Raw genomic sequence first — 144179 nt, forward strand, 5'->3', positions numbered from 1 at the left:
TCTGGAGGACATTTTAATACATATACCAAAAACTTTAAAAATATTTATTCTTTCTGATTGTGTGTTGAGGAATGAGAGCTACACAAAAAGATAAATCTAGATGTTAATTAGTGCATTACTTATAATAATAAAAAATGGAAAACCATCAAAATGTCCAACAATAGAGGATTGTTAAAAGTTTAGCTTGTGTCTATGCTTTGTCATATTTTAAAACCATCAAACATCACATTGTAGAATAGTTCATGCAGGGAGAAATGTTCATCCTACACTGGGTGAAAAAAACACACAAATGATATCGCAGTGATTAGCACACATGTATATTAGTCTGTTCAGGCTAGCATGACAGAAAGCCATGGACTGGGTGGCTTAAACAACAGAATTTATTTTCCACAGTTCTGGAGGCTGAGAAGTCCAAGATCAAGGTACCAGCCGATTTAGTTCCTGGGGAGAATTTTTTTCCTGGCTTGCAGAAGGCGATTGCCTTCTCTCTGCGTCCTCAAGAGGGAGAGAGAGAAAAAAGAGAGAAGAAACTCTCTGGTGCCTCTTATGAGAGTACTAATCCTATTAGATCAGGGCACCATCCTTATGACATCATTTAACCTCAGTTATCTCCTAAAGGCCCTATATCCAAAAACAGTCACACTGACAGTTAAGGTTTCAACATATGAATGGTGGGGGGGGGAGGCGTTGAGCGGGGTCACAAACATCCAGTCCGTAGCCACATGGTTATTGACAAATACACATCATGTATTGCTTATACATGGAAAGGGGCCTGAAGGCTGTATCAAAATATTAGCAATGTTTGCGTTTAGGTAGTAGGGTAGGAGGTAATTTACAGTTTTTTTTTTCTTTGTGACTTCCTATCATTTCAAAATGTTCTATTAAGAATGTGCATTTACTTTTGTAATTAGAAAAGCACTATAAATTGTGTATGTATTTTTAATCTCATTACCATAGCGCCGATCCTCTTCGATCTGACCATGCGCAGAGCGGCTGGTCCAGCGCTAAGGCAGGTCCTGGAATGGCTCTGGGCAATGTATGCACAGCGCAGTGGGGAACAGACACTTGCTGAACTTCCAAGGGAACCCTTAATAGAGAATACAAAGACAGAGCTTTCATGGGATTTCAAGAAACAGCTACTTTTCCGGGAGAGCCTTATTATAAGTGGGGTTTTCAAAGAATATGAAAGCCAAATAAGAATAACTAATGCTAGGGGGCACTTTTAACTTTTCCAAAGCGCTCTCACATTTATTAGTTCATCTGATCCTCATAAAAACTATGCAGGCAGGGCAGCTGTTACTATTCCTGTTTTAATAACGAAGACAGAAAGGTAGACAGCGATTAAGAGACAAACCCAAATCACACAATTGGCGCTGCAGGGCTGCACCTGGGACCCCGATCTCAGGCTCTGGAGCAGAACCCTCTCTCCTGCCCATGCACCCTCACTCACAGGACTCTTTCCACAGCAGAGCCTTGTGGAAACTCTAGAATCTTTCCAGTATTATTAAAAGAAAAATCACTTATCTGTCTTGAGAAAAGACTGTAAGAAAAGAAAGTGAGGCTGTAAGAAATAATGCAATTCAGAAGGCAAAACATAGCCTGCTTTCACCCAGGCTGGAGACTCTGCTCCTGCAATGTGTTATATGACTGTTTCTGGGCTTAAGAAGGGGTCACTTTTTCCACTGATTCTGTACTGTTTCTCATTTGCTCTGAGACCTAGATAGGTAACAGCTCTTTAGAAATTAAATGTAGCGAGTGTTCCCCTAGTAAAGTGCTTAGGGACAATGCTTATTTAATTCTAGGTTGAGCGACTAAATATAAAATTATACGGTCCTGACCTCTATCTTAATTAAGAAAGGATTCCCTATCTAAGGACACTATTTTGTATACCAGATGACTTCACAGTTCTACCCAAATGCAGTGTAAGAATACGATTTAATCATTTTTGCTTTAAACGCTCAAATATGGCAGTTTGGGAGATGGTTTACAACTCTATTTTTAATGAACTGATTTAACTATAGATATTATAACTGCAAATAAAACACATTTACAAAAAGCTGTTGTCTTTAGAATTGTAAATCTGGCAAGGTTTTTAGCAGTAGAGTCTCAGATAAATAAAAAAGTTGCATCTTTTTAAACTGCGGGTGTTAATTGGGCTTTTCTTATCGTCAAGAGGAGTAAAAGCAGATGTGGATCTGAAACAACCACTTACCGTGTGAAGTGGTCCTAAGAGATGGCATTTTCTTTGATGCCCTTATTTGTTCTGATTTATTATCCACCAGATTTACCTGCTGGTCACATACTTATTCTGACTTGGAAATATCAACTAACAATAAGTAATTCCGGAGACAGCTATTGCTAGAGAGAAAGTAGGCACCAAGAATGTCACAAACCCGTTTTGTCTGTGGACTACAGCCGTGTCAAGGTGAGATAAACTAATCGTTTCACCTTGACATGCTAAATTAAGTAGTGTGAAGAAATCAGAAGACAATGGTGAATAAAATGAGCTGAGTGAATAACTTGCTATTTCCTTGCATAAATAAATTTTTTTGTGATGATTAAAGCTGAGTGAGTAAGTTCAGGGGTGGGAGTGGGAGAGGCAATTATTCTGCCTAACAGGAGAAAGCGTCTGTAATTATTTCATGGTAACTATTTAGAGTCAAACAGGAGAAGTTATCAGAGGTTTGTGACTGAATATTTACCTAGTAAGCCAGGAAAGGCAGAATTTGTCATTCTTTTTTTAAATTTTTAATTGACATGTAGTTGATGTACAATGTTGTGTTGGTTTCGGGTGCACAGCATAGTGATTGGGTTGTATCAAATGCCAAAATTAGTAGCCCTAGGCTGCTGCTTGCAAGAATTCGAAGTCATAGTGTTCTCCTTAGTGCCATCGGATGTGTCCTGATGCTCTACTGGACCTGAAAGAGGGGTGTGGACCAGCGCTGCAGAGAAGAAAGTCCTCCTGGAGGAGGTTTTGTCTAAGCCAAGAATTGAAGGATGAGCAGGAGTTAGGCAGGGAAAAGACAGAAGGAAGGAAATGCATTTGGTAGAGGTGGAGGTCGATGTAGAAGATGTGTTGAGGGCTATTTTAGAGGTTGAAGAAAATATACATTCAAGGAAGTTGCATTAGTTTGCTAGGGCTGCCATACCAAAATACTACAGATGAATATTACAACAGAAATGTATTTTCTCACAGTTCTGGAGGCTGTAAGTCCAAGATCAAGGTGCTGGCAAGGTTACCTTCCTCTGAGGCCTCTCTCCTTGACTTGCACATGTCTGCCTTCTTGCTGCCTCTTCAAGCGGTCTTTTCTCTGTATCGGCGCATCCCTCCTGTCTCTTTTTGTGCCCAAACTTCCTCTTCTTATAAGGACACCAGTCAGATTGGATTAGGACCACCCTAAAAGCCTCATTTTAACATAACCACCTTGTCATGGCCCTATCTCCAAATACAATCACACTCTGAGTTACTGGGGGTTAGGGCCTCAACATATGAATGTTGGGGCCACACAGCTCAGCCCAGCTTAAAGCAAAATTTAATATCATCAGAGCATTTATTAAAGAAGAAATACTTGCCTGAATTCTACAACCAAAACACAATGACATATAGTTCAGTATTTTGGGACAACTCAAGAGATTGCATTATTTGTCTCAAAAGGCCTTATGGGGCTTTCTCTTCTCTCCTCCAGATGGAACTCAAAACAATCCTTTGCTCACATGAGTTGGAGACCTGGGCTTAAAAACATCTCAGCAATTTGATAGTAGCAGTGTCAGGAAGATTTTGTTAAACAAACAAACAAAAATCCCATTTCAAAAAGAGCATCTTCCCCTTACTCTCTCAGCACAATACCAGACAATCCTTCCTGTCACTGGGGGACAGCTGACAACACCGGGGTGACTGATTCTTGTCCTGGCACCTGGAGTGACGTTATCACTAAAAGACTGGTTGACCAGGGGTAGTGCTGTGTGGAATTATTGTTACTACCATGAAAGAAATTTCATGCATGTTTAGGGCATGCAGCTTCTGTAAATTTGTTGTGAGAAAGGTCCTCACAAGTAAGGTTCAGGACTTAGGGGTGCATCACGCTGGTCCAACTCTGAGAAGGACCTGTGCCTTTGCTGTCAAGAGCCCTGGATTCGAGGACAAGTCATGCTGCTTACTGTGCTTTGGACGTCCCTCCTGGCACTGACATTCTAAGACTCTATGGCCCTCCTAAATCAAGTCAGGTCTGAAAGGGGCCACCGCTAAAGAGTTAAGGCTGCACTCACTCTGTGTCCACATCTCTGATCGTAAATGATAAGCTGATGTCAGGAAGCTGTCTTCATGCGCCTCAGCCCTGCGATCAGGAGGATGGTGCTGTTAATGGGAGGATGCCCGCGTTTCTTCTCTGGGCCTCTAGGCACCCGGCAGTGAAACTTGGAAAGCTCTGTGCCTGCGTGATTTATGGCTCTGGCCAGTTCTTTATTCCCTCACTTTCATGAGCACCAAGTTCCGTTAGGAAACTTGGGGGGAAGTCTGCCAATCCCGGGCTATTTTGGGGTTTCTCCATCATCTCTTGACCTTTGATTTGACAAGCCAAATAACAAAATGAAAAATGGCTCTGTCGTCTTGACCACGATCGCAACCAGCGCAGGCAGCACGAGGAAGGCGGAATAGAAAGCCACACCATTTGGAGCAAAAGGCTCCGAGCTTGTGGCAGAGGAGAAACTTGAGAATTTGGACACAAAGTCCCAATAAAGTAAATTATTTTAAGTATGATGAATTATGCTTCTAATTTGCACCTATCTTTGTAGGATAGAAATGGAAGCTTAAGGAATTGTATGCTGCTTTAAGTGGCTGTCTATGTCAGGCACATCTCGAAGGATAATTTTGATGACCTTGACTTCTATGAAAGCGTGGCTATAGCATCTGTAAAATCCACTTGGTATTATTAATATGCTTGAGCTATTCCACAAAGCTAACATTAAAAAATTTTGCTTACCAATGTTCACAATTTTCCTGTCTCGAGTTGTAATTTTGTATGAACATCAAGGTATTTCAGTATTGTTGACGGTTTTCCATTCTTGCTATGTATAAAATGTCTAAATTTGAAAGTGAAAGCAAAGTAATGAGGAAATTTGCAAAGCACAGAAATATACTCCACTCGTTCCCTTCCGGACTTTTTTTTCTTGCAGGTAAGAAAGAAGGCGCAATGTGTAAGTTAATCTATTTAAATGAAACCATAGCTTTTTAAGCTTAGAGGGAAAATATTTTTCAGACATTTACATGCATAAACAATTGCACTATGAAAGCTAAACTTAGTCATACAATCTACCTAGATCTTGAGAACATGCGCATACATTAAACCAGCTCAAAATTAATAAAACTCTCTAAATTATGCATGGCGCAGAGGGTGAAAAAAGTTGATAACAGGAACTGCTGTCTGCCTGGTGCTATGAATTTGGTACCGCACTGAGAGGGACCCTATGGCTATGCACTGAAGAAGATCATAATAAGGTATAATTGTTGCTTGCTCATTTGTTTGAACTCCAAAACTATATCAAATAACACTTAATTATACACAGAGAATACCATTACGGTGAAGAACTTGCACTTGACTGGCTCCCTGTAAGTGAGGACATTTCATATTATTTGGCTCCAATAGGTGCAAAAAAAGATACAGGGTAACAGCTGCTAATTAATCTGGAGTTCTAGGTTTGCAACCTCAAAAGAAAATCTAAAGAATATTTCCTGGAGTTTGAATATGTAAAGTTTTAACATCTCCATCTGGTACATGCCCTCTGATTACCCAGAATGTTGGCTGGCAGTTGGAGGGACGCATTTGATAGCCGGCCAAGTTTAAAGGTCTGTTGGAGGTAAAACAATGCCCACCCTTTAACAAGAGAGCCATTGTTCCTTAACAATGAAGCTCTCTGGCTTATTTGAATGTCAACAATTCAGAAAAGTTGATGTTTGGAGCCATCAAATAAAATGTTTTTGTGAAACAGTTTATTATTTCAGTGGTAATTATTTGAATCATTCATGGTAAAGGATGTTTGCTAATGAGAGCTTGGCTGCGGTAAATTCCAGAGAGACTGAATGCTCTTTGTGCTGACAAAAAGACCCAAATCACTGGAGAGCGACTGACTGGACAAATCATTCATCTATGCAAATGCCAGCCGAAATGGTCAGATGCATTTATTACCCTCCTCATTATAGTAAACAAGGCAGGAATCGTGACTGGCAGTTATCAACTTGCCCTGAAGTATGATTTGTTCTCCTACCACTATTTAAATGAGAGGAAAAAAGGCATGCCACCGGGGACTTTGTTGGTTTATAAAAGAGTAAATGTCACATAGCCCAGTGCTTAAAGACTTTTGATTGACAAATGTTTTATTTGACATATCAAACAATGATGGTTTTCATATCAAATAGTCCATATTTGTTAGCAAAAAATCTTAACCCCTTGAAGTTTGGCCAATGCTTTTAGCTCACTCCTGCCAAAGCTTGGAAACTAGAACACAGATGGCAAGTTACATTAAAGGCAATACCAAATATCTCTACACATAATGTGCAAAGACCTAAAAATACTCTGCATTGGGTGACAGAAATGACACAGTGTTTTATCACAACACGTATAGTGTAAAATGTTCTTCTGAACTGATAATGCAAATTAAAGTGATGTTGACCTACTTGCACTTACTAAGTATTCTTCTGCTGTTTAGTGCAAGATAAGCTAAACATTAAAGAATTTATACAGCATATGTCACAGTGAAATCTAAATTGTCTGGTGTAACTCTTCTTAAATGTCACAACAGTGTCACAACATGCTCAGGGTTTCAGGGCTTACAGTTAAAGCTGCAGTACCCTCATATAACCTCTCTTTCTCGTGTTCAAAACTTTTCCAGTCTTGTTTCCTGGGACTTAAAAGTTTTGTGTGCATTTCAGCCCAATGGATATTTACAAGTATACCTCAAAATACAGAAGCCTGCCAAGCATACGTGTGAGTTTATGGAATCTGTAATTTTATTCAGGTGAGCTGACATATTTTTAGGCACGTGTATTCGTATCCTAAAGATAAAAATAAATTTAGTAAGTTTCATTGATATAATTTGAGCATCCCAATGGGCATTTTATCCAGAGATAATAGTATTCCTCCTTGAAATGTATGATCGTAAAAGTGATGGTTCTCAAGTAAAATCATTCATGTTATCTTGAATCAAAATTTTCTGTATAGAAACACTTCCACTTTTATAAGCTGCAGTCACAACAGAGAACATGATGATTAGGGGAGAACACTTACTCCCAGTGCTGCTGTTCCCTTCTATGTGGACGGCCATCCATGAAAAAAACTCTTGGGCTATATCTTCCTCATCACTCAGTGGCCTCTCTGGCTGATGCCCTGGGGGAAAAGCTGAGCTCCTTTCTGTCACTTTGGGGTGCATCTACCTGGCTGCCTGGAGGCTGCATGAGTTCTGATCTGCCCCTGGAGTGGGCAGGTTGGATCGCCAGCACCTCCTGAGACTGAGTGAGTAAATCTGCCCCCTGATTCTGGCTGCAGCATTAGGAAGTGCACTGCTGAATGTCATAGACTTCAGTAGTTTTACCAGAAGTTTGATCACCTTCCTCTGACTCCTTGATTTCTCTGTCAGCTCAGAACTTGGGTAAGCAGGGGAAATACATAAATATTAATATAAATTAAATCTGTTTCATCAGTAAGATTTGGGGAACACATTTCTTCTGAAGGAAATGGTACAAATGCATTAAGAAAGCCTGGGACTCAGCTGGCTCTGGTAAGTTCAGAGATGTCTCGGTTGAACAAAGACAGGGCCACGAGAGGCACTGACATTTACTGAGAGGTGGGTGCTTGGACAGGGTTTCGAGACAGGGAAGCCCCTTCCAGCAGGAGACCTTCCAGAGACAGCACCTAAAAGGGACGAGGGCCCAAGGGGAAGCCGGAGGGAGGCTTTGTGTGCAGATGCTGATGCTCAGCTGCAAGGTGGGGAGTTTCTGGGTCAGAGAGCTCTGAAGGGCAGCAGGGGTTTCACGTCTTTTATAGCCACAGACTTTGTCTTATCCATGGTTAGCAGATACTGGGTGCCGTTTTGTGGGGTGTGTAAAGTAGGTACGGGCCAAATAACTAAAAATACATTTATCTGGACTCTATTAAAAGCAACTGGACATGAGAGAATTTGAGTTTGGCACTGGCCAGCTTTGGGCTGATGGTCAGAGCCTGCTGAAGTCAGTGATGCTGGGGCATTTTAGGCAAATACACAGGGGCTGTCTCCAGCTGATTTACAGAAGTCCGGCTCAGTTAGTTTTTGCTTCTTTTAGGGGTAAAAAGTGTCACTTTAGGACTAATGCACGAGGCTTTGTTCTCCAACGTACAGAAACATCTCGGGGGGTGGGAGTTTTGGGCTCAGGCAGGAGTGCATAGAAAAGGCCCAAAGTGAGGGCACTTCTCTGATCAAATGAAGACCTGCAGTCCTGAAATCACACTAAGTGCGTGGCTGTGGATCTCACTTCCTGTAGGGGCTCAGAAGCACACTTCTTGATGGAAAGCTTCCTGAGGACGGGGAAGCCTTAGGCACATCGAAACAGATATTCCCCTTCAGAGCTGTGATTTTTGCTTTGGCTTCAGTTAATGAATTTGGAGTTTTTCTTTGCCACTGTGATTACCTGGGTGAATCTGTCTCATCAAACCCGGGTCAGTCAAACCCTGCTTTTTGCTTTGGGGCTATAGTTGCTGCTTGCAAGAAAGGCATCCTTGCCACAGGCTTTCACCCAGGAAACTGTTCCGTCTTGCATGGCAATTGCTGCTGATTACCTGATGAGAAGTGTTGTGTGATGTTGCGGTTCCGGTTTGCTCCCCTAATACATCCGTCGTTTTCCAGCTACGAGCTTGTCTTCATCCAGCAGACTCTGCCTGTTAAAATTCTGCCCTCTGAAATGTCAACATGCTCATCTTTAGATGGTAAGGTTATGGGCAGTGGGATTATTTACTTCTTTAGCCTTGTTTATGCTGTTTTTATGCTTTGCCATGTTGGTTTTATAGTTAGAAGATTATAAAGTTATAAGCAGAAAATTCTCAGATTCCAATGCAATCATCAGTTGCTTTCTGGTTTCCCTCTCCTTACTGCTGGACCATTTTTTATCTCTGTTGATCTTATTCTCAAATTTGCACCCTTCTTGTGGTTGCAAGAAGGCTGCAAGCTGCCCTGGGGCTACAGGCTTTCTGACTCATGATCACCTGGAAAGTGTGTGTGTTCCAGCATTCCCCTTTAAATCCAGACATTTATTTTGATTGGACTGGTTTAGGTCACAGGCCCATCTTTGAACCAATCACAGTGGTCATGAAATTTTACATGTTGATTGACTTACATCTGGGTCTACCCCTGAGAGCTAGGACAGCAGCCTCAGGTAACTGCTGACAAGGAGAGCTGGAGGTGGAGAAGGGGTGTATCATTAACTGAAAATTATCCAGGCAGGCAAACAACAAATGTCCACTCTATCTTTCTGGCCACCTTCAAGGGAAGCGACCAAAAGCACAGTTACTAAAGCCACAATGTTGATTGTAGTCTACAACCACTCTCTCAGCGTATATCGGAATTACCTTTGTTGTGTTGGCTGAAAAGATTTTTGTCATGGAGAGTTTTGAAACTCCAGAAGTTTCATATTGCTTAGTGTATAGTGCCTTGAGTTCCAGTTATAGTTATTTATTTCTTGTTAACCTTTGAAGTATATGAACACATATGTGATCAGCCCAACTTTTTTCGAGGGCTAATTAACAATGATAATAATGGTAATAAACTCCTTAGAGTCGAACAATGGCTATTCCACTCTACATATACTTTCTAATAAATCATGATAGAAATTTTAGCTCATATTTGGAATATTTAGCTAAAAGTTTTGACAAGAGAAGGAAGCACTCAACATATTACGTATTGAATTTAATAAGATTAAGGCTTAGAGAAATTGGTACATGTACTCTAGGTGATTCTGGAACTAAATTTAAAAATAGCAATTTATTAAAACACATACAAAAGTTCTGTAAATCATAGATGTCTGATAAATCAGCTGTTGATAGATCTAAAGTGAAAGACTGAATGTACAATAAGGCAATGGCCAGGTTACATATAAAAATAAAACTCTGACCCACAATTGCAGCAACCAGACCAGGAAACCAATCCGTTATCTGCAGTATCTCATCCAGGGAGCCATCCTGCTGTAAGCCAGAGCTGTAGTCAGACCCCTATCTCTAGCAAGCCAACCCAGAAAGCGAAACAATAACCTCTATAACAAAGGGCCAGGACTTGCTTAATAACTGACAGGTTCCCTAATTGTAGTCTCTGCTTCCAAATGGGGACCAATCAGAGAAAGCCAAACATATACTCTTAACCAATCACATTGGATGCCCCACTTCTAGGTAACCTGCCTACAGCTTCCCCAAGCTGACAGCCTGCAGTTAGGGCATACATGAAGGTTTCCTTTTTTCCTACTATAAAGCTTTCCCACTCCTCTGTCTGCCTTTGAGTTTCTTCCAAAATGTAAATGATGGTGGCTGACTCTCTTGCTATATAGCAAGTTCTGAATAAATATCCTGTTTGTTCTCATTTAAATGGTCTTAGTTTTCTTCCCCCCATAACAGTTATTTGAGAAGTCACATAATTGTCTCAGGCATGTATCCTTTAATCTTTTTGCATGTGAGGAAAACTCTAATTCTGTCCACATAAGTAACATTTTTTTGGTTGCATAGTATCAGATGTTTTAAAAATATTAATTAATTCTACCAGGGTCCTCATCTTGGTATCTCTATTTTACAGGTGGAGTGGCCCAAAACTGCTAAATTGGGTAACCTATAATAAATAAAAGACAGTGTTAGAATTCACACTTGACATTTTCGTTTCACAACTGATCTTTAAACAAACATATAATAGGGATTGTAAGAGAAAAGTATAGCTAGAACTAGATTTCATATGTTTTAAATCAAAGTCTGAAGAGAGACAAGATTGACGTTTATAAAATAAAGAGAAGTATGTTTGCCATGGCATCCTCTGATATTTGAGAGGCAACATAAGGCAAATGAGAGAAACCGCTGTTTTATTTGGCTGGTATAAAACATGTTTCTTAGTGCTGTGTTCTTTGAACTGGTAGAGGATAATAGGTAAGTGGAAGAATTGCGTACTTCAATGAAAATCAGAGGCTTAGTTCCTGTCCCAGGACCGATCATATCTACCTGAGTAACCATGGGCAGGAAACTTCACCTATCTGGACCTCAATTTCCTCATCTTCTAAAACGAGGTTTATAACCTCTGTCTGCCAGACTGTTGCAGGAATGAAGTGAGATAATGTGAGGCCACTAATACATATCAGTCCCCTTTCCCCCTCTGTTCAGAATCACAGCTGCACGTTGGTGGTCTAGCATCATCCTTATCGATTTGCCAGTCATTTTTTCTCCAGCTTTGAGCTCCTCCGGGATGGGGATGGAATCCTACTCGTCTCTGTGCCCCCAGTGCCAGATATGATATAAACCCTCTGCTAGTCAAGGGCTAGTCAAATACAGATGAAGTATGCCATGTGATCAGGGACTTCAGGAAGTATCTACTTTATAAGAAAAGAGTAACATGCATGATGCAATAAAGAGATGACACAAGACAGCAAATACTTCAGGGTAAAATGTGTGGCACTGAGTCAATGAAAAAAAAATGGGTAAGTGAAGTTACGGAAAACAGCACTGAGAGTGAATGAGCCATGTGGTAGACCTTAGCAGGGAAGAAGATTTTTTGGGGCCAAATTTTAAAAAATTGAAGTATAGTTGCTGTACAGTATTATATGTTACAGATGTACAATGTAGTGATTCACAATTTTTAAAGGTTATACTCCATTTATAGTTATTATAAAATATTGGCTGTATTCCCCATGTTGTACAATACATCCTTGCAGCTTATTTTATATAAAGTGATTTGCACCTCTTATTCCCTATCCCTATCTCACCCCTCCTCCGTCCCCTCTCTCCACAGGTAACCTTTAGCTTGTTCTCTGTATCTGTGAGTCTGCTTCTTTTTAAAATTTTTTTTGTTGTTGTATTTTTTAGATTCTACATATAAGCGATATCATCCAGTATTTGTCTTTCTCTGTCTGACTTATTTCACTTAGCATAATGCCCTCCAAGTTTAACCCTGTTGCTGCAGAAAGAAGAGGACTTTTTTACTGAGAAAGTTACAAAATGTAGTGCAAGAGGAATGTGCACAGGCAGAGAGGTGGAAATAGACACGAATGCCTTGGAGGAGCGGTGAAAATACGAGCTTAACAAGCCGAAAATTCATTTGAGGCTGCAAAAAAGATTGCTTAGTTCTGGCCAGATCCAATGAGGCCTTGAGTTTGTCACAGGTATTTCTGAGCACCTATGCATGCCAATGCTTGCAACAGCCTGCATCCTCGCTAACCCCCAAAACCCCTAGTTCCTTGCTGTTTCTCGAACATTCTAGGCACCATCTCGCCTCCGGGTCTTTACTTGTGCTGTTTCCTTTGCCTGAAATGCTCTTTCCCCAGATATCTTTCTGGCTATTTCCCTTGCATCCTTCAGGTTTATGCTCCTGGAGGAGGTGATCTCTGTGCCTGAAACAGCAGCTCCTCCACCCCACCCCCTCTTTTAAATCCTCCCTCACCTGCTCTACATTTTCTTGTTCTCAGAGCACTAATCACCTCCTCACACACATAGATTTACTTATTTATTATGCTTATTGTTTTGTATCCTTACTCAAGTGTAAGCTTTATGAGTAAAAAATCCTCATTTTGTTCATGGATGTATCCCAAGTGTCTGGCACACAGTACACCCTCAATCAAGAGTTATTGAATGAATAAGTGAAAAAAGTAGAGAATATCCAATTTTACTAAAATGAAAACAAAACTGAGGATTCAAATTTAAGTAAATCCTCTGCCAGCCATTGTTAGGACTATTGATGTTTTCGTTTCCCAGTTCAATACTCTGACCGCCTTCGTAATATATACTCAGATCTAAATGGAATCTGGGCTTTACTGAGAGTCACTGGGACTTTATTGAGTTTAGGGGAAAAGAGAGAAAGTAATGGATGGAGAGCCACAGGTTTCACACTGACGTTAGGGGAAGCCAGGAAGACAAATGCAGAACAGAAAGCGCTCAATAAATGAACTTTGTTTCCAATGTGTATTAAGAAAGCCTGAAGTCTTCATTCTTTTTTCTCAGAAATGTAGAAAGGCCAGGAACCTCCTTGACAGAAATTTTTGATCTTCCAGTGGAAGTTTCCAAATATTTTTCAGATGTTTGAATGTTAATTAAAAATCAAACATCTCGAACTAAAATTTACAATCAGGCTTTAAAACTTGGTGTGTTAAACAGTTAAACTAAATCACCATCATCAGGGAGCAAGAGTAACGAAGAAACAGCGTCAGCACAAATGGTAATTTGGAAACCAGCTTAATTCTGGGCAAGAGAACTTCTTTTCCCAATGATAATGGTTGTAAGTATGATGAGACTTTTGTGCCAAATAGAAAAATAATTATCCATACAATAAAAATTTAATTATCCATACAATATTAGAATGAATAATACTATTTATCCATGGTATTCTGGTCGTATGACATTGGTACTTTAGCCAGGAATTAAAAGTTGGAAGACAGGAATCATCTTTACTTTTTCCCTGTCATACATTGTATTCTATTAACCAATCATCAGAGTTTACGATTTTTTCTGTTGTTTGTTTTTTTAGAATCCACATGTAAGTGAGAGCATACGGTATTAGTCTTTCTCTGTCTGACTTATTTCACTTGGTCCATCTATGTTGTTGCAAATGGCAAGATTTCATTCTTGTTTATGGCTGAGTAGTAAGTGTATTTATACTATACACACACACACACACACACACACACACAAAATCACATTTGCTCTATTCATTCATCCATACATGATGGGCATTTAGTTTGATTCCATGTCTTGGCTATTATATATAATGTTGCAGTGAACATGGTGGTGAACATATTTTTTTCAAGTTAGTGTTTTTTCCTTCAGATACCCAGAAGTTGAGTTGCTGGATCATATGGAAGTTCTATTTTTAATTTTTGAGAAGCCTCCGTACTGTTTTCCATGGTGGCTCCACCAATTTAGCATTTCCACCAATAGTGCATAAGGATTCCCTTTTATCCACATCCTCCCCAACACTTGTTCTTTGTAGACTTTTTGATAATATTCTAACAGGTGTGAGGTGATATCTCATTGTCATTTTGGTTAGCATTTCCCTGATCATTAGTGATGCTGAGCACCTTCTCATGGACCTGTTGGCCATCCTTGTATGTTGTCTTTGGAAAAATGTCTATTGACACCATCTGCTCACGTTTTAATCACATTTTTTTTTTGCTATTAAGTTGTATGAGTACTTTATGTATTTTGGATACTAACCCCTTACCAGATATATGATTTGCAAATAGTTTCTCCCATTGGGCAGGTTGCTTTTTTATTTTGTTGATGGTTTCCTTTTCTGTGCAGAAGCTTTTTAGTTTGATGTAGCCCCACTTGTTTATTTCTGCTTTTGTTGCCTTTGCTTTTGGTGTTAAATCCAAAAAATCACTGCCAAGACTGATACCAAGGAGCGTCCCACCAGTGTATTCTTCTAGGAGCCTTAGCGTTTCAAGTTATGGATTTTTCTTGTGAAAAGTCACTAATGCTTATTCCTTTCCTATTCTCACTGTCATACCCTAATTAAAGTCTCTCTGGCTCGTTTCTCCCTTAATCAGGGCCTGTGACTTACTGCTTTCAGAATGATCTTCCTAAAATTCCTCTTCCAACATGCAACTTAATAAAGCTGTATTAACCCCTTCTGAGTGAAGTCTGTGATGCTAGGTGTTACTCCTTCCTCTGTATTTCCTACTGGAGGTCCTGTACTAATGGGTTCTCCATCCTTCTCTCATCCAACCTAGAATAGGGTGTCATGCCAGCTTCTCTCCAGCACATGTCAGTTTTCTCTGAATATCTCTTTTCCAAAATCCTTTCCATTCCCAATGATACTGTCTTAATCCATTCAGTTTTGCCTTAATTAATGCACTAATCTCCTAAATTGGCATCCATTCTTGTTTCCCTCAGTCCTCATTGTGTTCAGAGCAATATTTAAAAAATATAAATTTTAGTCTGCTGTGGCCCATGTAAATTCCTTCAATAGCTTTCGATTACCTCCAGGACAAATCTAGCTTTCTTAACATGTATGCATTATTTTTCTCGGTCTAGCCTTGTCTAACCCAAAATGTTGAAAGCGGGTCCTTAGGTGTCATTATGAGGAGCATCATCTCATCTCATTTTTGTGCCGGAGACCCAAACTTTCTGTCTATGAGAGAGATGGAACTTACCAATCCAGATCACATGCTTCATTATGTAGGATCGCATCCCAGGCTTGGAAAGAATTGTCTCTACTGTAGTCAAGTTAAAGCTTACTATTTTGCTGAATTCCAAAGAAGGAACCAAGAGCAGGTTCTTTTCCTTTAACAAAATGGATTCTTTCCCTAAAACTTGGACTCACCAGTTCCAGATCAAACCTAGGCAAGTGTCAGTGCTTCCTTCCAGCCTCCCTCGGACCACACTGGATAGGGAGGAGGTGCATTTGCAGCCCAGAGAAGAGTAGAGGGCTTTGTTCCTCATCTTTCTAGGCAAGACACAGAGCTAGCTAGAAGTAAAGGTGAGAATTGGGGGTTGGAGTAGTATCACCCCAGGAATGATGAAAACAACCCAGTCTGAGCAGAGGATTGGCATTATAGCCAGTGAGTGTTTTCTGTTACCTCAGGCTGCCAGGGAGAAAATCAGAGTGTCCTCCCTCTCCTCCTGCTAACTGAGTGTAGACCAGGTTCTAATTAAAAGCAGCTGGGCTCTCAGGACCTTGGCTGTAGGGGCAGGAAAATGTTAACTCAGCAGGTGTTGGTTGTTCAACTTCAGCCCATTCCAAAGAAAGGTGTGTCTTTAGGTTCAGCCTTTGGCCAGTTCCTGGGAGATAACTTCTGAGATCTTGGAACATTCTGCCAGCTAAGAGTCTTTTGTGTGCCTGAGGTCTTGGGCCAGGGTACCCCTGTTTGACCAGATTGGCTTACCCTAAAAAAATGATTTATGTGTGGAGCAACAGAAACTCTCATTCACTACCAGTGAGAATGCAAGATGGTGTGGCCATTTGGGGAGATAGCATGGTGGTTTCTTGCAAAACTAAACATACTCTTTATCATTCTATTTAGCAGTCGTGCTCCTTGGTATTTACCCAAATGAGCTGAAAAGTTATGTCTATACAAAATCCTGCCAACGAATGCTTATAGCTGCTCTATTAATTTCCCAAACTTGGAAGCAACCAAGATGTCCTTCAGTAGGTGAATGGATAAATATATGTGGTATATCCAGGCAATGGAATATTATTTAGTGCTAAAAAGAACTGATGTCAGCACACATTCAGACCTTCCTGAGTGCCCTGCTTCTTGCCTCCAGCACTCTTGAACCTAATTACACGCACAACCCTGTGGGTAAGGACCCCAGAGGGGATGTGTGCTTTCTGTTAAAACTGCTCTGGTCCTCATCTTTTCTTACCAGATTCCAAACTTCATTTTCAAGGGGAGAGTTTAAAAATGGGATCTGTAAGCGAAAGTAGGCAGTTTCATCTTGGAATAGGTTGTCTGCATGTGTCCTAATGTTCTGTAGAACACTTGTGCCTGTTTAAATGTATTGATGTGGACACTATTAAATATCTTAATTATTTAAATAAAAAAATCAAGCCATGTCTAACAAGCCATGAAAAGACATGAAGGAAACTTAAATGCATATTACTAAGTGAAAAAGGCCAATCTGAAATTCTACATACTGTAGGATTCCAACTATATGACGTCTGGAAGAGACAAAACTATGGAGACAGTATAAAGATGAGTGGTTTCCAAGAGTTAGGGGTGAGCGAAGGATGAATAGATTGAGCAGAGAAAACATTTATGGCAGTAAAGCTACTCTGTGTGATAATGGTGGATACATGTTATTATAAACTTATCCAAACCCATAGAATGTACAATACCAAGAATGAACCCTGATGTAAACTATGGAGTTTGGGTGATTATGATTTATCAATGTAGGTTCATCGATTATAGGAAATGTACCTACTCTGGTGGGTGATGTTGATAACAAGGAAACTGTGCATGTGTGGGGACAGGAAGTATATGGGAAATCTCTGTACCATCTGCTCAATATTGCTGTGAAACTAAAAATGCTCTGAAAATGACATATATTTTTAAAAAATAAAATGTGACTTATATTGAATGCCTGTTTTTGCTCTGGGCAGATGGGTACTCTGTGTACCTGAGGTCATTTATACAGACCTGCATGCCTGCATAACTGACCTCCAGTATAAACCATAGACACCAAGACTCAGCTGAGTTGCTTTTTTGGGGGAACACTTTGTATGCGTTGTCAAATTCATCGCTGGGAGAATTAGGTGTGTCCCTGTGCAATTCCACTGGAACGGGACACTTGGAAGTTTGTGCCTGGTGTTTCCTGGACTTCACCCTCTGTACCTTTACCCTTTCCTTATCTTCATCTGTATCTTGTTCCTTTACCCTTGTTCCTTATCTTATCTGTAATAAATCATAACCATGAGTCCAACAGCTTTCCTGAGTGCTGTGAGTCCTTTCAGCAAATCATTCAGCCTGATAGTGGTCTTGCAACCCTTGGCATAGCTGCCTATGCCTACAAACCACCAAAGTGTATTTTAAAGAATTAATCATGTACTTAGAATTCAAACATCACCTTTTCACTTAAATTTAAATTTGTTGCATTGTAAGCAATTTTCACCATTTCTTGTTAGTTTAATGCCTAGTTCGTAGACTCCACTATAAGGCTGCCTTTGCTTCCTATACCAATCTCTTTCCCAGTCAGCAGTGGCTGTAGCGACAGGTTGTTTTCACTTGAAGCTGGAGGCACATCTCATTCCAGCTTTGAAAGGGAGGAAAAAAACAAAGCAAAACGAAGCAGTTTAAGAGACTCTTCTTAGAAAGGGGCAGGTCTTCATGGGCTTGTGTGAAATGATCAGTACATCCCTCTTTCTTCATCCTACAAGTTGTATGATAAATTCAACTATAAATAAATATCCCAAACTATAACATAGCCCCAGTTTGGTTCCAGGTGTGACTAAGGTAACAGTTCCTATCTTGCCCAGTTTGGATGCTCTTCTTATATTGAGCTGGGTCACTGACTTTTTTTCTCTGTTCCCCACTGATCAGGTCTTTGATCATTTATGTTAAATGATCACCTCCTCACACAGGATCTGTGATATTGACTCCGGAGAACAAACAGCCTTTGCGTTAGCAGTTGCTTCATCAGTTGTATTTCTCCCTGACCATGTGCCATTGAAATGCCTGCAGTGACTGCTGCTTTTCTAGGAGTGGGGCTTCTGTACCCATGCAGTGCTCTCTGCTCCCTGTCTTGTCTCCCTGTGCTCTGTCTGTACCAGTCTGCTCCAGGGCAGTGCTGTGGGAAGTACTTTGCATTTCACTCTCCATTTCTGGAAGGAGAGAGCAGACAGAATTGGACTGAAACAGGCTCTTCCACTGCACAGAATGTATGGAGTTCATGATACCTTGTGCAATCTCAGGGTTTTATTGTTTAACCATTTTATATCCATTTTTAGAGTAGGTGATAGTTATGCCAAAGATAGACTGTCTGCATTTTCCTAGTTCAAGTTTATCAAAATAAGTTAAATGTCTTTTTTCCTTTTGCACTACAGGATGGTAATATGGTTTTCCTCTTTTGGTCTATTAATACATTTTCCACAATTGAATTATCCTTGCAATTTTGAAATTAACTTTGCTAGGTCATTCTTTAACATTTAAAAATATTCAAAGTAAATGAGCTCATCTTTTACTTAAAGAGTTTTGTGTCAGTTCTTTTAAGGGCAATTGGTTTGAAGTTTGTATTCTCCTTGTTAGAATGGCTGCTAACTTCATATAAGGAAGAGAAACAGTTTCTTTCTTTATCTGTGTTCTGGACCAGTTTATATAACATAGAAACAATTTGTTCCTGGAAAGTTTGAAATAATTCATCTGTAAAACCATCTGGGTCCGGCACATTTTTGAGGAGTAGTTCTGTGACAACTTTATTTTTTCCATGAAAATTGATTTATTTAGATTTTCTACCTCTTCAAGGGCCAATTTTGGTAATTTATATTTTCTTAGACTACTGTTCATTTCTTTCTGATTTTATTATTATAGAGATGTGCAGAGCATTTTCTTAGAGTTCTTTTAATATCCTCTGTTCTCTTTTTCATTTCTATCTTTGGGTACAGGGCACTTCTGACAGCATAACTGCTTCTTGTATGATTGTTAAAAAGTCAAGTCATTATGAGACACATTTTTAGACAAAGTCCTATAGATACAGTGTTACAAATTAGAGTTCTGGTCCTATTCATACTATAAAAATATGAATGTTTATCATAAAAGTAAAGGCAAGGAAATTACAAAGAATAGTTAATTAATGGCAAATGTTTATAAATTCATAAAACAAATATTTAAAATAAAATACAGATTGCAACTATCCCTTGTGGAGGATTTTTCTCTGTGGAATTACACTAGAGAAGCATTCTTAAAATGAATTCAGAAAGTTTGAATTGAGATTATTTTCCCTGTTACTTGAAAGATTTCTTGAAGCGAATACAGAGTCTCTTCATTGATCAAGGTAGTATCTTCTGCCTTGAGAATTCCATTGTGCATTTTTTGAATGGTAAATTCTGGGAGGTGGCGTTATTTTTGTGATAATTCTATGTTCATCTAGAGGTTAATTCATCTAGAGATGAATCTGGAAAGAGAGGCAGAGCACAGATTACCATGTGTCCTGTATGTTACGTACCATCTATAGAATTTTGGGCCAGGTGGTTATAGACAAGGAAGAGCCATTGAAGAGTTTCAACCATTTGTGTAATATGATCATATTGCATTTTATAAATATAATTCTGTCGATGTGAGGCATGGATTAGAAGGAAGAAAGCATGAAGACAGAGATACCAGTTATGAAGTCAGGGAAATGCGTTAGGAGGCAGAAGGGACAGATTCAAATAATATTTAAAGGGTGAAATGGCAAGTCTTAGAGACCAAATGAATATAAAGGGCAAGGTAAAGGGAGACATTTAGATTGGCTTCCAGATCGCCCATGGCCTGGATGATTGGGTGAATGGTGGTTTCATTTGTTAAGGTAATTTGGAAAAAGGGACATGTGTTAGTGGGAAAATGATAAATTGCTTTGCACGTATTGAATGTTCAGTGAATGCTCTATAGAGCATCGAAGAGTTATTTTGGGAGCCACCTGTGTGTACTAGTCTAAAGTTCAGTGGAGGGATTTGAGCTGGGTCATGAATTTTGGCATGATAGAATACACTAACCAAAGGCATGAGACGAATTTGTTTAGAGAGTGTTTTGAGGAAGAAATGAAGAGGGCCCGGGACCAAATCTTGAGAAATACCAAAGTTTAAAAACAATTATATTTAAATAAAGTGTTTCATCATTCCCTTCCCAAATTGTGTCCTCTCTTCTGATGACTGTCTTTCCTAGTACCCAGGCTCAAACCTGCAGATCCTATTCCTTCCCCCACTTTTGAGCCTCCTCTCATCAAGTCTCTCCCCTCTGCCCCTTCCTCTTCATTCTTCTTGCCCCTTCCCTAGACCCCTAGTATCATCCACCTGGCAAAAGCCCCCCAGACATAAAATGCTCTCATGTGAGATCACTGGGACCAATGGCTTGTCAGTGTTGTTTTTAAGTCTAAGCAGGGAATTATGAAAACTATGACACTCATATACCTTATGAACATATAAATGTACATTCATTCTTTCATCTTCTGATGTAGCCATAACATTTGTCTGTTGATCCATTTATTGCTGTTCCGCATTGTCCTCTTAAAAGCCATATCCATCGTGAATAATAATAAGAATAAGAAAACAATAGTCCATCTTTAACACTTTCAATGTAATGTATACTTTTTTATGCACTTAAAAAAATTTAAACTGTACTAATCCTTACTGCAAACTATAAGGTAGGTCCTATTAGTAACCCCATTTTTCAGATAAGGAAACTGAGGCACATAAAGATTAGATAAATTACTCAAAGTCACATAGACAGTACATGGTAGACTTGAAACTGGGTTCGTTAAGTTTAGCTCCATAGGCTCTTAACCACTGTGCTACACTCTAAAAGAGCAAAAGTCTTACAAAGTTCCCTGACTATAGAATCTTTCTAGATTTTCATTCCCCCTCCAATCTTTTACCCTTGTCTCACCCACCCTTAATCCTACAGCAATTATTAAACTCTTATTTAGCCATTCCCAAAGCAGGTAGTTTGGTTTTCACAGAAACAACCACCTTCTTTCCTTTTGTGCTCAATAATTAACTTTGTCTTAAAATATTTAATTCAATTATGTAATTGCAACAAAAGTTCATATGCAGATTTGGGGACAAACATTCTGACTGTTGGTCAGCAAGCAGCTCATCTGGAAGGAGGAGGAGTCCACGGGAGTGGTAGAGTGGATCTTCCTGGTCTCAGCACCCAGAGATCGGAGAGACAGCATTGAGAGCAGACAATAACGAGGCATTTCAGTTAAGAGGGGGTCGGTTAAGAGAACTGCTTTCTCTCAGTTTCCAATCTCTTTCCATTCTGATCCATTCTGCCCAGGGCTTTTAGAGTGAGTCATTTTCCCAAAAGATTATGTCACTCACTTGATCAAAACCATGCAGCCAATTTCTCCATCGCCAAAGAACAAAGTCCTGAGTCCAGCAGAAAAATCCTAAATTCTCAGCATGCCATTTCCAGTCCTTGCTGATTTATCCCAAACCACCCCTCTAAATACATTTTTCCTTCTCGTGCTCCAGGAATATTAATCTATACTGAGTTGGAATTTTGAAAACCCATAAGAAACTTTATTAATAATTCCCTTAAGCAGAGTCCAGGCTTCTTGTTAAGTCCTCTGCTTCTCTCTTTATTCTAGAAACTGCAACAGCTACAAAGGGTATATAGGAAAGGGAAGGAGAGAAGCAGAAACAGAGCGAGCACAGGATTGTTCCATGAGTGCCCTAAGGCCTTGTGGCAGATTCAGCTGGTGTGGCTACAGCAATATTTCTGGTTCAACATGTTTTTCAGAACCTTGCCGTTCTTCCTTCCACGGAGTGGGGACTCTGTTTTCTAACCTTGATTTTGGGCAGGAGCTTGTAACCACTTCCACAAATAGAACATGACAGAAGTAATGTATCATTTCGAAAGCCAGGGCGTAGAAACTTATGGCCTGCATGTGGCTCTGTCCTTTAGGATGCTTGCCCTTTGAACTCTGCCGCCATGCTGTGATAAATTTAAACCAGCTTTTTGCCAAGAAGACCAAATGGAGAGGAAGTCCAGTCCCCAGGTGACAGCCAGTGTTAACTGCTGGACATGTGAGTGACTGAGCCTCCAGATGACTCCAGCCCTCAGCTTTGAAGCCCTCCAGCTGAGGCCCAGAAAGCATGGCACAGAGGCAAGCTGACCCCACTAGGCTCTGTTCAACAACCTGGCCCACAGAGTCTGTGAGCATAATACATTGTTGCTTTTCTTCACCAAGTTTTGGAGTAATTGGTTATGCAGTCAGAGTAAGTGGAACAGGCCCTTTGTGCGGATGAGTAGATGAGTAGTATGTTTAGGGGTCCTCTTCCCAGAATTTTGAGGTGGAAATGGCTTGAGAAGCCCTTCCATTTTGGGACTACTTGCTCAATGTTTTTATCCCCAACTCCAGCTCCCCTTTGTGACCCGGGTTTCTGCTGGAGTAGGATGTGGTTCTGGGGCCTGGACTTGCAGTCGCAGCCGGCGGCCTCTCACCCCAGGGGCCGGCTGTGCGCATCCCTGCCACTTGCCCCGTGCACTGGCTTGTCAGACGGTTGCCGATGCAGTCTCACTGGATGATTCTTTCTTCCTTTTGGGCACCCTTAAGCCCCCGGTCAGTGTTTACAGTGTCAGTTAAGGCCAACCTCAGTTATCCTGGGTGATGTGAAGCAGTGAAATTACTGTTTGTGTGCTCCCTAGAAAATCACTTCCATTTTAGAATTTCTTCACATATCAATCTGTGCTCAAAACCAGTATTTTCGCAGTGTTGATGTAAGGGGGGTAAAATGATCACAATGTGCTGTGGGTAGAAAAAAGCTAGGAGAGAGACCCTGCTACTCTTGGCAACTCTTTCCCATCACCAGTCCCAAAACTCTTCCTGCCTTTTGTCCCCAGCAGGCTTTTCTTCATGGCCTTGCCTTTGCCTGGAAATCCCTGAAACTGTACCTGGAATTGTATCTTTTTAGCTCAGTTAAACATGTCAGCTCCTTTAAGCAGCCGTGCTTGGTGGCATCCTATCCAACTTTATGCCTTCACAGAATTGTGTATATAATACTTTTAAATCCTCTTATGATTAAGACATTTGTTCACATGGATTATGTCCTTGGCTAGACAGTGGGGTCTTTGTTAGTGTTCATTTCCTCCACATTTAGCAGAATGCCTTTCACATAAAAGATCCTCAATACAAGTTTGCTGAGTTAAATTTCCAAGTGATAAGAAATGGTGAAATATTATAATAAGGTTAGAATATTATAATAAGGCTTACATGATATATATTTATTATATAGTATAATACACTTTAGGAATTTAAAACTGGTTAGAGGCCTTGACTTGTGTCTGGTGTATGTGTATGTGTGTGTATAGATATATACATGTGTATAGATATATACATATGTATAAATATATATATATATATATATATATATATATATATATGCAGTGTAATTAGTGTCTCATTTCCTTCAGCATTTCTATAAATTATTGTTCCCACTATTTGGGCTTAATTTTGCAATTAATTTCAGAAAAGGCTCCAAGGGCCTTACCTGGGAGAATCAAGGACTTTTAGTGATGGCAAGCTATCACACACACCTAGTGTTTAATCTGGATAGTTGGTAGAAGTGTACCCTAATTATTCAGTTCTGATTAAAAATGGACAAACTCTTACAGCAGCTGAATGTGAAAATCTGAACATGGAAAGCGATAGAAAATACGACAAGAAGGAGCAAGAAAAAATTTTCAGTGTTTTAACATAGCTTTACTTTAACTTAAAAAATATCTGAGCATATTTCTATTTCAAAATATTTGCAAGATATATTGAATAGCTTCTACTTTGAAAGTGAGATAAACTACATAAAATAATTGTTTAGAACAAGTACACATGAATGAATTGTTCTTTAGTAACAATATAATATACATCTTCCATTCAAAGATATTAATATCAATCCTTTCATTATGCAAGATTTTTTTCCAGCAACGGCATTTCAATTAACATACTCATCTATTTCCATATGAACAGGGATCTGTGCTAATTTTATACTAATTCCTAAGATGAATAATTGAGATATTGGATGCAACGCCTCAAAAAACTGAATCTTGTTTGGTGCTTAAAGTAACAAGTCCTGAGCCATGAGTTAATCAAGAAAACTATACATAGGTCTTCATTAACATACCAAGAATCAGCCCACCAATAACGAAATCACTGAGCATGCACATTTAATGGTGCAAAATTCAATCACACTTAACTCAGACTGAAAATATCAGTATCTTAATAATTCCTTGTGTTTATATAGACTAGAACCTCTCCTGTGGAGAGAGCAACGTTCTTTTGCATATCTTTGATTAACCACATTTAGGAGCAGATGCCATTATCCACACTTGACAAAGTATCAAAAAGGTGAAGTAACTTAGCCAAGGTCACACTGGCAGGGAGAGATCTAAATCAGCTCTAGACGTCTTGACGGCAATTAACACTCTCCTGAATCCAGAAATAAACAGGACAAAATATATTTCTATACTTGGATGCTTGTAAGATATTATAAGGTCTCAAATGGTGCTGTCACCAACCTCTGCCTCCCTCCCGATGCCATATGCAATGAATGAAGAAGTGTGAAAAGAGAGGGAGGCGCCTGACAGCGGTTTTGAGGCCTCGATCCTGGAAGAGGATATAAATGGAAACCAGAGGCACATCTATGTACCCAACTATGATGAGCTGTGGCTTGGCCACATGCATTCTATAGTACAGTTCAAGGGATGCTGTAACGTGATCATCTGTGACCATGGACTCAGATTCAAAGCACTCAGTCATAATATGGACCCCTTTAAAAATGCTAGAGGGAGAAGGTTGCCATGGATGTGGTTCTGGGGAGCTCCAGGTGTGGGTCAGTCATGGAATAATGGGTAGAGGAAGTTTGAAGGGGAGATAAACTTGATGGAGTTGTCCTAGGTCCTTTGGTATGTCCCTAATCCTTCCTCAGCTGTAATTTTGAGGACTGGTTGGTACTTGTATCTGGATAGAGGGTGCCAGATAATAAAAAGAGAGAGAGAGGGCAGGGGGAGAGAGAGAAAGAAAGGGAGGGAAAAGAAAGAAAAGAGAAGAAAAATATAGATCAGAAGTTAGAGTTGATACTAAATCTGGATTGGAAAATAAAAGACACACCTGCCTTCATTCCTCCGTCCTATGGCTCTGGAAATAAAAACCTATTTGTCCCCCTGGACTAGATGCTCTTCAGAAATCCTTCTGGTTATGTCATTATCTTATCCTGCTTAAGTAAAGAGCTTTTGAAAATTATACAACAATAACATTTATTTCCCAAATGCTCTAGATTGTTGACTGTCTTCCCTGAATGCATGAAAATGTGGGTGTCTTTTTAAAGGGATAACTTAAGGCAAGTAAGGCACTACAAGGTCATCTCAACAGCAACAGGTAAAGAGCAAGATGTCCTCTGCTTAGATATGTCAACAGCAAAGCTCGCCGAGAACGTGAACTGACTGATTCAACACATTTCCAGAAGATGAAGGTATATTAGAATCCTGCAGAAAACAAGGCTGAGAAAAGTTTGCCCATAAATCAGCAATTACTGGTAGTTAGTCAATATCCCCAGTTTGATAAAGTGCCAGAGCCCACTAATGGTATGAGAACATTAAGTCTTTGGTCACAAGGTCATAGCAAGACCTTGCTCAGGTTCACTTGGGAGCTGTCTGGGCTTGGAGCTGTTGCTGTGAATAACAAATCTGATATTTTTCTCTGCCTTCATTTCTGTGCTGTACTCGCACTTGGTGAAAAACAGAAGCAGACCAGAGCAGAACAGCTGGGGAGAGGGCATTGCTGGTTGAGAACTTTGACACACAGAAAGCTAAACTCATCCAGCTCATGTAGTCTTGCACATGCGAGAACTCTATCTCCAAAACCTGCTAATACTGACTGTTGGCGTCCTCAAGGACCTTGCAAGGTGGGCCAGCTATAGTCTTCTGAGGCCAAAAGGATGCTCGCTTGTGCCATCACCTCATAGATTCTTCTCTTGCACCTGCCTTTTCAATAAAATGACAATAGAATCTAGATTACCTCCCCTTATTCCCAAGGAAATTTAAAGACATCTAAAGGAGTCACATACATGTGTGGCAAGATTTTATCCATGGACTACCTTGTTCCAGACTCCAGTTAAAGTTGAGATACTGGTACTTGGCCATGCTGAATCTTCAGGATTCAGATACAATTGTCATGAGTGAAATGGAGCTTTCTACTCAAAGTGGGGTTCAAGGCTCAGTAGCACCCATATCCCCTGAGAGCTTGTTGTAAGTTCAGAACTCAAGCTCCACCCTAAATCAGAATCTGTATTTTAACACGACTCCGAGGAGATTCATAGGCACATTAAAGTTTGGGAAGTTTTGGCATATGCAACTTTTACTATTGTTACTACAAATGGCATTTGTCAGGCATTCCCTGTAAAAGAATGCCTGCTTAGAGTCCTACTTACAGTCGGAGGCACAGACAAAACTGGAATAAAATAAACCACCAAACACGATTTGTATGTGAGGTCCAACTCTCAGTCTAAATGAACATAAATTCTGATTAGTGGGAGAATAAATACTGATATTGTCCTTACCAAAGAAGCGGCCCCTCCCATCCTCAAAATATGACCTTCACAGAAAGTAGTTCAAAAACCCACTCTTCTGAATTTCAAATGCTTGTGTTGTTTCCCTAAGGAGGTACTCTTGAGTGATTGCCTCGAGCTTGCTTTCTAGCCGCACTAAAGGCTATGGAAAAATATTCATTATTAGGGAAATAGGACATACAAATAAGAAATTAGCTCAAGACCTCTCATCCTATAAAATAGTCTAATGCTACATGAATAGCAATCTACTGAGGAAATAGTAAATAAAATGCCTGGTTCCATAACAGATCAATTCCAGCTGACCATTGTTAAATCTTGTTTGGCGCATCTCCAAGATGTTGGTGCTGTCTGGGAAGCCGCAGGCGTTCTCAGGGGGCAGGAGGCCAAGAGGTGGGTGGAAGGGGGAATGCAGCCAGAGCCCATCCCAGCTTCTCACCCTCTTCTTTTAGTGACTTGCTTTGTGAGTCATTTGATTTGGAGGAAAGACCCCCCCCACCCCCACTTTAAAGCAATCAGTCACCGTTAAAGGCTGAAATGATAAGCAAGAGGAAAAAAATAGCAAAAGGATAGTGTATAATAGGGAACTTTATCCTTGGTAACATTTTGAGAAACCCATTAAAGAGGAAAGTCAATTTCTCCTCAACCCTTGGAAACCTTCTACCAATTCATAACCAGAAGAAAGAGAGAGAGAAAAAAGAAAGCTACTTTTAATTTTATTGTCTATATTTCTTTGACAGAGAGGAATTTTTTCCAATAAGGCATTGAGGAGTCTAAACAAAAAATCCCAAACAGTTACAATATCACAAATAATGATATTTAAAGATGCACTTTTAGGGAGCTTCTTGCCAGATTACCTTGGTCCTTTCACACACTATCCACGAGAAATACAAGACTGTGGGATGAAGGAAGTGCATCATCAAAGGGTACTGGGTTCAGAGGAAGCTTTGTTATAAAGGTTCATCGATTTCTGTAAATTTCATTTTAAGACATGCTTAAATTATTCTTGAGTCATTTGTATTTACTATATATGTTACATTATTTATATGAACTAGATGGGGAAAATATGGCTCAATAACAAAAGTAGGATACAATTCTTTATGTTCCAGTGGATATGGGTATCCCAGGAAATCATATTTTCTTATTTTTCTTTTAAATAAATACACATATAATGTCACAGTGGGGATGGGATATTAACACTTGTGCAAAGGGCACAAATAAGTATCCCAATAATCCAGTCCCCTCAAGTCTTCCACTGAAGACAATAACTTGTGAGGGATTAAAGGCTTTGAATTATATGAAACATAACTATTGAAACTCTCTGATAGTCACTTATCGCTTTTGCTTTACCTGTATGGACAGAGTATCTTTGCTTTTTTTTCTATCAATTACCATGCCACTCGGTGAATAGATCACTGGGATCTGCCTAATGCAAATACACAGGAGCTCTTTCAAAAGCATCTCTACTTAAAACAGGAAAAAGGAGGAAGGAGAAGGATGGTGGCCTCATTGGGCTGGCTGGAGGTCCTGCTCACAAGCTTCATTTTCCCAGCAGTGTGTTCCATCCATCACAGAGAACCCCAGGCGTGGAGTCACCTCAGGATTATTCTTGACCACTGACAATCTTTTTATTTTTTATTTATTTTTTTATTGAGGTTTAGTCAGTTTACAATGTCGTGTCAATTTCTGGTGTACAATACAATGCTTCAGTCATACATGAATATACATATATTCATTTTCATATTCTTTTTCACTGTGAGCTACTACAAGATACTGACTATATTTCTCTGTGCTATACAGTATAAACTTGTCTATCTATTTTATATATACCAGTCAGTATCTGCAAATCTCGAACTCCCAGTTTATTCCTTCCCACCCCCCTCCCTAGACAATCTCTTATTAATGCTAAATTTTTAAGGAAATGATCCATGCTATGGAAGTAAGAATAGTACATGTCAAAACAGCACAAACAGTATGAGTTAGGGAAGATGTTTTAAAAATATATTTTAAAAATATTTCAAGATATTCCCTTCTAGTCCTCTTATAAATTGTCTAAAATTTTATCACGTTATTTTAGACCATCTTACCTGTTTGTAATTAGCATTCACTTAACCAAAGATATTAAAGTTGTAAGTTAGGAGACCTATATTCAAATTTTGGCTTTGCCAGAAACTTACCATAAATTTTTGGGTAAATTACCCACTTTTTCTAGGCTTTTCTTTCCTCTGGTGACAATGGAAAGGATTAGATTAGCATGAATTTGAAGGTTCTGTTCTGACATTTTGTGCTGAAAGGACTCAATTTCTGATATTCAAACACGTTTTAATAAATATTAATAATATTCATACATTTGCATATTACTTTATAGCTCACAAAGTGCTTCCACAGATATGATTTCTTTTAAATCTCTCCAGCGCCTGTGAATTAGGCATGCTTCACAGAAGTGAGAGCAAGCTCAGGGAGGTTGTAACTTACCCGAGATCATAGAGTCACTTACACAGCAGAGCGGTTAGAAAGGCTTCCTACTCCCAAGTTCAATCTTCCTTTTATTGTATTCTACTCCATCAAGGTTATGTTAATATAAAATCATGATTAGTTAAGATTTTGTTAATCATAAAATGAAAATGTGCTATCACTAAAAAAAAAAAACCTCTGGATTTAAAGTCAGAGAACTAGGTTTTACGGGGAGTTCTGACACATTGATCTGGGGAAGTCACTTAACCTCTCTAAGCCTCAGTTTCCTCATCTGTGAAAAAAGGGGTTTAGACTACATGACTTTCGGGCTTACTCCTTGTTTTGAATTCTTATTTTCTTCATATTGGCTGTGCCTATTTCTAGACTAATTTTGTGATAGATTAATATTAAAGTGAATCTTCTTACAGATTGTAAGAGGTTTAAACGAAGTACAAGATCACTCCTACTGCCTATTATTCATGCTCTTTGACCACTAGCATATTAAAAACCTTGGACTAATGTTACTGACCAAATGCCACTTTCCACCAAATTAGTCAACTTAAGATTTCACAGGGGGGTAAATTACTGGAGCTGAGTTATATAGGAAACGTAAGGAGTTGCATCTTCTGAGAGGTCTCGACAGAAGAACTTATTTGGGAACCAATGACAAATAAGGGAGCTCATTGCAAAGACATTTTTGGGTCCTCTCAGCAGCGTGTGGAATGATATCTCTGCCTCTCTGATATAGTATTTATTGCCTGCTTATTCCTTGCCTTGAAAGTTTATGATTGGTAGACATTTCCTTTTAAGATAAAGAAACTGGGAGTTCAAGATTTGCAGATACTAACTAATATACATAAAATAGATAAACAACAAGTTTATACTGTATAGCACAGGGAACTATATTCAATATCTTGCAGTAAATTATGGTGAAAATGAATATGAAAACGAATATATGTATGTTCCTATATGACTGAAGTATTGTGCTGTACAACAGAAATTGACACAACATTGTAAACTGAATATACTTCAATAAAAATATTTTAAAACTGTAAAAAAAAAAAAAAAAGAAAAATCACTTGAAAATAGCAGAGGGTATGATGGTGACTGTTTCCAGAGTTAGAGACAAAGAAGAGTTTTGAACCTGTGGCTTCTCTATCCGCCTCCCTGTTTGAGTAGAACATTGTAACTTTTGAAGCTAACATAGAATGGGTCATAACCAGCTTGCTGAGCTGGTGACTTTATGCACAATTAAGCTTTGTTGGGACTTTCTTTATTTGTAATAGCGCTGTTACGGCGTGGGATGCTATTCAGCTCCAAACAACATTCCATTTAATAGCGGGGCATTAGTTCACCCATTAAATCAGCGCCATCACAAACTGATAAGTATCACCCTTTTCCTTGGCCTCCCTTAGCTCTTCTGCCCAGCAAACAAAGCATGGCAAAGGCATGGCCCTTGAGAAGAGAAGGTTGGAAGAAGGATAGATTGAACAATGATCATCAAAATTCCATCTAGGCACAGAAAGGGAGCTTTGCCCTACTCTTCTTTTCCTTAAATATAAACTTATATACTTTCCACGCAGCCCTTCAAGTGTCTTTAAAAAATAAAACTAAACAAAAACACTGAATGAAACAAATAATGGCACCAACTACTACATCTCTTACACACCAAAAAGATGGAAAGGTATGGGAGGGCATGCAAAAGATAGGTACCAAAGATATGAGTAAGAATGTTCATAGCAGCATCACTTGTAATAATGAAAAGAGCTCAATGTCCATCAGGAGTAGAATAGATAAATAAATTATGGATTGTTTATACAACAGAAGCTCAAGAAACTACCCCTATACTCAATGACATGAATAACTATCCCAAACCTAATGTTGAGAGAAAGAAGCCAGATTCAAAATAGTGTATGATGTATGAATCCATCTACATAAGGGCAAAAGTTAGCAAAATCCATGTCTGGTATTAGAAGTCAGGATAATAGTTACCTTTGGGGAGTAGTAAAGTGTAGATTTAGGAGAGCAAGTGGCAGGTTTCTGAGTGCTAGTAATTACTTTTTATCTGAGTGGTGAATACACGGGTGTGTTCATTTTTCATCAAACTCTGCACTCATATTTGGTGCCTTTTTCTGTATAAATGTTATACTGCAATGAATAGTTTATTTAGAAGTTATATTAGAAATGAAAAACTATTTTAGTAAGACTGAGTCTGAGTGCTCTACAGACATCAAGACAATTAAGTCTCACTGGCAACCATAAAAGATTTTATTTACTTATTAATAAATTAATTCATTATTTATAATGCACTCTTTATTTTAGAATAGATTGAGATTGACAGAAAAGTCACAACGATGGTACAGAGTTCCCTTATACCACTCAACCGTTTTCCCTTTATTGTTAACATTTTATGTTACAACAGTATATTTATTACAACTAAGAAACCAACACTGATACATCACTATTAATTTATTCCACTCTTTATTCCAATATCACTAGTCTTCCCACTAACGTCCTTTTCACGCTCCAGGATCCCATTCAAAACACCATGTTACATTTAGTGGTCCTGTCTTCTAAGGGAAGGGGCTCTGGTCTGTGACAATTTCTCAGTTTTTCCTTGTTTGTTTGTTTGTTTGGTTTCTTTTCTTTTCAGTTTCTCCAGGTTTTTTTCTTTTTTAATAGGATACTTGGGATTTCTGGTGTTTTCTCAAGGTTAGACCGTGTTTAAGGGTTTTGAGGAAGAATATCACAGAGATGAAGTACCCTTCTTATCACATCATATCATGCTATCAACTTGGCTTATCATTAATGGTGTTAACTTCCATCTGGCCAAGGTTGTGTTTCCCAGTTTTCTCCACAATAAAGCTACTTCTCCCTCCTTTCCATGTTCTTTGGAAGCAAGTCACCAAGTGCTGGCCACGCTCAGGGGGAGTTGAAGGTGGGATGGGGATTAAGCTTCAATTCCTTTAAAATTTTTTCATTTTTGTATACAATTTATACTGCACATCATACATTAGCTCACTTCATGTAGGTAATTTATAATCACCCATATTATTTTGCTTTTTAGGCAATTAAATAGCAAGTAATGTGTAGTTCAACATTTCTTCATTATTGAATATTTTCCATCTTAATGAAAACCTTGTAATGAGATAACATGCAAACTAAAAAAAGGTAATATTGTTATCTACTGAAAATAATTAAAAAATGATTAAGGGAGACTATGAGAGCATCTTCTTCAACAGAGGTAATGATCACGGGCTTCGGAATGTTGGGAGGGAGATGAACCTGCGGAAAGATTTGTATCTGGGACAGAAGAGGTTCGCAAACTCGGTAAATTAAGCCTTTAGAGCGCCTCTAACTTCTTTCACTTTTCCTCTGAGAATCTTACCACCCGTAATCCCTATGCATCCCCTGATCCATCAACTCTGACTGAAGAAGCCTAGCAGGACTACACTACAAATGGCAGGCCAAAGAGAGGCAGGGGCTATTTCCACAGTAGATCTGCAACCACTGCCGGCTGGGGAGTAACTGGCAATTCATAGGGTACGACTGGGGCTCGGAAGACAGCAGGAAGCCCCTCCCCTCGGCCTAGGAGAGGGCGGTCCAGACGCCGCCGTGGCCCCGCCCCAACCTTGGCCCCGCCCCGGCTCGCGGCCTGTGCGTCTTCCTTCCGGGTCGCGCTGGGCTGGGCTTGCCCCGGTCGCTCGGCAGCGCGGGAGCCTGGGATCCGCCCACGAGCCCCGGCGTCCCGGCGCCGCCTGGTCGCTGGTGAAGCCCACGGCGCGCGCCTCTCCGGGACCCTGCAGGGTACGGCCCTTCCTTTGCTTCTCCCTCCTGCGGGTCTCCGTCTTCCTTTTTCGGCGCTGGGGCTGGGCCAGGCCCGGGCGGAGCGCCGCGCTTCGGGGAGCCCGGGCGTCCGGCAGAGGTCCCCGCCCCGGCCTTCCCTTCCTCGCCGCCTGCGCTGCGCTTGTGGGGCTTGCTGGGGACCCTGCAGTTTAGCTACCTCGGGCCCTGCTTCTCTGCGCGTCTGTCTGCGGGGCGTGAGACGTCGGTCCTTGTGCGCGGCGCAGGGTTGTTTACACCGCGGGGTTGGCGGGTAGTGCTGACTGTGCAGCTTTGAGTCGGCTACCTGCCCGCCTGTGTACTTGTTGCTCCTGCGTGTGCTGCCCTGATTTCTCTCTGGCACCGAATGGTTTTTGCCTAACCAGGCCCATGTCCTTATTCAGGACTGCCACGAGATAGCCGGCAGCAGCCCTGTGTCTATGTTTAGGCTATCCTTGGAGTACAGTGTGATGATGAGCATCCACTTGGCCTCCTTGTCAACATGTTTGCAGTGGGAGTGGTTTTGGGTTTCCTTGAGGTTTCCCAAAAGCTCATTGCCAGGAAGGCTCGGATGCATTCACTAATTAAAATATACAAATAATTAGAAAGTCAAGATGATAAAAACCTGTGATCAGGTTGTTGCGTTGGCAGGATACCCTGTCTGGCGTTATGCCCTGGAGGTCTCAGTCACACCAGTTGCGAGGATCTTGCTTCTGGTCTGTTAGAGGACACATTCTGTCTTGACTGTTTATTGGCATGCACTCATCAGTTTCTTAAGTTCGTAATATAGGTAAATTTCTTTTTTTTTTTCCTAAAAGATCACTCCATGCCTCTGTTGTCCTATATTACATATTGTACCTGATGGTTGAGTAGAGGGGGATTCATACATCAACGCTTCTGTGGTCGTTTATTAGATACTAAGTTCTTGGGGGAAGGGACAGTGTTCTTGTCTTTCTGGTGACAGTATGCATCACCCCATAGTAGGCACTCTGTGTTCATTTGAATTGTTCATTGAATTGGATTCTTTCCACAATTCTTTCTAAGTTCCATTGTTTTCTTTTTCTTTTCTTTTTTTTAACTGCAGTCCCAAATGTTACTTTTCTGAGCCCTGCATTTTCATGCTCTTCCCTTCTGTTAATGGACTTGAAAATCAGAGAGGTCAGCTCAGTGTAAGATGTTTAGTCCTTTTTACTAACTCCATGGTCCAGTAATGCAATTTTACTCCTCTGTACAATGGCATCTTAAAATGTTGCTGTTTTTCTTTTATTTCTAAATGTGGTCAGTTAACAAAAACTGTCCTTTCTTTACTGGGTTAGTCTCATTGCCTCATCCTCTTAAATTTTGCTGTGATCAGCATGGATCCAACTCTGATATCCTCTTAAGAAAGACCTTTTGCCACATGAATTGTGTATAAATATCCACCTCTATTTTCTTCTAGTACTTTTAGTGATCTTATTCTTCATGTTTAAATCTTTAACTGACCACATCTATATTTTAGTGTAAGAAAGGAAGTAAGACTCTTTTTATTCTCATAGTTGTTAGCCAGTGTCCCCATTTGTTGAATTCTGTTTTTCCCTGCTGATGACAAATACTATATTTATTTTAGGCCCTGATTTTTGTATACTGTTGTTTTTCTAAACTGTTGTTTTCTAAACTACTGATCTCTAGCTTCCTATGCTGCTACCATGCTTCTCTTATTACTGTAGCTTTATAATGTGTTTTAATGTCTGGTAATTCAAATAGTGGGCATAAGTTGATTCTCTTTTTTGCTCCTTCCTCCCCATGCCACCCTCACCTTAAAGTTTCTTGCCTCTTCTTGCAAGTATTATTTTAGCTTGCCTTTCTCTTGTTGCTTCTCCTTCCAGACATTGAAAATACATGTATATAAGTCTATGTGTGTTTCTCAAGTGGCAGTGTACTATATATAATTTTCAGTAACTTCCAGTTAGTAATAATTGATGAACGTCTTTCAGTGTCAGTGCATATAACCTTATCTCTTTAAAGTGTTTTTGATATTTCATTGTAGGAATAATCCAGAATTTATTTAACCAATCCACTGTTGATATTTAGGCCATTCCAAATTTATTTCTATTAGAAACAAAGTCTCAGGGATCATTTTTTGTGTGTATTTGTGTGTGTGTGTGTGTGTATTATGTATATATATATATGTACATATGCACATTTGTTAATTCCTTAGTGTGAATGCTTAGATGTGGAATTGCTGGGTCAAAGGATAAATATGTTTTAAATTATGATAGATTGTTCTATGTTTCTCTTAAAAAGATTATTGTAAGAGTAAATTTATACAGTTTATCAGAAAGCTGCTGCTGTTGCTGTATCATTGCCAGGAATTGTCAAGGCTGAGTTTTACCCTACTTTCTAGCTAACAATCTCATGGATGGTGGCAGAAGACATGAGATTCCTGGTTCAGAGACAAAGCACAGCAGTAACAGTAGACAGAGGATCATCCTTTTCTTGTGCTACTACCTTGAAGCCTGATTTCCATGGGGTGATGTGACGAGGGCCAGGTGATTCTAGCACATATAGTAGATTGCATTACAGAAGAGGAACCTTGAGCTTAAGGAACCTGACCCTTTCATAATAGGTTGCAAGTAGCCCTATCTAACCGTTGCCCTGGAAAGAGGCATTATCTTTATTATGTTGGATAGTAAACAAACCTGCCCTTTACTCCAGAGGGAGACCTCTCTATCTGCTAACCATGTTTGCTGTATAAATACCCTTGAAAAGATAGTCTGGGACAGAGATTATCAGTGCCCCTGCTTTTAAGGTATGCAGAAATGTGAGAGACCTATGGAGAATTGTCCCCAAATAATCTCTGCTAAAATGGTCTGATCATTTTCTACATTTTAGTAATTTTATGGATAAAAGGTAGTATTTATTACTATTTTAATTTTGCATTTCTTTGCTTATTGGAGTTGAGTATCTGTAAATGTTTATTGGACATTTGTATTCTTTTGTTGCTCACCTTTTCATATTCTTTGCTTAGTTTTCTAATGAAGTAGTCTTTTTCTTATTGATTTGTAATAGCTCTTTATGTGTCGTGGCTATCAATGACTTGGTACACCATTTGCTAGTATTTTTTCATCGTTTATTCTTTACATGCTGTTTCTGGGAGCTTTTGCCATATAGAAATCTTTAATATATATATTGTCAGTTTTGTTTTCTCTTTCTTTATGGGATCTTGAGTTTCCACTCCAAGATCATTAAAGTACTCTGTATGTATTCTCTTATTGGCTATTTTCTGTTATATATTTTTACTGAAAAAAAAATTGGTTGCTTTGATAATACATTTGATGCTTGAATAACATGGGTTTGAACTGTAAGAGTCCACATATATGTGGATTTTTTCCAATAGTAAATGCTCATTACTGCACAATCCACTACTGATTGACTGCAGATGCGGAACTGAGGATAAGGAAGAACCATGTATATATGCAGGGCCAACTATAGGTTATACATGGATTTTCAACTGCACAGAGGGTCAGTGCTTCTAAACCCCATGGTGTTCAAGGACCAACTGTATTCTAAATTTACTGTTCTAAATGTATGGACATTTTCCCAAAGCATGTTTGGTAAGCTATTCTTCCCTTATTTTTTGGTGTGACACATTTATTGTACTAGACCCTTATTACTTCCTCAAAACTGCCAAATCATTAATCAAAATATGTTAGTCTCCTACTGTGTCTATGAATTTGATTGGATTCGTCCTTGTAGATTGCTGTGTTTGTTCTTAGTGGATTTTAATCTTACAAAATATACAATTTTTTGCTCTGTTTAATTATTGCTGCCTTGAAGTCTATGTTGTCTGATACTACTGTTGCCATCTCTGACAGTTTTGTGTGCTCTAGATAGATCTTGATTGCCCATATGTTTCAGTTATTCTATATCATTTTGCTTTACTTGTCTCTCTTATAAATATCAAACATCATTTAGCTAGACTTTTATTTTTCCTTCCAGCCATTCCCTACTCCCAATTTGCAAGTTTGCGTTTGTTTATTTATTTTTGGCATTGTTAAAAAACTTAAAAAAAAAAGATAATTACAGATTCACATTCATTTAAAAGAAATAAAACAAAGAAATCCTGTGTATACTTCACGTAGTTTCTTTGTGTAGCTACATCTTGCCTAACTATAACACAATATTACACCCAGGATATTGACATTGCTACAGTCTACGCATGTTACTCAGATTTCTTCAGTTTTACATGCATTTGTGTTTGTGTGTGTGTGTGTGTTTCCTGAAATTTTTATGTAGATAGTCACCAGTCAAGATTCAGAATTACTCCATTACCAGGATCCCTTGTGCAAAAGGGCTTATTTTTAAATTGGAAAATTTAACCTATTCATATTTACTTTTTTCTCCCCTGCAAGTTTGGAAATTCTAAAACCATCTAGAATGGACTTTCTGTTGCCCTCATACCTCCTAGACTCCTTGCCTTCCTCATATTCTTGGTTCTGTTGATTTGATTTCCTTTTTACATCACTTGTCTTCTGTTTTTCTCCCTACCCATACTTTACAACTTTACCAGTACTGCAACTATAAGGTCACTGGTTACTTGTATATTACGTCTTCCCCTTTTAAAAATTACTTACTTTAATTCATTTGTTTTTGACTGGAATACTTTCTTGAGTAATGTTTTTAAGAAGAGTTATGGGAACTATACTTGCGTGTCCTTCAGTCTCTTCTTGAATTCACTTTATGTAGATAGGTCTCTTGCATCTGTGTTACAGGTTACTTATTCTTTTCATTTACGTTTTAAATTTATTTTGACCACCATGATTTTAATTTCCAATAACTTTAAAATTTTTTAAAAATTCGCTTTTACTTATTTATGGGAACTATACCCTATTAATTCAGATTGAAAAGAAAAGTTATTATTTTAGAACTATTCTATTTTTTGCATTAACTTTTATTGGAGACCATTTGCTCTAATTGCTCAAGTTGTTTCTCTGTCTTTAAGATGGCTAATTTGACTCATATATATAAATGCAGATCTGTAATGACTAATTTGTTTTGAGTTGGGAATCTCTCTGAAGTCATGAAGGTCACTTCTGGACAGGTGGTTCCCTAAGGCCAGGTGAGTGGCTGGAGCTCTGAGATCAGGCTTTGCCCTGGGCATGATGAATGGGCAGGACATGCCAACTAGTAGATAATTGTCCTTTCAGGATATGTTGGTCAAGAACAGACTAATAAGCTAGTATGCCCATAAACGGGCCAGTTCTGGGGTATCAGATCTCCAACTTGACTGTCTTGGTCCAAAACAAAGACTGATAACAGAAGCATATAGAACTGTTCCATTGCCCTAAGAATTCCTTTGTGTGGACCCTGTATAGCCATTGGAGTCAACCCCATCTTCTCCCCTAACCCCCTGGTAACCACTGATCTGTTTTCCTTACCTATGATGTTCCTCTTCCAGAATATCATATACATATGAAATTAAACAATATGTAGCCTTTGTGTCTTCTTTCACTTAGAAAATGCATAGTGAGGGTCGTCTCTGCTAATGCCTGAATGAGCGATTTATTCCTTGTTATTACTGAGTAGTATTTCATTGGATAGGTGCACCACTGTTTATCCATTTGCCTGTTGTAGGACATCTTGGATCTTTCCAGATTGGAATGACTATGAATAAATCTGTTACAAACATTTGTGTACAGGTTTTTGTTTGAATATAGTTTTCAGTACACTTGGGTAAATACTAGGAGTGGTATTGCTGGATGGTTTGGTAAGGGTATGTTAAACTTTTTAATAAATTGCCAAACTGTCCCAAAGTAGCTATACCATTTTGTATTCCCCCTGGAAGTATTTGTAGCATCCAATTTGACATCATCTTAAAATTTGATTAATCTGTATTAAACTGTTCCCAGATTTAAGATATTAAATACTATCTGTCTTAGGGTTTATTCTTTTGAAAGTACTGTAAAAATGTTTGCTAAGACACACAAAAATATGTCATGAAAGGAAAAAATAATAGATTGGGTTTAAAAATTGAAAACTTTTCTCTTTAAAAGATATTATCAAATACATAAAAAGGCAAGTCACAGACTGGGAGAAAATATTTGCATATGTAGACTAGATAAACAAGATTACACTGTATAGCACAGGGAAATATATACAAGATCTTGTGGTAGCTCACAGCGAAAAAAATGTAACAATGAATATATGTATATTCATGTATAACTGAAAAATTGTGCTCTATACTGGAAATTGACACAACATAGTAAAATGACTATAACTCAGTAAAATAATGTTTAAAAAAAAGCAAAACATATCTCTGATAAAGATTGTGTCTAGAATGTATAAAGAACTCTTACAACTCAATAAATAATAAGAAGGCAAAAAAATAATTTGGTTAAAAAAAGACGTTTCACTAAAGAAGATACAAATGGCAAAGAAGGACATGGAAAGATGCTCTGTGTCATTACTAGTTAATTGAGAAATGCAAACTAAAACCATAGAATATCACCACCTGCCCACTGGAACGGCTACATACTGACAATATTAACTATTGGTAAAGATGTGGAGCCACTAGAACTGTCATATATTGCTGGTGGAAATGTAAAATGCTACAGCTATTTTGGAAACATTTTGGCCCTAGAAATAACCCAGATGTCTATCAGCAGGTGAATGAATATGTCCATTTAATACAGATGATTCAGCAATAAAGGAACAAACTACTGATACACATAACAACAGGAATAAATCTCAGTGATGCTAAGCAAAATAAATTAGACACAAAAGTAATACATATTTCGCTTATATGTAACTCTAGAATAAAGAACAGTATGATTTATAATGACAGCGAGCAGATCAGTTTTTCCCTGGTACAGGGAATGAGTGGGTGATGGGGAGGACAGAAATATTCTATATCTTGCTCCTGGTAGTGGTTGCATTGGTATGTCTTTGTGAAAACTCATTGAACGGTACACTTAAAATGGAGTACATATTTAGAAATGTAAAGCATACTCCAAAGTTAATTTAACAGTATTATGCCATTTTAGTTTAATTGCTCTTTTAGCTTGAATGGCTAGCAGTGACATACCTATGATCTTGTACTTGGATTTTTGTTAGGAAAGCTAACTAAATTCAATACTATATTTTTATTAGGTAAAATGGTCTTTATTTTAATGTACACATGTATAGCTAGTATTTGGCTAAAATAAATTCACATTTACTTTATGGTTTTAATAGCTACAGAGAGATTTTTTTTCTCTCTTCTATGAGTCCATTAAAATTATCCTCAACCAGATATTTCTAATTTTTAATACTCTTAAGTTTTAGTTAAATATACATTGTGTGTCTGTCTGCTAAAGGTTTAGGGTTATTCTAATTTATAGTTCTTCCCATTCACCATCTTTATTCTTCACCATCATTAAACAATTAAGAAAAACGTAAAATAGAGATAATACAGCATGTTTGGCATTTGTAAGTAAGGTACTTTGTAGTATCATACCTGTGTAATTAGAAACATGTCCTTCTTTGTCACTTGTGAGAGTATCTTGAGTAGGAAGTTTTCCAGATCTGTTGTGTCAGAAAGTCACCATTCACTTATCCTCTAGTTCCTGCAGTTTTTTTTTTTTCAACATTGGCTCCTTAATTCCCTTTTGTTGCTCCTAAAGATTGTTTATGCAATTTTTTATAAGTTTAGATATGCTTGTTAAAGTCCAGGAAAGAAAGAGGAGAAATAAAATGTTTTGCAGAATTAACCATTGTCAGTTCCTGGTTTAAATTGGTTCTAAATCTCATCCTTCATTTTCTGACAAGTTCATTCCTACTTTGACTTGTTAGGCACTTCTTGCTTAGTCTTTGCCATTTGCTTGTTTGAACAGCCCGCTATGTTCCATACTTTTTATATTTTTGAGGCCTACTTTGATTTCCAGAAGAGATAGGGGTCTGGTTTACCTCTTTGGTTTCAAAATTTTCCCCTGGCCTTTAGGTTTTTCTTCCTGGTTGGTTCCCATACCTTTTCCTGCTTCATTTGCCTGGATTTTCCGAAAGCCTTGAGGCTGGAGAGGAGGCCCTGCTCTCCCTCTTCATGCACTTGGTTCAGTTAAGAACTCCACCTGTTTATTCTGTATTGGGGCCTCGTTGATTAAAAATTATTATCATTATAAAAATGTTTTAACTGGAGGAGAATTTATTTGAGGAGAGAGTGGCAGGTAAGTCATAATATTCCATCCCCAGTAGTCTCTGTACTGACACTTACATTTTTTTCAATATAGTACGTTGTGAATAATTACGAAGGAAAAGGGATGCTGTTGCTAAGACTCAGGCTCTGCTCCTCCCTAGCAGATGTAATACCAGAACAATATTAACCTGTCATTTTATCCTGACTCATATTATTGGCCTGTCTCTTCTCTTTTGCTCTGAGGTTATCCCCCGCCCTTTTTCTTTTCTTTTTTTTAAAGAACTTCTTTTTCATCCGCAGTTTTTCCAGTCCTTCATAGTCACTGTATGCTCTTAACACAGATTTGAAGTGTTAAAAAAAATCATCATATTTGAGAAAAGAGCTTTCTTTTACTTCTCCAGTCATCTCTTTCATGAGTTTTTCTTTAATTTCAATCAGAGTTTCTTTGTGGTCAAGGTCAGGTCTCTTTTATGTATTTAAGGCTGCTTTTGTACTAACAGAAGTTACCACTTTTTTACATTCTCTCTGAACAGTAAATTTCAATATGTGTACTATTCCTTATTGGATGGCTTCAGGGAAGTTCATACATTTAATTCTTACCTATTGTGTTTCCATGATTATTTTCCATTTTTGTCCTCTTTTCCTTGATATCAAGATATAGAACTTTGTTTTGCTTTGTTTTTCAGTCTACATGTGCCTTATCTTGAAGGGTCACTGGTTTTATTTATTTTAATTCTCTTCTTGTCGTCTACTCTGCCCCAGACTCAAAAAAAGAAAAAAAAAAAAAAAGACCACATGTTTATTGAGCATATACTGGCATGTGCTAAGCTCTAAGGACATAGTTACAATTAAGACATATTCTTTGAACTTGAGGAACTCATTGTCTCTTAGGGTAGAACAGTATCTCAGCATGTAAGAAATGGCACACAAAATATAAGAGCAAAGAAAAAGTGGGTGGTGGATACGGTCTGAGCCTTAAAGGTGAGTAAGAGGATGCTGAGCAGAGAAAGGGCCAGGGGGTCCCAGAGCCACCCGGCTTCGATGGGAGATGCTGAGGTGGGAAAGCACAAGTGCAGGTGAGGCCGCGGTGGATGTTCCGGTGAGTCTACAGGAAGGGTGGTGGGTGTGTGGAGCGGGAGGGACAGGGAGAAGACTGCTTCAAGGTGGGTGGAAGGTGCATCATGTGATCAAAGAGACAGCCTTCCTTTACTGGTACCTCTATTTTAGAAGAATGAGAAGGAAGAGGACCCAGGGAGGAGACTGAGAAGTTACGGGAGAGGTGGGAGGAGATACCGGAAGCCTACAGGGGGCAGGCCCGGAAAGAGGGCTGGTTCTAAGTGTCCCCTGCTGCAGCAAATTCAAATACAATTCCATTCTTTTCTTGATTAATATTTTCCTCCGTTCCCCCATGTCTTGATTTCTAGACTCAATCAGAAAAGTCCTCTCCTCAGAGCAGTGTCCTTGATTAGTTTCGACGGGATTCAGAAACAGCAGCATTTAAAGTTTGCCCTTTTTTTCTGGATTTGGTACCACATTACACCGTCTATGACATTCTGGTGACATGATGCAAAGCTGCTGAAACCCTTGTTTTTTCCTGTCACTTCATGGACATGTCTCTGTCATTTTGCAAGTAAGTTTTGCATCATGACTTGTCTTCAATGAGTACCTTACCTTTTGGCCTGGCCTTTTTATCTTTCCCATATCTTTTCACTTTAATATAAGTTGAGAACCCTCTTTTGAGTTTTCAACTTTTCTTCCGCGTTCTTCCATCACACTATGAACAGAGCCTTTGCGTTGTCCTGGCTTGAGCTCATTCGAATTGCTTCCTTTTGTTTATTTCGTGAAAAGCGCTTTCCTTCCTCCCTGTCTGCCTACCGAAGCGCAGGCGGTCCTCTCCGCAGTTCCTGCCATCCTGCTTCTCTCCGCCTCATCGACTCCCCATCTCACTTCAAATCTCAGTAGGAAACATATGTTCTCCCTTGTCTGTACCTCTTAATTTCTCTTTTCCACTGTTACTGCTTTCTCTGTAATTGTATTATTTAACTGTGTTAAGCCTTTTATAATGTGAAAGATGTGGATGAAAATAAAGTTGTATTATAATAAAATCATGTCGTATAAAGCAAGTTGTTTCCCAGGGAGTATGAAGGTCTCTTGATAACAAGTTAAAATGGCTGTTGTTTTGTATTCCTTGACTGTGCTAGTATGAAAGTTCAGTGTGTTGCGGAGAATTTCTTACTTCATAATCATTGTTGACAAGTGATTGGATTGAACAACATAAAATAAAGATCACCCTGTTTCTAATTCATACTTTTTGTTATATGGAAAATAGTATTTTGATGTATTGTCCAAATCTTTAAAATTAATGTAGCTTTTTGAATGAACTGAAAAAGAAAATGTCTCCCAAAAGGTATATTTTAAAGCCACCCTCTTGGACAAATTTAATACAGAACACTACTGTTTATTTGCACTAGGTGGGAAAAATCATTTTGTCTTTGAATTCCATCATCCTCATAAAGGGGAATTATTGTATCTTTTGCATTTGGTTCATTGCCCATTGGGCTATTCGTTGGTTATCACAAAAATTGCCTCCATGTGTTGGCAGAAGTCCAGACAGTACATGGACAATTTGAACTATGCCCTGGTCATTGCTGCCCATGTGAGTCCTGAGACTGTGGGTCTATTCCCTTTGCAGCTTCATTTCCCAGGGAAAAGTAGCGTGAAGTAGCCTTTCTTCTCCATGTGCTTTTCCTGCTTCCCTCACCAAACACTTATACGTGTCATCTTTGTTGATCTGAAAGGAGTTTAGAATCAATGAAGAGTGTAAACAATGGGTTTACTCGTTTCTCTTTCTTATTTCTATGCAGTATTTATTTTCAAAAAGAGGTTTTAACTTCGTCATACTTTTCCAAATAGTATGGCTGGAAAAAGAATACCTATATTTGCTTTTTCAGTGCTTTTTTTTTTTTTAACACTGCTTTTCCTTTTTTTAAAAAATTTTAGTCATTTTAGCTTTATCTCACAAAAAGTTAACTCTAAGGGTTGTTATCTATAGTTGGAAAGAATAAAGCATCTATTTACATTTTCCTTCTATGCTGAAGAAGTTTGAACATACAAAACATATATTTACAGTTTGTAACTCACTTTTACATATGTTGCCTCAATGCAAAATTTTACTTAACAGCTTAAAAATGATATTGAGCATATTGACAGTCTTGCTGCTTTTGATATTATCCCATAATCTATGGTGGTAAAAGCTAACTGGGAAATAGTTATAAAGTTTGTGGCTTTGTAGGTCAAATAGAAATTGTCTTTCACAGTTTGTCTCAATTTTTTTTCTGGTTTTTTTTTTTTTTTTTGTCAAGAATGATTGTGAAAGTTCACTTGAATGATATCTTACTTTGCAGATGTTTCTTTGGTTTTATAAAACTATTACTTTCTGATAAACGCAGTCTTATAAAGAAAGTAAAAGGAGCTTAGTTGCAACAATTTATAGACTGTCGAGTGAGAAGTGGTGTCCATAGATTTAGATTATACAGTCAAACCCATCCATCCACCTTGACAGATGGTTTTCTGTCCTTTGAAGATTTCCAGGAGTAAAACATCCAGTCTTCCAAATTAGCTGATTTGTCAGTTGAGTTGGATACTTGCACATTTTCTTTATTTCCTACATTTCATTTTTGCAGTTTAAATTTATTTCATTAATTCTTTTTCTTTTAAGAAGGAGAAGGGCCAAGTAACTTCCTTGGAAAATTACCCTTCATAATTTACCTCAGGGTCTATTTTGAAACAAAGTGTATTTGGTAAAAGAAAGAACTGTATCATTTCAAGTTTTGGCATTAAAGATTTGATACTTGTGCATTTATAATTTTTTTTTATTTGACAGATTTATACCTGTGGTAGGTAAAACGTTTGAATAAAGAAGTGATATTCTAAATAACCGTTTTTTTTTCCTGCATTTATAACATGTCCTACACTTCAGCACTGGGTGTTACATGTCCTGAGGCGAAACTGATTTGTTGATTCATGATGTCTCAGCACTAAAGCATATGCTGCAGAAACACCTTATTTATTTTACTACATGCCTTATTACTCTTTTCCAGAAAAAGTCTTGTTCAGAGTGTTCTTTTCCTGTTCTTAGGGTGCAAGTTCCTCTATTTACTGAGTGTACCTACTGACTGCCCATCACTGCGGTTTGTTCTCTCTTGCGATCTGTAAGTTTTTACTGGGTTTAGTTAGTAAGGTTTAGTCAGTCCTGTGCTGTGGGAGCTTCCCTGCAATGAGGCTTTGCATCTGTCCCTGCCAGTTCAGGATTACTCTTTCTTTTTAGATTTTTTGGCTTGGGGATGGTGTAGGAATTCTTACCCATGAAGGCAGTGTGACTTCACACCCACACTCTGCATGGTACATGCATAACAGGGTGCTGATTTCCCTCCGGTGCCCTTCCCCCATCGTGTAGGTTGGTGTCAAGTAGGCTGGGCTTCCTGACCAGTGAGCTAAGTTTTCATCTTCCTGGTTTCACAGACAGGGTGCTCTTTCCTGAATTTTGACTTTATGCGGATTCTTCCAGATATGACCTGTTGCTTGAAATGACCTCTCTGCAAGGGTTTTAGAAGGTCCTCTTGTTATAACCACTAAGGCCGTAACTGGTCCCCGGAGTCCTACTAGCTTCAGCTCCGCTCTCTGCTTTTTCACTTTCCTCTGTGCTTCTCACAACCGTGCTTTCCCTCCTTGTTTCAAACGCAGCTCTTTATTGACTGTTTTACTGGTCATATTTTGTCAAGCATTTCAGTGTGTTTTGATTGGGCTGAGATGGAGAGGCAGAGGATGCTGTTACAAAATTTTAAATTATTTTAGACTTCTGGAATTTTTTTTGTTTGCTCGTCACCTTTCTGTCAACATATCAGATATTTTGTGCCTACTTTGAACTGAGTACGTTGAGAAATGAAATCTTTGGCTAGATTCCTTCTTTCAAGAAACTTAGCCCTAATGTAGGGTGTATACGTGATACAAAGGTGGTCCCGGAGAGTAAGCCTATTTATGGGATTAAGTGGTTGGGTGAGGAATGGTGAGATTTAAAGTACAATATGAATCCTGTTTAGAAGTTGTCAGAGTTTCTTGCTTGGACAGAAAGAGATGGTTCTAGCTTGAGGAGAGCCTTGAAATGTAAAACCAGGGGATTTCGATTATATCTTGTGTGTAAGAACAAAAAAACCATTAGAAGTTTTGGGTGGGAGAGACATTTAATGTTTTATCATCTTAACATTCAAGTTTTGAAAGTCTAGCACATCGCTCTACTAAAGAAAAGTTGGTACGTTTTCCTTTTTTGACTTAGGAGAAGTTAAACTCAAGACTTTACAGATAGAAAAATGAGTATGTTTCATTTCCTTGTTTGCGTAGGCAAGAGATGAGCTAGTCAGTGCAGACGGGGGCCAGGCCTGTGTTGTAAACTGGTGGAGCTGGCGGGGAACAGTAGCAGCCACCACAGCAGCTCAGGCCTCTCCTCACAGGGGTCCTCTTGATAGTGAAAGGTGGCAGACTCCTCCAAATTTTACAAGTCACTGTTTGGTCCCAATACAATATATCTGCGGGCACAGTTTGACCCGTAAGCTGTGAGTTTACTACCTCTATATGAAAAGGGTTCATTAATGTATTTTTATTATGTTCTGTCATAACATTTGAAAACTATATTAATTATTCAAAATTATCCACAAAATTCAGAAAAATGTGACCTGTTCAGTTTGAATGTTCAATATCTAGTAAATAGCTATTTATCTAAAATGATAATCTTGTTGGGATCTTTGACTTCCTAAGTTAGAAATAAAAATATTTTCTCAAACTCTTGTGTTACAGGTGAGAGAATGGCATGTTTCAGCACCACTTGTACCTGAAATCAGTGTATAATTTTCAGGCCACATGGATGAGTGCCAGCCTTTGCATTTCCAGTGTGTATCCTGTGACCATCCTCTCTGGGGTGAGTGATTTCTAAGAGTAGCTGGCAGCAAACCAGATGCCAGCCAGACATGGACTGCCCTACCAAATAATGCTAAGAGTTATAAATTAAACACTGTCTGGTGATCTGTGATGTGTAAGGCAGTTAATTTAGTTGGTCTGGACTAACTGTCAGCTCCAGAAAACTATACTCTCATAATGTGAAATCTATACTTAGCATGTTTGGAAGTGAGTAATAATTAAAAATAGGAAGTCATTTATTAAAATGTGAAGTTATACAATGCCTAAGATCCTTTTGGATTTACAGCAGTATTTTAGTGGTTCACCATATATTTTAAATAATTTTAATTTTAAAAGTTCAAGGACTTAATATTTCTTGAAGGATAGTTATAATTTTGTATAAAATAGGGTTTTTTTTAGGGGGGTCATACATCTTCCATTGCCTTATAATGTCAGTTTTGCTTCCCATATAGCATAAAATTGTATACAGTTCAATATTTAGATTTCTTAAAAGTACATAAAATAAGTTATATCAGAGATTCACATTTACAGTGAATGTTGGTTTTCTCAGTTTCACTCTGGGGAATCACCCAGAGTGAAAAAAGTCTGTTTATTACCGTATCCATGCATTTTTCTGCTTATTTAAATTATTTTATTTCACCAAGCCATTCATTTCTTTTAGAACATCCTTCAAAGAGTTCATGCGTCTTACCGAGGACACCTGACCTTTTGAAGCTTCATAATTCACATCTAGATGTCACCAGTCTTTCCCATGTTAACAGTTCTGACTATGTTTTATTATATATGCCTTCGGCGCCGAGCCAGGACAGCTCCGAGGGGAGAAATGATGAACAGCCATAGAACTGTAGAACCACACAGCCGGACTTCCCCTCTCAATGCAGAGGTGATCCAGTATGCCAACGAGGTAGTGGATTTCAGCTCCCATTATGGGAGTGAGAATAGCATGTCCTACACCATGTGGAACTTGGCAGGTGTACCAAACGTATTCCCGAGTTCCGGTGACTTCACTCAGACAGCTGTGTTTCGAACTTACGGAACCTGGTGGGATCAGTGCCCTAGTGCTTCCGTGCCATTCAAGAGGACGCCGCCTAATTTTCAGAGCCAAGACTATGTGGAACTTGCTTTTGAACAACAGGTGTACCCTACAGCTGTTCATGTTCTGGAAACTTATCATCCTGGAGCAGTCATTAGAATTCTAGCTTGTTCTGCAAATCCCTATTCCCCAAGTCCACCAGCGGAAGTCAGGTAAGACTCATTTTTTAATGACCGTGTTCTATGGCTGAAAGGTTTTGTTTGTTTTAATATTGAAAGTCCTTTTTTTTTTTTTTTTGGAAGCATCCTCTTAAGTAATTTAAACAACTTTGGTTTTTTAAAATTTTTCTTAGGGAAAGAAAGATCACACATATGAAATTCAATGCATTCTTTCTACCTATAAAACCTCACCCTATAATTTTCATAGATTGTGAGATTTGTGTGTGTGAACTTACTATAAATGAAAAGCATGATTTGAACTAATTGGGACATGGGCCAATCTGACAAGTTAGTTGGAAATATGATTTCTAACATATTTGCAAACAGGCATCATGCTATTGCTTTTAAATACTCTGAGTAACTCAAAGTCAGTGATACTTTAGAGGAGGTCTTTGAGGGATTAACTTTAGTGTTAGGTGGATGTTTTTGTAACCAGGATCTTCATTTAAAAATAAATGTTGCTTTAAGTATTCATGCATTCTCCTTAAAAGCCTATTTATTTACATCATTGATTTGCACAGCAGTATCTCTCTCTCCCTCTCTCTCTTGTTTTTGTAGTTCAGCCTCCTGATTTTTTAAAATATAATTATTTGTCTAGGTAATATATTCACATGGTTCAATAATCTAAAAAGCACATAATGCAGTCTTGCGTGTTCCCTGTTCTCCATGTGCCTGGGATCCACGCCTCCCTCAAAGAAACCACTTTTATCCATTTCCTTTGCATTGGTTCAGAGTTTCTTTTTGCAGATATAAGCAAATACAAATATATTTTAATTTTCTTTATACGCAGAAATAAGCACACTATTCACATTGTTCTGTACCTTATTTGTTCCACTTAGTAGTATACATTGGCTCTTTTCGTATAAGTGCAAAGATGAGCTTCCTTACTCTTCTACAGTTGCAAGTAACGAAAAGTGTATGTGTACCCCAACTTATTAACCACTCCTGTATTGATGGGTGCTTGGTTATTTTCATACTTTTGCTATTATTAATATTAATGCAGTGAATGATCTTGCCATGAGTCACTTCACATGTGTGGAAGCATATCTGTGGGATAAGTTGCCAGAAGGCTTGCTGGGCCAAGGGTTCATGTATTTGTAATTTTAATATTAGTGCCAAATTTCCCTCCAAAGAGGCTCTACCTATTTAGATTCCCACCAGCAGTGTAGTGCATGCATGTTTTGCCAAAGCCTCACCTATAGAATATATTAATAAATTTTAGCATTTGTGTCAACTTTAGGTGAAAAATTTTACCTTGGTTCAAATTCTTTTATTATCTCTGAGATTGAATATCTTTTCATGTTTAAGAGCCATTTATATTTCCATCCTGAACTGTCTGTTATGTTATTTGCCCATTTTTCTATTCCTTATTAATCTTATCAGTTTTTAGATTTTATATATTGCTTGATTCATTCATTCATTCATTAAATACTTGAGTGTCTACCATGTGCTAAGCATTGTTCTAGGTGTTGGGGAGACATCAGTAAACAAATGAACAAAATAGACAAAAATCTCTGCCCTTATGAGCTTATTCTAGCCTGAGGGCAGTTTATGGGCACCTGTTAAACTGTAGGACCCCAGCTGCCAGTGGAGGAGGAGTAGGGGCAGGGATCAGGTGCCACCCAACACACTGCTTCCTTAAAGTCCCTGTCCCCTCAACTCCGAGGGAACCCCTCCTAGGCTGCCAGGAAGCAAATGCAGAGTACCACTCAACTCCAGCTGGAGACTGCTGGTGTCATCTTCACTTGTTCTTATCAGAGTGATTTTGATAATTCATTGTGAACAATATTATTAATGAGTCAATGTTCTTAAAACAGAAAACCAGCACCCTTTAATATATAGATTTTTTTTTCTGAAAGCAAAAAAGTACTTTGGGTAAGATCTTTTCTTATGTGAGAATTGTTTTATTGAATTCTGTTATTCTTTGCCTCTTCCCTACAAAGTTATCTACTTTTTTTGTAAAAAAATGAACAAATAGGGGACAAGATCTATAAAACATGTAATGTCTCTCCTCTGACCTGAAACTTAATGTCTGCATAACTGATTTTGAGTATGAATCATGCTCTCAGATTCCTAGCTGAGAGTTGTAGTGTGTGATTGTGATTAAAGTGACAGGTTTATTTACAGATGCATCTCTGCTTTGCCTAACTGATCACTAACTTTATTCCAGCAAAAAATACCATTAACTTTTAAGAGAAAATGAATCTAACCAATATGTATTACTATAAAATAAAAAAGGGCCTTTTTAACTTTGCTAGTAATTAAATCAATAGATGTCATTGTTTAGAAGAACTTGTTAGAAAATACTAAAAAAGAAAATATACAGGAAAAAAGCCCCTGAGAATTCTGCCCAGATTCAGTAACTGATGACATTTTGGTGAATTTCTTTAGATGGTCAGAAACATTGATTGAACACCTTCTCTGCTCACTGACTGCTGGGAACAAAACAGAGCAGGACAGACAGGGCTCTTGTTCTCAGTTTCACAGGCCCTCCTGAAAGGACCACGAGAGAGCAGGGCACAGCCACTGGCAGAGGGAAACACCTGAGACCTGTGGGTTGAGGGAGGCTTTAGTTTGGGTGGGAAAGGTGGGGAGAGAAGAGCACATGCAATGGTGAAGTCATGAGGTGAATTCTGCAGTGCTCCAAGAAGTGAGAAGAGGCCCAGAGTGGAGTGGACCAGGCACTGAAGGGCTGCACGCTTGGGAGGGCCATCCTTAAGTCTCCAGATGTTGGGATGTCATAGGGCTCTCGGATCCAGTTTCCCAGAAGCAGACCTTGAGAGGACTGTTCCTCTGCCAGTGAGTTTGTTAAGAAAGTGCTCCTGGAGAAATCGGGAAGAGGGTGGGGAGGGTAAGGGAGTGAGGAAGTGCTGTAGGGACAGGAAGAAGTCCGGCAGGGATACAACTTCGTGTGAAGTCCCAGTCAGCCCGGAGGCAGTCGCCAGGGAGCGGGGCTCTGACACTCCTGTCTGACTTGGACTGTGGGCTGAGGGCTTGGGAGGGGGATGGAAGTCTTCCAGGCACCAGTCACTCTCTGGATGAAGAGGCTGCAGGAGCCCAAGTAGCTCTCTGTAGAAGGCTGTGGGTGGGAGCCCTTGGGAGCAAGCCAGCAGATCTGGGGGATGGACACCAGAAATGAGCGGGAGATCTAAGCAGAGCACAGGGAGGGAAAATCAGCACCAATAAACTAGGAAACATAATGGTATTGATAATAAAAGTTAGAGAACTGATCTAGGGTTATCAGCTTCCTTACTTTACTAAATAAGCGCACATTGAAAAGACAAGTAAACGAAATACCAACATCATTTATCGTCACCATCATTTCATAGTTTATGCTGAGAAATTAGCATGATCAGAATCTGGAATAAAGAGTGGTTGGAAGTTTTACACGTTTATGTGTGCATGTCTTTATATATACTGATGTATTGCTTACTTTTCACATTTAATCATGGAAAGCTCTGTCACACACTGTTGTTTGGGAACCTCTGGACTGTACTGCTTACTATTTTCATTAATAGCACACAATTTTATGCCCACCTTAGGGGTTAGCAAATGAGAGAGTGTGTTGGAGTAGCTTAGGCATTTGTTCATGGGAAATGAGCTTGTCCCGCAACATTTAGAATTTAAAAGCAGTCTTTCCCCGTTTTGTCTGGTGGCATTTCTTTGTTCAGTGAGTGAAGTAGGAAAGCTCCAGGTAGTTCTGTAAGATCTCAAAGTCTGCTGACTTCTTGCCTACTGCTCTATTAAGAGAAAAGAAAAAAGGGAGTCTAAAGTGTCCTGGTCCTGAGGAGAAGCTCTTAATGGGGGCTTGTGTAGGAGTCAGGAAATAGGCTAGCGCAGGGATGCACACTGGAAGAGAGAGAACGGAAAAGAGGAGGAAGAAAATAGCACACTGAGGTCATGTTAGAGAAACTGATTGGAATAAAGCAATAAAATTTAGCGGTGTGTATTTTTTTTTTTTGAGTGTTGAAAACAGTTTTGCTATATAATATTGAAGTTAAGAAAGCGGGGAGAAAGAAAGTGGCTGTCACAGAATTTGCTGCCAAAGGAAGTTGCTTAAGCAACGATCTCCATCAGTCACAGAGACAGCGTGGTTTGCTTCTTTGTTTCCAAGCACTAGACACATAGTAGGCATTCAGGACAATCAACAGCGCATTCAGGACAGTCAACAGCAGGAGAAATAAGAGGGCTGGTGAAGAGAATGCTGACTACCATCCCAAAACTAAGTTCTCCAGCTGTGCAGAGGAAGCACAGCCTGACAGGGATTCCGCACTGAATTTTGTGTGTGATGATGTAGATTCAGAATACTTTCATAGGACATTAGTGTTTCTCAGATTTGTCCAGTAGATGAATACAGTGTGTGGGCATACATAAAGTCAGCACATAAATGTACAGACTACCGAGGCCAGGACTTAAAGTAGTTTAATCACATCAGCACTGCTCTGGGTCTAGAGGATTACAAGAGTTGGGGCTATCTCACAGAAAAGCGTGTGTGTGTGTGTATATGTGTGCATATGTGCACTTGCTTGTATTTGCTTGCTTGTTTTCACTGACTGATTTTTACAATTCTGGCTTTAGATTTCCAGAATAAAAAGATATTGGCATAGGAAATAAAGCCATTATTTTGTAATCACTTTAAGTGAGGTATAATCTATAAAAATACTGAATCACTATGTTATAAACTAATATAATATTGTAAATCAACTAGACTATAACTTAAAAAAAAGATATTGGCATATTCTCTTGTTGGGTAAAATAGGTATCTTTTTCTCCTAACTTTAAAGTAATATATTCTAGTTTATTAGAATTTTAAACAAAAATCTAAACAATAATCTACTTTAACACAGATACCTCAAAATCAATTTGTATTGGTCTCACAGTTAAGTTTTTTTTTTTTATTGAGTTATAGTCTCATAGTTAATGTTAACTTAATTCAAAAGGCCATAAACTTTTAAAATAATTTTTCTGTCTTTTTATCATTTTTCTTTGTTGCTTCTTAGGTTATCAAAAAAATGAAAATATAAATAAACTATGATATTTGAATGTTTTTTATATTTAGGCATTTGAAAGTATTTTTAAAAACTGATAAGATACTGATATTGTCCTGTTTTAAGTATGCTATCATATATAAACTTATGATATATATATAACTAAATATATAATGTTCATGCTTTGTAGAAAGAAGTCTGCAGGAAAAATGATGCTAGAATAGCATTAACCATTATAGGTTTAAACATACTAGAAATGTTAAGGGGATCAATTTAAGGCATCATCTTAACCTTGTCCATTCTGCAAGGTAGAGAGAAGACTTTAGGAGATTAATACATTATTACAATAGAATATTTCTGCTCTAATCAATGCTAGTTTTTAAGCTATATTTGTAATTTTATAGTGTAATTTGCATTGTAATGCAAGGCAAGCTATACATGAAGAACATGTTTTGTCGGTGTCTTTATTTATTGCCAAGGACCTGGCAGAGGTGATTTCTATATTACATTTTCAGTGTTTCTGTTAAGCCTCATAAAAACTTCTCATTGAAGCTAAACAATAAAATAGGCTGGTTTAGTCCACATGTGTTGTGAACCAGTACAGGCAGTTATTTCACAGGGTCCTGAGTGGTCCTTGTTTCTTGGACATGAGACATTCCTCCATCATCTGATGTCATTTTTCCAGCAGCAACAAAAGGATGAGCAAAACCGAAGTTTTGAGTTTTCTCATACGGTCCACCATTTACCCCATGATTCTTGGAAACGTACTGTCCAAAATTAAGAATGCGTTTTCCCACTAACATGGTTTAAAATGCTTCATTCTTCTGTTCCCGAATGGCTGCCTCTGTTTTACTGTGTGGATTTTCAATAGTGTTCAAACCAATTCTGTTGTTGGGAACCCTCAAGGTTTTTGCATTTAAACTCTAGGGGCACTTCTTAGGTCTAGGCTGGCATTCCAGATTTGCTTTTCTGCCTTGTCACAGGAGGTGAGAAGGTGCCCAGTCTGCTTTCCTTTCCTCCTTTAGTCTGCCACAACCCACTCTGTTCCTTAGAACTCTCCCCTGCCTCTCGGGATTGGTTAGAGGGTGGGACCAGTCTCTCTATTCCTACTTTCATGTGGTCTCCTAATACAAATACTCATGGGCTCTTTATGTCTGATGTAGCTTTTTATTCCTAGTTTTGGGGAGAGAAGTAGCAAATCTAGCAAATGTGGGGTGACTATAAGGGTTCCATTAACTGCAAATGCTTCTACTGTTAGGGTTAGTGATATGTTTACTAGAATCCCCATTGAGTTGCTGCCTTATGTTTTTGTTCCTAAAGGTAGAAATGGCCATACTTCCCTTCTCCATTCTCCTGAGACTGGGGCTATGTACCTTTCTTGCTCCCACGTTAGCCTAAAGATGGCTCTGGTACTTGTATGTTGATGACTTCTACGGTCTCGGCTCAGATTTCTCCCCTGAATTTCACACCCTGTTGTCTATTTCAGTTTCCTAAATGCCTTGCTGTAATCAGTTTTTACTTAGCTCTCAATAGGCCATTGGACCAAGGAAATGAACTGATAATACATCAGAGGGAAAAAAAAAAAAACCCTTGATATGATTAATAAGCATATGACAACATTTTAAGTGATGGTAGTCAGTGAATTATAAACTGTGTCACAGAGGAATGGCTCACCATGAAACTATAGAGATTATTTTTAAAAATAAAGAGTGCTTTCAGTGGTCTTTCTTATATACTATTGGCGTAAGCGTCTTTGAAAAGTTTGTAGTATGTATTGGGAAACTCAAAAATGTTCTTAGTCTTTGACAGAAAATTTTTATTAAAAAATTCTGCTATCTAAAGTAAATAGAAATAGAGGAAAGATGTTTATTGAAGTATTTTTGTCTGATCTAATTTTCTCTGATATATTAGGAAACAATATTAGAGAAATGGTTATTTAAGCTACATATGTGAGAATATTATACATCTAATGATGCTTTGTTATGAAGAATTTTTTAATAATATTGGAAAATAATTTTATCTACATAGAGATGGAATATAAGTTAGGCCTTGAAGAACAGGCAGGCAGATAATTGTAGGTTAGGCATTTCACTGCATGGACACAACATAAGGAAGCACCTTGGTGTGGAAATAAGTTTATTATCTGGAAAGTAATGATTAACCTGGCTGAAAAGTGGAAATTCACTTCGGAGGAATAGGAGAAAATGCTGTTCATCTGCTATGTGTTAGGTACTTGCTAGGTGCGGAGGATACAGGGATGACTAAAGAGGACAATGCTGCAAATTTAGGAGGAGGGCATATAGGAGAGAATGTCATGAAAAATTTGACACAACTTAATGACTGGATAAAAAAAATCAAGGATAATGGAAGTTTTGAGTCTGTGTGATGCCAGTAACAGAAATGGAAGAGGAGACCTTCGGGAGGCAAGGTGATAATGTAGTTTCCACAGTTGGCTTAGGGCATGCACACAGGAGAGCTTTCTACTGTGTGCTTGAGTACTTCAGTTTACTTTTTCTGTAAAACTGAATGTTGTTCATGTACTTCTAACTACCCATCCCAGTCCTTAACCAACCAGTGTGAAATCTGCCAAAAAGGACTTCCTAGGGAGTTGTAAAAATAATTTAAGTAATAAAAATATTTTAAATAATAAGGTTTTTTTTTTCATGTCCTGGAAACAATACTTGTGTTTGATTCTGTCCACTTTTAATTAATGCTTTCTCTTCATACTGTAACGTTCTGGGCAAGGGCCCCGCACCTTAAAGTAACAGTAAATCTCATTCTAAACGGTGTTACAGGAAAGTTTCTTTCTTTGGCAGATGGGAGACTCTTTGGTCAGAGAGACCTATGAAGGTGAATGGTTCCCAGGCTCGCCAGTTTAAACCTTGTATTAAGCAGATACATTTTCCCACAAACCTTATACGGCTGGAAGTGAATAGTTCTCTTCTGGATTATTACACTGAATTAGATGCAGTTGTGCTGCATGGTATGAAGGACAAGCCAGGGCTTTCTCTCAAGACTTCACTTATTGACATGAATGATCTGGAAGATGATGACTATGAAGAAAAGGATGGCTGTGGAATGGACACTCTTAACAAAAAGTTTAGCAGTACCGCCCTCAGGGACGGGCCAAGTAATGGATATTTTGACAAACTACCTTATGAGGTAAGCCAAAGGTATTCAGTAGCAATATTGGACATACTATAATTTTTAAATGTTTATATATTAATGTTTATTTTTCTCGATGTCAGAGAAATAGGAGCATTAGCAAGATGTACATATCTGATATATATTTTGATTTTGAAAAAAGTAGACAAAATTGTGTTAAGTAACCACCACTTCTGCTTTAGATTGACTTCAGTGATTCTGGATAAACTATTAAATATATGCTATTTGATCACTGATTAACAATAAACAAAGTACATAAACCGATAATAAATTACACTCCACCTTAATTCATAATTACGCTGTGTAAATACAGGCAATATGTGCTTAACTTGATACCAGTTATGTTGAAGGTGATTTGCTATTAAAAATAAGAGTGCTAATAATATTGTGACAGGAATGCTTATTCTGTTTAATAATGCACAGTTTCTTCAAGTGTCATTTACTCTTCCGTAGTAACTCTATTCTATATACTTCTAACTAGCTGTGGTTTTTGGTCTAGGCAGGTACAGAGTGCCTTTACCTGAAGTCTGGTTTTCAGTGTGTCTCTACAGGATGTTTCTAGGATATACTTAGCACCCTGGCTCCCAGGCATCAAATGCCAATAGCACACCCCCTGGGGTGGGCCAGGCATTTCTGTCCCTGGCTGAGAAGAGTTGTGTGTGGTTAAAAATAATATAATCAGATCTTTAAAATAAAACTTTAGAAATTCAAAAATTTTAACCAATTCTACTATCTCCCTTCCAAATCGGTGGGATTTTCAGGTTTCACTGTAATAATACAAATAGCTTAACTTGCATGGAAATAGTAAGACAGCGTCTTAAATGCCTCACAGTAACTATAATGCCTGTTTAACATTTCACAGTTCAAATGCTGTGGTACATCCTGTGAAGTAGCTAAAGCTGCCACATTAAGATGAATTTAAGGATCCACGGTAACTCAGTCAGTAAACCACGGGATCAGGATCCAACCCAGGCCTTCTAGGTCAAGTCTTGTGTTGTGGAAGGAAGTGTCATAGATTGGGCAAGACCCTCTGGCCCTTAGTGGGAGGAGAGGGGGAGATGGAGGAGTTGAGCTGGGAGGAAGAGGAGCATGGGCTACTGACTGCGTTGTCCCCAGGGCTCCAAGCAGGATCTGTTTTGGCAGCAGAGGGAGCAGATGATCTGGAGGAAATTAACTCACTTCTTTGATTCTTAACCCATTTCCTAAAACTACAGTACAATCTAAATTCAGCAAATAGATCTTAAACAGTTTGTTATGTTTTATCCAGACCTGATAAAATGCTTGACACATCACATTCAAGTGAATAACTAAGGGGAACCTCAGGCAGAGGGACATCCACAGGCAAGAAGAAGTGAATCTCTGTGATCCATTTGGGAACTCCAGTATTTCAGTGTGGCTGGAATAGGATTTGATAGCAGAAGCTGCAAGAGGTGAAACTAGACAGAGGCTCAGGGCTGCCTCAGAGTGTTGCAGAGAATAGATTCTTGCTCTGTACAGGAAAGAATTCATAAGTGAGGCACAGTAAAGTGAAAGTAAGTTTATTTAGAGAGATACACACTCCACAGCGGAGTGTGGTCCATCTCACTCAGAAGGGAGAGTTTAGGAGATACACACTCCATAGGCAGAATGCCGGCCATCTCAAAAGGGGAGAGGGAGAGAGGCCAAGTTGTGTGGGAGTGTTTAGTTTAAAGTAAAAGTAGATACACACTCCATAGACAGAGTGAGGGCTGTCTCAGAAGGCAAGAGAGACAGCCATCACGAGGTGTGTGGTGGTTAGTTTTTGTGGTCTGGGTAACTTCTCATGCTAGGAGTAGGAAGATTATTCCAGCTATTTTGGGGAAGGGGCAAGGTGTCAGGAATTGGGACCCTGCCCACTTTTTGAGCTTTTAAGGCCAACCTGGGAACTGTCATGGCGCCTGTGGGTGTGCCACGAGGCTCAAAGTCTACTGGAAGTTGAATCTTCTGCCATCTTGGTTCTAACCAGTTTATGGCCTGTCCTCAATTGCTGTGTCCTTCCTTCAGTGGCTGTATCCTGCCCCTTTCCCTCCTGTCTCAAGAGCATCACTCCACAGGACACCATCCACCCAGATGACAGTGATTGGGACATCCAGCTTTGGCAGTGCACATATAAAAACATGTTTTGACAGATACTAGATACTAGATGAGTAGTGATTAATGGGTATTGTCTTGTAGGCCTAAAACCTGTTATCTTTTATTTAATCAATATCCAAAAGTGCTTTTTCACATGTCAATGTCATGGTCTCAGTGACTTTTTTATTCTTCTTTTTCTATTTTGGTATTTGCTTAAAATATAATATTAAATATCATAAAATGTTTCACACAGTATACATCTTTTAATATTGGTGACTTCTGTTTGGAATAATGCCAGAAATGCTGGGAGTTATTTAAATTACAAATCATCTGGAAAAAGTAAATTATTTATCCTCTGACACAGGGATATATTTAACTTTTAATGCCTCTTTGCACAAACTGCTTAAAAATTTTACTGAAATAACTTTTAATATTGTAGTTGAAACAACAGATTTTTTTAATTCATTCTACAAATATTTAAGGTCCTACTGCTACCAGGCCCAGATGGCTCCTAGGTTCTTTCAGACATTTAAGAAATGGTCAAATCTTGTATTATTTAAACTTTTTCATAGCGTAAAGAAAAAGGAAAGTTTTCAACTTTTTAATGAAACCAATGTGACACTATAGCACATAAAAATAAAATTATAGACTAATTTTACTTCTGCAAACAAAAAATGATAAATACAATTATTTAAAGACATAATACAAAAAATCATTCAGGAAGTACTCCTAGAATTCAAGGGTGTTTAGGTATTAGAGAATTTATGTAATAATATCACAGTACTATAAAATAATAACAGTCAAAGGGGAAAAATCCTATGATCATCTTAATAGATGTGCAAAATTGGTTCACAAATGGCAGCTAGATAGATATTCAAATTTTTATCAGTATCTGTTAAAAAGCAAATACCTTATTAAGCTATCTATGAATTATCTGCCAAATATTAGTAACCAAAAGCTAACATCATATCTAATTATCAAACACTAGAAATTCATTGTCCAATATAGTAGCCACTAGCCACAGGTACTATTGAGCACTGTATGTCTAGTCTGACTTGAGATGTGCTGAAAGTATGAAATACACACAGAATTTCAAAAGACTTGATATGCAAAAAGGATTTAATATCTCTAATAATTTTTATATTGAACATATGAGATGATAATTTTAATATATCTTATAAAATATATAAGATTTTGTTTTATTTTTTAAGTTCATTGAGGAATAATTGACAAATAGAATTGTATGTATATGAAGTGTATATACTTTGATATATGTATAGATTGTGGAGTGATTACCAAGATCAGGTTAGTTGGCATACATTCCCTCACATTGTTAACTCTTTTGTGTTTGTGTGGTAATGCCTGAGATCTATTCTCAGCAGCTTTCAGGCATACAGTGCTGTATTATTAACGTTAGTCTTTTGACTTTTAAAAAAACTGTAGTTACTAAAAATTTTTAAATTCTATACGTGCCTCACATACAAATTAAAGTCAGGAATAAGACAACAGTGTTACTTAACATTATTCTGGAAGAACTATCCAGTGCTGGAAAATGCAGAAAAGAAATGAAGCATAATTTTTGGAAAGAAGGCTGTAAAATTATCATCATTTGCAGACAATGTGATTACGTGTTAGAATACTCAGAAGAATAGACCCAAAACTGCTAAGAACAATAAGTAAGTTGGCAGGTTACAAAGTTAGCAGACAAAAATCAATAGCTCTAGGAACTCTAGCATCAAAAAAGATCATTAAATGAGAAATCATGCCATGCCCTTGAGCAGGGAAACACAATGAAGTAAAGGTGTCAGTTCTCCTTAAACTAACCTGTATATTCAATGAAGTCCCAGGTAAAATGCAAGCAGAATTTGTTGTTTGTTTTTTAATGGCAAAGTTCACCTAAAAAACATGCAAATACTCAGGAAAATTCTGGAAAAGAAGAATGGTGGAGGGAGAACTCGTCCCACCAGATAATAAAGCATCTTAGTAGTGGGTCTGATATTTGTGGGTCACCGATGAAGACAGATTCTCATTTGCAACCAGACAATCCAGTGCATTCCCACACATAAATTTGAAAAAAAAATTAAGGACAAAACTTATTTATTTAACCCAGAGGGCTGCGGATATGGGAGCAATAAATAGAACAGAATAGAAACCAGAAACAAACCAACAGGAAAGAAGGAGACACTGGCAACTCCCCTGGCAAACAAAGGATTACATTTCTGTAGTTAAAAACAGAACAAACAAAACCCCAAAACGACAATGCACACTATTTAAAAAAAATTTTTTTCCTTGTCCTGCCTTTCAGAATGACAGCATTTAAAGTACTGATACCAGTGCTGTGTGGGATATGAGTGAATGGGTACTTTTATTCACTGTTTGTGGTAAATTGATGTAAACATTCTGAAGGGCAATTTTGTGTTTATATCAAAACTTTTCAAATGCATGAAATTTACCCTAAGATATACTTGCAAAATTTGCCAAGCTATATATACATACATACACAGACTAATATTGCTGTGGTATTTACACTAGGGAAAAAAAGCAGGAAACACATCAATGAGAAATTAGTTGAATTAGTGTGTCATGTATAGAGTGGAATGGGGTGGATTTGTATGTGCAGATATAGAAATATCTACAAGATACATCATTCAATGAGAAAAACAATGTGAAGACTAGTGTGCAAAGTACCATTCTTTCAGTGCAAATCCAATAGTTTCATACATATGTATGAGGAGGAGAGCAGAAAAATGTTAACACTGTTTATAAAGGGGAAGAGGGATTACTAGATTTGAGGATGGACAGAGAGGAACTTTTTATTTTCTACCTGCTTTCAACGTTTGGATTTTCTAATGTTTTACCTGAATTTTCTTCTGTTATTTGTATAATATTTTGCTTGTCAACAATTTGCATGTTATCTGAATGATGAAATTTTAGACTACTTTAAAATTTCCCTGTGTTTATAACACACACCCACATTCACACACCTTAATGTTATTTTTCAAAAGCCCAGAGCAAATGTTAAAAAGAAATAGCAAAAACACTCCAAGCCTTCTTATACTCAATATATGTATTAGTCAGTAATGTCCATATATTATATGTACTCTTTAAGCTTATTTTAAATATGTTGTTGTCACTCTTTACTTTGTCATATTTTGGCCTCAAACAGTAATATTCTGACCTGAAACTAATACTGGGCCTACATAGTTAAATAAGTTGACAAAGAGCATTTAGGTTAAAGGGCATGATTGCAAAACAAAGAGTATAGGTAGGTAAATACACTGCATTCAGTAAAAAACTTGACCACCTCTCTCATCTAAAGAGTTTTACCATTTAGCAAAATACTTGATTTTTTTTTCTTTGTGTTTCTTGGTTCAGAATACGCTGTTTAGCAGTGATTCTTTGAAAATTAGTTTAGAAGCTTCCAACTGTTTACCGTTAAGAAAAAGCAAATCTTGGACTAGTTTAAAACTATTTTAATTAGAAATAAAAATCTTTTTGATTCCTTCTTGATACTCTTCTGTATCTGTTCGCTGCTCCGTTATCTCGAGTGCCAGTTGCCTTAAGCAGACCCAGGTTCCTTTTCCCTGGAATCCTGCAGTAGCCCCCTCCCTGGTTTCCCTTCCCGCCTCCCTGCCTCTAGTAGTGCCCCCTGCAATGATCTTTCTAACACACAAATCTCATTCTGTCACTCTGCAGTTTACATTTATTCAAGACTCCTCATTGCTTTCAGAATAAACCCAGGCTCCTCTGTGAGGCTCTTTGTGACCCTGTCCTTATCACCGACTGGACTTTCCTCTCCCCTATTTTGCTCTCCCTCTTTAAAGCTGAGCCTTCCTGGCACAAGTAGGCCTTCGCTGTGCTCAGGCCTGGGTCCCGTGTCAGGCTCTGGGAGCAGCCTCCGCTCCTAGCAGAGCTATTGAAATGTGTCACTGTACTGACCAATCCCCCCTGGACTCCGAAAGCCCTGAAAGTGGGAGCTCTTCTCTCTATCACCAGTGTTGTTTGATGTCTCGTCGATGTTCAGTAAATGTTAAGTCTGTGAAAAATCATACTATTCAATAGATTCCCAAAATAACTTTACACTGTAAAAAAAAAAAATGAGTAGTCAACATGAATTGAGTATACTTTGAACAATCTTAAAATGTAATATAGATAGCCTTATGCATGTCTAGTTTCTACTGATTGGATAATTCTGTTGAATGTTGATATATTTTGTATGTGAAAATGTTGTTATAAAATATATGATACTGTTGTTCTTTACCAGATTATATCATGTGCTTCATAAAGTGATACTTTTTTTTTTTTCTGTCTTGACGATCTTGGTTTCTCTGTTTCATGTAGCTCATTCAGCTGATTCTGAATCATCTTACACTACCTGACCTGTGCAGATTAGCACAGACTTGCAAACTACTGAACCAACATTGCTGCGATCCCCTGCAGTACCTGCACCTCAATCTGCAGCCGTACTGGGCAAAACTGAATGACACCTCTCTGGAATTTCTGCAGGCTCGCTGCACTCTTGTCCAGTGGCTTAACTTATCTTGGACCGGCAATAGGGGCTTCATCTCTGTTGCAGGATTTAGCAGGTTAGTGCCAAGCCTTGTTGAAGTTATTTCACCAGCAGGCTGTTCTTACTATGTAATAGTTTCTGTAGTAAAGGTTTGAAAGTCTATACCGTGTACTTAACAGAAATAAAGGGAAACACCTTTTCTGCATCATGTTCAGAATGCTTCTGCTTATAACAGTAGATGAGTTTCACCATGCTCATCAGCTAGACCTCATAATCTGGAGGGAAATTATGCCCTTTACCTCGTATTTTTTAAACATCAAGTAACTTTCAGCAGAGCTCCTTTTTTTTCCCTTTCTCATATTTTCAGCACAGATGATTAACACATTTTAAAAACTATTTCCAAATCAAAATCTACCTCTCTAATGTGATTTGTCAGAAATGGAAAACAATTTATTATAGAACATTTTTAATTAAATCTGAATTACATGTGCAATACATCACCCAAATTTAGAAGCTCATTTAAACTAATTATGTTGAAAATGCAATTACATGTTAAATAGGCGACCACACTTGCAGACCTGCCCAGGTGTTTCTACTCCTTTCTATTTAAGCATTTAGTTTCCTTACTACTAAATGTCACCTGTTAAACATTTGAAAGCTTGCACGAGTGCATATTCGTTTAGTAATGCCATAGTCATTTTTCTTGATACAAACAGGTGTTTTTCTCTTAACCTTGATGATGGTTATTCTCATTGTATGTTACAGTATCATCCCTTCATTTCATTAAGTTAAATAACAAGTGTCTAACATTAAGTAGACACTTTGGGGAAATTACCTGTTATTTTTGATTAAAAAATAATCTATCCTGTTTTTTGAAGTTAAAAACAAACTACAGCTCTCCCTACACACATCCTCAGCGGATACATTCTTGAGCACTGGTTTATGAATTAGAAATTTGTATACTGAGCTTTCTTTCCCCTTGACTTATATTATAAAGATGCAGTTCCAGAAATAAATACTTGATACCATTAGATTCAGATGAAATCATGTTCAGAATAGTAACAATGCGTTCAAAATGCTAATACTGATAGTGTATGCATCAAAGAAAGAAATAAACATGAGCAGTCATGGCTTGTAGCACATGCTGAAACCATGGATGCACTTCCTTTCTTTCTTTTCTGCTAGGAATAGAGCCGGAGGAAGGGGTTCTTAGATAAAACATGATAGGATTGTAGGTCAGAGCCTAAAGATTTTTTAACATGCTATGTATACAGAATTCTTTTTTATTTTGTAAATTTGCTTAAGAGGGGATATATATAGTGGAAAAATAAGGCATTTCTTTTTGGCAGTGTGATTTTGGTGAATTTTCATAGAATCCACATTTTGAAAATTGCAAGACCTTTGACAGCTATCCAGTGGAACACAGCTTAGTTCTTTCTACTTCTGTTTGCTGCAAACACACACACTTCATTGGCAAATTTTCTTCTCTGCTAACAGGACCAAGAAGAACCAAAGCTAATGATGGCTGTGGGTATTCAGAGCATGCACGATGGATCATAAACCAAGACTAACTGACTCTGAGAGTAGATAGAACAATTGGCATCAATAAGCATTATTTTACATTATAAGGGCTTTGGGTTTATTTTAATTACCCTCACAGCTCTTTTTTTAGTGTTTCCCACTATTAGGAACTTACTAGATGTTTGTTTTCACCCTTGGTGTGTAAGGCATTATGGCGAATGTTGTGAACCATGTAAAGAGATATATAATATACTTCCTGCTTCAGCAAAGATAAAGGTATAAGAATAAACATTTAAACATACCCTTCCTATATTTTTATAAATAAAATAACAGGGAGGCAACTAATGTCTTTAATAGACATTAAAGAAAACATTGGTAATGAATGGCTGAAGCCCAGCTTCTTTGGCAAAATATTGCATATAACCATGTTATAACAGGTAAAATGTAAAGATAATATTAAATCAGTTTTTTAAAACTCTCTGTAGCTTATTTTGGTGCATGGGCAGAAACATACATTGTGAGAAGAAAACTTAGCAATGCTCTTTTAAAAATCTTCAGCCTGTAATGGATAAAAAGATCTTCTTTTGCAGGGTTAAAGCCCCCAGTCTACGTTCTCACCAGCAGTTTCTCTTCCACTTTCACTTCAGCCATTTAGTTGCCGTGGGGCTGTTCGAATAATCACCAAAGTACATACGTAAATTTAAGTTTTCCATATTTGACAGGAGTGGTTCAGCCAGTAAAACCATAAATCTTGATAGCATTCCTTTGAGCGTAGTCATTGTTCCCACTGAGAAAAGGTAAAGTTTAGATACCAAGGCGAGAGCATCTGTTTCTGGGTGGGAGGTACTGGAGTTTTGCCTCCTGATTGCTGTTGGCCCCCTTGACTTGACTTGTAGGCAGCATTCCCAGAGTAAACGATACATATTCACGGCTTGATTATTAATGAATAATCTGTGAATAACTATGGTCTGTTTATGCTCATTACTGTGAAGAAGACTTATTTATAATACTTTAAAGAAAAAAAAAAGTACATTTTTAAACTAGAGACCGATGATGAGGAGCTGCTTTTTGAGCAAGTCTCGGGGGAAAGTTTGATATAGTTTATTTTTATTGCCTAAAACCCTTATCCTCACAAGCTGGAAGTGTTTCACTGGATTTTAGAGAACTTAGGAATTTATGTTGTTCAAAATAGCAGGGAAATAGGGGAAATTGGAGTAACAAGAACTTAAAACTTTTAATCAGTTATTAAAATCCTGTTCTATCTACAGATTTGTGGCTTGCAACTTCAGGGACTGCTGATGCGTGGCATTACGCATTAAAGCCACATCAGTTCTGATTCTGCTCTTCTTTTATAATACACTTCCCTTGGATGTCTTGGGTGTTCCTTTGCCTCCCTGGCTGTTTGTGCTCTGAGGCTTAACCATCCTTCTGATGTTCAGAAAGCCTTAGGTTCATTTTTCCACTATCGTTTTTCTTCAGGTGGTTGCTCAAGCTCATCAGCTTGATCTCCACCTCAGTTATGCAGAAATTTCTACCCCCATCCCCTCTACTTGCTCCCTTCCGAAACATTGTTGGGTGCTTTCTAGATTCAGGACTTTATGTTTTGATACAGAGCAACAGTTTCAAGGAATAGAGAGCTTTTTGTCTATTCATATATTTGTTTATTCAGTTGCCACCTATGTTTTATACAGTTGTCTCTTTTAGTTGGTCAATTCCTAGAGATGAAAGACAACTTAAGACTTTCTTTCTTCTTCCTTCTGCCATTGCCAGATAGTACCGTACACAGTTAAGCAGGAAGTTTTGTTTTTAGTAGCTTTATTTTAGATTGGATATGGTAAATAATGCTCCAGCTATCTGGGATCAAAATTATCTTAAATACACTGTTTTATAAAACTCAGTGAGGGTCAGCTAACAAAACATGAGATTAGGAGTCAGAAGCCATGGATATTTACACGTAATTCTCCCCTTACCTTTATACTTCAGGCAGGTTGTAAGGATTAGTCCCTTTTATTTTGTGATGAGTAAACTCAGATTAAATCATTCATTCATATGATGTTAATTATTTTAAGGTGCAAGTTACCATTTAGTAAATGACTACTTATGTACTTATATTACTCTGGACAAATTAATTCACCTCATGAAGGTAAGCAATTTATTTCTCTCTCCAGCGATTCCTTTTCTTCTAGCAGGAGACCTAGTTTGGGATTGTTTATCTGAACTTGGGTCTTCTCTTAATACCCTCAGTGTTGAGAAATACTTGATGAGAATTCGTAGCATGGAATGAACAGGCTGCAGGAGATAAAGAAGCTGTAGTTCTTTTTCAAGTGATCAGTATCACAATTGAGATGAATAAATAGACGACCAAGACAAAAACATGTATGTAATTATGCATTAAAATAAAACTTTATGAGGAGCATTAAGGAAAGAAACAAGAGTTGCATTCAGCTAATCAATTGATTCTGCTGCTACTTCTGCCTTCTTGGAGTGGGGATATTATGAAAAAGTAGGTAGTGTAGATCTTGTTTAGGAAGAGAGACTGTGGGGATTTGACTACATATCTACTCAAGAGTCAAAATATGCAACATAGAAAAATAAGGAGAGTCATAAAGATAGTGTAAGCATGACCATTATCTTTATTGTGCTTCCATATTCTGTCAGTCATTAAATTCATTTGGGAAGTGTTCTAGTCTGTTAACTGCAGGCTTTCTGGTGATTGGCTTGACATCTTAAGAAGGGAAAAGTTCAATAATGAGAGCAAAGGGGAAATGGATGTCAAAGTATTCCAAGTCCAGTACCAGAAAAAGTTGTGGAGCAGAGTACTTTGCCGAATAATGAAGACCTTCAAGAGATAAGATGCCTAAAGATTTTAATTTTAAGAGTGTTAATATACTCATTTAACTTTTGCAATCTGCAAATAATTTTAGAAGTATTGGATCAAAATGGGATACTCTAGTTCTCTGACACCCTACATTCATTTCTAGATTGCTAGCTTATACATAACGAAGAGCTACTCATAACTGCTATGAATACTCAAAGTAAGGTAAAATGTTAATTTTGTCATATTTCTTGGGAATAGTTTGACCCTTTTAAGGGACAAATACTCTGAGTCTGTAGAACTTAGTCTATCCCAGAATAGAGGAAACTTAAATTTTTGAAATGAATTTTCATAATTGGAAGATTTGTTCAACCAACTCGTCAAATGGTTTTTACACACCTGGTGTTGTTGTTCAGTACTGGGTACACCAGGAATTCGTTTCAATTGCTGAAGGATTTGAGGCAGCTTATAAAACTCAATATAAGCCAATCAGTATGTAAGGAAATTGTGGTTAACAGAAAAATAGTGGTTGAGAAACAGATGAGCCTGAGTTCAGTTAGTATGTGGGAGGTAGTCGTAACGTAGGACACACTGCCTCCCTTTGAAATAGACCTGAGTCTGCACGTTGAGCACCACATACATTCAGTGCTACCACCTGATCCAGGGCATATCCTCTCCTCCCTCAGTGTTGCCATGGTGTCCTGACGGTCCTCTGTTCTACCCCTGTCCCCCTTCAGTCTGTTCTCCACACAGAGACCAGAGTGCTCCTGTTAAAAGGCAAGCAGGTTGTACCACACCTGTGCTCAAAACCCTTTGACGATTGAGAATCCTGTCTCCCTCAAAGTAAAAGCCAGAGACTTTATAGGACACACACTCTAGAACTGCCCCTCACCTCTCTGATCTGCTCCTCATCTCCCTCTCACTTTGTGCTTCCTTACGGTGCCACACTCTAGGTGTTACCCCTGATATCCTCCTCTGAGCCGTCATGCTTGCCCTTCCCTTTTCCTGGATTACTGTTCCTCAGATAACTCACCCCTTCACTTTCTTTGGGTGTTGACTTGCCTTCTAAATGGGCCTTCTCTGATCATCCTGTCTACACTGATACTTCCTGTTGCCCTTCCCTGCTTTTATTTTCTTCTTGACGCTTTTCACTCTCATATGCTATTCATTTTACTCGTTTTATCTATTTATGGTCTGCCTCTTTACCAAAATGTAAGTAAGCTCTGTGAGAGCAAGGACTTTGCTTTGCTCACTGCCAACTCCTCAGTGCCCAGAGTAGTGCCTGGGTCATAGCCAGAGCTCAGTAAATATTTGTTGAATGAATGAATGAATGTGCTTGAGGCAAACTGCCATTTAGCTACTACAGCTAGCCAAAGACACGGTAGTGAGACAGGTCGGAGGAAATCAAGGAGGGGGAGAAGCTTGAGGAGTGTAGGGAATTTTAAGGAAGGGGTGGGTAGTTGTGTGAAATGCCACAATAAATCAAGTAATATGAGGACTGAAAAGAAAGGCTATTGGATTTGGCATTTAAAAGGGGAGGGTGAATTTAGGGAGAGCAGAACTCATGTTGCAGTGGATTAAGAATAAACAGACGTTCAAGTGTAAATAAGATGTGTGGACTACAGGATTATTTGCAATACTTAATGTGTAGCAATGAAATTTTTAAATTGTTGTTTGAATATGAGTTGGCCAAGATTTAACTTTTATTTTAATGCTTGTAGGATGCTTTGGCCTTTGCAACCTGCTTTCTCATATTGTTGGATGTTCAAAACCATGAGGCAGTGTGGTGAGGCAGTGTGCTGTTACGTATGGTCATCTGCCTTTGACAGCTGAGGAAATGCTGAGACTTCTGTCAGTGCCTTTTCCAAGGTCACATGCTAGGAAGTAGTGGAACAGGGCAGAACGTCCATCTTTTGACTGAGAAGTCCAGTGTTCCTTCCTTTATTTACATAAGTGATTGATTTATTCAGTTTTTATTTTGCGTGCGTATTTGTGAGCTAATTAATTCATGTAGAAAAAAGATGTGGCATAAATAAACTTGCAGCACATGACTGTTGTGCCACTGAGACGGGCAAGAAAATGTCAAGACCTGGACAGGGGTGAGTGGGGCACTTGTTAAAAGGTTTGCTTTGCTGAGTTGATAAAGTTTCAGGAATTCAAATACTCCTAGCCTCACATTTACTTTGATTATCAGATGACGATTATGGACAGGACTGTTTCCCCCAGCCCCTGGAATGTAACAAAGATAAATATTGTCATTCCTACTCTGATAAGGGATTTCGTGTCCTCTACATTGAATTATTTCTGTGTATTTTATGTGAGGCTGCAACTGAGTATCTTGTAATAATTTCAGCATCAGTTTAGGTGCTAAACAGTAACAGTTACAAGGACTATATCACAACAGTACAGTGAAACCAACCCCGAAACGTTCTGAGTTGAGAGGAGGCTAGTCTGATTTGTTTTGAGGTCATTTATTTAAAGCTGTCACTTTGTGTGCCGCGTTCAAAATAAATTATCCGGTACTGAATGGGTGCTGTTTAGCGGGAAATATGTTCCAGGAGTTTAGAGTTTTGTTATGTTTTGTTTATTGGCTCTACCAACTTGGATGTGAATTACAGGTAAATAGAAGAAATATACCCTCTGCTTTCTTAATTTTCCACTTAGCATTAGCTGACTTTTTATGTGATATGGATCCATTTTATCTTCTCAGGTTGATTTATTTTAGCGTAACCATGCCTATTTCAGCATGCAGTAAATGAGAATTTAAGTGAAACGAGGTTTATATTTTCCCTAATAGAAATCTATTCTTCGGAAGGTGTCTGCTTAGAGTTAATGTAATTCCAAAGTACTTGCAAAAAATATCTTTGAATTTTCTGAAATTCACACAGAACATTGTTTTTACAGGTTTCTGAAGGTTTGTGGATCTGAATTAGTGCGCCTTGAATTATCTTGCAGCCACTTCCTTAATGAAACTTGCTTGGAGATTATTTCTGAGATGTGTCCAAATCTCCAGGACTTAAATCTCTCATCCTGTGATAAACTGCCACCTCAGGCTTTCAACCATGTTGCCAAATTATGTGGCCTTAAACGACTCGTTCTCTATCGAACAAAAGTAGAGGTAAGATTTACACCTTTTGCTAGTGTAATAGCCAACTGAATATTTAGTTGCCTATAACTTCTCCTAATAATGTGATTTCTAATTTCTAAATAGATGAAGTGTATGATGCCTGACTATTCTAAAATCATTAGATCTGATTCAGTCATTTCAGAATTAGTCTATTGTGGGGTTTTTTTTTTTTTCATTTTAAGAAAATGTTATTCTCTGCTCTTAAAATGTTTGTTAACACTGTTCATAGTTCTAGGGAAAGAAACAGGCAGTGGGCTGAGTGAGGTGCGCTGAAATGCTGGCGGGGAAGGAGTCAGAGAAAGAGGGATGAGGAAAGCACGCAGGAGGACCTTTGCTGGGAGTGGGAGGAAGCAAAGTGGAATTTCTCCAGGACCAGGCTTGTGAGTTAAAATTCCTAACACCACAATTTAGGAGTCTCATTAAAGAAAAATGGAATCATGTAATATTTATTCATCTCCTTTTTGTCACTAATCTCCAGGACATCTCACCAGGTCATTACATGTGCCACCTAACTCTTCATTAATTGTGTCGATTATGTTTTACCATAATCTATTCAGCTGTTCTCCAGATGATCAACATTTAGGGTTTTTAGCAGTTTTTCTTTTACAGACAGTCTAGCAAAACATTCTTTTGCACAGTTTTAGTGTGCATGCTTTTACGGCTGTAGGATAGAGTTTGTAGGTGGTACTGCTGGGCCAAAGAGTAGTGCCTGGGCGCCTGCAGTGAGTGTCTACCTCTTGTCCCGTACTTGTCTCCTCTGCTCCAGCCGTGCTGGCCTTCTTTCTGTTCCTTGAACATTCTGATCCGGTCCCAGCTCACGGCTTTTTCACCTCTGCTGGTCTGGAATCTCCTGCCTGCTCATTACATGGCTGCCCTCTTGTCAGCTCAACATCCAACTTAAATATTTCTTTTTTTCAGAGATGGCTTCTTAGACATTGATAAAAGGTAGCCCCTCTTCTAGTTCATTTCTGTCATATCACTCAGTGTATTTTCTTAACAACTTTTGTTCCTTTGAAATCATCTTACTTGTTTTCTTGCTATCATCTGTCTCCTTACACTGGGATGTGAATTTCACGAAGGTGGGAGGCTTGTCCATCTTTCTCATTGCCATGTTCCCAGTATCTAGTATAGTACTTGGTAAAGACTGGCCATTCAATAAGTATTTGAATAAATGAATAAGATGGCCAAGTTACTTTTTCCAAATGGTGGACCAGTTGCTTCCCTACTTTAGTGAACCCTTGCCTGTTCTGAATGTTGCCTTGGTCAAGTATCCAACCTCCCAGTATTTCTGTCTCCTCATATCTAAAATGCAGATAATAAAAATACAGATCTCATAGGGTCATTGTGAGAATTAATTGCAAATGAAGTGCTTAGAGCGTGCCTAATTCATAGTAAACTCTCAATAAATATTGGCTGCTAATAGCACTAGTGGTAGTAATAATATCATCGTTGCAGGTTTGTGGTGTGTTTCACAATGTGGTATGGAAGTCTCCCCTCTATTCTTTTTAAACTTAAAAAAAAAAATCCTTGTGTATTAGTCTCCCAGATGTACCTTTCAGCAAGGATTTTGTTGGAAGTGCCTTTATTATATTTAATTTTGCTCTTTAGCAAGGCTTCCCATCTATTCACGCAGGTCTTGTCTTACATCCCAAAGCATGTTATAATTTTCTTCACATAGGTTTTATATCTTTCTGGTTAAATTTATCCCTTGCATTTTATGGTCTCAGGTACTGTATTCTTCTATTTAATTTTAATTGCTTACTGTTGGTATAAAGGAAAGTTAGGTTTTTGTATATTTATATTGTATCTGCTCACCTTACTGAATGCTTATAATTATTGTAATAATTTTGCTCATGTCTTTTGGGTTTGCTAATAATATAATTATTATGTAATCTGGAAATGAACATACTTTTTCATTTTCAATATTTAAAGTATTGCTATGTTAAGTAGAACTTCATAAATAATGTAGAATAAGAGAGTCACAATAGGCACACCAGGCTTATTTCTAATATAGAGGGAATGTTTTTAATGTTTCATTTGCTAAATATTTATATGACGAGTATTTGCATGTGTATTATGTGCCAGGCTCTGTTCTAGGCAGTGGGGCTTCATTAGTGGACTAAACACACAGCTCCTCATGTTGTTTGATGTTTCTTTCTGGCAAGTAGTCTTTATCATTCTCATTTGGTTAAGAATATTTTATCAGAAATGTATATTGTATTTAAAAATTTTTAAACCTTCATTGCCACACTGATCTTTTGTTTTCTTTTATTTATTAATATAATGACTTACGTTGAATTGTCCTTACACTCCTGGGGTAATCCCTACATGTTTTAACTTAATACATAGCTAGGTTAATTTCCTAATATTTTGGAGCCAAATTGCCTGGATTTGGATTCTAGCTTTATTACTTACTAATTATGTTACCTTGAAGAAGTTTCTTGACCCTCTGCACTTCAGCTTCTCCTTATGTCAATTGGGGATAATGATAGTATGTTTTTCAAAGAGTTGTTGTGAGGATTAAATGATTTAATATACATAAAGTACCTACAACAGTGCCTGGTTCATAGTAAATATTCTTTAAGGCTTTATACTTATCAGTACTTTTTATATCTACTTTCTTAAATGAAATTGAGCTACGTTTTTCTTTTTCATGCCATTGTAACAGGTTTGGGACTAGGATTATGACATCTTAGCAAAATGATTGGGAAATTCACATCTTTTTGTTTGATCTGAAATAACTTTAATATATGGGAATTATCTGTTGGGTAGAATTTACCTATCAAACCATCTGGGTGAATAGCCTCTTTTTACTGGTAGATCAGGGTAGATATCTTTTTCTCAATATAGCTTTTTTACTAATCTGTGGAAACCTGAACATACTATTCCTGATTTGGGGCAAAATTTTTAGCTAGAGTTTAACTGGTATCCTGCTTTGGTGGGAAAAAGACTTTGATTTTAGTTGTGGCCCTACCACTGACAAGCTTAGTGACCTAAGTTAAGTCACTCAAGTTTCCAGATTCTTTATTTGTAAAGTAAGAGGACTTGTATCCCTGAATGCCAGTTTAAAGATAGTATTAGCCTGTGTTTTCATTGGTCTGTGGTGAAATGACTCATCACTTGTGTAGGTATAAAATTGTCAGCTCTCCTTTCTTGGGTAAACCTACCCATTTCTGAGATTATGCCACACCTGCTTTTTACTGGTGTATTTACTGTTTTATTGCCCTGTGTGCCATAAAGTCTGATATCCTTTGTGCAAGGGATAAGGCCTCATTAAAAATTTTTCTCATTGAATTTAAGAAGAAAGGTAGCATAGTTAATAAGTGAACCTGCAGGAAGAAAAATAGGGTAAAAACCAAGAGACTATATTAACTTGGTGGACATCTTACATCTGTGATGATTTGTAAAAGTATTTCCCATGGGATGCTTTTGAAATGTTATATCTTAACATGATCTAAGTGCCAGGGAATCATTAAATAGTCCACAATTTTCTTCAGTTTACCTCAAGAAACTGATAGAATGTGACTATATGTTTTTTAAAAAGTGTGATTTATAGAAATTGAGAGGTTTCATATCTCGAGCATAGACATCTGTGCATATGTCTCCAGGTTTGGATGGCATCAGCCTCAGCTTCCCTCAGTTACTTAAGTGTAGATGTAAAATCATTGTATGATTGTAGTAAATAAAATTCGTTTTTTTTGGACTGTATCTTACTACCTATTAAAGTTTGTTTTTATTAGTCCATCTGCTAAAATACCATAAAATCATTTATACATCTACCCTACACAATTTTTCTGACATTTAGTACATAGAAAATACTATGAAATTGATTTTCATTGATCTACAGTGACTTACAACAAAATAAAAAATAATGTCATTTTAGTGATGCAAATGGCCAAATTCAAAATTGAGAAAAACCTGCCCAGGCAGTGTTTACTTTTACAGCTTCCCAACTCTGAATTCAGAGCTCTCGGCCTATACCTTATTCACTTCTGATATCTTCTCATTCTCGGGATCTGCCTCAGACTCGCACACGAGCACTGAGTAATGCAGAGGAAGAAAGGGAGAAGGCAGCACACGCACCTGGTCTCTTTGAAGACAAACAGTACCCGTGTCAATCTGTGAACACCTCCCATCTCTCCTAAGCAAAGAATTGTCACCCTCTTCTCCCTTCCATACATGCACCGTTTCAGTCCTGCACTCGATGGTGCTGGTGGATGAGAGAAAACAAAATAAGATAAGATTTAGTGGATTGGCTTCTGTCTAAACCGTCCATGTAATCACCAGCAGTACATTTGGATGTTATAAACTGTTTTGAACAGCAGTTGATTTCAGATGCCTCTGCCCTAAGGAAATACATGAGGAGAAAAAAAAGCTACAAATTTGAACTTCCTGGGAGAGGTTTTTCTTTTTTAAAGGAATACAGATTATTTAGTGCCCCTTTTACTCCCTGTTTTTCTAAGCTCTACAAAGTTCCAAAATAAGCAAACGTTAGTATTACAAAAATATTATCTCTCTTATAGCATATTATCTTCAGAAAGTTTTGATTAATAATATGATAGAGTTACATTTTATGTGCCTGTATATAATTTACATTAATAAACATGATACACCTATGCCATTTTATAAGCGTTATGCAAATCTGTGTAGAGAGTGAATAAAGCTTTAGAGGATATTGGAGACCTGGGTTTTCGTCCCAAAGTTTGGGAAAACTTACTGAATATATTGTTTGTTGTCCTAGACATTTTGCATATTATTTAATTCTTTATACTAATTCAGTGAGAGTAGGTCTTACTCTCACCTTAGAGATGTTGAAATGAAGGTCCCAAAAAGATTAATAAGTTTCCAAGTGGCACAGAGTGATAAATTAGAGTCAGAATTTGAACCCAGTTTTGGTGGCCTCCGTGTTATAGTGAAAATTGTAAGATATATAAGAGCTTAGAAAGGTAGTTATTCTAATAGCTTGGTTGGGCTGCCTCTATCTAAAATAGAGCTTTTGCTTTACCACTTAATCCTTTTCTAGTCTACAGTCAGTAAGGAAATATAACATTGTAACTAAGATACACAATATTTTCATCCAGTGTAAAAGATAAATTTTTAAGTTATATTCTGTAAATATTTTCTAGTCTCTAAAAGATCTACTATAGGGAAATGGGCTTTTGTCTTTTATTTTTATTACAAACAAACTTAGTTGAAGTCTTAGTTCTGAATTTCTAAGAACAGTTATTCAAATTACATTTAGAGACATTTAAGTAATAGTTTGTAGAATCAATATATAATGAAGTGCCTCAAGGGAAAGGATTATATAAACAGGCCAGCTCTCAATATTGTACCATAATGGAGAACAGCATTGGGACATATAATCCCCCAAATATTTTAGCACGTGAAGCGATGTTGTTGATGTCTAGGTTGTGTGCTCTTGAGTGGTTAGGCATAGCCAGACTTGTTGCAGGTCTGATAACTCAGTAAGAATGAGAACCCAGGAGAGTGAAACTATAATAGGATCAGAATTGCCTGAAAGGCTGGTAGGTGGATCCTGGCATGCTGATATGGCACCTCCCTGAGCCAGTGGTGAAAAAGGCTGTGGGCCTAGGGCACTGGGCTTCCCTCTGCCTGGTAGATTTCACCAACAAGGCTTGTTGCATTGACCACTGAGCCTCATGAGTACCCTTGTCAGGAACTGGGATTGGTTCCCAGTGTATACCATTTGTATTGCTTGATTGCTGCTTCGGTAGTCAACTAAAATGAGAGCAGCCTTAAAACAAGCCCCAGGTGTCATTGTCACCAATTTTTGAGGCCAGTCTTTTATGATCTGGTCTAGCTCATTAAGATTTTTCTCCCCAGCTCCACTGCCTTGGCTCATACTATGGCTGGCACCCTCCAGTGAGAGAAAGCAGCAGTAGGATCTTTCAGAATTTAGCTCTGGTTAAAACTGCTTGGCAGTGAGATTTGGGTGTCCGATTCAGATATTATTTGATAATTTAAAAACTGGGAAGATACTTGTTATTTAGTCTGTATCAGAGAACCAAGTTATAAAACTCAGTCCTCCTCTTGGCTTTCTGACTTGAAAAATTTATGTGCTTGGGTAAGTCACTTATACTAAGCTAAAAGTTTAACTGTTAAAAAAAAAAAAAACTTACCCTATCACATAGTCTATTGAGAAGGCCAAATTAGGTCACACATGTGAAAAACAACAACAACAACACACTTTATAAATTGGATGGACTTGTGTAAATGTGAAAATGATAGTATAGATTTACTCAGGAAAGTCCTACGCAGTTATTCCCAACTTGTTGAAGTATTCTTACAGATCTTCCTAAATAGGAATATCTTTTCTATCATGTGCTAAGAGAGATTTAGGTTGAATTATTTCTCTCACCCTTATGTTTTGTTTCTGTAAAAGGAATGTTGATTCCTAAATTGTAAATTTCCTAATGGAAGGGACCATATTTGACCGTTTACTTCTTTATAATTAGTATGTAGAACAGTGTCTGGTATTCACTAGAGTGAACATATATAGTAGATATTCAGTAAACTTGTGTTGAATGAACGAGTGATAGCTCTCTCACTAGTTCATTTTTTCATTATTAGGTAAGTTAGTAAGCATAAGATAAGTTTGTCTTGCTACAGAATAACCACATCCACCAAGTAGATGGATGGGTGGATCTCAACCTAAAGAATTCCTAAGAAAATGTTTGAACTCTATTTGTCCAGAATTTTTAGCTCTGAAAGATAGTGAAATATAATTCTATTTGTTTTGTTAACTTATTTCATGGGATCTTTTTCTTTCTTTAGATGTTTTTAGGATTGTGATGAAAAATCGCTTCATCAGAGAAATAACAAATGTCTTCTTATAGCATTAACCAAAAAATCACTAAATAATGTTGGTTGAATTTCGGTAGATGCAGAGCAGTAAATATATGCCTGTTTTTTGAGGAGCAGGAGAGCACTATGGGATGGAGAGACAGAGAGGACTGGTACTTCAGTAAGCCCACATGGGTGCTGACAGTGTCGCGTGTTTGTGCTTGGTTGGAGGATGGTCTGTGTGGGGAAACCTTTCTAGAAGAGATGACCCTCAAGCTGAAATTTAGACCTGTTTACTGCGTGATCCTGGAATAACTAGTGATAATGAGCTGTTAAATGGAGTAATTTTCTTTTTACTGAATTTGGTAGATCTTTCAGGATTGTATAGGCAAAACTTTAGGCAAAAGATGGGAAATTAGAACAAACAGGAAGGAGACTTCAGTTGTACTTGGTTTCTTCTACTGCTTTTGACAAGGAAGTAATTATAGTAGAGTGAGATATATGCCCTGATTGGAAAGACTGTTTCAATCCTTTTGGTCCTTTTTATCTCTATTCACAAGATTCTTATATATGATAAACATTAATTGCAAGCATTTCTTTAGCCATATGTGATGATGTATTTTCATGAGAGGAGGGCTGTAGAAATTTAACTCATTAAGTAGACTTTTAAATACTTAAAAGGAGAAACCTTTTATTGTGAAGTAATTTTAGACTTACAGAAAAGTTGCATAAAAAGTAGATTCCCCTACTACATGCATGTTTTTTCCTGAACCATTTGAAAGTAAATAGAAGACATAATTCTCCTTTACCCACAAAGGGGCATATATCTGCAACCTACTCTTAAATACTGTCTCCCCAGAATTTATATGTTGAAGTCCTAACCCCCAGTACCTCATAATGTGACTGAATTTGGAGATGGGGGTCTTTAAAGAGATAGCTAAGGTTAAATGAGGTCATTAGGGTGGAGCCTAATCCAGTGATTGGTGTCCTTATACTAAGAGGAGATTAGGACACAGACACATAGAGGTAAGACCATATGAAAACACCAGAAGAAGATGGCCAGTTTCAAGCCAACAGGAGAGGTCTTAGAAGACACCAGCCCTGCTGACACCTTGCTCTCAGACTTCTGGCCTCCGGGGCTGTGAGACAGTGAATTTCTGTTGTTTAAGCCCCCTAGTGTCTGGTACTCAGTCATGGCAGTTCTGGCAAACTAACACAACTTACAAAGGATGGCATGAGGATAACTTTTTAACATATTACATAAAAGGTGGCTTTAAGAGAAGTTCCATGCATTGAGTAAAACAACCTGGATTCGTGTTAGAAGTTTGAACCTGTTTACCTTTTCTTTGGGAAAAAAATATCGGGAGTAGGGGGGTGAGGTGGGGCCTGGTAGGTAGCAGCTCAGTAAGAGTGTCATTCGGTTGCTTAGCAGCAGACCAGAAAACCAAGAGTGTTTTTTAAAAGTTGGAGTTATAAATGGAACACCTGCATCCAGTTTTGATTGCCTCACTTCAAGAATGATAGAACATAAATTGAAAGAATCTGAAGAAGTGAAAAAACTGATTATAGGTATTGTAGGGGACTAGTATATGACAGTAATCTGTAAGCGTGGTTCGGCAACGGTTTGCTTGGACTACTAGGCTTGGACGACAGTTTCAAGGACCCCACTGCCTTCAGCTTCGTGAAGCAGAAGACAGCAAAAGTGATCTTTACTTCTGTTGGATATCAACACTGTCCTCCTATTTTTCTTTTTCCTGTGCCAGCTTATCCGGCAGAGTGGATATATATAAGTAAAAATGCATACCACCCTGTCTGTTGATGAAAGCACCTGGACTTTCCTACGAAAGATACATAAACTGTCTTGAAAATAGTATGATTTGATTAAGTGCCATGAAGCTGCTTTCTGACAGAGATAATGGTGTTCCCCTGACGGCATTCTTGCTTGATTTAAAGAACACATTACTGTATATTGGTAAGTAAAAACAGGGATGGCCTTTCTCTTAGGGGAGTCAGTGTAGCCAACAAACTCAATGAAAGGGACAGTCTCTCACCAGACCCAGGGCTGATTACTAACTAAGACCAAGGAGAAAAATTGAAGTAGGAAGAACCTACTTTGGTCACGTAAGTTGACTAATGCAGGCTGTGCTTAGCTGTCACCTAAAATGCAGTCCATTTCAGGCAGATTGATTTACCTGGATAACATATAAAAGATAATAATGACTTTGTTCTTAAACAGAATCAAGAGTAAAGATTTTAAGAACTTTTAATACATTAACTTATATACTAAAGCTAGCGAACTTTTAGAAGTCTTTAATATATATCTCCAGGCAAGAATATATCTGTACTTCTTTTGATCCTGAATGGTTTAATAGAAGTTCCAGTGGGAGTATGAGGCTTATGGCGGGTTAAGTGTGTGTAACCTGAGTGGATGGGCTATGGTTTAGTCACAGCTGAGAAGCCTCTTGGGGGTCAGTCTCGTTATCATTCACATTCATAACAGTAACCGGTATGCCAAGTATAAGAAATCTACCTGGAAAGGACACATTCATTAGAGACAGCTGATAACACATTCTCTCACTGTTAGCATGTCAAAAGGGAAACCAAATTACAGTTATAAGACCTATTTGGTGAGCTTAGAATGAGAGCAGTGAGCATTAGTTACATAATTTAAATGCTTCAAGGCATCAGCACAAAACAGATTGACACCATCTTAACAGGAAGGAAAGAAGTGCTTTTGGAAGAAGATAAAGGCTTTGGACCAGTGCACCCTCTTCAGCTGAACATCATTTAGATGAACAGTGTCAACCAACATATGCCTCAGACTCCTCTTACATGCTCTCTTAATGGTCCAACCCTTACCCCTCTGATCAAAACATTCTTTTATATAGTCAGTAAAGTTTCAGTCAAGTGTAGCTGGTATGTGACTGCCATGACTTTTTGACTGCAGATCTCTGCTATCATCCATTATGGGTTGATATGGAAATTGATCAGTTTAGTCAACCATGAGCAAAGATGTATTCAACTGTATAATCGTAGGAGAGATCCACTACCATGGTAAAAACAGGTTCTGAAATGAGACTAGAGGGTGAGGCAAATGTGTGTGATTTAGCCTTAGGTTTTGTTCTTTCACACACATGGATTTTTGGAATTTAACACATTATTTGAACCTTATGCTGAAATTTCTGAATTTGTGGTCTAGGGTAGGTATACAGTTAGGCTTAGGGAATTTTCTTTTTTTTTCCCTCAAAAGCATGTGTAAGAGCTTTATTAATTTATGTCATTTATGATCCTTACCATTCTCTTTTTAGAGCTCAATCAGAAGTCTAACTTTTCCACCACAATGCTGATCTTCAAGTTTAACCTATAGGGAAAATACTGTTTTCAAGCTGTGATTATGTATCAGTATATAAACTATACCCTATTGTATATTTAAACTGTATGAAGGAGAACAATTTGTAGTAGATGGTCCATAGCAAATATCTATAAACTAATTGAATTTAAATTTTCTGGAATGATGATTGTTTATTTCTCAATATAGTAGTTTCAGGTACTTTAAATAGTTCTTAAAATCCTTCAACTTTTACTCTATACTTCCCTTCCCCAAGTTTTTTGTTATTGAACGCTGGGGCAAAAAAATTAAAATTAGAGAAAGAAATTTGTGTGTATATGTGTATATTAAATTCCAATAATTGAGTGATTGTATTCTTAGGAATTTTTTTGGGTGATATTTGTTATGTAAAGTTATAAGTTTTCATTTAGTGAATATACTTTTATAAAATTCCATCTCATTACTTGTAGATGTTGTTCTGATGTGTTTGAAATGTATCATGATCAGTGGAAGTACATTTATGATCAGGTGATGTCCCTAGTCTCTGTATTTTAGCTAGTGTATGTCTGGGATGTATAAACTTGTTCTTTGTTTCCTTAATATGCTTTCTAGGAATCATGTTTTGGAGTAGAGAATATTGATTTTCAATCCTACCTTCCTATATTAACAGTGTGATAATTAAGGGTTATATTCTTTATTGAAGATAAACAATAATTTTTAACTGAAAAAATTTAATTACAAAAATTATTAACTAGTTATAACAACTATAAACCTGTATTAATGTAAAATAGTAAACACAGTATTAATATGTTGATTATATTACATCTCATATTATTAGATGTACATGGTATACATAAATATAACTCTAAACTATAAATCTGGATTATCTAAAACTTATGTGAGTATACTAACCATCAGTTATCATTTTATTAAGTACTTTTGCTTAACACTTTAGAAATCTAGAGGACAGGAGGTTATGAACTTTATGGGTAGCATCTCTTAAAAAGCTGTCAATCAAAATTTGAATTCTTGCCATCTTTTACCTCTTAATAAATTTCTTTGTAACAAGTAGAGACCATATTAATCCTCTATAACTTATAGTTATCCATTGGATTTTGAAGCTGCTGAACAGGGTTAGTAGGTAGATTTTAGGTGGAATGCAAAAGGATTCTTATTTTTTTAACATTTTTTTTATTGAGTTATAGTCAGTTTACAATGTTGTGTCAAATTCCAGTGTAAAGCACAATTTTTCAGTTATACATGAACATACATATATTTATTGTCACATTCTTTTTCGCTGTGAGCTACCACAAGATCTTGTATATATTTCCCTGTGCTATACAGTATAATCTTGTTTATCTGTTCTATATATGCCTGTCAGTATCTACAAATTTCAAACTCACAGTCTGTCCCTTTCCACCTCCCCCCCCCTTGGCAACCACAAGTGTGTATTCTACGTCTATGAGTCTGTTTCTGTTTTGTATTTGTTTGTTTGTTTTTTAAGATTCCACATACGAGCTATCTCATATGGTATTTTTCTTTCTCTTTCTGGCTTCACTTAGAATGACATTCTCCAGGGACATCCATGTTGCTGTAAATGGCACTATATTGTTGTTTTTATGGCTGAATAGTATTCCACTGTATAAATATACCACATCTTCTTTATCCAGTCATCTGTTGATGGACATTTAGGCTGTTTCCATGTCTTGGCTATTGTAAATGGTGCTGCTATGAACATTGGGGTGCAGGTGTCATTCTGAAGTAGGGTTCCTTCTGGATATATGCCCAGGAGCAGGATTCCTGGGTCATATGGTAAGTCTATTCCTAGTGTTTTGAGGAATCTCATACTGTTTTCTACAGTGGCTGCACCAACCTGCATTCCCATCAGCAGTGTAGGAGGGTTCCCTTTTCTCTACAGCCTCTCCAGTGTTTGTCATTTGTGGACTTTTGAATGATGGCCATTCTGGCTGGTGTGAGGTGATACCTCATTGTACTTTTGATTTGCATTTCTCTGATAATTAGTGATATTGAGCATTTTTTCATGTGCCTATTGATCATTTGTATTTCTTCCTTGGAGAATTGCTTGTTTAGGTCTTATGCCCATTTTTGGATTGGGTAGTTTGTTTTTTTCTTATTAAGTCAAAAGGATTCTTTCTTTATGAACATAAATCCTACTCCCAGATGCCATCATTCACCTAGGGTATGTTTTGATAATTCTGGAAAAGAAATTAACATGAATCCAGTCACTCTTTAGTGAATCCCTTTCCACAGAGCTTTAAATAAGGTTGACCTTTGTTTAAAAATTACAAACTCATTTGAAAATGAATCTGCTACCTTATATTATTAAAACTGCCAACTATTTCAATTGTGTTTTAATTTTATAGAGCTACTCTTGTGCCTCTATTGAATTTTGCAGGACTAATCAGCAGAATTTGTTGGGGAACGTAAACAGTATCTTCAGTCTTAAATAAGAAGTTAATTAAATTGTTCAGTTTTTATGTCCAAATACCTTTTCTGTAGTGCACTTAATGTAGCTTTAATCCATCTGTTTGTGTGTTCTATACACGTAGACGTGCTGCAAGTACTCATTAAGGCAGAATTGTCCTCTTAAGTAGAGGCAGGCAAATTCTTTCCATGAAGGGCTGGATAGTAAATATTTTTGGCTTTGTCCACATATGGTCTCTGCCATAACTGCTGAGCCCTGCTGCTGTAGTGTGAAAACAGCTATTGACAGTACATAAATGAACAGGTGTGCCTTTGTTCCAATAAAACTTTATTTACAAAAACAGACAGTGGGCTGACTTTGGCCTGTGGGCAGTATTTTGTCCACTCCTGCTCTAAATTGTCGAGTCTATGGTCTCTCCAAAATCAGGTCATTTTATGTCTGTAAGTGAAGAGTTAACTTCTTTTTTTGCTTTAGCATCAATAGTAGTACTTTGATTCTGAATAGTAACAGCATAGAGAAAGAATATACTAAAGATGTTCTCAGAGGAAATTGGTTAACTGGATTTAGATTGCAAGCTGATCTATATAGATTTGTGCTCTAAGCCTGGGCACTCCCACAGTCTCTGCCTTATCAGAAGCTCTGCTGGAGAAAGTCAGGAAACTGTGAACTTGCACTTGCTCACCTCAGTGCTCCCTGTCAACCCCTTTATTTATCTCTATTTGAGTCCTTGTTACATTCCTCACAACATCTCTTCCAAGGTCATTCTTGCCCCCTTATAGCATGGTCTCAGCATTTGATCTCGCATCTCTTATTTAGCAAAGATGTGTGATATCGTTCACAGTAATCTCTTATGTTCTATGTTAGTTCCTTTTTTAAGGTGGGGATGAAAAATGATAATTCTTTCCACTATTAAATGAATTTTTAATTCTCCATTTAATGTGCAGACTGTGTAAGTTATTGTAAAATATTTACCTGAGTAAGTTAAGTTGGCCATGGATTCCTCTTTACAACTTGAAATTCCTCCAGAATGCATCTACTCTGACACCAGTGTTTTCTAAATATATAATTATGAGAATATTAATTCAAAAGTGAGTTAAGTCTGTCCTAAAGTTATGATCTTTAAAATAGTAAGCAATAGACACATCTCCTCTAAAGAACAGTCCAGTTTATTGTGGTGCTGTTGACAATAAGTATTTTCTGCCTTAGTGTTGTTTTTAATTAGAAGAACTTATTCAACAGGGAGTTCATCTCAAACTATATCAAGAGAATCTTATTGTCCCAGCATGGAAGTCAGTTAAAGCTAGGTGATCATGTTAGATGGCTGTCCAAGCCACCCAGGGGTTGGATGGAAATCTTAGAGAAAGGAGGAATTTGGGCCCGAGCAGATATACCATATAGTATATAGTGAGATGACATTGGCTGTGCCTCATGGTCAGAATGAGCCAAGCCTCCCCCTGGTTCTGAAATATCCCCAGGACCATTGCACTTTAAATAGAAGTCCTGGTTCTGGATGGGGGCAATCTGTAAGACCCTTAGACAGGGAAGAATAGAAGAGTGAGGTCAAGGAAATGGAAGGTTAAAGAAGTAAAGGAAAGCATCTTTTTAAATAGAACCAGAAATTATGGGACATGGATAGGCTAAAACAGCAAGAACAAGTAGTTGTGGGGAAAAAAAAAGATTAGAAATCTAGGAAACAGACATATGAAAAGATCTTCAACCTCACTAGGAATCATATTAGTGCAAATGATACCATTCCATACTCATCAGATAGACAGACATTAAAAAGGATGAAAATACCTGTTGGCAAAGAAGTGGGACCCAACTCTTATACTGCTGGTGGGAGCATCAGTTGATACAAACACTCAGGAGAGCTATTTAGCAAAATTCAGTAAAATTGAGGCATACTCTGGTATGTGCTTTAGAGAAATATTCTTCTATAAATGCACATGGAAGCACATATAAGAATGTTTATTATAACATTCTTTGTTATGGTAGAACTTGTAAACTAAATATTCATCAAATGGGATTGTATATTGCAGTAAACTTGTATAATGGAACAATACACAACAGTGAAAAAGTCGGTGAACTAAGCTGTATCAGTGTGGACACATCTCTCACCTTGTTTAGGAAAATGCAGAGGTAGATGCACATTATAATAGCATTTATATAAAAACAATATGGGCTATTTATGGTCCAGAATATGTAGAAAAATTATATAATTTTCGAGCACGTTTTAAACCCTGAGTCATGATAGAGATCACCTCTGAGAAGGGATGTGAATGGATGGAGGGATACACATATAGAACACAATGAGCCAAGAAGGCGAAATGTTGATTTGATAAATCTGAGTTGTGGCCACATGAGTGTTCATTATCTTGGACTCTATACTTGTCTGCATATTTGAGATTCTTCATTGTAAGTAATTTAAAAATAAATTACCCAAACAAGTTCCATGAATCATGAATGAATGCATGAGTATGTGTATTTTTTTAATTTTAAAATGTATTATCTACAAGAATATACAAAAATTTTCTAAAATCTTCTGGATTTTGCTCTGCGAAAATCTTATAAAACAACCTTGTTATAAGATATGGTACTTTAATTTAAAAAAGAAAAAAAACCTAATGTCATTTTTCCTATCAGTAAGTTAAAATAGCTAAGTATTATGGAGAATCTGAAAATCAACTTATCTTCATATACCTCTTCTGATATCAGCATTCTGAGATCTACATGGCATTATCTAGTAAATGTTATTAAGTTGTGTTGAAACTTAAGCATAAAATCAATATGAACTTTTTTGCTTAAATTTTTAAAAATGCACAACAGTGAAGCAATTAGTCTTAAGTCTGGTATCACTCTAGCATCTATTATAACTATTATTTTATTTTTGCCTTCACTAAGTTTATTTTAGTTGAAATACTTGGTTACTTTATTTTCTCAATGAGAATCTTATCTGGGGTTTGAATAAATGTTTTGTATTGTCACTGACACATTCTTCATCTTCTCCCCAACTGCTTTTTTTCAATTTCTGAACACTTGGAATAGATTAAACAAAGGTTGTATAATATCATCTTAATTGTGATAGATAAGATTTAGCTAAAATGTTGAGAAAGAAATTTTGCCACGTAAGTCTAAGTAGTATTTTTTTTTTTCATTTATAAAAGAAAAACTAGAAATTTGAATGTCTTTACAGTTTTTCATGGCAGGCATGTCGTCAAGTGACATTATGACTGTTTGGGGATAGTTTAGGAACCATGATCAGGCAGTGGTCTAGGACACCTCTGGACTTCTTTAGTGGTGAAACCGTTTTCATTGCACAGGATATGGGGGCTTAAATGGCAGGAACATGACTAGAAAGCACACATTATATACTGTTTCAGTCAGCATGTTACCCATGACAGGTGCTCAATGGTTGTTGGTATCCTTGTCAGAAAAGAGAATCCTTTGACATTAAAGTCACCAGCTCAATCCTGATTTGGGGTGACTATTGGCAGTTCCATCAGGCTGCAGCTGATCAGTGAATGTCAGAGCCGCCGCTGTTCTATGAGTGTCACCGCCCTCTGTGGGTTTTTTTTTTTTTTTTTTTTTTTTGAGAGAGGGATTGTTTAACCTGTTTTGTTGTTCAGTATTAACCAGACTCCCAAACTGCTTACCTTTGGGAAATGAACCAGGGGGTCATAGGGAATGTCGGTATCTTTGGGGCCTGTGAAATCATGTACAAAGCGATGACTTAACGTGGAGATGAGTAATGATTACCTTGACTCCAAGCCAGTCAATGGCGGGAGCACCTGGGGACTCATTAAATGGCATTTGTGGTGTCTGTAACCTAGGTTTTGAGCTCTATTTCAGGAAAAGCAGTGACAGCCTTTAATGTCTAATTGACCCCTTCTCTTTGTTTCACTTCCTTTCACTTTCCTTATTTGCCTCTGATATGGTTCCTGATGGCAGCAAACAGCCCTGCTCAGCATTTTGAACTTCTGTTCAGAGCTTCAGCACCTCAGCTTGGGTAGTTGTGTAATGGTAAGTATTTGAAAATTCTTTATGCTCAGTTATCTTCCCATGGGTGAATTTTATCCTGATCGACCCCACCCACAGCTTTGCAGATTTATGGTTAATTACTGTGTACCCCACTTTCAAACATTTTTCTTCAATCGGAGAGTTTGTCTTTGAAACACTGACATTATTTATCTGTGAGAACAAGGAAAGAAGTTACTGTGCGTTGGAAAGAGTTTGGTTCTGCCTCAAGCCAGGTGTTATCTCAGACCAGCTATTTACCTCTCTGGGCTGCTTTACAAAATAACATACCAATTATACCCAAGGGCCAGGAGTTTGGCAAGTTTTGCACAAAGCTAATTTTAGTTTTTGAGTTCTGAGATGATTTTCTGGACATGCTGATAGGTTCATTTTGTTTTTGTGTTTGTTTTACTATCATTACTGGGTAAGGTAAAAAGATGGACACCCTATATTGGAACTCAAGATTTTTTGAAATGTTACTGGTTCATGAAATCCCAAAGCCTAGGGACTATTTAAATAATCTTTAAAGTCCTTTCAGATTTAAAATTATAATTTCTTATGTTACTGAAAGAGCTCATGGGATAAATGAAATGGTTTTCAATTAAATTATGTGGTTTATAAATACTGAGATTAAAAGGACAATAGAGCTCGTGGTGTTTGTGTGTGCACTCCCAGAAAATGCATCTCCCACCCAGTATAACTGACCGTGGAGCAGTCCTTTCCTCTTCACTGCTTTACCCTGCACCCACCCCTCCACCCAAAGCAGATTCAGAAGATCCTAGACCATTTCAGTTTAGCCTCCACTTGTTAGGAAAATCTGAATAAGCAGGATGGTTGCAAGATCAGAGAAGTTCGTTGGGCCTTATTAAACCCCATGTGTGGGCTCAGGCCCATCCTGGTCTCTGGAAGCCATCCTGGGAGCCCACTAGCTCAGCATTAGGTTTTCTTTACTTCTAGTCAACTTTTTTCTTAGTAAGCTATTTCATGGGCTTCTGTTGGGTCCTTCTAGTGGCTCTTCTAGATGGGTTCAGTAATATTCAATGGCACTTTCTGTGACAACACACCAGCCAGTTTCTTCCACTTGGATCTTTGCTTATTGCTAGATCGCCTTTAGATTGATAAGGACCCTGTTTTAACTTTGGCTCAAGGTACCTTATTCTGCCTGTCAATTACCTCCCCATAAACTAGAGCAGCATTCTCTAGAAAAGAAGGCCTCTGATCACAGACACTTTACATTTGGAATTATGATGTATATTTACAGTCAGCATTTTCCAGAGTTGGCCCACGGAACATTAGTGCTAAAAGATACTCAATTTAAAAACATCTGTATTGTAGGGGGGAAGGAGGAGGAGTAGGAATTCTAGGTCAAAATTAGGAAACGGTACTATTATGTCCTTCTCCTGGAGTTTTCAGTGGCATGTCCTACAATAAAGAAGCAGGTTGCCTTTGCTTAAATCAATGTTTTCCAACTTCACCCGACGACTGAACCCATTTTTCTGTATTACATCTATTATTATGTGATATATTATGGGAAATGCTACTTTAGATAAATAGGCTATTTTTAAATTAAAATATGTAGTTACCAATATTGTTACCATTGATATTTGTTTGCCAGGAAATGAAGTTTCAGGGACTTGACATTTGAAATTCAGAAATACTACTAATATTGCTGATACCGCTGCTAACATGATGGTTGAAACATTTCATACTTGTCATAGAAATGCTGTTCTTTCTTCCCAGCAGGTCTGGGTCCAGCAGGACAGTAACACAGATGGCTCTTGGTTGATATTTTAATACCATGTTTATTTCATTTTCCTTCCTGTCAGTTGACCAAAAGGCAGGATGATCAAAGTATCATTTGATATTTTATTCTTGACTATCAAAATAAGAGCAATCAGCATTGTGAATTTTGGAGAAATTTTAAATTGCTTCTTTCTAAAGATGCTAATTGGCTGCACTAATGATCAAAGCTACACTTTTGTGTTGTTCAGGTCCACTCACTTAAGTAGATAATTATATTTCCCCACGTCAACTTTTCCTGATTCTGCCATATACAGTTACTAAGGACCTTCAGAAATTGTCACCACTGTATGTAATGTATCAGCTATTTGGTTCTGCTCAAAATATAATCCACTTCTCCGATTCCACACTCCACCTTAATCCAAGCCATCTCTCCTCTGACCTAGTGCAGGCCTCTTCACTGGGCTTCCTACTCTTACACACCCAAGACCATCCTCCAGACAGAAGCCAGAGGGATTTTTATTTTTGTTTTAGTGTAAATCATATTTGCTTCAAACCCTCCATTGATTTCCTTAGCATTTAAAATAAAAATTCAAAGTCCTTCATAGCCTAACGGCCTGGCCCCTGCAGAGCTGTCTGGCTCCCCAGCCTGTCCTCTCCCCCACTCCCCTTGGGCCACGCCCATTCTCATTTCTGTTCCTTGGAGGTACCAGTTTCCGTCCCAGGGATCCCAGCGGCCCCTACTCCCTTCCTTGACCCCTCACCTTCTGATCATTCTCACATCTCGGTTTTGGTTTTATTATTTTCACTTAACACTTTCTGAATTTACTTTGCTCATTTAGTCATCTGTATGTCTTTCCCAAAAATGTGAACACAGTCTTTTTTTTTCCTTTTTAATTCATTGTTGTTCCTAGTATCTGGAGTGCCAGTGCTGGCACAAGGTAGATGAAAATATGAATGAACAAATGAGCGAAAGGAAGTAATCATTGCAAATGTTTGCTGTTTTGTTTCCCTTTGACTTCTGGTGGTAATTCTGATACCTGATCTTAACAAAATCAAATGAAGCTCTTAAAAGAATCTGTTTAAAGAAACATTATTAAAGCAGGCAAAGCCCATGAACTAAAGTGTTTAATCCTTGATTAGTAGAAGCTTATCTGGTGAACATGAGGTAAATCATTGGACACCTCCAGTAACTGACAACAGTGAATTTATCACAATCTAAATTATTTTTGTGTTGTATATTCAGTCCCCAAATGCCTCGTTTAACCCAAAACTAGTATCCTTATTAGTACTATCAGTTTATTCCCTTACTATTTTAGAGCCTGGCAAAGAGCACCCCTTTATCCAGAAGCTCTTATTGGAGTAACAACAGTATGGTCAAAATGCAAGGTATACAAGAACAATACATCATCCTCAAATTCTTTATGAGAGACAGAATTTCAGACTGCTTTGGGATTTAATTCATTAACATCCTCTGTCTGGAATTCTGTTAAATGGATTTTTAAGTAAGTGATGTCTCTTGCTGTTTTATGAAACAGTGGCAGATCTGTGAGATGAGTGGGCAGATCTGTATTAATCACAACATGAGTATGTTTACATGGGAGCAAACAACAGGAGATGATTAGGCATGTTTTAACGTGCTCAAAAGAGTTTGCATTTCTGAGCATCATATGGAAAAGATTGAAATGATTTGATTTCCAGATTGAAGACTACGATGTGATAGCGAGCATGATAGGAGCCAAGTGTAAAAAACTCCGTACCCTGGACCTGTGGCGATGTAAGAATATTACTGAGAATGGGATAGCAGAGCTGGCTTCTGGGTGTCCGCTTCTGGAGGAACTTGACCTCGGCTGGTGCCCTACTCTGCAGAGCAGCACCGGGTGCTTCGCCAGACTGGCACGCCAGCTTCCAAACTTGCAGAAACTCTTTCTAACAGCTAACAGGTCTGTGTGTGACACAGACATTGAGGAGCTGGCGGGTAATTGTACCAGATTACGCCAACTGGACATATTAGGTAAGGATACAATATATAAACTTCTTTTAAGGCTTGACATAAAAGGTAATCTCACACTTTTTGCACAGAAAAAAAAATTCTTAGATACAATAAAAAAAATTTTTGTCCTGATAATTATAACTGTACTTAAAAAAGTGAGGGCAATAACATAATTTTATAGTTGTACCTCTCAGAAAGCTCTAAGTAACCATTCATTCTTGATCTAGTATGAAGAGTGAGAATTTATATGAGCTATTTTCTCCATTTTTATTAAGGACAGATGAGAAATTAATCCATTTGTATAATGAATTCAAGATGCACACACACATATAGATGGCTTCTTGATGTTGAGCTCTTGCTTAAGGAATATTGTGACATCTCCATCCCTGGTAATTCTGGTTTTTAGGAATAGTTCTACCCTAAGGCAGAGCTATTGGAAAGCCTTTCCAGTTCCGGGGTTCCTTGTGTTCTTATTGCAATTTACAGCAAGGAACCCTGTGAAATTTTGTTATTTCTTACGTTGGCCACAGGTAAAATTGCCCCCACAGTTGTGAACCCCAATAGCATTTGCACTGTGTTGCTGGTAACGTGTTAATACTAACAGATTAGTCCTTAAAGTGCTAGTTATATTGTTTCCTGTTTATTCAACATTCAGCAAAAGGAAAACCTGAAGATTTTCAACACCTGTGTTTGTCATTTCAGTTAAAATCTCTCGACAGTCCAGGTTTATGAGACATTTGTAGATGTTGCCCATATAGTTGCATGTTACTTATTCAAGTTACTTTTAGGCAGAAATTCTTTCTTAAAAACAGGAAGGGAAAATTTAGGAGTATGAGATTAATGGATACCAACTACCACGTATAAAACAGAAAAGCCACAAGGATATACCGTATAGCACGGGGAATCATATCCCGTATCTTATAATAACCTATAATGGAATACAATCTGCAAAAATTACTGAATCACTATGCTTTACACTTGGAACGAACACAGTATTATGAATCAACTATATTTCAATAAACATAAATGAAAAATCAATACAAACAGTTGACTCAAAAAAAGAAAAAAAACTTAGGGCAAAATTCTTGCCTGTTACATGGCACACTTCGGGCTAGATACCTCATCTCTGCTATATTCTCCTTTCCATCTTCACAGCTGGGGAAGGTGGGTATCATTTGCTTTTCGTAGATGAGGGAGGGCGCTGGAGCCAGCAGTTACTGTGTGGCAGAGCAAGGGTTCAAACAAGGGATTTGGCCCCACCGTCAGTACTTTTTTCAAAACACCACACCCACTTACTTTGCTTGTTCCTTTTCAAAACTTCCTATCCAGCCTCCCCTTTGAATTAGCCTAGATGTTTTGTGAGGGAAATATTTTGAAAAGTTTAAGAGAAAGTCCTGGATTCACAGGGAGACTCAGGTAAGGCAGCCAAGGATCTTTTCAAATGAATCACACGTTGCATCAGGCTTCACTTCAGAGGATGGTGCTACTGTTGCTGAAAACCTGTTTTACAAGCCCCTAAAACATACACTGGAGATGGAGAGCCAGCATCTAAAATGCTACCGAACCGCAAAGGAGTCGGTATTCCCAACACTGAGCCCAAAACAGCAGCACAGTTGTGATGAATGGTGGGGTCGGTTGTCAAGTGGCCTGAGTTTGGCCTTTAAATGTGTGAATTACTTGACAGAGACATAAAGGAAAAACAGGTAAGAAGTATAATGACTTCTTTTTTGAAAACATTTGTGACTTTCAGGAGTGTAGGAGCAAGGATGTTTTATTATCTCTTATGCCAAATCTAGGTATGGGTGGAGACAGTCATCAGGTAAATAAATTGGAATATCTTATTTCAAATATTAAGAGCACAGTAAAAAAATAATATCAATAATAGTCAATAATTAATAATAGTGTTAACAGCAACATGTAGTTTGTATCTTGTATGCTTTATACCGTTCTGAGCATGTATTAAGTGATTTGATCATCACACCAACCTTATGAGGTGGATATTATTATTAGCCACAGAGGAGGAAACCGGCTGAAACAGGTTACGTGATTTGCCCAGGGCTCATGGCCAGAAGGGCATCTGGATTTGAACCAGAGTCTCTGCTTCTAACCACTATGCTATGTTTTCTTTATTTTTACTGTTGTATTTTGGTTCCCGTCATCCTTTACTGTTAGAATCCTTTTTTTTTTTTTAAAGATTCTTAATTAAACCAAACCAATAGTCATTATTTTATTTGTCATTTTGTGATTAGCATATGTGAATGTTAAGTGGCATATCTTCTTCACACTAAAAATACTTACTGATCAGTACAGAGCTGAGTGAGATACAGTCCCTACCTTCAGAGGGTTGATGACCTAGCAAGAAGGGGTAAAACGGCCATGTACATAACTGTAATGCAAGCCAGAAGCAAGTCCACTTTGAAGGGCTCCAAGAAAAGGGAGTATATAGGATCAGAGAAGTAAGGAAAAGCTTGATTTAAAAGGTTAGTAGGTATTTGAAAGGTATCCCTGAAAAGTGAACAGGAAACAGGGGGAGGAGGGCATCTTATGCAGAATTAATAGCATGAAACAAAAGCGTGGGCGTTACAGGTATAGAGTGTCTTCAGAGAACAGGCCGTCTAATTTGATTCAGAATGTTGGTATAATGGAGGGTATCGTGGAGAGTTTTGAACACCAGGATGAGGAATCTGCACAAAATTAAACAAGGAAGAGCTTTTCCTGGGTTTTAATTAGGGATATGAGTGAGATATCTAGAGCTGTGTTTTAGGAATACTTATCTGGAAACAAGTATTAGGTGAACTGGAGAAGGAAGAGCTCAAACTCAGAGCGATTAGCTGCAGTAATCCATCTAAGGAGGGTCTAAGCCAGGGTGAAATTAACCACCATCCCTTCGTCCTTTCATCCATTACACACATAGTGAGCATACACCCTGTTTGGCATTGTTTTAAACAGGGAATAACATAGATGTGGCTGTGCCCTGAAGGAGCAAGCAGACTGAAAACAAAACTCTGTCCTAAGCTGATAACAAAACAACACAGAGTGCCCTGGAGGCAGAGGACAGGGGAGCCCTAGACTAGTTAAATGTTCAGCCTCTGACTTCCTCCCCTGGCATTCTCTTGGGCTTTAGGAACTCCTACTTTATCAGGAAACTCAGATTCTGTTGACCAAGACTGACAAATAGAAAGCAGTCACACCCTGGGTGAGAAACACCAGGGAGCTGAGAGGCTTACGTGAGGGTCTCTGATCTTACATAACAGAGATCCACTCAAGATAAGTGAAGCATAAGGAAAAGACAATCATGATGAATGAAGATGAAGGTGTCTCTCTCAGATCCTGTGGGTAGACGCTAGTTATGGTCAGACCTCAGGTGGGACTGGAAAACCATCAAATGGCAAGGAAGCTTTTCTTTTATTCCTTGTATTTCTTATGCTATGTGCTCAGGCACCTGTCCTCGCCCTGCCCTCTGCCCGCATAACACAGACTTTCACGTCTGCTTCTCCCTTTGCTTCTGCTTGTTCTTTTCTTGTCACGCTGGCCATCTCTGCATCTCTGGGCACCCATGGCCAAGTATAGCAGCCCTGACCCCATTTCCCAGGTCTTCAGTTCAAGGGGTCAGTGTGCATTGGAGGCTTTACTGAATTCCACTTCTAAATTCCCGGGAGAATCTGCATGGATCTGTCGTGGGGCCAGTCACAGCCAGGGCAGCAGTACACTTACAGCTTCTGGAGCCCATGGCAGGAGGGGAGAAAGGATTTCTCAGAGGAAATGGCATAGACTAGCGTTTCAGGAACTTTAATCCCCATCCCAGTAGATATGTATATACAATACAATTATAATTTTTTTTCCCTATAAAAGCTGTAGTTAAAACAAGGTATGTTTTACAGCAGGTGACATCCTAGAGCCTAGTGATACTTGGTATTTATTGAGTGCCTGCCACATATCAGGTGCTTTACAAAATTTATGTAATTTACATTCCATCAAAATATCCCATAATCACTTCAGATTTAATGTGGGCTACATAGTACTCACCATCCATCATTTGTCTTCCAGTAATGCCATTTTGTACCTACTGCTTACTGTAAAACTTATCAGAGTGTGTTGTGCTTATTTGCTTTCTGGTCAGTGAGTTCCTTGAGACACATGTCTTACTCATCTTTGCATCTCCAGTGCCTGAAACAGAAGTTTCTACAGAGTAGTTGCTCAGTAATTATACTGCATAGAATTAGAGGTTGAACCATTATTAAGTATTGCTGTCTGATTTGACTCATGGGTTTTGGAAAATGAGATGGGCAGTTTTGAACTGGGATGAACAGAAATAGGGAAGTCTGGAGGAACGCACTGGAAAGGGTGGGAAGTAGGAATGAAGACAAAATGGGTAGAGTATTGACAAAATTCAGGTCCTAGATGCCAAATTGGCTGGGAAAATTTATTTTGTATTTTTTTTTACAGGATTATTTCAATACAAAGTCTTTTGTTTTGAGAAATGTTTTTAATTTTTAGGGTATTTATTTTAAGTGTATTTTAAATAACTAACAATAAAGGGACTTTTTATTGGGGAATGTATCTAATTTTTTTTTTTTTTTTAAACAGGAACAAGAATGGTAAGTCCAGCGTCCCTAAGAAAACTCCTGGAATCATGTAAAGATCTTTCCTTACTTGATGTGTCCTTCTGTTCACAGATTGATAATAGAGCTGTGCTAGAACTCAATGTGAGCTTTCCGAAAGTGTTCATAAAAAAGAGCTTTACTCAGTGACTTAATATATGTTCTATAATAAAATTCATGTGTTTTTGTAGGGTTTTGTTCTGGGGTTGGTTTTGTTTCATTTTTATAATGGCAACAATGTCTTAATATCCCATTTAGACATTTGTGGATTTTAAAGAAAAATATGGAATTGTCCATTAAATCATTAAATCAATGATGTAAAGAAATGTTTTCACAAAATGTAAGCACTTTTCTTCAAGAATATGTGAATGGTTCATTTATTTTTATCTTATGTTAATCAGTGATATTATGCTTTAGTGAATAATTATACATTTAATGAAAGAATAATATGGAAACATTTTAACTTATTTTGAAAGGAACACTTTGAACAATAAAGTATCATGATATTTATGCAAAAAATAAAATTAATTTTTCACACCTCCATGTAAGGATGCCTTATTAATAATAAACCTATGACCTGGCCAGTATTCTGTTTGGTATGTACAAAATTGCCAGAGTTGGTCGGAGAAAGAATCTAATTTTTTTCAGCTGTTAAGATTATTTTGTAAGCTGATGTATTAGCTCTTCAACTTAAACATTTTTTAGTTTTTCCACTTTCATTCTGATATATTTCTCTATTTTACTACTGGATAACAACAGTATAAAACTATGAGCGTGATCAAGAACAAGAGGTAAACTACTAAATGAAATAGCTTTCCAGCTGTTAAGCAGATGCCTTAAAAGTTTGCCAGAGGGGAAGGTTTAAGACTTCTGAGTTGTATGTGGATTTTGTTTATTTATTTCTGTGCCCCAGCACTTTAAATATTTAGAAACTAGCTATAGTGGAGAAAACAAAGCAGACAAACATTGTCTTGTTAAACAGTAAATTGATGTAGTTCTCCTGCTAAGAAAGTAGACAGAAAATATTTTGTGGAATGAAAAGGCAGGGCTGTTTTGAATAGCAACTAACATTAAATGTATAGTGTAACAAAATTTGTTTTCCCACACAGGGTAAACTGTTAACTTCCAATCCTGCACATCCTACGGTGATCCTGTAGAACTCTGCTGTCCAGTACGGCAGCCACTAGCCCTATGTGGCTCTTTTATTTAATTTTAGTGAAATTTAATTAAAAATTCTGTCCCTTAGTTGTGCTGGCCACATTTTAAAGTGTTCAGTAGTTCTCTGAGGCTAGTGGTTATCATACTGGATAGCACTACTCTAGAATTTCTTGTGTTATAAGATGTAGTTATTTAAGAAAAACCATAATTAGTTTCAAAATTAGCACAGTGAATATATATCTCTAGGAAATTCTTGGGGATACTCTCATATCTGAAAGCATTTTCCCCACAAAGTTCTTAAGCTAGTGAATTTATATGTATGGAAAATAGTAGGCATTCAGTAAATAATTATTGAATGAATTAGAATATACCATTGAATTAAACCATAGAATATGTCAAATTTTTAAATTGTAAGTGTTATAAATTACTAGTAATAACTGCGTTTATCCTTTTATAGAATATGAAGAATGTAATAAGTGGCATTTAAAATATTAATGCAATGTCCTGCATATAAGAAACCACTATATGAGAGCTGCTGTCCTGTTGGCATGCCCCACAGCAGCTTCTATTGAATGGCAGAAGCAAGGGGCAGTTGGAAAGGGCTTGGTTTGTTTGTCCTCCCTTATTATCCTCATGCACTTGGATTTTTTTTTTCACTGAGGAATATATGTAAACATCTTAAGTGCTTTATTCAGTTTACCTTTTAGGTGGGTGACATTTATAATCTGACTACCAACCGGGTAAAGTAGTACTTTTATCTTAAGCTGACAGCTGCCATTGAATTAATTCTTACTTTGTGCCAGGCAGTCTCTCCTGAGTTTTGCCTTTACTAACTCACTTAATCCTCATAACAACCCTGTAATATAGATACCATTATTTACTCCCATTCACAGATGAGGAAACTGAGGCAAAGAAAGATTGAAAACCTAACTCATGATCACATAGCTGCTCGTGGCAGAGCCAGTGTACACACCCACACCATGAGGCTTTGGAGACAGTGCATTCAGTCTATGCTTAAAAGTGTCCAAGTGGCATCTGGTTCTAGAGCAGAGGGCAGCAAACATTTTCTGTAAAGGGCCAGATAGTAAATACTTTAGAGTTTGTGGGCTAAGGGTAAAAAGTGAGATTATTTTGTAAGGTTAAGAGTGAAAATTGAGATTATTTTGTAAGTACTTACATAACTAAAGAGAAAATGAATTTCCACAAAATTTTTATTGACAGAATTTGAAAGATAAGAATAATTGAGAGCAGTTTGTTTTGTAATACAGTTCAAATGAGAATGTAATACGTTTTGGGGAGGATAACATCTCACTTAACTGAGATTCAAAGTTAGTATTTCCTGTCATCAAAATTGATTGTAAGTATACATCTGTTAATGTTGATCTATAGTAAGATTTTATGTATTTTGTCTTTCAAAATGTCTTTCTATACAGATAGGTATTGCCAAATACTTAGATTAATCCACGTTCCATGACTTTCATGGAGCACATTTATCACTTGGATGGCATTGATAGACTTCTATTAGGGTCTTCCTTCTCTTGATATTTTCCTCTTAAGATACTATAACATTGCAGATTACTCCCATACAGTGGAAGGTTAGGTGGAAGTTCCTCAACTGCACAATTGAATGGATATCTCCTTTACACTTGCATCGAGATCCAAAAAACGCTGCTGGACCTGTTGTTTGAGCTCAGAAAATATATCTACTTTAAATTCGTGTGAGAATGGAGCTTTTGCTGCTTGTCTTAACCTTTAGATCTCTCAGAAAGTATATAAAGCACCTTGACGTTACTTTATGATTCACTGTTAGTTGCCATCAGAATTATTTTACTGTGGTATGTTTCACATGTAAGCACTGTTTTGCAGGCTTCGCCTCCAGGGCTTCTGATTCACTAGAATTTGCATTTGTAATGATAGTCAGGTGATGCTGCTGCTGGAGTGAGGGCCACCCTTTGAGAAGTATTGCTTTACAGCTCTCCTTGAATCTGGAGCTTTCCCCTGAATCCCAGTGAATGAATTCCACATACAGCAGGAATAACTATTTTCAATTTTCTGCATTGTTTCAATTTTGGGTTGAATTTCATTACAAAACCTTATCAAGCCTGCAACAAAAGTTAAATTCCAGAGCCATTCAGTATTCTGTAATAGTGACTGAGGGCATTTCTTCTCATTCAGAAAAATCTCACTATCAGCTTTGATCTCAAAAACTCACAATAAAACTACCACTGCTTAGCCAACAAACTGTTGTGTGAGAGGGCAAATCAGAATATTCAGCTTCTATATCTGACAAAAAGGAACAGAACTGATGATGTTAGATGAAGTTCGCCCTTGACACTGCTAGTTCAATAACACAAGACTGAATCATATATATTCCACAAAGTACCTGCTGATGAATAATGCAGTAAATAACCATAGGTTTTAAACACTTCATTTTCACAAGCTTTGTAAATTTGACTTTCTTTTTGCTCCACACATAGTTTTACCACCACCTGCTGTAATACCTCTTAGCAGATTCTACTTCAGGTTTCACTGAATTCATGTTTTCTTAACTTCTTAGAAAATAACCTTGTCTGTTCCATGCAGACTACTCATAGAAACCAACTCTTCAATCACTTCAACCTTGGCATTGACTCATCAAATAAATAACAATAACTAGGCAGTAACATCTGTTGACTCATCAAGAGCCAAGGAAAACCACTCAGAATCATTTGCCTTGGTTTTTTTATTGACTAATGATGTTGCTCCCAATATTCTCAATTCTTTGAGCAACTGTTCTTGCCAAAAAGCTAATATAATAGTCTTAAGCAAGTTTACTTTGGACACATTTCTTCAGCTGATGAGTCAAAAACAATTTAATTAACTCAACATTGGTAAAAGGCTTTCGTTGCTTGACTAACGAATGAGCCACTCAGAAACTTACTTTGGCTGCAGCTTTATTTTCATTTTTTTATTTCTGTAAAGAAATTCTGCTGTGATGAGATACTTTGTTTTAAATTTTCTCATTTTTCTGGCCACTTCATTTGTATGATTTGAGAATACAATGATGAATGCTTAGTCTGGTAATTCCAACATATGTAATATTCCTTCCGAGCAGTGATGGTGTCATTGCATGTTGAACACAATGCTTCACCATCTAATTCAATAACAAAATAATCCATACACCTCTGTGCCTTAAACACATCACACTTGAAGTCCACTTTTCTCTTGTTTTGTTCCAACATTATGGGTATGTACTGGTAATAATTTTAAAAGATTTTTAAAAATAAATTCAAAAATTTTAAAAAATATTTTAAATATTTTAAAATATTGAGTATGACAACATGTGTGGCATTCAAAGTGCTGGTAGTAATAACTGTACCACTGCAATTTGTAATGCGCCAAGCAGCAGTGCAAAATGCGGAGAGCATCACGTAGGTCTTTGTTGCTACTACTCAACTCTTCCACTCAAGTGTGGAAGCCACCATAGGCATGTAAGTGAATGTGTGTGGCCACATTCCAATAAAACTCTATTTCTGGACACTGAAATTTAAATTTCATATAATTTTCATGTGCCACCAAATATTCTTCTTTTGGTTTATTTATTATTGGCTGTTAGAAAATGTAAAAACCATTTTTAAGTTGCAGTTTGGATTTGGTTTGTGGACCGAATTTGTGACTCCTGTTCTAGGATATTCTCAAATCAGTTCGTTAACCCAGGTTTGCTCATTCCTAATTTTGTAAGCCACATTCAAACTTGTTCTGAGCTTTAGTCTTTCTCATTTTACCATTTAGATGTTAAAATTAAGAGCAGTATTTTATTGACTTAGAGAAAGCAAAACTTTTTACCATAACAAGAAGTTTAGATTTTTTTCTTTTTATTGACAATTAAGAATTGTATATATTTAAGGTACACAATTTGATGATTTGATGTACATACACATTGTGAGAAAAATCACTACATCCAACCTAATTAACATATCTGTCTCTTTGGAGAGTTAACATTTTTTTTTTTTTTGATGGTGGCACTTAAGATCTACCCTCTTAGCAAATTTCAAGTATACAGGAGAGTATTGTTAATTACAGTCACATCGTTGTACGTTAGCTCTCCAGAACTTACTCATCATGCATAACTGAAACTTCGTACTTTCTGACAAACATCTCCCCATTCCCTGGTAACCACCATTATACTCTCTCCTTTATGAATTGACTATTTTAGATTCCACCTAGAAGTGAAATCATGCAGTATTTGTGTTTCTGTGTGGTTTATTTCACTTAACACAATGTCCTCCAGGTTCACCCATGTTGCAAATGGCAGGATTTCCTTCTTTTTAAGGCGGCTAAATAATATTCCATTTTACACACACACATGCACGCACACACACATTTTCTTTATCCATTCATCTCTTGCATAGGTTCTTTCCATATCTTGGCTATTGGGAATTTTGAATAATGCTGAAATGAATGTGGGAGTGCAGATATCTCTATGAGATCCTGATTTCATTTCCTTTGGATGTATAAACCAGAAATGGGATTGCTGGATCATATGCTATTTCTGTTTTTAACTTTTTGAGGAAACTCCATGCTGTTTTTCATAAAGACCATACCAATTTATATTCTTAACAACAGCATACAAGGGTTCCCTTAATAAGGGAGAATATGTAGACTATCCATTAAAATTTGTAACCAAATGATCCATTGTTACTAGCATTATCAACTGACTTAAATTTTTTAATAATTATTTATCTTAGAATTTTAGTAAGACAAATTATCTTCCCAGTGGCTAGTATTAAAGATATGTCCCTGACTCTGAGCATAATTAAAGGATCCTCTCTATTTATATTGCTCTGAAATAAGACCCTAAACAACAACACATTTAGCAACATATTTAGGCAGTTAATATTCTTCCTTTCCTTTGGAGTGATGAATTTTGAGCTAATATGTAGCAAAGAAAAACTGGTTTCTTTGCAGAAATATTTTTTTTAATTGAATACAGTTCCCTGCGCTATACAATAAGTCCTTTTTGTTTATCTGTTTCATATATAATGGTGTGTTTATGTTAATCCCAAACTCCTCCCCCCACCTTCCCCTTTGGTAACCATAAATTTGTTTTCTATATCTGTGAATCTATTTCTGTTTTGTATATGTTTATTTCTGTCATTTTTTTGGATTCCACATATAAGTGATATCATATGATATTTGTCTTTTTCTGTCTGACTTCACTTAATATGATAATCTCAAGGTCCACCCATATTGCTGCAAAGGGCATAATTTCATTCTTTTTTCTGGCTGAGTAATATTCCACTGCATATGTATATACCATAACTTCTTTATCCATTCATCTGTTGATGGACATTTAGATTGCTCCCATGTCTTATTATTGTAAATAGTGCTGTATGAACATGTATCTTTTCAAATTACAGTTTTCTATGGGTATATGCCCAGGAGTGGGATTGCTGGATCACATGGTAAGTGTATTTTTAGTTTTTTAAGGTACCTTCATACTGTTCTCCATAGTGGCTGCACCAGTTTACATTCCCACCAGCAGTTTAGGAGGGTTCCTTTTTTTCCCATAACCTCTCCAGTATTTATTATTTGTAGACTTCTGAATGATGCCCAATCTGACTGGTGTGAAGTGATACCTCATTGTAGTTTCAACTTGTGTTGCAGAAGGATTTTTATTTTGTGGTGTTTCCCAGGAATTACCTTAGGGACTGAAAACTCGTATTTGCAAGTGTAATAATATTAACCAAGGAGAGTCAAAAATAATTACATTTGATTACCATGAATATTATTAATGAGTGTTTGGCTTTTCATTTTTTACTTTAAGGTATTAAAGGCTGCCTATTGCTGACAGAGTAATTTTCATTTTCAAAGCCATTTATCACGCATTTATCAGTGTTGCATCCTATTTGCCCCCCATTTAGCACATTTAATATCAATACTTCAGAAGAACTTCTTTTCTTTTAGCGACTCCAAAAATTTTGTCAGTGACCCTTGGCAGAACGTGTACCTCTGCCAAAACACTGTTCTAGCAGCTCTGTTTTTATAGGTGTAGCCTGGTTCTCCAGTAGCACATTAATGCCAATAAGCAAATGAGGTGATGATTGGCAGCCATAGCTACAAGTCAGAAGAGAAGAGATAAATTACTTTAATCAGAGATGATTTATTATATATTTTTATATACCTTTTATAAATGAAGAGAGAGGCCAAGACTTTCCCTTTGGCACAGCACAGTGTACTTAATATTTTTGCCTTTAAGTCTGAATTTTGGCTTAAATTTTTGAGCATGTATATACCATTAAGGGCTTATTTGATTTTGAAAGGAACAAGGCTATTATGTCAAAATCAACATTTTCAGAGGAAGGATGATATTTTTATTAATGTATTTGGTAATGTAAATTCGTGCAGTCTTAAGTATAAAATTTTTAAGAAAAAAATTTTAAATCGAAGCAGTCTTGTATGATCAGATAAATTACCCCAGAGATAAAATAGCTCTGTTACAAATGAGAATCTGTACGGACAACTGACTGAGATGTTTTAAATTTTATTTGTATAAAAATGCTGTTCAATATCTAATGATTTTTATTGTTCATATTACTCTGCACTTTAGAATAATAAGATAAGCTTGAGTATCTCATTAGCTTACTTTCAAAACTGATCATTTCAGGACACTGCTGAATATAATGGAAGGTTTGGGTAAATAGGTTTGTGTCACAGTCTCTATGAAATTAGATGAGAATAAGCCTGGAAGATAAGCTGTCATCTACGTGCTGAACACTAACAAGCCATCCTCATTCTATGAAATGACATCAGCTCGGGTGCATTTTAAACTCTAAAATTACATGAGTCTGCAATTAAGCTGTAAATTGCATTCACACTGTTATTTACTTCTTTATACTTTCTCAGTAATTACCCCAAATAATATTTCTTTACTTATGGTTTGTTTAGTTTATTTAAAACAAACCAAAGTTTGATACAGGATTCTCCTACTTTGATTAATAAGGTATCATGGACTATGGTATTTGCTTTTTGCAGAAGCCAATTCCTTCATTACGAGTTAGCTCCGAAGATGTTCCACAGTTCTTAGTCACAGCCGAACTACTATCAGTGAGCTAGAATGGAAGGAAGGACACAGGATAAAACACATTCATCCATCCATTTAGTCAACAGTATTTACTGACAACAAAAATATATTGACATCTGTGTGCCAGGCAAAGACTGGGGAGGGGCACCGGCTTTACAGAATGTATATAAATAACCACAGAGTAGTTTTCAAAAATGGTTATGTGCCAAGAAAAAAATGTATGATGAACATAAGCATAGCATACAATGGATACAAAACTTCAGATATTTAATAGCTAATGGACACTGTGAAGGTGGGATAGAGTTAAGGTTTGTAGTGGTTGCCAGTTTTCTGCAGAGTACCTGTGAATATTTCTTGGAAACTTTAGTTTCTCAGAGCACAGTTTGGAAAATGCTGCTAAGCAGCATTACATGGTATATTATAAAAAGTATTCACATGGTGCGGGAGGGGATACCTCAAGTGGTGGAGTGCATGTCCTGGGTTCAAGTCAGATTCAGCCATCTATTTTTTAATGTTTGGAACACTAAAGTACCAAATTTTAAAAAGGTGAAAATTTAAGCCTATGTTGATAAATGTTTAAACATCAGCTCTCTAGTGGAGGGGGATTTGTAGTGCTTTCCAATTTTCGTCTTGTAAATTCTACCCCCGTGACTGATCTCAGTCTATCAGTGTGAAGTCCCTCAGTGCTGAGTTGGGATGAGATGCACACACTGTGCTCTTTTGAGTTGATGTGAACCGGCTGCAGTTCACCACTGCAGGATGACATTATTAAACATTGATCTCATAATTTCTGAGAAATAGGCATTATAAGCTATAGCTAGTTTTCCCACAGAGGTGGTGTTATCTGTAGTCAAGTGGTCCTTCAAAATCTATGAAATTCTTCCTCGCCATTGAATACATTGAAAGAATACAATTTTAAAATATTTTTGAAACTAATATCCAGTAATCATTAGTAGGAGAATTAAGGATATTAAGAAGAAAAACTTTGAAAAAACTCACAAGGAGAAGCAAGTTGCTTTTGTTAATGTAAAACCGACACTGGTCATGTAAATTGATAGAACGTCGTGTGTTTGTGGGATTATAATTTTAAAAAGCATTCCTCTGTATTTCTATGGACTTTGAAAATTATATCCCCAGATAAATTGTGACATTTCCTTTCTGCATGTTGGTGCAATTTTACATTATGAAATTGTCATGTAGATTCATTACACCTATTTTCCAAACACAAATGACCATAACTCAAGTGCCTACCTATCATATACCGACCTCTAAACTATGTGAAAAACATTCTATCACTAATGTATATGCAGGCACATTGATAAGATACTTACACATTTTTTTTATAACAAAGATTCTTGGCTTGGGAACCTCAGAATTTTTACTTTTGATGTTTTTCTGCCTCAGGTACCAGATTTTTGTTCCGGATATGGAAGCATTTGTGTGCAAGGTTTTGTCGGGCTACAAGAATAACAACCTCAAAAATGTCAGTGGCTTTCAGTGACAGATACTTCTTACTCATGTGGCAAGCTGGCCTCTGTGGGGTGGTTGCTGTGGCTGTCCTCCAGGATGCAGTTCATGTTCAGGCCCCACCAGGACCCAGGCTGAAAGAGAAGGCCCTGCCTGGGATATGCCCTTGCAGTGGCAGAGGGCACTGATGCAGGAGAACTGGCAGCAACATGAAGTGCATCCAAAAGTGTCTAAGTGGGGGAGGGTATGACTCAGTGGTAGAGTGCATGCCTAGCATGCATAAGGTCCTGGGTTCAATCCCCAGTACCTCCATTAAATAAATAAAAACTAAATAAACCTAATTACTCCCCCCCAAAAACAAACAAGATAAAAGTGTGTAAGTAGATATACTGCTCATCAAATCTGTTCATATTCTGTTGGTCAAAGCAAGTCCTGTGGCCAAGTCCAGTCACTGGGCAACAAGGCTATTTATCCTGGAGGGAGCCATGATGAGTCATAGCCAACAGTGTTGGGAACAAATAATTCTGAACAATGATACCACAATGTACCACAAATATTGGAGCTCACTGTGAGCAGCCAAAGTATGCCAAAATCACATGAAAGGAAATAATATCTTGATTTTCAAAAAAGGAATTTATTACTGATTTCGCTGGTTTAGGGTCAGGATTTTTAGAAAGAGCCTCACTCTTTGTATTTCATTTTTTTTTTAATAAAAAGATTTTACCAAATACCATTATCACCTAATTCTGTAGGAAATAAAAAATAATTGTAAACTAATAGAAATGTTCCTAGATAAGTGATGGTGTAGTAATGGAAACAATAAAGGGGAAACAGGAGTCACGAGGAGTTCACGATCTGGACTGTGCTACTGTGAGGCTGTTAATTTAATTTTTCTGAGTCTCAATTTTCTCACCTGTAATGTAAGAAAGTTGTTCCACAAGTTTCCAAAGGTCATTCTTACTATAAAGCTCTCATTCTAATGCTATCTTATTGTCATCTCATTAACAAAGCATATCATTCTGAATTTTTATTATAGTTTGACTCATTGTTTTTCTTAGAATTATGACAGAGCAATGGAATTTTAATTTTCTTTTATTCATATATAGCCCTATTTAAAGATGGATTTGAGATAAAGTAATAGAATGCAATCCCCCTTGTTTTTATCTTAATATTTAAACTAATACTATTCTGTTACTCTGAGATTTGCTGGTATAAATATCATTATATAGAAGAATCATCTGGGAGCTTGTTTAAAATGTATATTTCCAGTCCCCAAACCCCTGGAGATTCTGAAACTAGAGAGAACCCAGAAAACTACATTTTTAACAAGCACCCCCAGTGTCCAAACCAGTCTAAGCAGTACAGACCCTATAAATTATCTTGGTAATAGTAATTTTTTAAAAACCCGCATACTGGGATACTATATACTTAGCATAATAGTTTAAAATTAGTTCTTAATACCATACTTATGTTCTTTATTTGGTGTTTGTATTTTTGTCTTCGTGAATTTAATTTTTTTTTGTTACCACCTTTAGTGTATGAGACTTCTGTAAGTGATAGAATTATATTCATATATAAATTTTAGAAACGCACAAACCAAAATATCTTAATATTCCTTTGAAGTAGAAGTGCTTTGATAAGCATGAGCCTTCTGCAGGTGCATACAGGGTTGATCCAGCTCAGAAAGAAATAGTACCACAAAATGAAATACTCCAATATTAGGACTACTGTTGCATTTTTATATCCAGTCTCCCTGCGTCTTCCTGTTTCCTTTCAATCTAATTTCCACATCCATATACTTCTTTTAAAATGTACTCATGTCATGTCATTTCTCTGCTTAAAATCCTCCGGAGTAAAACCCAAAGCCATCATCCTATGGAATCTTTTCTCCTTAGCTGCCCCCCTTCACTCCCGGCATCTTGCTCCTTGATGCTCTTCCCTATATATCTCACTTTCCCGAGATCTCTGCTCAAATTTTGCCACAGAGAGGTCCTTACTGACCACCCAAAATAAAGCAGCACCTTCTCTCCCACCCACCAGTCCCTAGCCTCTCTGCCTTGCTGTATGTTTGTTTATAGTCCTATTATGACTATAGCACTTCTGACTACTTGACAAACTGTGGAGTGACTTATATCCACCCCTCTATCATTCTCAGCTCTATAAGCACAAAGACTGCTTTGTTCACTGCTAAGTCTCCAGGGCTTAGAATAATACCTGACACACAGTAGGTCCTCAATAAATATTTGTTGAAAAAATATTGGAGATTATCCACAGTTTGGCCGCTATCTAGTACAAGACAAGACCATTAAGACCCAAGTTTTATAAAATAGGCAATGGTTTTAAAGGCAGTTTTATTTTCTCTTAATTTCCCATCTATTGTGAAAGTCATTTTAATTTATTACTTTCAGATTTATCATCTCTTTTGCAAACTCTCTTCTTTCCATCTTTTTCTAGTCTATTTTTTAATTATGTGTGATACTTTAGTTAGAATGGTAGCAATTTAAAGTTGATATTTCATTTCAACAAGTTTTAATTACTTAATTGAAATATGAAACTCCAACTATGAATTCAGTGTTGGTGAAAGGCACCCGATTTACATTCCCATAAAACTGAGCACTTAGCTTCCTGTGATGCATAACCGGGATAGGTATGTGGATGGGTAATAGCATTCAGAATTTCCTCTGAAAACTAGAAACCTTCTTGATTAAAAAACAAAGACAGTAATTTATTCTTCAGCATCTTCTGATACATGCCCTTTAAAACCAGCACGTATATTGGTAGAGGTTTTTATGCCATAAAAATAGGCTGATTGGAAAAGAAATGACGTTACATAAACCATTGGTCCAAAGCACTTTGAACACTGACAGGAAAAAACATGTTGAAATGTTTACAGAATTGTAATTAATTAAATTTTTTACAACATTTTTAGTAAAGTAAGATTAAAACAGTCCACTTATTTGGATGTTGTCCCCCTCCCTGGCCTGGAGGGCCACTGCTTGTCACTTACTGCCTGGTCTGGTGCCCAGAAATGCCCTGTGTGCCAGGACACTGTCAGCTAGGAAGGTCTGGGTCACCTTACCAGCTAAAAGAACCTGGCGCAGCCAGAGGTGCGTGCTAAAGGCTGAGGGAAGACAAAAGGGCAGTGGAAGGAAGTTGTCGTGACCAGCCTCTGCAACCACGTGACCAGTTATAGAAACTAGGACTGAAGTTGTCATGCGTACTTTCTCCTTATTTTGTTACGAATGTGGTTGTGTGTGTGTTTGTATAGCAGATATCTTTGTTTTCTTTCTTCTCTTATCTCCTTGTCAGGTAGTATAAGATGTCCTGTCTTTATATCATAGAAATATCACCAACTTTATATCACAGTGTTTAAGTTACGGGATATCAGGAAGAGTAAACATCGTCTAAGCACTTTGCGTTCTCTTCTGGAGAAAGGTTTAGTGCGTTTTCGGCTGTTTGCAGAATAGTTGTATCATATCAAGCGGAACTGTGACCTTCTTATTATCTTTTTTTTGGAGATGAAGTATCATTTCAGGAGTTAAGTATGGATGCCAAGTTGACAAGCAGTGCACTTGTGTTGGTTAATTTTATGTGTCAGCTTGGCACTAGGGAGTGCCCAGATTTTTGGTCAAACGTTATTCCGGGTGTATTCTTTGTGTTTAGATAAGATTAACATTTAAATCGGTAGAGATCCAGTAAAGCATAATGCCCTTCCTAATGTAGGTGGGCCTTAGCCAGTCAGTTAGAGGTCTGAATAGAACAAAAATTTCTCCAGCACACTGCCTTCAGATTTTCTCTGCGGTACCAGCTCTTCCGTGTTCTCCAGAAGACTGCCTTTGGGCTCGAACTGGAACACTGGTTCTCCTGGGTCTCCAGCCTGTCAGCCCACCTTACAGATTTCGGACTTTCCTGCCTCCACAATCCTGTAAGCCAATTCCTTATAATATTGTATAAATACATAAATACATATAGACATACATATCCTTCCACTGGAGAACCCCGACTAATCTAAAAAAGCTTACAACCTACGTATTACATATAAGAAAATAGAGACTTTTTTAACTGGTTTAAAAACGTTGTGTATGTACTGATAAAATGTCATATGATCACTCAAAGCTAACAGAAGTTTGCATTACATATACTTTTCTATTACCATGTTCTTGCCTCCCTTACAAACATGTACTTTATTTTTTAATAAATACATTTTGGTAGCACATTTGCTTCTTTATGAACTTGAGACCCAGAATATTTAAATTGCTTTATCACAGACATTTTTTTTGTAAATTCTTACATTAACATAACACTGATGCACAATTAAATCTATATTCAACTTTGTATGATACCAATAATAGTAACATAATTTATTTCTTACAAAATAGTAGAAAATGTTTTTGTTGTATATGGTGCTACCTAATAATACCTGTAGACTGAACACAAGTTAGGAAGAAAAATAAAAATCAGATTTAAATATTTTGGCTTCTACAGACATTAAATCAATTGCATATGAAATTGGGCCACAGAAAAAAAGTACAAAATTATGAGGTATATCTTCAGAATCATTTCAGAAACTTACGTGAATTATTGGGGCTTTGCAGAACAGTTTATAAAACAACATACAAGAAATTAGAGTATAGCATTAGTAGGCTTCTTATAAGGAAAAAAAGCAATTTTTGAAGTTCCTTCAAGGACAAAAGATAATGGATGTTTTTATAGTTTGCATCTGGACTAAATCTATTAGCATCATTAGTGGTAATGTATTCCAGAAGCCATTTAATGTAATTATGCAGATAATATTTTTTCGTTAAGAATGTTGTGGAATTTCAAATAAGTACATTTTTTTAGATGAAATCTTTTAATCTTCTAAGAGTAGTTTCCTAGAAAGGTCTATTACCTCTACAGTAAGAAATAGGGAAACTGTAGGATGAGACAACCTTCTCTTCTGTAACTCACTTAAATATTGATATAAACTATTTCTTTAAGTTGCTAAGTCAAGATAGAAGAGAAAAAGAGCTCTCCAAGTCGCCTTACTTTTAGGTCATAGCCAAGAGATTATTAAAATATAAGTATTACTGTACTCAAAATACATTGATTATAGTAGACACTTTTTATTTTATTTCTTTTGCTTATTCAAGCCACATTTTAACCCTTCCTAAACCACCACCTTGACTTTCTTGGGGAAAACTCAGACTTTCAGGACATATGATTTGGATGCAGCTGATTCCTTGGTTTTAGAAGTTGGCGTATGAACTCAGAACTGACCGGAGCATTGCAACCCCTCTTTTATGCACACGCGCACGCACACAAACACCCACACACACACATACACACGCATACATTGTTTAAAAGATGGACAGTGAAACTAATTCTGGGCCTCAGGTGGAACTCTCCAAGCTGGGGCTCCTTGTAGTACAGAATACAAACATAACTTACATCATCAAGCCAGAACTTCAGGTCACCAGGCCAGGCTCAGTGCCAGGAGATGAAGAGAGTCCAACTCTATCCTGAGGATGCCTTCTGCCCTGCCCCGGGATCGAATCATTTCAGAGGTGTTATGTTGCTTGATCCAATAAATTCCCTTTTCTTGGTTTATCTTTGTTTTTGTTATGATTTTGAGGCTGTTAGAAGCTGGTTAGTTAGTTGCAAATGGAACGGTCCTAATCATCCTATCCTACTATTTTGAAGAAAGTATTCTTATAAGCAACCCATCCTCCCACCCATTTCCTATAAAGAGCAAGTTCCCTTTGTCTTTTCCATTTGTTCCCTCCATAAAGTACCATCCGACTTCTTCCTGCCAGATCACATCTTCTCACTTTATTAAACACTGCTCTATCATTTTCTTATCTTACTCTTTCTAGCTTTGAATTCTCCTCCAACTTAGAATTCTAACTGAGCCAGCTTACACATACCATCCATCTGTTTTTGTTGTTCCGGAAATTGTATGTATTTCTGTATTTGGATTATAAACTCCTCGTGGCAAATATAAATTATACTGATATCAGAAGAGTTCAGGGTCCCCCACACATTTAGCAATAAGTGCATGTCATTGGGACTGGATGTGTGAAAATTTTCATCAGTGTGAAGTCTCCATGCATATTAGACTTACCTTGGAGAACTGTGAGCTGGGCAGGCATGGCACCCCAAGAACTTTCAAATATTTAGTTTTACTGTGATGCAGAACTGCTAAGACTTCCCTTTGTGGATATTTTCTAATGATTTCACCTTACTGTGCAAATGTGCCTGACCCATAGCACAAACCCATTCTCAGCTGACTTTCTTTCAGATATTTATTGCTGCCTTGTAACCACCCCAAAATGTCTGGCTTAAAACAATAATGATTTCTCATTTCTCGTGATTCTGTGGATTGTTTGGGCAATTCTTCTGTTCTTGTGTGAGCTCACTTGTGGCTGCATTCCACTAACTAATTGGCGGGGCTTGAGTTCAGCCAGGACTTGAGAGGAGTGGCAAAAGCTTATGGCAGAAAGGATGCAGGATGGGGGCTCTTGTGTGACCATCTTTGGAAACAATCTACTTCGCTCTTGTTTTTATAATGGAGAAAGAAGCCAGTACACTTTTAATTTCCAAATCTTCTTGATATATTCAATAGACTCCTTCCTGAATCATGTTAACACTTATGAAAGTACTCAAAGTGAAAAATGATGCTTTTTATTGGGAAGAAAGTATTTCTGAAGGGGCATGTACTAGGACACAGAATTATTTATAAGTACATATATATGCTAGTCTATTTTCTTTGGCTTATATATACAGCTAAGCTGACCATTTGTAAAATATATAAGTTTTGCTCTTATTGAAAAAGGCAAAACATAAGTATTGTCATTACTATCCATTCTGCCTTTTACTGTCCTCTATCGAGCTTTATTTTTTGAAAACATAACTGGTTTAGAAGAGCCATACAGGCCTTTGCACCAATACATTACAGTATGTAAGTCTGGGAAGTGTAGCAGTGTTATCTGAGATACCTTTCGCATTGGAGATATTAATTTTTTCTATAAAATGTGATGTATTTAAAAGTTTTATATCATTTATATAAAGTTTTAAAACATGAAAAACTGAAAAATAAAAATACATGTGTAAAAATAAGTAGAAAAATATTTAAAAAATTAATGGATGGCAAAACTAAATTCAAGATGGCGGTTACCTCTGGTGGGGAAGCGAGGACGAGGCCATCAAGGAGCCGTAACGGAGGGGAGGGGAGAATAACATATTGGCAATGTTTTCTTCCTTAAGTGGTATGATGGGTTTAAAGGTATTTGTTATATTTTTCCTTAGATATTTCTGTATGAAATACTGCAAAATAATAAAGAGAATGTTATCCTTTACAGTTATCATCTGATTAAGATAGTACTCAAATCTATGCTACTTGAAACTCTCTCAGAAATTTTTTAATTGGTTTCCTGAAATGTTGCCTCTCTATACATGATTCAGATAATTCAGCTCCTGTGCACTATCACTTCATAATACTTTTTTCTCTTCTTTCCAAATTGATTACTAGCAGAGAGGCAGGTAGCACCCAGAAGCTCCTCCACTGTCCACATACATCTTCTAACTCAGAGCCAATAGCCTGTCCAGTCCACTTAGTTGCCCCTGAGAGGTTTTTTATATGGTATATTTTGTAAAATATTGCAGGGATTGAGGTGGGCTGTGAGTAGTATGTCTGCATCTGAAAAAAAAAAAAAAAAAAAAAAAGCTTGGGAAAGGACTCCAGAAAACTTTAATTCTTGTAACATATTGGGGCTAAATCTGATTCTGACAAACGTTGCATAAATAGCTTCTCATCCCCCCCCCCAAGATTCCCAAAATATTAATCTCTAAAAAACATTTTGAGGTGAAAAGTTCTTTTCGGAATACTACTTAGGGAGCATCCAAGAAAAATCAAGGTCCTCTGGTGAGCTTGGTTTTAAATGGGAAGTGGAAAATAGAAGCATGGTAGGTTGACTGCGGTGCACAAAGACGGAGAGAAATGGCGTGGAAGGCAGTTCATGTGCAGCCCTTTTAGCCAGGCAGTCTCAGTTCCTTTATACTATATTCAAGAGAGTATCTATATATTTTATTCCAGTGGCCTCTATTCAAATTGCCTGCCTTTCCTCCTACCTCAAAGTCATCCGCTATACCATTCCTATCATTGGAAGCCTAGGAAATCTTACAAAGGGGTTTCTGCACTTTAATTGGGAAGCAGTATTAAATGTAAACAAATATATTATCCCCAAATCTAACCTCCTATAGTTTCAGCAGACTTGACATGTTGAATAAGGAAAGTTTAATGTATCTCTAAATTTCTTTAAAATAGACTCCTTTCTTTAACTCCCTTGGAAGCAGATAAAGATGTGGAAGAAAATATGTGGTAGAAGAGACATGAAAAAAAGAAGCGATATGGCCCAAGCTGGCCTCCTTCTGGGAAGTTACAGGAAGCCTGGCTGTGGTCCTTCTGTAAAGGTCTCTCAGCCAGTAGATCCCTCCTACTATATATGAAAAATATGTGGCCTCTTATTCATGTTCATTCTCTCTTCTTTCCTAGTCTCTACAGCTCAGTTACAGAGACATCATTTAGGAAAGGGCCTTGCATATGGTAGGTGCTTATCTAAAAATGTCCTGAATTGAAATTAAGTTGATTTTACTAGGGTCTGCCTTAGAGGTAGGTCCAACAAAAGATAAATGTTACTGAGAAATCTGCTATCCTGATATCTTCATTAGATTTTCTCTCTCTCTCTCTCTCTCTCTCTCTCTCTCTCTCTCTCTCTCTCTCTCTCTCTCTCTCTCTCTCTTCTCTCTGTGTGTGTGTGTGTGTGTGTGTGTGTGAAAGAGAAAGAAAGTAGCAAAACTAGCACACCTGCAACTGAACACAATTTCTGCAGTTCCCCTTGGTACCCATTTCTCTATCCTTGTCCATCTGAGTCCCCTAATGTAATCATGGTTTCACCATTCTTCCTCTCTGTTTTCCAGCACCAACAGATGCTAACTTTTTCAGACTTCTCTGACCACTTGGAGTCAGGACCCCTCCCGCAGACCCCCAGCTAACCTCCCTGCTTTCCGTCCTCCCTAACCTACTCAGTGCATTTCGCTGACTCTGCTTCCTTCCTGAAGCATGGTTTTCATCGGATCACTCCTCTACAGTGGCTCTTAATTGCCTTTTGAATCTAATTAAAACTTCTTCAAGATCCTCTACTAATTAACTCCATAGCAGTCTCCCTTAGCAGCCTTCTTAACCGGGTGCCGGCTCCTTCCTCTTGGCCCAGGGACCAAACCAGCTCATCCTCTGCCTTTTCCTGCTTCCCAGCCTCACCGGTTGCCTCCTACTTAGAGGGCCCACTCCACTTCTTTCTTGTTTCTGCCAAAGCACTCCCTCTTTTTAACAAAAAAGAGCGCTAAATTACCTTTGCCTTCCAACTTTGATTATTCCAACTAAGAATCCTAATCGATGGAACTTGGGTTTATCGTTTGGGAAACGCGTGTGTGCTCATGTCACGACATGACCAGTGCCCACACAGCTTGGCTCAGGAACTCCACGCATTTGGTAGAAGTCCTGCTGTCCTCGGGCTAGTGGTTTGGCTTTTCCTGCAAGCAGGTGAAGGTGCATCTGGGGTGTAATCCTTGGCTCCCGCCGGTAACTGTCCTGGTGCCGTCCCGCTCCCCTTCCCCGTCCGCAAGGCGCACTGCCCTTGGGGACTTCGGCAGCCTCGGCCGCCCCTGTGCCCCACCACGCGGCGCCCCGGGACTGGGGACTCCTCAGGGGTCTCCAGGACTTCAGAAGTAAACCATCTAGGCAGGAGCCGTTGGAGCGCGGCTGGAGCCTGGCCGGGGAGCCCACCGCAGGCCGCAGGTCATTTCCCTTCCGGGCCCCCTCCTCGTTTGAGCAAGGAGGCTTCGCGGGGTTACGGGGGTGCGCGATGCTGGGCCCCCGCTGCTGCGCTCCGCATGGCGGCTCTGGCCCCCGACCGATAGCCTATCGCCTACCCACTTGAACTCCTGGGGAGACAAAGTGTGTTAAACTTGGCCCTGATCCAGCCCCGGCCTCCCCTGCATTGCCAACAAGAAGAGGGAGGCAGCCCTGGAGCGGCGGGGGCCGGTTCCTCGCTCGCCTGCACTTCGGGCGCCCGGGGCCTGCCCGCACCTTCGGGTCTCCCGCGGGGACTCGCGCGCAGACTCCGTCTCGCCTGCGCGCGCGACCCACACCCGTCCCCGGCTCCCGAGCGGCAGGGCATCGCCCAGCTCCTCTGCCCCAATCCCTCTGCCCCAGCCCCTGCCCGGCTGCGCGCCCCAAGGGGTCTTCCTCGCACTGGCAAAGGGAGGGACTGGCCGGGCCGCTCCTCCTCCGCCAAAGTGGCGGAGGGTCCCCCCAGGTCGGTAGAAAGGACTTCAGGGTGGTGGGAGGACGCTTGAGTGGGATGGGACCCCCTGAGCGGCGGAGGGTAGCCCAGAGTGGGGACCGCTTCTGTCACAGAACCTCTCCGGGCGACTCTGGGGTGTCGCAGAGCGCCTGTTGGATCCAAACCGTCTTTATTTACAAGCCCAGGGAATGCATGTGGCCCTCTAGGGCTGGAGCTCTCCACTGGTGGGAAGCCTGTATCGATCCGCGATAAGCTGCTGGTGGTTAGTGCTCTTGTTGCTGCGGCTGCTTTCTGTGTGTGTGATTGGTTTTAAGTGTATGATCCCAGGATTATCTTCTTGACTAATGCAGGCTGCTATAAATGACACCCAGAGAAGGACGCTATAAACGTCAAGAGGTTGTAAGATGTTAAAGGCGTGGAGTGGTTTGCAGGAGTACTGGGCTAGCCCTGGCATCACAGCAGAGCTACAATCGCTCTGGTTGCTGGTATGCGCGCCAGAGGCCCTAATGATCGTTTTAGCTGCAAGCCAGGGCCTGAACATACTAAATGCAAAAAAAAAAAAAAAAAAAAAAAAAAAAAAAAAAAAAAAAAAAAAAAAAATCCCATGCAGCGACAGCCTGGTTCTAAAGCTAATCAGAATCAGTGGTGTCTTTCCTGGATAATGCAACTGAGACAGCCATCCCCGCATTTCTCTTTCCCCACACTGGTAGACATAAAGCTGCATCATTATTTTTAAGTTAAAAACATTTGCTGGATGGTCACAGCGGAGGCCGCCACTGGAGTTGGCAACAACAGCACTTCACACTGGACTCACACTTTATATGCCTTCACGGACATTATTTCATGTGAACCTTACTCAAATCCTGCTGGAAAGAAAGAAGTGGTGTTAACCATGTTCTAAACAAGAAGAAACTGAGGTTTGGAGGCATCAGCTGACTCCACCAGGTTGCTCACATGGAAGTGCAGAGCTGGAACACAAATGGCAGGGGCTCTGACTGCAGGCTCAGTTCTAGCTCCATCAGCTTGGTCCTTATTCTCCTCTTCTACCTTCTTGTCATGTTACTTGGGAGAAGGCAGAGGGAGAAATCACCATTCATGATGAAAATGGCCTGTAGCTTGGGAAAGGGACTAACTCACTGGGCTCTGAGGGAAGCAAAGTTCAGCTCCACATGCTGAACTGGTATCTTTGGTAGGTACTGGGGTGGGGGTGGGGGGGATGTTTTCCCTATTCTGGAAGGTTCTTCCATGGATGGGTCTCTATTCAAGTTACAGATGGAAACTCTCTTTTAAACCCTAAAACTGAACAAACCTACTAGTAGGAAGAAATCACAGGTGAAACTTTGGTTAAGTTAAAAGAGCATTCACTGGGCTCCCCTTTTCCTGATAGTAACCGTTGCTTCTAGCCTGGTATTCTGGTCTTGATGCCTCGGAAAAGCTGGGGCTTCTCAGGGAGAGTGAAGACTTGCCCACCACAGTCCAAACGTGCAAGAGCCAAGGACTAGGAAGAGGGGAGCGATTCTTTTCTCTTACCTTTGGGAACTTCTTCGGTGTAGAATGTATGGTCTTTCCAGACTCAGTTTTTCAACTCCTTACTTAGGAACTAAGTAGTTTAGTTTAGAACTGGGTGTTTAGAAACCTATGTATGAGTCAGATGGCTAGAGTCACCTTCAGAAGTGTTTGGCTAGGAGGAGTTGAGGGAAAGAACGTAAAGTGAGGAGGCAGAGGAAGAGGAGGGGGAAGGAGAATTGGATCTTCAACAAAATACTTGAATAGGTTAGGAGGCTGTAAGATCAAGAGTAATTCTGAGCCGGTGCCACTGTGGGGCGCCAAAGTTCTACTCGGCTAAGGCCTGCAGCCGTCTTGGGTGCGAGGACAGAGTCCTGGAGAACAGATGCACTGGGGGAAGAGAGGGGGGAGGAAGGAGGGAAGGGAAAGGAAAGGAGGGGTGGGGCTGGGGTGTCCTTTATTCTCCAGTTAAACCCGCCTGGGAGACTTTGTTACATAACAAGCCTGTGCGTGGAGGAAGAAGACTTTGTTAGAAAGAAAAAAGGAGGGTGTGAAGGGGGAAAAGCTCTTAGAAGAGAAGAAAACCTCGGACCACTGAGCTGACCGAGGAGCAGATGCTCCTTTTCGCTTCAGAAATTCTTGGGCTTCTTCTCAAACTAGGGCCATGCCTTCTCTTAAAGGGGGCGAACGCGGAGGGGAGATCGATTTGGAGAGGTTCTGCTCCCTACCATCACACCAGCTACCCCGCCCAACCTCCCCGTCTCCCATCCCCGTTTGGGGGCTGCCGCCTCCGGGAAGCCGGGCCCTTTCTCCTCCAGGACGCCACGGGGTTGCCCAACTCCTTCTGCAGCCCCGGAGGACTCCTCAGCCGGGATAAAGGGCGGCCTCCCCCAGCCCGCGAGCGCCCAGGATGTTCAGCCGTCAGCTGCCGGGAGGCGCTGATTTCATTCCCGCGCGGCTTTCGCTGCGGGCGGCGAGGGGCGGAGGGAGGGGGCTGGAGGGGCGGGGTCGGGGCCGGAGGAGAGAGGAGGCGGCGGCGGCGGCGGCGACTAGGGGAGGCTGAACGCCCCGGCCCCGCCAGGGTTTATTGCAACCCCGCCACCGGCAAAGGTTAGGAACGCGCATTTAGAGACGGGATAATCCGAGTTTAAATATTAACAGTAAAAGCAGAAGCGGTGGAATATTTACCTAGAAACTGAGCAGATCTCCTTTTGCCAGGGAAGAGCAGAGCTGAGGAGGCCGGGTTCCCAGGCCTGAGGCTCTGGTGCGGCGCTTCCCCAGGCATCACCCGGGCCGGCCGAGACCCATCTCGGGAGCTTCCTCGCATTGTGTTTAAGCGGGGAGGGCCGCAGACCCCCTCGCTTTGACGAGTGGATCGGAGTCTGCGGGGTTCGCTCCAAATCTTCTGCTTTGTCATATTCTCTTTAAAGGGCCTCCCGACCAACAAAAGGTGGCGGAAAGTACGTTGGATCAATAGCAAAGATTGTTATTTAGATAACGAATTAATCTCCCTGTTATAATACTTTTTATAGTGAACTTTGCACCCCTTCCATAAGAAAGAGGAATTTAAAGGAAAAAAGTCTCAAACAGGATTAAGGTTTTAATTACAATTCCCTATCGAAATAGTATGTTTGATGAGCTGATCTTATCAATTAATAGTAACATTAAAGCTCAAGAAACAGATTCACGGAAAATATGCTTAAGGGCGTCTTTTAAAAGTAACCGCACGCGGGGAACTAGCGGGGCAGCAGGCCAGCGAGGCAGCGTCCGAGCAGATTTCGGACCCGCGTCTGCTTGGACTCGGCCAGTGCCGGGCGCGCATCTGGGACTCAGGATGGGGCGGGGGCGGCGGGCCCAGCTCTGGGAGACGTGGCCGCGCGGGTGGGAGGGAAATAGTAAATAACAGACGCCTCTTCCAAGCCTAGGCCCACATCAAAGTTGGGGCCCCGCAAGGGCCGTGCAGTTCACTGCGTTTGGGTCAGCGTTATATTCCAGGGGCAAATAAAGTAATTTGAGCATGCACCAACAGTTTTCCATAAAATACGAGTTAAAAGAAGTAATAGAACTAATCACTGTCTCCTCAAATCAAGTAGAAAACATTTCAATGCACTAATTAGAGTAATTAGAATAATAAGCCTCTGCCTATATGTGGTAAGACAATGTGTACAAACAACTTTATTTAATGTATACTGGTAATCAGCGATGCGTGCCTGCTTGAATGCTTAGCGCAATAAAACTACCCTCCGTCCGCCCAAACAATCAAATACAAATTAGTTTAATGATTGTGCCTGCTGAATGTCTTAGAAATCCACAGGCAGAAGCGAGTAAATAGAAGCATCCTTGTTTGCGTGCGTCTCCGCCCGGGCTGGCCCCGGGGCCCGGTGAGTGGCCGCAGGCAGGCGCGGCAGGAGCGAGCAGGAGGCCCCGCGCGCTGGGCGGAGGCCGGGCCGGGCGCCAGCACAGACCTGCGCCCCGCCGGAGCTCCTGCTTCTGCCCTGGCTGCATTCCCACCCTACTCGGCCAGCTTTCCGCCTCGGTTGCCCCGCCGCGCACCCCAGGCCCCAAGAGCCCCCGTCCCCCGCTGGGCCGCACCTCCTCCGGAGGCGAAAGGCCTTGCTGGAACTCCCAGAGCCCGTCTACAAGGGTTTTTGGAACTGAGTGATTTCCTCCAGCCAGGCGACCCCTCCCCTTCCTGGGGCCTTGGAGGACCAAGGGGGTCGTCCGCCCGGACTGCGAGTACCCACACCGCGGAGGAGAACTTCAGGCCTCAGGTTCGGAGGCCGGCCCCGCCCTGCTCGCCGCCCTCTGCTCGGACTTGGGATGATGAGGCTCCCAGGTTCCCTTCGCTGGGGAACTGACTTTCCTCCTGTGTAGACGGAAGAGTGACTTTAGGCCCAGCAAGGAGAGATCGGTGTCCGGGGGTTTAGAGGCCAGTCTTCCTCCCAGTTTCAGCGCTTGGAGAGTTGGTTCCTCTCCAGTGGAGGCAAGGACTGAGGTCAGGAGCAGCCACAAGTTTGATGGGTGGGAGCTGAAGGGAACACGCTCCAGAACTTCCCCCACCAGCTCTGGGCTCCCTCGCTCCATTTCTTGGCCCTCCCCACCTCCCCACCCTCTCTCCCCCTCAAACAAATAAAACAAACAGGAAGAGGCCAAATTATCTACTTCACAGGCAGCTGATCCTTTTTCCTCCCTAGTTTTCCTCCAGTTGCCTCCTCTGCCATCTTCTCCTGGGGCACCCTCTCCCACGATTGCCTCTCTCATGCAGAAGGCAATGTCCTGGGCCCAACTTTGCAGGGTCGAGCGGAAAATCCGTGCAGGCAGAAAGCTCGGAGATTCACTCACTCCTGGACCCTCTACCCTTAGTCACCTCTGTGCCCCATTGCGTCTCTGCCCCGGCCACGCGCTCCCCTAGAGAGGTCCCGCCAACTCGCCGCGACAATAACCAACTTTCCCAGGGGCGGCCGGCGCACCCAGGGCATCTGCCCTCCTCCTGACCACCAGCTCTGTCCTCAGTCTCGGGTGGGTGAACCCACCCATCGGAGAGGGGAGTCGATCCCCTCCCCGCCCCCAGCGTCTCCGTGGAGAGGGAGAGTGCTGGAATGGGTCAGAAGGTGCGGGCTGTCCACCATCCCGGTAAGAGTTTGGGCCTCCGAGCGGAGCCGCGGGAGCCTGAGGGTCCCCATCCCTGGCAAACACGCAGGGGGCAGTTCTGCGTCCTGGAGCTAGTCAGGGAAAGCCGGGCTTCTCTCCCTTCTGCCCCGTCCCTGCTCGGGCAGGCGGAGCGCCTGAACCTTCCTTTCCGCCGCTGGGCTTCCTGAGGTGGGGAGCTCGCAGCGGGGCTGGACACCTCCTGTGCGCCCGGGCCGAGCTGATGCTGGCGCGCAGCACACTGGCCCAGGGGCTGTAACAACTTGGAAGGAATATTTTCTTAGGGGAGCAAACAAACAAACAAAAAGTTGTGCGTGTCAAATCCTTCTCTCCAGAATCATGTGCTGTCGAACATAAAAATCCTCTGACAGAAGGAAATTTCTTAATAAGAGGAGGGAAGAACTCCCAACACTTTCTACAAGGATTTGCCCAACCGTAAAGCCCAGTGATTTACAATGGCTAATTTGTGTTAACAACCCGCAAGAAACTTTCTCTTTCTCCCACTCTGCTGCCAAACTTTGGTCATATTTAGTTGTGTGTGGCTTCTCCCTCTTTCTTTTTAAACAACAAACCCAGAGGAAACTCTGGTGGGAGGAAAAATATATGCCCTAAATCAAAATGGATGCAGATTCAAATTTACTCCTCAGCGAGGTTTCCTGCCGCCGTCGTTCTGCACACCGAGAGTTAATCGTATACAATTTATAACAATCAAAATACCCTCCGTATTGCTCAGATGGGGTCCTAGAGCTCCCCTGTCTTTCTAAAATCAGTGACAAGTGAGTCTTTGTGGGGCATCTATTTTCTTCTTTTTTTCTAGATGACAGGTCCCCATTCTGAGAACAGAGAGCTGTTTGCCGTCAGCTACAGACCACTCCAGAGTCCAGGCTCTCCACCCGCGAACCACATATGGAAGTACCCCCCCCACCCCGCCCAAATCCCAGACAAAGAGCTATAAAAACTCAGAAAGACGTGTAAGAAATGAACTTTAAGATATAGATGCACTTTTACTGGTGTATTAAATAACATTTCAGACATTAAAAAAAATACATCTTAATGTTATCAACAACCAGAATTCTAGGAACAATAAGAGAGGCCAGGGTTGTTTTGATGGGATATGATATTGTTTCTAAAACCTCTAATAACTAAGCCAAGCAGAGTTGTTATTAAGGTAAAGGGAAAGTACTACATGATAAAGTTAGTTAACTTTTTTCTTAAAAATAAAAGGAAGAAACAAAATTCCTAGCTTCCCACCAAACACAAGAACAATGTGAAAATATTCTGATTGTTTATCTCCATAACCAAGCAAAGCCTTAAGGAAAACTAAAAGGCTATTTTCTGGCACTCCTGTACCCCATCTATATAAGGGGCATTGAAATAACTCTGGCCCAAGTTCTACAAAGGTGGGCAAGTTTATTCCATGATTTGCTAGCTAAGTGGCAAGCCCTCGCCACTTTTGCAGTATTTTCCATCCAGATTCAAGTGATGGGAATAGGTACTAGGAACCCTGGTTCTCTCCTACCACCATTTGCCCCCTGTTAAGAGATTACGCATCACTGAAAAAGTAAACTTTCCTAAATAGAGAAAACATTTGTATAAAATTCAGCTGTACATCCCACTTAGTCGTATTGTCAAGGTTCATTCATAGGACTTCAAGATGCATCTTTTTTCTTTTCACTGTCCCATTCGCCTCACTGAAATATACAAGCAAACCCGAAGAAACACTTTTACCTTTGACCCTCACTTCACCATCCTTCTTCCTTTTTCTGTACAAGCTCCATTCTTTACCTCATTCTTTCACTTGTCTAGGAATTCAATAGAATCTAGAACAGAGTTCTATGAACTGATTGAAAAATCAACAAAGACAAATCACAGAGACCAGTGATAAAAAGATCATTTCTCTCACCCTGCAACCCAGCACTACCCAAGCTGCTTCCACAGTAAGGCAAATGAAAGGCAAATGAACTCAGCATCTAGACACACATGCGCAGGTACCAATGCACTCACATGCCATTTCCTCCCATTGTTGCTGTTGCATCTCTTTATTAGTTGCTTTTGGAGAAAGAAGAAGATAGCAAGATGAGTTCCTTTATTAAAGCCATTGCATCAGAAAATTTTGCCAACCAGTGTGTGGCTCCTACTGGTAGGTGCGGGAAGGGAAGGAGAAGAGCGCTTTTGTTGTTTGCATCTGAAATATAAAGGAGGTAACTTCGTGGGAACCGAGAATGTTTAGAAGTGCCAAGCATAATATTATTTGTGGCTGTTCCCTCCAACTGACCTTCGCATAACTCTCCCACACGATTGTTGCTTCCCCATCTTACACCATCAATTTTAAAAGTGGCAGGTTTTGAGGAAATATAGGAGCTCTTTCAGGATGGCCGTATTCTGCATTATTGTCTTTAGGGAAGTGAAAGGGTTTGTCATTGTGTCTAGTCAACGTTTTAGGGATGGCCGCTCCACAAATTTCTCCCAGTGGCAGTGATGGAGTTTTTCACCTTGGCATGTGATACATTCCCCAAAGCAGCATTAAAACTGCCCGAGTAGCTCAGAGTCTGAACGGCAAGCCTGGGTCAAAACCATGGCATGCCCGTTTAACACGTGATGGTTTCCAGTCAGTAGCCCCTGTGGCTAAGAACAAAAACGCCTTCTTGAGGTCCACTCAAATGCCCTGCAGAGGGCAGATGCTGCTTGTTTTCTGCCTACAATGGAGGGGGATATTGACCCAGAACTCAAATCTATAGCCAGCTTAAACATTTTACCCATCAGCATGTCTGCAGTCACAAAACACTTCTTCTTTCTGTCACTTCTCGGTTCAGACTATTGATAAGATCATTTGGCTGAATCTGTTTGGGACCTGTGTAATATTGACTAGGAGTTAGAAAAGATGATCAGATGTAATAAGCCCAGAAACTACCTTTCAAAATGGACATTTATACTTAAACCACTATTCCAAGGAGGACTTTAAATACACCAGCAAACTTGAAACTAACTCAACACTGCTTGGATTTCTCATTAACCTTAAAACTGATTTTGGTAAGTGTAATATTCCAACTCAGACTACCTGAAACAATTTACTATCAGCATCTCGGTCTTGAGTCTCTCCCATACGTTATTTTCTTTTTTTATTTCTTGTTTCAGATCCTGTTTGCTTGCCTGATAAGAAATAAAAACTATTGTATAAACCATTGCAAACCCCACGTATTTCTGTAAACCTAACAGGATTAATATATGGAAACTACCTCTGATCACTTGGTAAATACATATAGTGCATACTGTCAAAAGATATTTGTTAATTATTAAAAAGAATAATCCTCTTAACTAAGCCTTGCTCTTCTGTAGGTCCCAAATTATCGGAGGACATGGAGGTAAAGACTGAAATCCACCTAGTTCCACTGATGTTCTCCAAAAAACCACAATCAGCTAAGGTAAAACTAACCAGGAAAGAAGATGCAGAGACACCTGCAGATATTTCAGGGGACAAACATCTCTTTGTCAGACCATGAAATAGCAAACAAATTGAAGCTCAAACCCAATGACCACTTCAATTTAGTGCTACAGGCGTAGTGACTGCAAGGTTTGGGACTCATAGTTTTTGAAAGAAGTGACTCAGAAGAGTAGTCTCTTTAAAAAAAAAAAAAGCCTCTGAAAGTTATAAACATGAAACCTGGCAGTATATGCATAAAATTTATTCCAAAACTTTATGAAGTATAAAGGAAAGGAAGTGTTTTACACACAAATTAACTCAGTCAGTATAAGGTCTAGGGTCCCCCCCCCCTTAAAACTTGGCACTATTTTAAAAATAAAATAAAGATATTTCAATAATTAGAACAAACTATGAAGGTATTGTGCATTTCTGTTTTATGTAGATAATAAAATATTACTTTAACATAAATATATAAGGATCTCTGCGTTTTTATTTTCCCCACAAGCACAACCAAATGTACCAAAACAAAGTATTTTTAAAGAGACTGAACAAAAAAAAATTACATCCCATATAGATTTTGCTCACCTACTCATTTAAAGCTACAGAAAAACAGTTTCCAGAACCTTTTTGCTTTAAAAGAAATAAATATACATTGAGGCAGGCCACTTAAAAATGATATGAAAATATTTCCCTGGGTAGCATTAAAAAAAAGGAAAATAGACAAAGAAACATTTAAACTATTTCTGCATTTCAAAAGACAGATATTAAACATATATACATAGTGGTAAGGTTCAGTGGTAATTTTCATCTTAGTAAACCTATGAGAGTTAGAGGAGCTAGAGACACATCCCCTGAACTCCATCTTCTGACCTTACCCACTTGGTAATAAGAATCTGAAAATTCATTTCCTCCCTTTACCATTGGCTCTATGCCCTGCTCTGGATTGCCTCACTAAAGGCCAGTTCCCACACCTCAGGAACAGGCGGCGTGATGTACCCCAAAGCAGCTCCATGCCCATCTCCTTGTGACATTCATTGGGGGAAATGAAATACAGGCAAATAAATATGCCCATTATAAGCCATCATTTAACTTGCAAAAACACTGAAAATGAAACAATCACAGGTGTTTGAAAAGACAATATAAAGCATATTTCCTAAAGCCTTAACTACTGATTGCAATGCTAATCTGATGCTGAACCATAATTTTCTGGTAGTGAGAATTTAATTATTTAAAATAAAAATTTGTCTAATACCTAACCAGAAAAAAAGCCCCGAACTTCTATGATGAATAAAAAGTGTTTTCCCTTTTAGCGCCCTTTTGTGCTGATTATTATTTAATATTTTAACTGATCACAGTTTAATGGTATTTATTTTCAATACAGTTACAAGTTTTTTTTTTTTTTTTCACCTACACTTCCCAGTAGAGTCTTTTGTTACGGGAGTTAACTGTTTTCCATCAAGATAAGGTCAAAAACGCACTTAAAACTTAACAAAGGGAGAAAAGGAAGGATTGAAAATAACATTTTTTTTTCCTACTTCATTTGGCTTCCTTAGTGAAAGAAGGGGGAAAACGCTGTCCAAGTCAAACTGGTATTTTCTGCAATAAATTACAGAAGAAGAGGGTGTGGGACCTTAAATATGATTTGATAAACAAATGAGCTAGTGAAGACAAAGTCAGCCTAGAGTGGAGATATTCTCTGTATGCATGTGGGTATTCGTGTGCCAAGAATCACAGTCTATGCATACACCATTAAGTTCCCAGATTATTTTCTTTATGTTAAAAAAAGAAAAGCTTTTAGAGGAACAAAGTTTAACTGCTGCTGTCAGTACAAATAATTCCTTATAATTAAGGTATTAAAACTGAAGGCAGAGAACTATATAGGGGTCTCTGAAGATACTATTTCCCTAGTTCTCTTCAAAGTGCCACTTTCCTTCTGTTGGACAACTCTGGAAATATATTTAACCTCCACATTTCCTCTGAGCTCTTTCACAATGGGCCCGCCTCATAAAATGAAGCAGTCAGTCACTCACTATCGATTTTTCTTTTTCTCCCCTCCACAACCTCCCCCAGAAACACTGCCTGAAAATGAAGTTTACTTTGTGGCTGGTAACAAAAACCAATGCTTCACTTTCATTTTTGTATTCCGAACAGGATTTTTGCCTTGGATAAAGCGGGTAGACTATGCATATTTCCTGAAAGCAGAGAATTATTTATTTTGTATGAAACCAATTGTTTTGCTTTGTGAAAAGGATCAAATAAACGTTGAATCAATGTAAGAGGGGGTGGATTTGAAGGTAACCAAAGTTCACAAAGAGTAAGAGTAAGAAGAAGAGGGGCAACACAAGAACACTGGAAATGGAGAGGGGCCAAGAGCTGGCTTCAATTCTCTCTCCGATGAATCAAACCAAACCAAACCAAACCTGGCAATTTCAAAATGAACGGTGGGAGAACGCAAAACATGTTCGTGAACTTGTTCCTGTAAACTTCAATTTTCTTGCAGTGCAAATTTATGTGGTTAAATTTTGCCTGCACCAAAGAACGTGTGTATTTTTCCCTCTTTCCTGATGGGGATCCACATGAAATAAACACAGCAGCATGTGCCAACTCCAAGCATCAGGAGCTGTGTTCTGTGTTTATCACGGTTTGGTGGATTTTTTTCCCTCTTTTTGGTAATTTATTTAGTTCTGCCAGGTATTTAACTCAGTGCTTGCCATCTCTCTCTCACTCACTCTTGTTCTCACTCTCTCTGAGACACTCCACTCCATTGCCTGGGTACTGGCCTGTAAAGGTCAAAACACATCATTACACCTGCTACCGTTTAAAGGATAGTCCAGTGCCTTAGTTGTTTTCCTTATTTTTTTTTCTTTTTAAGGGACGGGAAAATAATAATTAAAAATAAAAAGAACAATCAGAAGTTAGAGAGGGAACAAGGGGGCCGGGAAAAGGGCCGTGGACCGAAGGGGAGGGGGAGACACGCGCTCTGCCCCTCCCCCCCGCTCGAGTTCACTGGACGGGTGTCTGCACCCCGTGGTGTGGTGGCGTGTCCCTACTCCCCCCGTACACATCCTCGGCGCCCGGCAGAGTCCCTCCGGGAGGGGTCATCCTTTTCTCTTTCTGTCTCCTGTTACAAAACCAAACTCTCACCACCTCCTTCTCCAGCTGTAAGCTGTCCGCGAGGGAGGTGATCTCCTGGGCCGAGGGCTTGGGGCATTTGAGGAAATGGCTCTCCAGAGCCCCCTTGACGCTCACCTCGATGGAGGTCCGCTTTTTCCTCTTGCGCCCCTGCGCTGCAATCTTGTCTATGCTCGTGGGGCTGCCCGAGGATGAGTCCGCCTCCTCCAACCACTTGTTCAACAAAGGCTTCAGCTTGCACATGTTCTTGAAGCTTAGCTGCAGGGCCTCAAACCTGCATATGGTGGTCTGCGAGAACACGTTGCCGTACAGGGTGCCCAGTGCCAGCCCCACGTCCGCTTGGGTAAATCCCAGTTTGATCCGCCGCTGCTTGAACTGCTTGGCGAACTGCTCCAGGTCATCCGAGGTCGGCGTGTCCTCATCCGAGTGCGGGTCGTGGTGCGCGCCGGGGTGGCCTGGCGGGCCCTGCGGGGGTGGCGGGGGCGGTGGCTGCTGGTGCGGGTGCGAATGCGGGTGCGGGTGGTGGTCGGCGTGGTGCGACTCGTCGTGCGCGTCCCGCAGGCCGTGGTGGTGCAGCCCGGCCGGCTGCCCGCCGGCGCCCAGCATGCCGTTCACGGTGAAGCTGGGCTGCGAGTAGAGCAAGCCGCCGTTGGACGCTCCCATGGAGGGCGGGAGGTGCGCCGCGGCCGCCGCGCTCCGCCATGCCCCGGGCCCCGGGTGATGGTTGGCGGCGTGGTGCACCAGATGCGGCGGCCGCTGCTGCTGCTGCTGCTGTTGCTGCTGCTGCTGCTGCTGTTGCTGCTGCTGCTGCTGGTGCTGCTGCTGCTGCTGCTGCAGGGAGCCCGGCCCGTGCAACTCGTCTCCTCGGCCGCCCTGCTGGACCACCACCGAGGGCTTGATGTCCGGCTGGCCCAAGGGGCTGGTGGACCACGGGGAGCCGTCGCCGCCGCCCCCGCCGCCACCCCCGCCCCCGCCGCCGCCGCCACCGCCCCCGCCGCCGCCGCCGTGGGACAGCGCGGTGATCCACTGGTGAGCGTGGCTGAGCGGGTGCCCGTTGCTCTGCAGCGCGCCGTAGTCGCCCTGCACCAGGCTCTGCGCCTCACGGTAGCCCCCCGCGCCCTGCTGCATGCCGCCCGGCGGCTCGGCGTGCACGATGGAGGCGCTGGAGGTGAGCAGGCTGTAGTGGTTAGACGCTGCGGTCGCCATGACTCTCGGAGCCGGACTGAGCGCTCCGGTTAAAGGAGCCGCGCATTTGACAGTTACTTTTTCGCCTCGGGCTCCTCTGTTCGCTCGCTCTCTGTCTCTCTCTTCTCTCCCTCAGCGGGCAGCTCCGACGCCCGCTCCGACGCCTTCTGTTGCTGCTCCTGCTATTACTGCTGCTGCCGCCGCCGCCTCCCGCCCGCCTGCCCGCCCTCGCTCTCTTTCTCCTCCTCTCCTTCCTTGCTCTCGCTCACTCTCCGACTAGCTCCGCGCTCCCCCCTCTCCCTGCTCTCTCCAGCTCTCTCCCGCTCTCTTGGCAGCACCGGCTCGCAGCGGCACGCGCCTGGGCCCCGCCCCCTCCACCCCCTTCCATTGGCTCCGCGCCCTTTGATTTACGTGGATACCGCTAGCAACCTCCCAGGCCGGCGCCACTGATTGGCGCACAGCTGCCCCCTCCTCCTCTCCCCGGGGCGCGGAGTCCTCTTAGCCCTCCTCCGGTCCCCCCTCTCCACCCAATTCAGATTCTCAGAGTTCTCACCTCCCCTTCTCCCCCACCCCCGGCCTCCTCCTCCCCTCTCGGAAGGGCCCGCCCCCCATCTGTCTCCCAAAAAGACGCGCGGGGCAGTCCGGGCGGAGGAGGGGGGCATCCCGGCCCTCTATCGACCACAGCCACTTTCAAGACTTAGGTGGTGGCGCGGGGGGCTGGCGGCGGTCCACTTTCTCCTCCAAATAGGGCGGGGGGGGGCGTGAAGAAGGAGAAAGAGAAAGGCTGAGTCCAGACAAGCCAAGGAGAGTCCTATTTTTATTCACCTTGGGACACGCGCGCGCGCGCACGGATGCGCGCGCGCGCGCGCGCGCGCGCACACACACACACACACACACACACACACACACACACACACACACACACACACCAACGTCTCTTATACCTAGAGCCAGGAGTCAGATTCATCCCCCTGTAGAAGTCTCCTTTCCCCCAGAGTTAGAATTTCAGTGCCCATGTGCTTCTTGCTCCAGGATGTCCGAACACTTTTGCCCCTATTAAGGTCCTCTTCTAACCCCCACAACTAGTGCAGACTCTTTTCCTTTTAGGTTCCAGGACCAGTAGTCCTCCAGCCCCTCGGCGAGAGGATCCCACGAGAGGCAGGCTCAGCCCGCGCCTCGGCTTGTAAGAGACGCCTGTTAAGGCGCGATGTTGCCTGCTCTGACAGCGCAGCGGTCTGGACAGAAAACAAAACAAAACTCTAAAAGTCTCCGAGACATTCACACACTGGGACGCTCGCAGTTTTTGGTCTAGAAAACTAGGAGCATTTTAGGGTAGACCTTCGCCTTGTTCAAGGCTACAGGAGTCCTGGCAAGGGGTGTTCGGCCTCCAGGCGAGGGGGAGGCACCAAAGGCGGCTCCGGGAAGCCGCGACGCCGGGGCTGCGTGAGCTCTTCCCTATGCTCCTGGAGCTTTTGGGTGCAACTTTTCCGTTAGCTGCTTCTAAAGGGAGGAAGAGTGTGTGAAGGAAAATGGGCTGTGCCAAGGGAATCTTTCTAATCAGTAACTTAGGCGGCGGACGCCACCGGGTGGGGTTGGTCTAACTCCCCTCTCAGGCGCTCACTGGCGAAGCTCCCTGCTTAGCTTTCAGCCATGAACTCCGGAGCAAGACGGTGGGACGTTGCACTGGCAGCACCGCTCTACCCAGCGCGGGCGCGTCGCGCCCTCAGTTGCGTAGCCGCCCGGAACAGGTGCCTGCCGCCGGTTTCGGAGCCTGCTAGCCAGGTAGGAGACCCGGGCGCAGCTCAGGCTAGCGCAGTGGGATCACCACGCAGGCCCAAGTGTACCGTGCGCTTGCTGGGAAGTGAGTGAAAAGTTGCTGCCCGGAAACGGGTGAGGGAAAACAACCCCAGGAAACGTGAATCACGTCCCCACCTCTCACCCTCGACCCCGTGCGTTGTGGCCCCGCACGTTGTAGCCCCGGCGCTGGCACTGCCGGCGGTCGTGGGTTTGTGAGGGAAGCCAAATCAAATGCTCAAGGGGAGCACTTTGGGGCCTCCGAGCATCTTAATCTAGACAGCAAAGTGGAGCGGGCCAGAGAATTCATCATGACTAAAGAGGAGCGGAGGTCTTTGGGGAGTGGCTGAGCTGTTTATAAATCACCACTTTGAGCATCCGCCCGGATAAGGCGCTTTGGATGAGAATTTCCACGTGCCCTGTGTTTATGAGCGTGCTTGTGGGAGAGAGAGAGATGGTTAGGGGAGGGGCGAGCCCACAGGCCGCCAAAGGGACGGACCTGCATCCCCCCACGCGCGCACCCGCGCGGCGAGGCGAGGACACACACCTTGTGGCGCTCGGTTCCCGCGCAAGCGCGGAGCCACTCCGGCCGCGCGCCTGGGGGCTGCTAGGAATCCGGTAACTTTTCGGGTTTAGGAAAAAATGAGAAAGTCCGAGCCTCGGAGCGCGCAGACTCGGCGGCTGGCGCCCGCGGCTGCTCGACTGGAAGTGAAGGGGCTGGGCAGTGGGCAGGACTGCCTCCCTCGGCAGCGGCCTGGAGTCCCCAGCGCTGGGCGCCTGGCTCTCCCGGGGCTTTGGGAGCGCACAGGCCGCTTGCCAGCCGCGTCCCCGCCCGGCCCGCCGCGCCCCTCTTCACCCTCTGCCCCTTCGCTGCCCCTTTCTCCTGCCTCCTGGCTGGGAGAACTCAAAGCTCCCACAGATGGAAGGATCCAGCCACCGGGAAGGGCCGCGTCGGGATCAGCTCAATCCCCTCCCTCTTCCGGGGCAGGTGTCTGCTTTTCTTTGCATTTGATTTCTCATTTCTCAAGGGACAAGGCCCTTTGCAGCCAGTGGGGTGATACACTCGAGGGAAGAAAAAGGTTCCCAATCTCTGAGGGAACCAAGGTGACCAGACTCAGAGACAGTTCAGAAGTCTCCCCACCCTCCTCTCCTTCTGCCTCCCTCTCCACAATCTCGGGTTTAGGGCGCTGGGGGGTGTTTTGGGGGGTGGGGAGCAAAAATAGGCTGCACGTGTACAGCCAAACTTCCTGTCTACAATGGCACTTCACTGGCGATTATTGCGCGGAGATTCATCCCACGCTGACGTCCTGGGTTCTCCACTCCACCCCCACCCCCGCCTCATTTTGCTGGCAGGCGACGGAGCCGAAACGTCCCCGACAGGGTAAGCCGGGTAGTTCTACCGTATTAATACACCCAATAAATCCCCTGGAGTACACAAAGCAATGCCCTACCCCTGGGCCTCAGCCTCACCCCACCGCCATCCCCGGAGCCGGGCCAATCGCCGGGCGGGCTGGGCTGGGCGCGCACTGTGGCCCTTGGTACCACCTCCTCCAGCGCCACCCCCACCTCCCCGGCAGTCGCCGGAGGCCCGGTTGGTGCGAACGCCGGGTCCTGAGTAACCTCAGCTTCCTATCTGCCTCCCAGCGCAGCCCCTCCCTGGGGCTCCGGGAACCTGGGCTCTCCGAGGTTTAGCTCCAGATGGGGGCTTCTCTGTCCTTCCTTCCCCACCTCCCACCCTTGCGGGCGCCTTTCTTTGCGGCTGACCCTGACAGAGCCGAGGCCACACGTCTGCCTGCCTTTCTCCGCCCTCATAAAAGCACGCTGAAGGTGTCTCCGGGAGACACCTCCAGGTTTTGATTCAGCTCATTCCCTTTCACTGTTCAAAGCAGCTGTTCAAATACAGAGGCTGCTTACGTTGACGTGGAGAGGATTTCAAACAACCCTAAAATGCTTTGAACTGACAAGGTGTCTTGATGTCTCCCTCACTTCAGCACAACTCCCCGAGATCGCTGGCTAGGACAATGGCTGAGCAGGCGGTTCACGAGGGCCTCGCAGCCTCCGGGGTTTGACTGCGGGGTTCCCTGAGCCCCTCCTGCGAGAACAGGCTCCAGGCACCCAGAGAGGAGAGCCTGGCAACCGCACCAACCCATCCCCTTCCCCTAGGTCCCAGCACAGTCTCCACTCAGTCCGTATTCTGACCTGGACTGGTCTGAAAAAGTGGTGCGGGCTTCTTCCCGAACCGCCTAAGGAGGAAACAACTCAGCGTATCCGAGCTAAACCGAAAAGACTGATACTTATCTCCGCATTGTCAGACTCCTCGAACCGGGCCTGGGTCTTGGTAATGCCCAGCACCCTGACCCGAGATCTCCCGAAGTCTTCATCAGAGTTAACAGTAATGGTATCAATCTATGCACTCTAACTTGAACTCTAATTTATTAACTGGTTCATCTAGTAAACACACTCACACCACATGTAAAATATCGTTTATTTTATTTCTATATAACCAGGACTTTGCAAAAAAAAAAAAAATCACCATAATCACTCCCAGACATTGAGCTGAAAGGGCAGAGTTATTAAAATAGAGGTGAGATGGCATTCATTTGGCAGATCTTAATTCATTTCTTATTGATGCAAGTCTATGATAATAGAAATAAGGAAACAAAGGAAATTTTCTTAGGAGGTGGTAGCTGGTTTCAACTTGGGTAAAAGTGCCTATTGGGATTTTCTTTTAAATGTACCCACCTTGGAGGAGGATTCTGTGCCTCCCTTCTCTTCCTCCTCCACCTTCTCCTCCTCCTCCACCTTCTCCTCCTCCTCCTCTTCCCCTTCCTCCTCCCCCCTCCTCCTCTTATTCCTCCTCCTCCCCTTCATCCTTTCCCCTTCTTCCACTTCCTCAACCCTTGTCCCAGTCATTCTTTCCTGAGATCTGCTCTCCAGCTAGTCCCCAGGTTTGGTTTGATTTGGTGAAAACTCCCCTACATTTAAATGGATTTTTTTTGCTAAGGGCCTACAGAATTTCAAAACTGAGGTTCCCACTTTAGAGCTGCAGCTTTAAGCAGCCAATCCACACAAAGAGGCAGCTGGCTGCTTTAATGAAAACCTCCTTAAAGCTTTAAGAACTGCAGACTTGGGGATGCATTTATAAGGAGCAAGAAAAATGCATTTCCAAGTTGTCAGTTCTTGTGAGACACACAATAAACATTTACCTAAAAAAAAGGACAGAAATTAATATCTTTAATTATGTAGCAGCACAATGTCTCCTCGATTAAAAAACCCCACATAGATTTATATGTTACTATCTATACATACATTTTACAAGTTTCTAAATGTGCATCTGTCTCCATGTCATAAACGGTCTTGAAGAAGGAAAAGTTTTCCGAAAGTTGAAACTCCCATTCTTCATATTCTTGGCAACTCTGTGTTTGTCCATGCCTCACAGACGGCTGATTCTATTTTATCTTCACTACTGTGTAAGCCAGTGAGATGTAATGTTCTAAGTTCAGTGTTTGAAATGAAATTATTTGAATTCATGGATATTAATCTTTTTCTCCTTTTCTTCCAGTTCTGAATCTCATCAGTAAAAGTGATCCCCCTTTGTAGTCCACAAGTGAATATTTTATAGACAGGCATGGCTTGAAGACTTCTAAAACCACATCACCCAGGCAGTCTTGCTGTTTCAGAGATTACTTTGAGTAATTTATCAAAGGAAGCCTGCTAAATTTTGAGTGGTGAATATGAGGCCTTACGGGGGAGAAAGCATAAAGGACGCATTCCATCAGTGTGCAAGAAAAATTCTATTTGGAGTTAATACAGCTTGTTTATATTGAAAAACCAGGAACAAAACACAAGGCGATTGGTGGCTCCTGGTTCGCTTTCTGAAATTTCGTTTTCAAAGGACTAACAGTTATGGCTTCCTAACAATGAAGCCTGAAGGAGTTTGCCATCCCTATCCCTCCTCTCTGAAGCAGGTGGATGGCCACCAGGAGGAAATGATAACTCTTTGATAAATGAAAGTGATTTCAACAGAAACCTCCTTAGCTCCAAAGATTTTTGGAGATGTACTGAGATGAAGTTCTTGCCACAGTCTCTTCCCTTTCTTATCCTCTGGGGCAATCTGAGAAGCAGAAGGCAAGGGTCCAGAGCACCCGCACACACCTACAGACAGGCGCGGCGGGAGGGCGTCCTCAGAGCTTTCACTGGTGATGTGTCCAAGGTCTAGGGCTGGGTTTCCTTGGCTGGGGGAAACAAGGCTGCATTTAGTTGAGGTTGGACTTCGTTTTTCTTTTACTGGTGTTGCAGATCACGAATGCAAATCCCCGCTAAAGTGTACGGCTGCACTAAACAGTTGTGGTGTTAGTGTCAGTGGGCAGCAGCCAGGGGGGAGGGATGGTGCAGCGGAGCAAACTTTTTCTTGAATACAGTTGACCGCAGTGGTAGTAGCTGTGGTCCAGGACCTTCTTCTAGATCTCTGAGTTTCAAAACTGTCATTCTAGGCACCTTTGGACTTAATGAAATCAGAGTTGACTGTTTCTTTTAAAGACAGATTTCCAGAATGCGGGTCCTGGGAATGTGGAGGCTGACATTGTCTAGAAGAAGACTCCGAAAAAGGAAGCCGTAGGCAGGTTGGAGCAATGAGACCAGCTCACTGCTCCAGTCTTTCCTGCGAGTCTTCAATGGTAATCTAGGGCAGCGGGGTCCCAGCATTAAATGCAAAATAGTAAAACAGGGACACGGCCGAGTCACAGGCCTGATCATATTAACGCCCTAGGTCAGAGAGAGAATAATGAATAGGCGCGGAGCTCAGTTCGTGGAAGGGAACTTAATTAACCTTGGGAGAGTGAAAGAAAGTCAGAGATCAAGCCTAGGACCCTGGTTTAGGATGCTTATGTTTACATGAATGTGCGGGGGTGGGGGGAGTAGTCTGCCTTTGTGCATTATAGTAATCATTTTTCTAAACCCTGAAAAAAGCTGGAGTTTGTGCTACCCAGGGTCATCCAACCACCCACACAATCCCGCGAAGAACTCGGCCCTGGGAGCCCGCGAGCTCCGCCGGGAGGCTCTCTGTCCTGGCCTCGGCCTACGTGGGGGATCGGCCCGGGTAGGGAGAACGGGCGGCGGCGTCCGGGCGCCCTGGCCTGACCTCGGGACGGACTGTCAGGGAATGCCGCGGGCTGGGGGTGGGGACGTTCCCTGCCACTGAGCCTCCGAGCTCCTAGGCAGGTCCTGGCTGCGATCCGGGGGAGGAAGACGAGGGCGAGAGGCGGGAGGCCGGGCCATTGTCCAGGGAGGGCGCATTTTTGTCCGGATGCTGCTGGTTGCTATAGCGAGGAGGGAAATCCAAACAGAAGGGCTCAGTTCGCCTCCCTCGGGCCTGGGAGCAGCGTTCCCTCCTCTCAGCCAAAATAAAAGTGCCGCCCGGAGCCTGGCACCCCTTCCCCGGAGAGCTGACTGCGGGCTCCAGAAGAGGGGCCTGAAGGATCTAGGCACCGAGCGAGGGGAGGGGGTATCCAGCCCCGCAGGGAACCGCCAAGCAGGTTACTGCTGGAGCGGGCGGAATGCACCAGCCACACGACTCACAGTCAGTCTCTCTCTCTCTCTCTCTCTCTCTCTCTCTCTCTCTCTCTCTCTCTCTCTCTCTCTCTCTCTCTCTCTCTCTCTCTCTCTCTCTCTCTCTCTCTCTCTCTCTCGGCCCCTACTCTTTTCCTGCCGTATTTTATTTAGCAAAAATCTCACAACCTTCTTAAACTCGAAAGATTTTCCGGTGGATGATGAAACCCCTTTTTTGCCGGGGCTGATGGCAGCGTCTCGGCGCTAGAAGCGCCGTCGGAGGACAGCGACCTGCGCGTGGCGCCGACACTGTACTGGCAAGGAGCTATGACACCAGGGGCAGAATGACTTGTTCTGAGTTTAAAAAATCACTCAAAGGGAAGTTGTACTAGAAAGGAGTATAGATACAAATTTCTCACATTTAAAAGAGACTCTTATTTTGCAATAGTGTTTTTTCTCTTTCTCTCTTTCAATATCTTGCTATTCAACTTTGAAACTAGTGTCTAAAGGGAAACTTACACTAAAGGCTCTTAACGGTTTATAATCTCTCCAACCATATAGCTCAGAATAGCTAGGGGAAAACAGCACTGTTTAGTTAATTTTGAGCTGTTGGCTTTAGAAAATTTTGAGTTGGTATTTTTTAAAGGGGGGTACTATTCGTTTACACTAAGTCAGGTAACAAGTTAAGATTTTATTTGTGGGGCCAAGTTATCTACACCAGAAGAGAGTTGGATAGTAAAAACTTTAAAAAATTAATTCCCTTACTTTCCTGTGACTTTTAAAATCTTTCTCTCTTTTTCTCACTCCTCCTTTCTTTGTCTCTCCTTCTCTCTTTTTCTCTCTCTTTTCTCCATGTCTGTCTCTTGCCTAGAAGCTGCCTGAAAAGCTAGACAGAAAACTTTGATTTGGCCAGAGGAAGCCATTTGAAAGGCATAATCAAAAGAATTTCTCTCTCTCCTCTATTTAAAATATATACTTTCCTTGCAAGTGACAAGTCTCTTAAAAAAAAGTTGACACAACTTTGTAAGAAGTTCCTTAATTCATAATAATATTCACATTTTAAAAAATGCTTGAAAGAAATCATGTTAATGAAGAGAACATTTGCAGTAATTTGGTGATAATTATCAGAATCACCACATATTCGCAGAGGCTTGAACAATTCGTGTTCAGAGAAAAGCAAAACACATTATTTTAATAGTCTGATATGCAAACTATGGACCGTTCAATTACGTGGCTTAATAATGCATACATGATGTGATCTTATTATTGGGATAGGAAAGTCTGTGGTGAGTCACTCCTAAGACCAAGTGTGCTCTCACATCCAGTAAAATCCATTGCCATGGATCAGGGGCCCCTGCCAAACTGCATTTAAGAGAATAAAAATTAATGACTGAGAATTTGAGCGTTAAATTAACATTAATTATATGACCTGCATGCTGGAAAGATTAAATTTCTTATGCCCTAATTAGATAACATCTCCTCATACATCAAACAATTTCCATTTCCATTTCCAGGTTTCAGTAATACAGTGCAAGGTGGGGATAGGCAATAGCTGAGGGTTTCTTTCTCTGAGGACAAAGTTTGGGGTGTCCAGCCACCATCTCCACTGCTTTCCTTTCCTTCTCCCGTTGGCTTCATCAGGAAGAGCCCTCAGGTTGGAGGTCATATTATAAAGACTTAAGCTCGTTCTCCAGTTAGTACACACAATGGTAGTTGGAGAGCTGGGAGCTTGGTGGGTGGTCCCCTAGCAGACCTGGAGCACCAGAAGGACCCATCACAGCTGTCCCAAAGAAGGCTGGGCTATCAGTGTCTCAGGCCAGGAAAACTAGAAGTTAAGATCCCTGCATGGAGGCGGAAGGGAGGAAAATCCGGTCAAGATGCATCATGAACCCTTATGAGAAAAACGTCTAAGTTAGAAGTGCAAGGATGGATGCAAGTGATCCTCGATGTTGTGTTTGGAGAAGAAAAAAGGTTTTCTTAGGTGGGGAACAACCAAAGGCCAAGAAAGCGGCACTCATTTCCTTCGTGAAGAGATGTGAGAAGAGGTTTGTCTGCCAGCAGCGCCCTGACATTTTGAAGTCGCACACCATGCTGGCCACAGGCGCCCACACCTGCGAGGCCAGTCCTTCCTCTGTCTGACCCTGTTTGGGGCAACACAGAGCCGACGTTGGCCAAAAGGTGGGGAGTGGACCAGGTGTGTGGGTGGGTCTTGGTATTTGAGAACCTGTTGCTGATGAAGGGAGGCAGGGAAAGGGCTGGATTAGGGCGAGCAGTTACCCCCACCCTCCACCCCGAGGAGAGATGGTCGGTGGTGGCACGTCCATTCTCTCGGTTCCTAAGACTTGACTTTGGGGTCCCAAGTTTCTAAAGAAAGCTGCCTTGTGCATTCGGCTTGGAAACAATGCACAGGACTTAAATTACTGGGATTAGAATTTGGAGTTTCCTCTTGGAGATTCTGAGTGGCCCCAGCCCTCACACGTTTTCTCTCCCTCCCCCTCATTCTCCTCGCCTCACCTTCCTGGGAGACAGTAAAGTACGCTGGGACGTTTCGGACAGCTGCCCCGAGCGCCGGGAGGGACGAGCGGAGCAAGATTAAAACCTCAAGGAGGCGGATGCTAAGGCACTCAGAATAGAGTTTTCACGTGTCAGTGTTTCCATTCAGCCACTTTCAGGCTTCTGGGGAAAGGGCAGGCGTGCGTGAGCGCGAGTCTACGCTACTGTCAATGGTGTGTTACGTGGCAGGGGAAGTGGGGGTGCTGGGGCAGTTAGCAGATGCTAGCGGCAAGGGCTCAGCCTGCGGGGTCCACTTCCCGCCGGGCCGTCGGGGCGGGAGGGAGGGCGGCGGCGGAGTGGGTGTGGAGGGGGCCCGCGGAGAGAGGCCCGTCCCTTGGCCGGGCCGGGCGGATCGCTTCCCGAGGCTCCAGGCGGGGCGGCCCACTGCGCGCCGCCCCAAGCGCGCTCAGATTCTGCAGCTACTTCGCAAACCTGAGCCCCTGGTGCAATACAATCTCAGGGTTGGAATGAAACTGAAAGTTAAGCCACCGCTTATCCGGGCCCCGGGATAGGGGCGGGGAGTCTGGGGAGGGGCCTGCACGGAGTCCGGTGAAAGTGCGGGGTGGGGATGCTTCTGGAAAGTTTGGCCAAGTTTGAAACGCTGTGCGCGCGCTCCCCCTCCACTGACTCTGCCTACCGGCTGCCCACCGACCGGGTTCGGAGGGGAGGGCGTAAGGATCCGGATAATAAAGGTGAGGCGGAGGTGAAAACGGATGGAAGAGGGCTCGTCCCACCTTCCCGAAAAAATATGAAGTCTCTCTCTTTTGGCAGAGAAACAGCTCTCCCTGCAGGTCCACAGAATAGAGTGTCGCAGCTGTTGTGGTCAGAACTTCGCAGCCCCAATCTTGGGGAGAGAGAAGCCGCCGCTCGCTGCCCGCGGCTCCCTCTTCCCGGCTCCTCAGCGCTTTCGGTTTGAAGTGTATTTCTCCTTTACACAGACCACCCCTCTCCCCCGCCCCCCGCCCCCAGCGTGCCTTTGCTCGAAATGGTTGCTCCTTTTAGAAATTGGAAAATCAATACTAGTTTAGTCTCTTCCGTGAGATGATGCACTGTCTAACCTTCCAGGGAGGGAAACGGCCGAAGGCATGGCTCCAGCCCCTGGAGAATTTTACGTAGAAATTTACAATGAACGGTACTTAGGAGCGCTTTTGAACTACACTTTGGTTTAATAGCTTTACTATACACCCAAGACACACCTCTTACATAGGCTCTGGTTGTGGCTGAGGTTTGGTTAAACAGTTGATTAGGAGCTCGCACCATGGGTGTTTATTCTTCCTTTTTTCTTGAACCAAATCTTGGATGGCTTCCTGATAGTTTTCAGATGCCATTTGCCGCACAAGACAGATTTCATATGCCTACTGCAGATTGTCTTCAAAGTTCTAGTTTAAAGAGCATTATGTAAGCCTCTCTCTATTTACATAAGAGCTTTGACTCAAACCTCTCAGAAAAACGTTTATTACCAACTGAAACCCATCCAGGGGAGCAGCATCACCGACCTGCCTCTTTGACACTCTCAAGAACAGCAGTAGTTTATTCTTTTCGAAAAAAAGAGAGGAGTAGATGCAACAAAGAATTGGAGTATTTTACATTTTTACTCAGCTTGGTTTTATATAATTTGAACATCATCCTTAAGCTTCAATTCAGACAGTGGGGACGTTTATAGGATACACTTTTTCTCCACGTGGTTAGCATATCTAGGCCACAGAGTTGGCCCTGTCTCTGTCAAGTTCAATCCCAAACGTGAGAACAAATTCTAGTTAATAGAATCAATGAAGTGCAAATTTAACTAAGTTCTAAATTATGAAGAGGATTCATGAATACATGATCACTGTAAACAAAAATTAAAAATATACAAAATTAAAGGTAGATTTTCTTTTTACTACCTTCAACTTCATCGCACTTCCTGTCCCAAAGATAACCACTGCTGATAACTGGAGCTCTTTCTCTCTCTCTCTTTCTTTCCATCCACTTACTAAACTTTTGGGAAGATTTTTTATTATTATACATTGTTATAATTCCTTTTAGGAAGATAGGACCTGGTGAGATAAGAAAGTTAGTAACAAAGGTTCAAAACTGGGCCACTCTAAGGCAGGACAATATGTTGTCCCAAATCACATGGGAAGGTAGCTTTGGAGTATTGCCCTATCACTGTTATGCATTAGCTGGGAAAAAAGGTCACTTAGAAACTGGCACTTTCTTGTCAATAGAAAAGACCAACAAGCATTCTAGGAACATCATTGTTTAACTATTAGAAGCTAGAACTATTTCAAGAAAGTTCTCAGAGTCTGGGGTTCTTCCTAGTGAACACTTTCTATTTAAACAATCTCTTCTCTCCTTGCAGACCCGGGAGAGATGCTGTTTTACAGCCTTGTCTCCAACATGGAACTTGTTAGGGGAAGGGACTAGATTCCCAGACATCCTTTCATAGGAGGCCCCTTGTAACACGTAATAGTGTTGTGTGTGGTGTTGTTACCAAGAGAAACTAAGTCAAGATAGGTTGTTTCTCGAATGTCCTGTCACCTGCCAGCCTTCTCACTTTGCCCTATCACCCTGGTCACACAGCTCCAGGTCTGCCTTTTGTGATATTTTAGCCCATTTAGACTCTTTTCCTCTAAGGGACTCCTCACTCTTGCCTTCCCTGTCATCATCAATCTGATAAGGTGATCAATATCAAGGTGTTAAAAGCTGATAAATGCTAAGAGGTATTTACATGGTTTTCCAAAGCATTTTGGAGGGTCCGTGTTATAGGCCCCAAACAATGAATCTCAGTAATGGAACTGGAATTTAAGACTGTGGTTGGCAGATGGGGAAGATATTTTAGGCAAGAGGAGTTTGCAGCGTTCCTAAAATACAGCCACATGGCCGTGAGTCACCTTTTTTGTCCTCTCTTTAAAGACCAGCTCTACCTCTGTGATCTATGCAGACATGAAATTTCTGCTGGAAAAACAGTGCCATTGTAGAATTCTTTGTTAGTAATTGAGCAGTGTTGGAAACATTTTAATGGGATTGGTATTGTACTGAAGAATTTGCTTTTGAGTAACAGGTTCCATGGGACCCACCCTACTACCTGGGGAGAATGACTTACGTTTGGCCAGTGAAAGTATTTGCACCCCATAGTGATTGGTTCAGGAAACACACATGACCTGAGAAGGCCAATCAAAGCCAGTGAACATTAGCCTCATACTTTTGGCTAGAATGATGGGGAAGAAAAAAGAAAAAAAAGTTAAAGCTCTGATTGTCTTAGATCCTAAGATAGAAGCATTTATCTTCTAGGAGCTCTGTTGTGAAGAGGGTGCTTGGAAGAAACCAAGACAGAGAAAAGGAAAAGAGGACAACTTAAAATGACATATTGAGCCCTTGGATTCAGCTGTATCTAAAGTCTACCCTCGGGTTTTTTTGTTATGTAAGCCAAGAAACCACTCTTTTTTCCCAGAAGTTAGTTTGAATTTCTGTTGCTTGAAACGGAAACAGCTATGACTCTTTCACGATTCTCATGCTGTTAAGGGCAGAAGGTTAAGTTGATCATGTGTCTTGGTTCATGGCACATTATCATTGCTGGATGATGCAAAGCCCTTCTCATATCTATTTTCCTCCTTCCCTCCCTCCCTCTTCTCTTTTATCCTCATTACTCACTCTGATTCCTGTCTCTGTCATAGGCCACCATTCTCATATGTTTGTATGTATTCTTGAAAATACATATTGTTTTTCTGAAGAAATTATTCTTAATTTATGGAAGTAACAGTGTGTTGAAAATCTTGTTCTGCTTCTTGCATTTTCACTCCGTATTGTGTATTTAATATTTCCATTGTTATGTGTACATCTAATCTGTTGCTTGTAACTGCTGCCTCATTTTCTGTCCTGTGTGTATCTATAAAGTTCCAGTAAGCCAAAAACAAAAACAAAAACAAAACACACTAGGTATTTCAACAGAGAATTTAACAAATGGGGTTGATTACACAGGTGCTGGAGAATTGAAAATACAAAAGGCAAAGATGAATGAGTAACAGAGGTAACAATTGCCGCAAACAGTAGTGCTGGGGGAGTAAATCTGAACGATTGCATGCTGACTATTCAGTACCTATGTTTATGGAGTGACCACACAACATGCCTGGAAGTGGGACTCTTTGTTCTAGTCTTCCATTGGAAACATACAAGTAAAATCTAATCTTCTCTTTCTACCTTCTGCTACTTAAATTTAAAAAAAAAAAATGTGATTGATGAGAAACACTCATTCCTTCTAATTTCATGTTATAGTATTTCAACCACACACTGAGCTCTGATATATGCCAAGGGATGTAAAGGTGAATGAGACACTGTGGTCCACTGTGTGTGCTATGACTCTGTGGTTCTCTTGATGAGCTCACAGCCTCGAAGGGGAGGATGGCCGGGTAAGTAGTACAATGTGGTCTGTGATGTCTTCCACTCATTTACTGACTAAATTTACCTACTTATTCTATTTAACATGCCAGGTACTGTGCTAAGCCTCTAAAGCGGTGGTTCTCAAGCTTGGTTCACATTAGGAGAATCACGTGGGAAACTTCAGAAAGATGTCTTGGTCCACCCTCTGAGATAATGATTTCAGTGGGTGGAATGCAGCTTGGGCACTGGGACTGTGAACAGTGCTCCAGGGGATTCTAACTGCAGTCAAGACTGAGAACCACTGCTCTAAAGAGAGAAAGATATTCTCCCTTTCTTCAAGGAACTCACAGTCTTGTGGGAGAAACAGACAAGTAAGCAGGCAATCATATTCCAGTGTGGAAAGCATTGTAACAGCAGTGAGTGTGGGGAATTCTGGTTCTTCTTCCCATTTTATGGATGAAGAATCTGAGGGTTTCACATGTTAGTGGATTTTTCCAACATCATGGATTAAGTAGGTGTCAGAGTCACAATATAAACCTGGATCAGTCAGATCAGATCACCACACTAACTCCCAGTCAAAGGAAACTATACCTTCCAATAGAAGGAAAAGATGAAAACTAGGACTGTTTATTTTTATTATTTTGTAAGGGAGTTTGCAATGTTTTTGCATGTTCTAATATGGATAAAATGCTAACATGAATTTCTAAAGGTTTGCAGGTAAAATACGATAACAATGATTAAAAAATACAGGCATGCAAATGAACTTATCTACAAATCAGAAATAGACTCACAGACATAGAAAACAAACTCATGGTTAGCAGGGGAAAGGGGGTGGGAAGGGATAAATTGGGAGTTTGAGATTTACAGATACTATTATATATAAAATAGATAAACAACAAGTTCCTACTGTATAGCACAGGGAACTATATTCAATATCTTATAGTAACCTATAATGAAAAAGAAAATGAAAAAGAATATATGTATGTATATATATGGCTGAAACATTATGCCAAACACCTGAAATTGACACATTGTAAACTGACTATGCTTCGATTAAAAAAAATGGAAAAAAATACAGTCATGATTCCATGTTCTCAAAATATTTACCAAACTAGATATTTATAATGTAAGGCAATCATGCAAAGGCAATATTTCTGCATCATGATTCCTACGTCTCTCAGAATATCCACATAACACAATTGGGCAGCGTTTATTTACTTATCATGCTCATGAAACTATGATAATAGTGAATACAATTTGGA

At 40.0% G+C, this 144179-nt stretch overlaps 2 protein-coding genes and 1 long non-coding RNA gene across 6 annotated transcripts; 1 reads left to right on the top strand and 2 right to left on the bottom strand.

Moving 5' to 3' along the window:
- Positions 1 to 19156: 19156 nt before the first annotated feature.
- Positions 19157 to 22158, bottom strand: LOC106730362. The gene is made up of 3 exons (XR_001366819.2): positions 21715 to 22158; positions 20803 to 20897; positions 19157 to 19808 (listed from the first exon to the last, which is right to left on the bottom strand). It is a non-coding gene; the product is annotated as an uncharacterized LOC106730362 (long non-coding RNA).
- A 10897-nt stretch (positions 22159 to 33055) lies between these two features.
- On the top strand, positions 33056 to 96284 carry FBXL4 (F-box and leucine rich repeat protein 4). 4 transcript variants are annotated; one of them, XM_032484417.1, is made up of 11 exons: positions 33067 to 33213; positions 42802 to 43007; positions 45516 to 45588; positions 47228 to 47348; positions 48009 to 48592; positions 56403 to 56748; positions 63184 to 63428; positions 70593 to 70806; positions 87342 to 87413; positions 90849 to 91161; positions 95728 to 96284. In XM_032484417.1, the coding sequence occupies exons 5-11, from the start codon at positions 48081 to 48083 to the stop codon at positions 95889 to 95891; spliced, it is 1866 nt and encodes a 621-aa protein (XP_032340308.1). In that variant the 5' UTR covers positions 33067 to 33213; positions 42802 to 43007; positions 45516 to 45588; positions 47228 to 47348; positions 48009 to 48080; the 3' UTR covers positions 95892 to 96284. The 4 variants fall into 4 exon arrangements, with proteins under 4 accessions (XP_032340306.1, XP_032340308.1, XP_032340307.1 ...); XM_032484416.1 differs by lacking the exon at positions 45516 to 45588; XM_032484418.1 differs by lacking the exon at positions 42802 to 43007 and having other exon boundaries at positions 33071 to 33213.
- Positions 96285 to 126487: 30203 nt separating this feature from the next.
- Positions 126488 to 128893, bottom strand: POU3F2 (POU class 3 homeobox 2). The gene has a single exon (XM_032484419.1). The coding sequence runs from the start codon at positions 128683 to 128685 to the stop codon at positions 127351 to 127353; it is 1335 nt and encodes a 444-aa protein (XP_032340310.1). The 5' UTR covers positions 128686 to 128893; the 3' UTR covers positions 126488 to 127350.
- Between the last annotated feature and the right edge of the window lie 15286 nt (positions 128894 to 144179).

This window comes from Camelus ferus, chromosome 8, assembly GCF_009834535.1.
Source record: "Camelus ferus isolate YT-003-E chromosome 8, BCGSAC_Cfer_1.0, whole genome shotgun sequence".
In the NCBI taxonomy this organism is placed as follows: domain Eukaryota; kingdom Metazoa; phylum Chordata; class Mammalia; order Artiodactyla; family Camelidae; genus Camelus; species Camelus ferus.

Excerpts from the sequence above, each read along its gene's own strand:
- POU3F2 (XM_032484419.1), bottom strand. The coding sequence starts at position 128,685 with ATGGCGACCGCAGCGTCTAACCACTACAGCCTGCTCACCTCCAGCGCC.
- FBXL4 (XM_032484415.1), top strand. The coding sequence starts at position 48,081 with ATGTCACCAGTCTTTCCCATGTTAACAGTTCTGACTATGTTTTATTAT. Across the intron at positions 63,429-70,592 it reads TCTGTTGCAGGATTTAGCAG|GTTTCTGAAGGTTTGTGGAT; the intron begins GTTAGTGCCAAG and ends TTGTTTTTACAG. Across the intron at positions 91,162-95,727 it reads ACGCCAACTGGACATATTAG|GAACAAGAATGGTAAGTCCA; the intron begins GTAAGGATACAA and ends TTTTTTAAACAG.